Source organism: Lissotriton helveticus, chromosome 2_2 (genome assembly GCF_964261635.1).
Source record: "Lissotriton helveticus chromosome 2_2, aLisHel1.1, whole genome shotgun sequence".
NCBI lineage: Eukaryota > Metazoa > Chordata > Amphibia > Caudata > Salamandridae > Lissotriton > Lissotriton helveticus.
The window spans coordinates 113615019-113759197 of record NC_136060.1 but is presented as its reverse complement, the minus strand read 5'-3'; positions in this window follow the sequence as shown (position 1 = coordinate 113759197).

Sequence of the window (144179 nt, the reverse complement as noted above, 5' to 3'; positions counted from 1 at the left end):
GGTTCCAGGTTCACAAGAAGCACCCGCACACTGCTGATCAAGCCCAAGAAATTTAAGAACCTTCAAACTTACAATCCTACATTCTCTGACATCGCCCCGAGAATCTGGAACTCCTTTCCAGTGGATACAAGACTTATTCCTTCTACTCTTGCCTTCAAAAGGGAAGTCAAAACTCTACCATTGAACAAACTGTTCTATTGAACATTGCCCTGAACTTGATGCTGTGCTCCTATTGCCTCTAAATGATTGATTATGTATGGTTTGCTCTTGATGCATATTGCCTTTCTTTTCACTAGCTCCCTTCCAGCTTCCTATGCCCACCCCAATCTCTGTTGCCCCTGTTGTTTATCGCCTCACTGTTTCCAAGTTTTTTCTCACCTACCTATTTTCCTTTGTCTACTTATCCCTATTTAAAGCGCTCTTTTCCCCTCCGGGGTCAAGTCCGCGCTATACAAAACCTTTTAAATAAATAAATCCAGAAAGTTACCTCAGCAAATATAAAATCTAGGTTTGTCAAGGTTGGAGTTTTGGTGCTAAAGCCAAAAGCCTTAATGGGACCTTGATTAAAGTGTATCTGACTTTGAGGGTCCCGTGCCAGACACATACTTGAACTGTACCCCAGTGGAAGATTTCGACTTCCATTTTAAAGACTAAGGTCCTCTTTACAAGTTGTTATTTCACTTGGGGTGTAAACTCAGTGAAATAATACAATTCCCATTATGGCTGTTTGTAGGTGGGTTTTACTGAGTCTGAAATCTGTGGACGTGATTCTGGGTCTGGAGACATTGGCCCTCTCAGAGAGGCTATTCAGACTGGGTTGTGTCAAACAGCATTACAAAGGCCTGCACATTGCCTACAGAAGTCCATTGGAAGCACTGAGGAGTAGATAATGCTCTCCATCGGACATGCACAAGTGTTGCCTTCACCATGACCCCTCTACTCAACATACCCATCAGCAGTCCAACTGATATTTTCTTGCTGCTCAAAGCAAGTGGGAAATGCCTATGTTTTTTCAACAAAATAATGGGAAACTGCTTGGAAAAGCTCCCAATAAAGCCAGGTGTTAGCAATTATTTCCCATCTGATTCGGAGTTTGGTAGACAGGATACTCTGTCACAAATATGACCATTTGCTGTATTACAAATTGAATATATTGTACAGCTGAGGGATATCTGATACATTTTGGAAGAGTAACTAGTCTGCCAAGTTCTAAATAAGGCTCTTAAGGCCAGATGTATCTATATACTGGTTGTATTTTGCGACTGGTCTTTTTGACCAATATGGAATTTTGCAAACCAACTACATTGCATACTCATGGATTAAAATTTGATTTTTTAAGTCACTAATCACTACATCTTCACCTACTTTTCCTCAATCTACACAAAGGGTCCTTAACTTGCACTTCACATCAGAGATTTGGAAAGAGATCTCTGATAAAGAACCCCCTTGAGGGTGCTCGTCAGGCACTGCAGCGCTGGCCCGGCGAGGAGCAAGCCCAATGATGAAGCATGAAACCTGCAACGGTATGTGAGGGCCCCATTTCCAAAAACAAACTACTCCCCTTGTGGTGGCTCATTTTCAATTGGGTTCATGCATCACATACCCAGAAGATTTTATTTATTTAAAAAGTTTTGTATAGAGTGAACATGACCCAAGAGGGTCTCAGCGTGTTTTATAGATGAGGCGGAACACACAAAAGGGGAGACAATTGTGGCAAAGCAACAGCAATATACAGCAATAGTGACAGGAACGTAAAGACAAAATAATGGAGGATATTGGAGCCATGACATTGCAAAATAACATGAGTAGGCAGAGGTGCAAAACAAGGACGGCCAAGCCTAAGCTTTTAGTGCAGAGAAGAACTCATAAGTAAAGCTTTCACTTCCCTTTTGAAGGACTCTACCTACTGGAATTAGACTGATTCCATCAACAGAGAGTTACAGATTCTCGCGGCAATACCAGAGAAGTCTTGGTTGTAAGTTTTCATGTTATTAAATTCCTTTAGTTTCTTCTTAAACCGTATTTCATCTTTTTGCAATTGTACTGATGTTTTACATTGTCTTTATCTACTCAATAAAGCTTTTCAAACTTAAAAAAAAATTCCTTTAGTTTAAGCAACAAGGTACTGAAGCTTCTGAAGGAGCGGGAACCTCCCACAAGAACTAGCTTATTTGCAGGGTACAGAGGAGTGTTGAAATGAAGTGCTTTGCGGGTCATTCAGGCAAGTTTTAGTTGAATCCTTGCCTCGAATGGTAGCCAATTTAGAGATTTCAAATCTGGGGAGATGTGGTTGGTTTTCTTGGAATCTGTTATGATCCTAGCAGCAGCATTCAGTGAAGCCCTGTGAGGGGCCAGATTGTAACTTGGTAGACCACAGAGGGTTTCACTGCCAGATTCCAGTCGAGAGATGAATAATGCTTGCACAGTCAATTTGAAGTCATCTGGGGGAAGGAAGAATTTTAGTTTCCTAAGGATGCTTGGTTGAAAGTTTGGTCCTTTGATAATTGAGCTTATGTGATCTTGCATGTTCAAGTTCTTATCCAGCACTATTCCCAGGGATCTCGTAGAGTCTATGATTTATGGTGTGCAGTTGAGAGTGGAGAGATTTTTCATATATTTCTCCATGATGAGGGCTTGCTTGTGCGGTGAGATAAGGAGGAACTTCGCTTTGAGGGTGTTCAGTTGAGATGGTTGAAGGATAACCTGTGTTGGGTTTTATGCAGTGTTCTGTTGATTGTTTTGATTTCGTCTGGTGAAGAGATTTTCTGAGTGTCATCTGCACTCATGTGCTAATATATGTTAGATGCTTTTAGGATTTCAGTGAGAGGTTCAATAAACAGGTTGAAAAGAGTGGGAGAGAGATAGAGAGGACCTTTGGGGGACCCCCAGAGTGCAAAGACTGAAATTGGTGAGGGTTTGATTGGTTTTAACTCTCTGAGTTTTGTTATGGAGAAAAGTGGCAAACCATTTTAATACTGAGCCAGAGAACCCCATCCTATGTTCCAAAAGATTCAGGAGGTTGTCATGTTTGACAGTGTCAAAAGCTGATGAGAGGTCGAGTAAGATTAAAAGGCATTATTCTTTCCGGTCAAGCATTTTAAGAGTGTTGTCAACTATATGCATGATGGCTGTTTCGGTGCTGTGGCCCTTATGAAAGCCCAATTGGAATTGATCCAGCAGTTGGAATTCTTCAATGTGGTTATACAGTTGTAACTGAACACATTTCTCAAGGAGTTTTGCCAGAGTAGGGATGTTTGTGATTGGTCAGAAGTTATTCCGATCCTCCGGATCGACTATAGGTTTTTTGAGAATAGGTAGCACCAGACCTGACTTTAAGTAGGGGGGGATCTCACCTTGATGAAGGGAGGCATTAATAATTTTGGTCCAGAGAGGGACTAGTGACCTTATCATTTCTTTGAAGAAGTGAGAGGGAATGGAATCATTTAAGTGATTAGAGGATTTCAGGGTAGAAAAAATGTTGAGAATGGATGTGTCGTTAAAGGGAATTGACTCCAAAAGTCATGGTTTTTAGAGGAGTGATTTGCAACAAGCTGGGGCTGCAAGGGTAGGGGCTAGTCTGGTGGTAGATGGAACAGTGCGGACCTTAGATCAGATACGAACTTGTTAGGTTTTTCAAGGATGAAGGCGGCAAAGTCCTCGCAGTTTGGTTGTGGAATGGAGATGAGTGTCTATTGGGTGGTAATGTTGTTAGATTGACGTTTAATCAGATCAAACAGCATTTTGGAGTGATTTTTGGCTTTGTCCAGTTGACTTCTGAAGAAGGACGCTTTCGCCGTTCTGATGTGTTTGTTGTACATACTCCTTCTCAATCTCAGAAGCTAAAGGAGTTCGGTCAATGAGAGGATCACCATGCATGTTCTGTTAATTCAGGTTGCGTCTGTCTGAGTTTAAGCTGTCATTGAACCATGGTTTGGAATCTTTGTTGGACTTTCTTTTCAGTTGTAGGGGGCAATTGCATCCAGGACTTTCAACATGGAGTTGTATTAGTGTTCAGTGAGTTTGTGGACATCGGACATGACCAAAGGAGGCTGCAGGGACAGATTACAAGAGAATGAGCTAGTTTATGTTTGTATTTTGCAACAATCTTTTCCAGTGTGTCTCTTTCTTGTGTTGGCCTCTTTTGGTCTTCCAACATTCTAAGATGAGGAAGGTGATATGATGGTGGTCAGACCCATCACAGGGGGAAATCGATTCCAACTGAATGTGGTTGGGTTTGGAGATGATTAGGTCAAGGGTTGAGCATAGGTTGAGCATTGGGCTGTCACAAAATTGAGTCAAGTTAAGGTCAGCAAGGAAGTTTTTAAGACAATTCACAGCCTGATCATTCGGGTCATTCCAATGAAGATTGAAGTTTCCCGGGAAGATCTGGGGACAATGGCAACCAAGGTTGGATGGGAAGGTTTCCATAGTTTGTTTGACCAGAGAGAGGTTGTCTCCCAGGGGATGGTAGAAGATGTGCAGGTGCATAAGGGTCTGTAAGTACTGATTATGTCAATAGACAGATATTCACACGATGAGAGAATTGCAGTAGGCGACTGCTTTGCTGAGCGACTGTTATGGTGTATACAGGTGATTCCTCCAACAGTTCTCTTAGCTCTGTGAAGTCTGATTATGTTGTGGCTAGGGGGGACTAGGATGTCAAGGACAGGACCTGAGGAGTCATTAAGCCAGGTTTCTGTGAGGATTAGGAGGTCGAGTTCCATATTTAGGATGAGGTCACCGATGTCCGTTGCATGTTTCACTGCAGATCTACAGTTGAGCAGCATGCATTTCAGGTGTGTTTTGGCATCAGTGTGAGTAGGCTATGTAATGTGAACTTGCATAAGGTTAGCAGTGTTTAAGGCATTAGAGTTATGTCTGGGAGCTCTATGCGGGTTTAGCGGAATAGTTTGAATAGGCCCCGATATGACTTGAGTGAGTCTAGTAACTCTAGGAGGATTTAGTGGCAAACGTAGAAAAGGTCCATGTGAGTCTGAGGTGTCCGATTGACTGGACTTGTAATCTAGTAGAAGGGAGAGAATGTCCTGGTCAGATAGGTGTTTTTATATCTAATGGGTCTGGAGGGGTCGTTAGGGCAAGGAGTGATGCTCCAGTTCCGCCCGGGTGATGTCTGCCTAGTGACAGACCTCAACTCAAACGGCACCGTTGGTAGTTTAGGGTGTTGGTTGGTCCCTTGCAGGATCAACTGCGAAGCCCTGTTGGACGATAAGTCAAGGGCTAGCTTAGAGGTGATGTTTATGAGCTTTTGTATGTCAGATTTGAGTTTTTGAAGCTCCCTGTTGATTTCCTTAAGTCTAGAGGCATGACAGGTTTGAGGAACATGGGTCTTGGAGCAAGAAGGTGAGGAGTAGTTCCCAGGGGTGGGGGTAGGCGTGGCACACAAATGGGGACAAAATGGAGAGGGGCCATTCCCGGAGGAAGAATTCAGGTGGTGTTGGCCAGATGGGAGCAGCAGGGGATGATGATTTGGAGTGGTGTTGGAGCTCGGGCTGCAGGCGAGTTAGGTTCAAAGAATGAAGGAGTGAATGTCTTGATTGATGGGTATGCGACGTAGCTATGGCCAAATGTGTATTGTTCAAGGTAGCTGGGGAAGTCAGCAGGTGAATGGGGCTATATAAGGAGACTACTTGGAGGTCCTGAGGAATGGGTGAGGGGCTAGATTCCCTAGAAGATTTGGGAGGAACGCTGTGAATCAGGGGATTTTTAAAGATGGAAAAGCTTTCATCAAATAATCCTAGATTACGATCAGGCTTGAATGAGGATTGTCCCATTATCGTGAATGGATATGTAACCGTCGCTCTGAAAGTGAGAGAGGGGGTGGCCGAGAGTCTTAAGCCATGAGGAAATTTCTTAGCAGCGGAGATTCTGAGAATTGAATAGAAAACCTTCCTCCACTGGGCTCTTATTTTGGTATGGAGGATCAGATTGCTTGTAATAGCTCCTTTTTTGGCAAAAATATGGATCAAAGGTAAGGGTTTCTGGATTAGATTTAAGCAATCAGTACAGTTTCTCCTTATACGTAAAAACTGACCAAAGGGCAGGTTTTCACGAAGGGCTCGTGGGTGGTAACTGTAAAAGGGTAACAGAGAGTTACATGAGGTTGGTTTTTTATATAGTTTTTTATATATGAACTGGAGAAATATGAACAACACGCCATAAATCTGGCTCGAGATCTCAAAGAGAAGAACTATCCTACAAAGTTAATTCGCACGTCCAAAAAAAGAGCGGCTAATAACAACAGAGAAGCCCTATTGGAAAAAAGACCCATTAAGACCGCTAACCAGAGAATTACGTTTGTTAATACCTTCTCTGCCTTCTCCAACTCAGTTAAAAAGAGTATTAACAAGCACTGGGGAGTCTTGAATCTAGCAAACAACATCTTAGAGAGACCTCTATTTGCCTACAAACGGAGTGCTAACTTAAGGGACAAGCTAGTCCACACACGTCCTCATGGCCAACAAAGCCCCGGGGTCCAGACTACACTGTGGAACATGCCGCAAGTGATTGGCCACCTCCCGTGCGGTACATGCACGGTATGTCCACAAACCGAAAAAACCTTGGAGATTGATATAGGTACTTCTCGGCCTTGGAAAATCAACAAACACACTAACTGTAACAGTGAACGGCTCATATACTTGATATGGTGTCCATGTCCACTTCGTTATGTGGGCATGACCACCAGAAAAATAAAGACACGCATTCAAGAACATAAAAGTACCATCAGATGTGGCAAACGCTCTACTAAACTCACTAATCATTTCTTAGACAAAGGACATTCTGACACAGATTTACGTTGGGTGGTACTAGATAAACCATGGATTCCCCTACATCTGAGTGACCCTACTAAATTTCTGTTCAGAAAGGAACAACAATGGGTATATAAACTCGGGACAGATACCCAGGGCCTCAACGACGACATTTCCTGGCTGTCTATTTAATATGACACCTACGGGGTCCTGGTCTCTATCCATGTGACATAAACACACCCCAGGGTGATCTACTCAATTAGATACTAATGGCTTATCCCAGCGATGCCCTCTGTCCCAGATTACAAACTATTTGGGCTTATGAAGGATAAGATGACGATCAATAAGTTGTCCCATATTGATAGCATAAGGTTCTGCTGACCTAGCAATCCATGAATTGTGATCTAATTACTTTGCTTTGTAGTGACTCATAAATACCCCCCTTTTGTTTCACTGATTAAGTCACTCACCTATTTTTGGTGACCATATAAACATGCCCTGAGTGACCTATAGACTACTGACTCCTGGTGAGGGTATGTATATAGGCGGAATTTTGAATGTAAACTTGATCATAATTGTCCTACCAAATGACAGTGCACACCTCATTCTTAGATTTTGATTACATGGCGCTGAGAAGTTTCATATCGCCACACGAAACATTATGATCATATAAATGGCACTACTATGAAGACACAGCGCTCCTTGATGCTTTCGCAGTGTCTTTCATAAAAAACGGCACCGAACTAACGGCGCATGCGCATTAGAACAGTGTGCTGCCGTTCTGCGCATGCGCGAGCGATTAGCGGATGACTCAGCGCTTGCTCTAACCCATGCGGACCTTTTCAGGCATACCATGGCCCGCTAAGACGTGTGAGGACCTTGCTCCCCCGGCTGCAAACAATTGAGGATTACAGTATTTAAGCGAGCGTGTGCCTACCAGTCGGTACCTCCCGGGACTTGCTCTCGAAGGTGACGAGGTACCGACGGATAGGTAAGGCAGCTATAAGACTGGGTTACAATCTATATCTTAAGGGTGAACAGAAGCGCTACTACTAGTGCTTAGACACTTTTGGAGTAATACTAGAGATCTAGCCTAATGAATATCTCTTGCTGTAAAGATTTTTCTAATTGCTAAAAAATATTTTTCTAACTGCTAAGAAAAATCTTTCTTAAATCTTCTCAAAATTTTTTTTTCTCCATTTTCTAAAAGTTTATAACATTTGTAACCAGTGAGGCAGTGCCCCTGTCACCTGTTTGGGTGGGTGTCTCAGGCTCCTTCAACTAAATGGGTGTGTTCTACCATGGGTGCCCTATATCAAGCACTCATTCGCATTTTAGCGTATTAATGAACTATACTGGTGTAATAATGGACTAGTTTAGACACTTACACATATCATTTTCCCCGCAGAGCGGGCCTCCCTCCAGAGCAGTCCGCCAGGTAGAGGTGAGGCAGGAATATCCTACTATTGAGGGTAAGTCCTTAACACTAAAAATAGCTGGTAACAGCACAACTCTTGTGATTTACTGACGAGGGTTGCGAAAGTGATCATTAAGCACAGTATTTTTCTAGTGTGTCTCCTTTCTTTTTTCTATCATGTGGTTTTTTTCTATCATGTGGTTTTCCTTTTGCAGATACCTGGGTATGACTTGACTGAGAATACAAGCAGGAATACCGGTTCTGTATAAATTTCCTTTCTTTTATATGAAATTCTCTTTCACTCTGAACATTGCAGCAGCATTATCACACATATAATCTGGTCCTGAAGAAAGCCATTGATACACGTACAGTGATCTGGAGGCTGAAACATGTTGACCATGGAGTGACAGTGGTTTTAAATCCATACCACTGTGCTGTTTTCCTTTTAATCCTGTCAGGCACAACACACTAATAAAGTATTGATTTGTGATTGGACCTAGGCAGTTTTAATAACCTTCACTTACCTGTTCTCTTACAGCGCTGCACACCTCACTACACCCCACAGCTCACAATTGGGATTACCATCATGGCCTCCATTGTTGAAAACATCTCTGAGCTCCTTCCTTAAAAACCCTCAGAAGTAGCAGCTCCCAATGTTGACTAGGTTTTCAACATTGGTAAGGAGGACCCCAATGATGAAGCATGTCACCTTCGGGTGAGTGAGGGATCTTATCCTTAAGGGATGCCTTGCCCTTCCCTTTTTCCTTTATACTCACTTGTGGTAGTTTGCGAGACACACTTCACTTTACTTTGCTTCTTTTGACACATCTCACAGACTATAGGTATATATTGTGTTGATATAACAGTCAAGATATGCCTGCCTAGGCCAGGCACCATGACAGTACAATATACATAATAACAATAGTGATTTCGACATTTTGTCGCCAAGTAGACAAAGAGGTATAATATTCATGCAAACATATCATATTAACAATCAACTGAAGTGTCATGTATCCAGTATATAATAAACTACATGCCAAATCGTCCCTAGATTGAAAAGTAAAGCCACATTCACCCGCCCTGTGTCAGTTGTGTCCAACGTTAATCTAACGAGCGCACTGGGATAGGTTCTAAGTAAATCCCCTGAACGTCTGCCCACCTCTTCCAGATCTTGGGATGTTTCTGGGGGCAGCCCCTTGTAGCAATTTTAGGTATCTCCAGCCCCATACAGAAATCAAGGCCCTTCTTCCAAGCACCAAGGGAGTGTGGGTGGTGTCTTTCCAGCCCTTTGCAATGTCTTGCTTCGCTTGTGTAAGGCCCAATCATAGTAAGTGACGTTTAGTCGATCAGTTATATGAAGAAGCAATAAGCTAGGTGAATATGGGATGTCCCACCCCAAAACCTGTGACATACAAGCAATGACCCCGCGCCTGAAACCTGAGATTGATGTACATTGCCATACAGTCTTTATGAGGGTCCCTCGGCTGCATGGCATCGTAAGCAGAGTGGAGATGCAATGAGTCCTGCCCGCCAGAGAGATATCTAGTATAATAGACCCAATGGAGGTACTTAAATTGTATGTACCGTAATCGAGTCGCTATGGCGGGCACAGTGGGAATTCTAGCGCTTCAGTCCAGTCCTTGTCGTCCAAGGGGCCCAGGTCTCTCTGCCAGGCCTCCCGCATTTTGGACAGCGTAGTAGGGCTATTCGTGATTAATGTACAATAGGTTTTGTAGCTCCTATGTTCCCCAAGTTTGCCCATGACCACTTTGGCCTCAAGAGGGATCAAATGTGATATGGTCTCCTGGAGAGTGAGGTATGGAGAGAAAGCGTCGCGAAATTGAAGATACTTGTAGAATTGCGATCGAGGCATTGCGTACTCTTGCTGTAATTTCTAAAGGGACTTCAGGGTCAGAGAGGTGCCTCTTTTGTTATTCTGCCCACCATCCCAGCTGGCGAAGTGTGCGTCTCCATACTTGAAAAATTGTTGCGGTCGCCAGCGGTAAATCTTTTAGAGTCGGGCCTGCATAAAGGATTGTAGGTAGGGGTGTGCTGCCCATTAGCCACCCCTCGACTGCATATGCAGGGTCAGATCAATGCCCGTACCACCAATCGTTTAATATGAGGAGGTGCCAGGCCGCGCAGGCGCCTGAACATCCGGTGTTGCTAGTCCACAGCAGTAGGTTGATTGAAAACATGTCTTTAATGCCACTTGAGCTGAGCCTCCCCCCCCGAGTAAAAGCCAAAGGGGTAGCGTTTAGTTGCATGAACCAGCTAGGCGGGATCAGATATGGGTGATTTAGGAGCTGGTACAATAAGCGTGGCAGGGAGACCATCTTGAAGATGGTGGATTTGCCAAATAACGAAAGCGGTAGGTGTGACCAGGAATGAGTCTGTTCCTTAATTTGCATTCATAGTGGGACCAAGTTTCTTTCCCAGGACAGGGACTGCGAGGTGGCCAGAAATACCCCCAAATATTTGAAGCCATCGCGCACCACCATCTCCTCATCCAACCACGGGCCCAGAGAGCCTGCATTGCGCATGGGCCACAGGAAAGACTTGCAGGGGTTTATATAGAGCCCAGATGTGTCGCCAAAGATCTGCATGATCCTGAGCAGCCTGGGAACCGACCGGTCTGGTAGTGTAAGGAAGAATAATACAATGTCCGCATATAAAGCTATGCGGTGGGATGCCTCCTGAGACCACTCAAACCCACGAATCTGTGCATCTACCCGTACCCAAGCTGCGAGAGGTTCCATAGTGAGCTTGAAGAGATATAGAGAGAGAGGACAGCCCTGACTGGTATCCAGCCTTATAGGAAACATATGTGAGACAGTGTCCACATTGTGAACGGAGGCCATAATATCTGTATAGAGAAGTTGGATGTATTTGAGGAGGCTAGGACCAAAGTTGAGGCAACTGAGAGCGTAAAGAGGTACGTCCAACTGAGAGAATCGAATGCCCTGTTTGCGAGTAATAGAGCAGCCGGTTCACCCAGACGGTCCGCTGATGCAATGGCATTGTGTGCATGTTGTGTCATGTGGCGCGGCCAGACATGAAGCCCGTCTGGTCCGAGTGAACCAGATCTGAGATATTTGGGACTATGCGATTGGCTATAATCTTGGTGAGGAGCTTAGCCTCAACGTTGAGGAGTGATATCAGGCGATACACGGAATGAAGTTCAGGGGGTCAACCCGGTTCTAAGAACACCACTATCTCAGCGTGTCGCCAATTTTTTGGGAGACACCATTCGTCTAGAGCGGCATGGAGTGTGGCTAGGTAAGGGGCGGTGAGTATGGATTGATATTGTATTATGGAATTCACACAGAAAGACATTCAGGCCGGGTGCCCTACCTGGGCGCATCACAGACAGTACCCCTTGAATCGCATCAGCTGTTATTTGGGCATCTAATACTTCCCTTGTGGAGTCTGTGAGGGCACACGGAGGCATAGCGTCTATAAACCTGCAGACTAGACATGATGGTATAGTCTCCCGAGTGGCATAGAGCTCTTTATAATGGTCTGCGAAGCTTGCTGCAATTAGTAAGGGAACTCTTAGAACCTTCTCAGCGAGTTCACGAAGACTCGGGATGGAGAGGAGGTTGAGAATTCTTTGACAAAGACGATGTAGCAGACCACTCGATTTGTTGGCTCACTGGTATATCCTGCTGCTTGTAGCTAGCAAGACCACCCGAACTTCATCCATAAGCTCACTGGCATAGATCTGCTGAGTGTGGAGCAATTGCCTTTGCGCGGCATGTCCATTCACTTCCCTACCCCTGTACTCAGGGACCAACAGCTGGGCTTCCAGCTGTATTGGTTTTTCCCAATGTTGCCAATGCTGCGCCATGCAATATGCGATGTCTACCCCCCCTCCCCGCCCCCCCGAAGTGTGGGCTTCATGGCCTCCCACTAAAACTGCAGGCGATTCAACCAATCAGTGTTGTGAGAGAGGTATTCTGTGATGGCATTATGTATATGTGACCAATATTTGTCGTCCTGTAGATGCCATGGAGATAGGCACCAGCAGAAGAGGGGGCGTTTGGTATCTAGTCGCAAGTCTAACTGCATTGGGGAGTGATCCGAGAGCTCCCAGGATACTATTTTGGCTGAGTCAAGTCTGTGTATACGAGCAGCTGACATGAAAATGTAATCTAGGCAGGAAAAGGACCCATAGGCGCTAGAGAAATAGGTGTAGCCTAGATCGGTGGGATGTAGTCGTCCCCAGGTGTCTATCCAAATGTCTTAATAGAAACAAATACACTAAATATTAAGATGCCAGTAACAGTGGAGGATGCATACTCAAGCTGGGAAACCTGGATCACCCAATCTTAAGACAAAGTAGCCCCAAAGTCACCTCCAAATCTAAAGCCTGACCCAAAGCAGAGGGATAGTTCAACCCCCAACTGCTAGTATTAAAGAAGAACCGTAAAGAAAATGGAAAGGGACTGGAGGAAAAACTATGACCCAAAACTTAAAACCTTGTATAAGTCAGTCATTAGAATCTACCACAAGCCAAGTTCTTTAAAGCGGCCTGGAAACATGCTATAATCAAACACCTGCTCAGAAAAAACGATGCAGATGCAGCACAACTAGGGAATTACCGCCCCATATCATTGCTGCCGTTTGTAGGCAAGCACTTGGAAAAAACTCGTCAATAAATCATTGGCTGAGTTCCTAGAAACAAACCATTGTCTCCATTCCACTCAGATGGGATTTCCTGCACATCACAGCACCAAGTCGGGTCTTTTGACAGTCATGGAAGAACTCAGAACATCATTAGATCGGGGAAGCTCAGAAGCCTTACTCCTCCCGGACCTGAGTGCTGCCTTTGACACGGTGGGGCACCACACCTTGCGAAACAGACTCTTGGCTATCGGGGTACAAGACAATATGCTACAGTGTCTCACCTCATTTCTGGAGGGAAGAACATTCCTGGCAAACACCACTCTATCGAAAATAATGTCATTAGAGTGTGGGGTTCTACAGGTCTCCTCACTGAGCGCCACGCTGTTTAATGTGTACATGGAGCCACTATCTCAGATTGCCCACAGCTTTGATATCTCAATGACGTCCTACACCGACGACACGCAGCTGGTCATCTCTTTAGACCCTAGAACCAACGGGAATCCCAATAGGTTATCGCCCTGCATGGAAAAAGTCATGGAATGGATGACTAAGAGCTGCTTAAAACTAAACGGGACAAAACTGAGTTAATGATCCTCTAGAATAAGACAATTCCTGAGCCATCTATAAGCTGGCCGGACGATCTAGGCAGCCCGCCTACGCCTAAAGATTCCATAAAGAATCTGGGCTTCTGGCTAGAAAAGGACCTTTCAATGGTGACTCAAGCTAAGAAAGTTGCTGCCAGCTGTTTCGGATTACTTAGAAGTCTCCCGAAAATCCTAGATCGGATCCCCAATATAGCTTAGGAAGATTGTAGTCCACCCTCTGGTCACATCACGTCTGGACTATGGAAATTTGTTATTTCTAGGTGTGCCATACGTGACCAACAGATTTCAGGTGGTCCAGAATGCGGCAGCTAGAATGCTGTGCAAAGCCCCAGTTCTGGAGTCTGCCAAAAAGCACCTTAAAGGGTTACATTGGCTACCAGTAAAGGCCAGAATCGAATTCAAGGTACTGATCATAAAGCGCAGAGCTTTACACAACAATGTCCCGAACAGGAACCTGAGATCCAGTGGGGAGAGACTCCTAAAACCAACAGGTACCAGTAAAGTGAGGTGGAACTCCCTACCGAGGGAATGTTGGACCATGGAGAAGGAACCAGACTTTCGGAAAACAATCAAAACGTGGCTGTTCAAGCAGCATTTTCAATCTTTTCCCAGACTTTACCTGCTCCCTGTCTCTTAAAGCTGAGAAGCCCTAGGGCAGCTACTTGCTTTATAAATCTTATATAATAATATTACTTATAATAATAACCCCTGGAACCCAGCTTTGACTCATGTGGCTCTACAGTAGTGCCCGCACTGCACCACCTATCTATAGAGGGACATATAGTGTCGTTCCTATCCCTCCAGACTAAGGTCAGTCCCAGGGGAATTTCTACCAGGAGCCTCATCAAGCGTTCTGTCAGGTTCCATATGGGGGGCAGGGGTGTACACACAACCCAGGACGATTGACTGGCCATACATTGTGCCTGTAACGATGAAATACCTACCTTGGGGATAGGTCCAAGTTTTATTGTGTAGGAAGGGGATTCTGCGGTGGATCAGTATCGCTACCCCCGCGAACCTCTACCGAATCCGAAGTGGAAGGCCTGGACATATCCAAGTCATGTTATGCATGGGGTCCTGTTCCCAAGTAGGTGTGTTTCTTGAAACAGTAAAATATTCACATCATAGCGTTTGGCTTGGCATTGGATAGCCCCTCTTTTAACCTTATCCAGCAGACCTCAGACATTCCAACTAACCATGTGGAGGCTTCTTTCCTTGAATCAAGGCATGTCTAGAGACGGGACTGACAATGATGTGCGTAAGAAGGGGATCGTATGTGATACTCACAGACATAGACATGGCATCAGGATTGATATGTGTATGACACTAGAAAACAAGGAACAGTATTTTTCCCCAACACCCCCCTCCCTCCCACCCCAATACCTCATGAATGTTGAAGCATCTGTTGCAGCATGAAGGCAGTCACAACCCCAAAGGGGTCAGGAGCAACCCTCAGCCAATGGATTCCTAAATGGTTTCCGCTAGACAGAGGGATGTCTCCAAGGTCCAAGGGTGAGCATTGAGAAATGCAGCCCAAACCATTGTGCTGTCAACAGTGTGTAGAAAAATACTTATTGCACAAATTCACAAGGTGGAATGTCCTTCATACTGTAACTTCTATGGATCAAACGTGGGATTTGCTACGAGATTTGGAGTGTTTCTTGGATGGCGATCTTCGGCGCCGCTCCCCCGAGACCCGGGGCATATAGAGAGAGATTTAACAATTTTACTTTTAGGTTTCTACATAAAGATGCTTTGAGGGGGGATTTCTCCTCCAATACATATTTTAGGCTGATTTATGAATATATTGATACCATGAATGTGAAGAATTGCTATGTATGCACTCCTTTGCCTGCATCAGTAGCTGAAGGTATTACATATCATCATATTCCCCTCACTTATAAATTCATTTGTAGTATCTTACTTAGTCTTCTATATCAAATTGTCAATCATGGTGGATGAAATTATTAGAGTGGAGCCACAATTGATTGGAGCCCAAGTACAAAATACTACTATAGCTCAGAAAAAGCAAATGTGGGCCAGAATAGTTGACAGAGTGAATGGTGTCGCAAACAATCTGTGCACACCAGAAGAAATAAGGAAGAGGTGGAATGACCTGTGGGGGAGAGTGTGTTCCCTGGCCTTCAAGCGTCACCTAGAGGCCCAGAGGGCTAGTGGGGGTTCTCCCAGCCCCTCTTACAACTTTATCCCCAAGAGGAGAAGGTTTTGCTGATCCTATATCCTGAAGGCGTGACAGGAATACCTGGTGGATTGGAGACTGGTAAGTTATACCTTTGAATGTGTCACTAAAACCAAATGTCGTTTCTGCTTTTAATTCAGCTGTTGATACCGTGTTTTGTTCCTTATTTAAACATGTAAACCTACATATAATTTATTTTTATCTTTTTCTCAGGCCATTTGTAGAATTTTTGTTGTTTCTCTTGTTTTACTAATTGTTAATATGCTTGGTAAATATGTGGGTTTTCCTCTATGTTCTTTATTTTTTCATTTGCTTTGTTTGTTTGAAGGTATTTTTTTAATTTGAGATTACAGGCTTCAATCTCCATTCAATTTCATATGATGTACTGCTGCTTGTAAGTGTTTTTTTCACCGAATAACATATTTCATATATGTGTCTCATATTGTGAATGTATGTTTCTTTCTACTGCATATTTTTACTAGGTACGTTTAACTTACATTTTTGTAAGTGCTGTCAAAGTTTAATTGAAATGACTACAACTACCATGATGCCCTTTTTTTGGTTTATGAAAATAATATTGCAATGATATTTAGGTAATTCTCTCTTTTCTTTCATAGTTTCACGTATGTTAAAGTGTTATGTATTTATCAATCTATATTTTATGCTAGGCTTTTAAATGTTTTCCTGTTGAATTTTTTCTTGTTATTATATTGAATTGATGTTGTTTCACAAATCAACGTTTGTTGACTTAAACATTTTAAAGTATGTTATTTTGTATGCTTATTAAAAGTAGTTTTTTAATAAATGTACTTTGCATTGTTTGTATGGTGACTAATGCCATTTTTCCTTCTAAGTTGTTTACTTGTCAGAATTGCACCCTGCTAGGCCTTGGAATGCTTTCTACTCTCTACTGCATTGTATTGTGTTCTGTTGTGTTGAATCTTTGGTATATTTTAGGCATACGTCCTCAATTTTTTAATTCTTTTTCAGGACATAATTTTACACGTTTTTTAACTAGTCTTGTGTGTAATTTAAACTGTATTTGTGATTCATTACAATAGTACTGAAAGTATTAATAATTATGTCCTTTACCATTTTAGATCGCTTAAATGTTTTACTTCAAACTCATTTGATGTATAAATCAGAATTTTAAATTCTAGTTTGTAATTTATTACAGGTCTGACACCCAGAGTACATGGAAAACCTTCTGCCACTGCTACTGATGATACCTCCACTACAGACCAGGAACGCTCCTTCACTAAGGAATTTACTCCTGCAAGTCCGGATGAGGAGGAGCAGGCTTGTCCATCTGGTGTGCCTGGCCAGACAGCTATAGTAAGTTCAACTTGGCACACAGCTACACCTCCCACCCCAGCTGTTACCACACCTCGGTCCTTGGATACCTCTTCTTCCTGTGTCCAAAGGAACATCGCACCAATCATGTGTGCCCCAGTCCTAGATGCTGTTGATCCAACACCAGCACCACCTCCACTTCAGCCACGACCCAGTGGGATGGGACACACTGGGTCAAGGACACAGGGTAGTGGGGATAGATGTTGTAGGAGGGATCGATGGGCCAACAAAGTAAAGCCACTGGGTTCATTGTCACCCAGTCCACCATCAACCAAGTCTTAGGATCCTCAATCAGTCCCAAGACATGATGGTCTAGGTCCTTACATAGCTACTGTAGATGAAGCAGTTGCAGAGGGAGCACAATGTTCAGATGGAAAATCTCAACTTAGATATGGGCTCCCTGAATGGGGTGCTGCATCATTGTTTTACTGATATGTGCAGGGCTTTCCCAGCAACATCGTCCCCTGTCTGTGGCCCAATAAAATCTGGGCCTACTACATCTGCCTCAGCCACAGAATGGGAGGCCCTGACACAAAAGGAAACCCATGCACCTACCTCAGGCCCTGCAACTGTGTGAATCCACCATTTCCCATGAGGAGGGGATGCTCATTCGGACCAGAAAGAGAAGATGGCAAGTCCTCCACCACCACCAGCAAGTAAGGCAGAACCTACTTTCCTCTAGTGTGTGACTAGCATTCACTCTGTGGATTATTTTCTGGACACATGTACCTTTTTGATGCCAGTTGTATTTTGTACATTGGTTTCACACAATTGTGGCTCTACAATGATAGTTTCATTCACCATGATTGACTTTGTTTGTTTCCTTTTTTCCACCTTGTGTTTTTATTATTTTGTTTTGATGAATTAAATCCAAAATTACAATTTCAGACAGGTGTAGTATTTCTTTTCTCAGGTTGTTCGATTATTTTGATTCATCATACATTTAAAAAAAATGTAAATTAAAAAGGTTGTCTATTCATAATTAATTTAAATGTGGGTAATGATTTTTACATTTTTCAAAAGTGACAAAAAATAACAAAAATGACAAATCAAAATGTATGATTTTATTAAGTTGGAATAAAGAATTGCTATTTTTCAAATACTTTGTGACACATGCATAATCCAAATACTTCATGCTATATTTTCATTTACCTATCCAGACCCTGCCACCATAGAAGAATGAATTACATTGCCTAACTACTACCCATTTATGTCATCATACTGTACTGGTGCAGCGCAGAGCCAGTAAGGAAGAATGGGTCAACCCCATGTTATATTTTTTTGCACACATTTTGCGGGCACTTTTGTAAACTGCTGGATTTATTGAAAAGTTCAGATTTTGTGATTTATTTGTAAATTGCTGTATCCTGGGGGGTCTGACAAAATGTGGATTTTGCCTATGTGAATGGGGATTTGTGTGCTTTGGTCACCTACCACATGTGGTTAGAGCAATTTAAGCAACACGTATTACCGTGATGGCAACAAATAACAGAAAACAAGTCTAATGCAATTTTAAAAAATACAATTCAATCACTGTACAATTTGTCTTTGTACAAGATATGTACATCCTAAGTGTGTGTGTCTTTCACAGAAGCAATCCATATTCCCTTTGTACTACGCTACCGCAGCATATAACTGCAAGTGTCACAGCTTTGAAATGTCCAAATGAAGCTAACACGGTGGGGAAACCTAAAATAGATTAAAACAAAAACATTTTGTTTGTATGAAATCACAGAAATGACAAATTACAAATGACAAATTTTGAGGACACTTTTTCTAAAAACAATCAAAGATAAACAATGCAAATAAACAGAGTAGTCAATGTGTCAAAACTTAGATCAATAAACATCTTTGCCCTGGATTTACTTTAACGTGTCCTTTCTAAAAAAATGTCTAGCACATATTTTTATTCTCATTAGGTTAAAAGTTGGTTTCAAATGTAATGTAATAATATGTGAATATATACTTACACTCATGTAAAGAAGTTGTCAACAACAACAGAAGTATTTTCCTTCCTCTTCATCACTGACATGGTCATTTGCCATTTCAAGATCCTCACCTCGTGGTTCATCATGGTTTCCTTTCTCTGCAATGTACTAGATGTTCCATCGCAGGACTATGTTTTGTAACATGCAGCATGTCCTGGTGATTTTGAACACCTTATCAGGTGAGTAGAGGAGGGCTCCGCCTGTCTTATCCAGACATTTCAATCTGGCCTTTAGGAGCCAAAAAGCCTGCTCCACTTGCCTCTGTGTTCTAATATGAGCATCATTGGAGGGGACTCCCCCTGGTGTTGTTGGATTCCTCAGCAATGCTAATTACCACGGTCAGTTAGGATAAGCTGAGTCTCCTATATGAGAAAAAAGAGCCCAAAAATGACATACTATTTTTGATCATTAAATATGAAATTAACAAAAAATATATATATAGAAAAATTGTAATGCCAGGCCATCTCAGGTACACATTGTGACATTTGCAGAGGTAGGGTGCTGTTCAATAGTACAAAGGAATCATGTGTTGATGCTGGAAAAGAGGTATACATGCTTGTGATGCACAAATCGGGAGGCCCCTAACTTGCACATTGATTGAATGGAAGTTTTTTTCATTGTGCTAGACTTGTTCTCTGTTGTGTGGTGGCACCAAAACAATATGGGGGTCCATTATGATGTCGGCCTGGCGGAGGCCATCCGCCCAACACCTATGCCCGGATTCCCCCCGCCGTAGTAGGATGGCAGGGGGAGCGCGGCGGACGGAAAGACCGTCTGCCGCTGTACCGCCGTGGTCGCCTTGCGACGGCGGCGGTAATGGAATAATATGGCAATGCCGCCACGGAAAGGCAGCCACGGAAAGGCAGGCGGTGTTTGCTGTGGCGGCCCCCTGCGGGGCCCCCAGGTGATGCCGGTTTAGGGGGAGGACAGGGGCATTTGCAAATGCAAAGCGGCAGGCATCGCGCAGTGCCTGCGGCTTTGCACATGCGCGTTCACAAGTGTTTTGCATTGTGGCGGGCGGTGCAGAGAGCACCGCCCGCCACAATGCAAAACATGGAGGACGTGCCCGCCACAGTGGCGGGCACATCCTAATTCCCCCTACGGGACCCCCGCCCTTATGGCGGGCGGTCCCGTTCTCCGTTAGGGTGACGGGTGGTCCACTCGCCATCCTAATGAGCCCCTATGTATGCCACCAAGTGCTCCAACTTCATGTGGCAGGCAACCCAAAGCATAAAAATCTCCCTTCACATTGGCAAATTCCTCATTTTGTAGAAACTCTACGAAGCTGTTGATGTGTCTCAACATTGAAGGAAGAACTTCTTGTAGCACACAACCAAATGTTTGTTGTGACATTCTACCAGATACTGCAACAGTGTATTGGAATGTTCCTGTGGCTATAAAATTGATTAGTGCTATTAATTTCACTTTTGTTGTCATCGCTGTAGGATTCCTATTGTGAGGCAGAAGATCTAGCTCCAGGTAATGACATAAATTAATAATATCTTGCCTATTTAATCAGAATTATTTGATTGTATCCCATTCTTCCATGGTGTCAGGATCGGGAAATGGTCTCATAATTTGAGGCTATTTATTGACTTCTCCATCTCCCTGGGTTCATATGTCTGCATTTAAAAGTAAAGACATTGTTATACATTTTGCAAACACATGTTAGAAATAAAAGACAAATTTAATTTATTTTTGGAAAATATATTTTGTTTGACATAATTTTACACATTTATTTGTGAATATCTTAAAAAATAATGTCTGTTACTTTTTAAAAGAAATGTGTAAAGAATACATTTAAAGTGCATAATTTACAATTTCTTTATTCTAAAACAAATTTCATCAACAATTCTGTCAGTGGAAATGTAAGCAAAAACATGCAGCAATCGCATTTACCCACAGTACCGCACTACATGATACTTTTTCATAAAAACAAATAAATCACATTTACATTTTGTATATGTAAACCAACTACCCATCATTGTGAGTGGTGGTGATGCACCTAACACTCACAAACACATAATTTAACAATCTAGAATGGCAGAAGTCTCAGCCTGTGGTCATGACATTAACAATTAGATGTAAGTCGGCAGAAGTTAATGGGGTAGTATGTGTGATGGACTCAGCCATAGGCCAATATCTATGAAAGCAACGTACAAAAGCCAATGGATGTGTCCGTTGATGATCTTGCAAGTCCTGTAGATGTATGCAGCATTGAAAAAAAACTCACTTGACTCCTAACAGTGCCACCAAGAACACTTCCTCAGCTTTTGCTGCTGTTTTCTATCTCTGAGAGCCACAATGCTAAGCAAAACAGGAGACGGCCCAAACTTTCTGACCAGAGGAGCTGGAGATGCTGGCTGATGAGGTCCTGTCCCTGTAGGACAAGCTGTATGGCTTACTAGAGGAACAGGTACATACTTAAAATAAAAATGTAATTCTGACTAACTTTTGTTTTATTTAAACACAGGCTAGAATGTCCCTTTAAGTTCCTGGTGACGTGAAGTTTCTGTCTTTTTAATTACACACAAAAAGTTATGGCTTGCATTTGTAAATACCTTTAAATTAGACAACACCACAACACTTTATGTGTTGTGTGTTTGACGCCCTTTTTTGTGTATATATATATATATATATATATATATATGTACAACACGGTGGTTCCATTTTCCCCCGTAATGGCGCTGCTTAGCGGTCCGTTGCTCCCGCGGTTTTCTGTGCGATTATAATAAATAAACACATGCCTTGCAGAGAACATTGGTTGTGAGTGGCGGGTCTTTTTCGTTAATTCGAGGATTGACGGTGTTTATGGATATATATATATATATATATATATATATATATATATATACACAAAGTTACCCCCCAAGCAACCTCCAATCCCTTCGATCGGCGAGGCTTAGAAAGGAGACGGACCACAGAATCTGCCCTCAGTTGTTTTTAATGGCACAGGTGAACAGCAGCAGCAATGACGCATTTCGGGCTTGTGGGCCCTTGATCACATGCAAAGTTGTTACTTGTTTTACATGCTGTGAGTACAAAAACACGCCCCCTTAGTGATGTGGCTTCTAGGATCACATGACCATAGACATAGTCAAGACACTCTAGGTTCTTAATACATTGCCTCATACGTTCTTTTACACAAAAGAAAATATACAGTGCATAAATGCAAATTGAATGAGGAGGAAGGGGTGGCAAGAGAAACAATTTATATTACAAAATTGAATACTGCTTCATATAGCAGCATAAATGCTCATAGCTAAGCATGTGTAAATAGCAGACTGGTTAACACAATCTCTTCCAATATATATATTTAAAATTCACATGAAATTTACAAAATGAACAATATTTCATTTAAAAAACAAATTATTTTTCTGATACAAATTAACATATATGAATAACTGACAGAATATCGATGTCAAAAATATTGGAGCCGAAATCTCGAGATCAAGAATATCGAGGTCCAATCTACATTATGGTAAGTAAAAAAATATCGAAAATAAAATATCGTTGTAAAAACTATCGTTGTTAAAAATATCGTTTTTAATTTAAAAAAATAATAATGTAAAGTGGATAATATATATATTTAAAATAAACATAGTTAAAAATATGTTTAAATTATTATAGTAATACATATAATGTAAAAAATTAAACATACATATAAAATATTATATATATATATATATATATATATATATATACTTAATAATAATATTTACAATTACTGTAATAACTTATGAATTGTTAAAAAACATTTTATAAATTATAAATACATACATACACATAAAACAATAATATAAATAAAAATATAAAAAATATATACCACAAATTAATTATTATTTGTTTTTTAAATAAATTATACACTACATTAACTAAAACAGTAAATATTGGATAGCGTAGGGGTAATAATTACCATTCCCACTCCAGAGAGTGCAAAAGTAGGGAACGTGTTAGATAGCGTAGTGGTAAAAATTACTATAACAACTCCAGAGGGTGCAACAGTAGGGAAAGTGTTGGATAGCGTAGGAGTAAAAAATACTATTCCAACTCCAGAGAGTGCAACAGAAATGAAAGTGTTAGATAGCGTAGGGGTAAAACTTACTATTCCAACTCCAGAACGTGCAGCAGTAGGGAAAGTGTTTGATTGCCTAGGGGTAAAAATTACTATTCCAACTCCAGAACGTGCAACAGTAGGGAAAGTGTTGGATAGCGTAGGAGTAAAAATTACTATTCCCACTCCAGAGAGTACAACAGTAGGGAAAGTGTTGGATAGCCTAGGGGTAAAAATTACTATTCCCACTCCAGAGAGTGCAACAGCAGGGAAAGTGTTGGATAGCGTAGGGGTAAAAATAACTTACTAATAATATTTTAATCATTACCTAACAATAAATAATTAACACCAATAAATAATTACTTAATTATAATTAACATTTAATAATTATTTAAAAATTAAATTGGTGATAAATACAAATAAATTATAGTTATGAAAAAAATCTAATAATAATTAAATAACAAATACATAATTTTCAATACTAAGAAAACAATAATTACAAAAAATATCTAGCAATTAATAATTAATTAACAATACATTATTGACAAATAGCAATACATAATATTTAATCAAAATGAATTACCAATTATTAATTAATGAACAATAAATTAATTTCCAAAACAAAAAATAATAATGATTATAACAGTTATTACCAATAATAATTAAATAACAATAACTTAATTATTCATGCTCAACAATAAAATAAATAATTACTTAATTACATTACTTCTCAACCTATTACCCTATAAACTCACAACACACTTCAATAATAAATAAAAAACTTAATATAATTACCAATTAATCAATGAATATAAAATAATTACAAATTAATAAATATTTAATTACCAATTAATACAAATTAATTTCCGATTACTAATTATTTGACATAAAATTGAATTAGTAATACCAATCAATAAAAATAAATAATTACCTAATTACAATTAAATTACTTCCCACCCTATTCCCCTATAAACCCACAACCAGCTACAAAACTAAATGCAAAATGTACTTAAAATAATTCCTAATTCCTAAAATATTTTAATTAATTTACTATAATTAAATTACTTTCCATCTTATTCCCCTATAAACCCACAACCCGCTATGGTACTAAAACTCATAATTTACATTAAAAAAAAACGTACTAACCTCTAAAAATTCTATTTATATATTCTAAAACTAGTACAATAATTAACAAAAAATATAAACACAAACATATAAAATACATAATAAAATACATAGCACTAATACAAATATTTATATTAGTAACATCAATATTTTTGCTATAGATATTACTAACTTCGATATTAACAAAAACATATTTTTTACTCTCAGGTCGATATTCTGTAGGTCGATATTCTTGATTTCGATATTGTGTCCCTACGATATTTACAACTCGATATTATTGTAGGTCGAAATTAATATTAGACTGTTCACCTATGTATATTTCCTTTTCCCAGGGTCCAACCTTTGGCCACCCATGTCCTCTTTTACCTATCATGAGCTTTTTGCAACTGGACACCCACCTCGTTGTTCCACATACATCCTCACACATTTTGTTTATATTTATACTAGCAAAGTTCCCCTTTTTGTTCTCTTATCCTTACAGCCGCCCTTTTCTCTTCCCCATACCTATTTACAATTTAACGATCTTTTTTCTCATCACTTTCATATTAGCACACCATCACTTTTCGTTCCAGGCATGGACCGCACATTCTAGACTCGGCAGGCAATAACATTAGGTCCACCGTGGGCATCCTAAATCAATTTGCCCGGCCTAACACACCAACACACCAGGTTTCATAACAATCCTATAAAAATCCCATTGAGCCTATGTCCAATGCTTATTGCTAGTCATTATAAGCATAAATGTATTTATACACCTATTACATCACGTTATTGTAACCATTTTTTATGCAATTTCTTTAGTAACCATGTGAATGTTACCACTGAATGAATCTATTCATATTATTAATTGAACAAGCATGATTTTGCATAACAATTCTCTTTACCATTTATGAGCATCACGTATTTATGTATTTACACATTTGTAAACATGTTTTGCATGCATAATCTTTTGCCGTTCTGGGAATGATGTAACATTTCTTCCATGTCTATGATTCACTTCACTACCACGTGCTATAGGTGTAATCCTTTTTAATGGTCCGCCCATGTTCTAGCGTTGTCATGTGATCATGCCACTCCGGTGGTGAAACGCGTTATGGCCGACAAATAAACGCACTTTTGCACACAAAAAAAAAAAATATATGGCCGACAAATAAACGCACTTTTGCACACATTCTGGGTTCGAGTCTGCTTGTACGTTGCCTGCAAGTGTTCCACGTGGGTAGCGGTTTCTTCGAGCAGTTATTTGGATGGATATATATATATATATATATATATGGAATACCTTCTCCCACCGTTCTTGAAGAAGCAGAGGCCACAACGGGGAGACTAGAGGAAGCACTTTATTTGATTACAGGCATAATGCATTTCGGCCAAGGCATGGCCTTCCTCAGATGCCATCAAATTGTTTACTGGCGACTCAGTCCTTCTTTTAAATTCTCACTGCCAATTGCTTCATTGGTTGCAAATCGCCACACCCCCTTATTGAGCTACGGCACACTGTTGATTATTCGGCGGCACTACAAACCCCAGAATTCATTGTGCAGGTAAGTGCCACTTGAGGTGTGTCCTTGTGGATTCGCGATGTTATGGCAGTTTCACGTAAAGACCGACAGTCTATTTCCAGAGTATAAAATCACGAAATGCTTTCTCCTGTCCCCGAAACGTTCCAGCCCCTCAATGTCAATTGTCAGGCGGGCAGGGTTTGAAATGACAGTGCTGATTCCAATCCGCCGTGAAGTCACAGCCCGCGTTGCAGCCGCCCAGAAGTCCAATATCATGAGAGGCGGGCACCGGGCTGTTGCAATACCTTGCATTTAGAAGAGAACCGCCGAAGCAGAAACCAGATGGATCCCGGGCCACTTGAAAGAACGGGGCCTCTGACGTGCGTATCTGGAGACCACGCGAAATATCAGGAATACCTTCTCCCACCGTTCTTGAAGAAGCAGAGGCCACATACATGTCATGTTCCATTTGACAATACCCTGCAAGTGAGGCGCCACACAGCAGCGTTATGAAACCTTTTAATCATTCAGGTGACAAGGATAGCAACAGCTCCCAGCAGCAATGTTCAATTGTCGAAATGCGTTTCAGGCTTACTCAGCCCTTGATCACTGGATTTTTCAGGAAGGAAGCTTGCTTTCACGCCGTTATCCCAGGGCTTTAACATCAATTCATTTTGGTCGTTGTAGTCAAAGCTGAAGCAGCATGCCACCATACCTTCTGTGAAATAAAAGTTCCTTTAGTAGGTTTGCTGTCAGGTAGATTGCCGAGTCCTCAGCCAATCTTGCCCCAAAGAACGGTTACACTGTTCCTTTGCATGCCACAATATTTCTTATATGAACCTGAAACCAGTCCCAGGATGCTTGTTTCCGGTCCAGGGAAGACATGGCTTGGCAGTTCGGGCTGGACTGTTCCCACGAGGCACAGGGTCAGACTGATTTGCATATGGCCATGTCTGAACTGGGGTGGCGGAGTGAGCTAAAGAATGGTGATGGATTAAACCCAGATCAGTTGACTGGGGGTGAGTGTTTGATTTGCTCAAGCGCTCCGTCCGTCATCCCCTTTTGTATCGATTTGTTCGCCCTAAGTTGGCAGGGTATGCTCAGACGTGAGTCCCTTGCTCACTTTGCCACTGGATTCAAGATAGCCTGGCTGATGAGGGTTATGAACCTGAAACCGGTCCCAGGATGCTTGTTTCCGGTCCAGGGAATACATGGCTTGGCAGTTCGGGCTGGACTGTTCCCACGAGGCAGAGGGTCAGACTGATTTGCATATGGCCATGTCTGAACTGGGGTGGCGAGTGAGCTAAAGAATGGTGATGGATTAAACTCAGATCAGTTGACTGGGGGTGAGTGTTTGATTTGCTCAAGCGCTCCGTCCATCATCCCCTTTTGTATCGCTTTGTTCGCCTTAAGTTGGCAGGGTATGCTCAGACGTGAGTCCCTTGCTCACTTTGCCACTGGATTCAAGATAGCCTGGCTGATGAGGATTATGAACCTGAAACCGGTCCCAGGATGCTTGTTTCCGGTCCAGGGAAGACATGGCTTGGCAGTTCGGGCTAGACTGTTCCCACGAGGCACAGGGTCAGACTGATTTGCATATGGCCATGTCTGAACTGGGGTGGCGGAGTGAGCTAAAGAATGGTGATGGATTAAACCCAGATCAATTGACTGGGGGTGAGTGTTTGATTTGCTTAAGCACTCTGTCCACCATCCCCTTTTGTATCGCTTTGTTCGCCCTAAGTTGGCAGGGAATGCTCCGACGTGAGTCCCTTGCTCACTTTGCCACTGGATTCAAGATAGCCTGGCTAATGAGGGTTATGAACCTGAAACCGGTCCCAGGATGCTTGTTTCCGGTCCAGGGAAGACATGGCTTGGCAGTTCGGGCTGGACTGTTCCCACGAGCCACAGGGTAAGACTGATTTGCATATTGCCATGTCTGAACTGGGGTGGCGGAGTGAGCTAAGGAATGGTGATGGATTAAACCCAGATCAGTTGACTGGGGGTGAGTGTTTGATTTGCTCAAGCGCTCCGTCCGTCATCCCCTTTTGTATCGCTTTGTTCGCCCTAAGTTGGCAGGATATGCTCAGACGTGAGTCCCTTGCTCACTTTGTCACTGGATTCAAGATAGCCTGGCTGATGAGGGTTATGAACCTGAAACCGGTCCCAGGATGCTTGTTTCCGGTCCAGGGAAGACATGGCTTGGCAGTTCGGGCTGGACTGTTCCCACGAGGCACAGGGTCAGACTGATTTGCATATGGCCATGTCTGAACTGGGGTGGCGGAGTGAGCTAAAGAATGGTGATGGATTAAACCCAGATCAGTTGACTGGGGGTGAGTGTTTGATTTGCTCAAGCGCTTCGTCCGTCATCCCCTTTTGTATCACAATATTTCTTACAGCAGCACTCATGGCCCGCTCTTCCATGGTGGGGCACCTCGCGACCCGGGTGGGCCGCTAAATATTCGATATGACGATACCCTGTAAGTGAGGCGCCACCCAGCAGCGTTATTAAACCTTTTAATCATTCGGGTGACAAGGAATTGAACATCTCCCAGCAGCAATGTTAAACGCGTTTCAGGCTTACTCAGTCCTTTATCACTGGATTGTTCAGGAAGGAAGGAAGGAAGCTTGGTTCCAATGGAGAGGGCCAGCCCCGGGGAAGGGGTCCCCAGGGCTAGAAGTGGCCCAGGAGGGGGGCCATGTGGTCCCCTCACCCCTCCAAATATATATAACAAAAAACACTGGCCATGCCCCGGGGGATGGGGTCCCCGAGGCCAAATATGGCCTCGGGAGGGGGCCACACGACCCCCTTCCTTTAAAAGAAAAATAGGGGTCAGGCCCTGGGGGATGGGGTCCCCAGGGCCCATAAAATAGGAAAGGAAGGGGGTCCACACAGCCCCCTTCTTAAAAGAACAAAAAAGACGCGATCGTGCCGGAGGCCCCACACCCTCCCAGCAACACTCTGCAAACGCGCCCTGTGACGCGTTTTAAGCTGAGGAATTAATTCCCCTTCAGTGGGAACCTGGGGACCAACTAGCCCACCAGGTACCTCCAGTAAGCTCCACAGGGCTGCGTTGCAGAGAGATGGTCCAGGCCATGCCCCTTTTTACACCTCTCTTCAACGCAGCTCTGTGGCGCTTACTGGTGGTACCTGGTGGGCTAGTTGGACCTTAGGGACCCTCAGGATTCAAAGGACTTTATGCCCTAACTCAAAACATGCCACGGGGCGCGTTTGCACAGTGGTGAAGGAAGGGGCTGGGGCCTGAGGTGACATATGTGCAAACACGCCCTGTGCATGGTTAAGTTGGGGTATTAATTTCCCTTCAATCCTGAGGGCCCCTGGGGGCCAACTATCCCACCATGTATTTCCAGTAAGTGCCACAGGCCTGCGTTGCCGAGAGGTGGTCCAGGCCACGCCCCTTTTTACACCTCTGCAACGCAGCTCTGTGGCGCTTACTGCAGGTACCTTGTGGGCTAGATGGAGCCCAGGGACCCTCAGGATTCAAGGGGACTTTATCCCCAACTTAAAACGCGGCACGGGGCACTTTTGCACAGTGGTGGAGGGAGGGGGTGGGGCCTGAGTTGACATGTTTGAAAACAAACCCTGTGGTGCGTTTTAAGTTGGGGAATTTATTCCCCTTCAGCCCTAAGGACCCCTGGGGGCCAACTAGGTCACCAGGTACCCCCAGTAAGTACCGCAGGCCTGTGTTGAAGAGGTGGTCCAGGCCATGCCCCTTTTTACACCTCTCTGCAATGCAGCTCTGTGGCGGTTACTGGAGGTACCTGGTGGGCTAGTTGGAGCCCAGGGACCCTCAGGATTCGAGGGGACTTTATACCCCCAACTTAAAACGCGCCACGGGGCACGCTTGCAGAGTGGTGAAGGGAGGGGGGTGGGCCTATGGTGACATGTGTATAAACATGCCCGATGGCGCATTTTAAGTTGGGGAATTAATTCCCCTTCAACCCTGAGGGCACCCTGTGGCCAACTAGCCCACCAGGTGCTTTCAGTAAGCGCCACTGTGCTGTGTTTCAGAGAGGTGGTCCAGGCCATGCCCCTTTTCACACCTCTCTGCAACGCAGCTCTGTAGAGCCTACTGGAGGTACTTGGTGGGCTAGCTGGACCCCAGGGACCCTCAGGATTAAGGGGGACTTAATCCCCCAATTTACAATGTGCCAGGGGGCATGTTTGCAGAGTGGTGGAGAAAGGGGGCATGGTCTTTGTCTACCTCTCACCAGTCTCACGGCGAGGGGTTTTCTGGAGGTAAGGTAGGCTAGTTGAGTGACTGTATGGGTGAGTGAGTGGATGTGTGTGTAAACCTAAGAATCAGTGTGTGGTTACGTAGTGATTGGAGTTGGAGTGTCTATGGTTTGGAGAATGGCAGTCTGTAATTTAGAGTGGGTGTATCAAAGATTATATTAAGGTGTCAGAAGATACATCAAATTATCACACGGATGATGTCTTCAGTGATGTCATTCATCAGTGATGTCATTTGAGATGTCATCAGTGATGTCATCAGTGATGTCACTGACCATGTCATGAGTGATGTAATATATGACCTCATCAGCAGTGCATTGCGGGGGCGCGAGTTATAGTTAGCTGAACTAACTATAATGGGGGAATTTCTCTGGTTTTGTACAAGTGAAATGTGCAACTAACTATAACTTCTTCTAAAACATATGGTTTTTTCAGTGAATTTCTAAGGTTTTTAAAATGCTAATTTCTACAATAACGTGCCTGAAACCTATGTTTTTTTCAATATATATATATATATATATATTCACTGAAAAAACCATAGGTTATAGACCATATATAGTTAGGAATTAGCATTTAGAAAACCTTATTTTACTCACACAAAACCATTGAAATTCCATATATAGTTAGTTGCACTAACTATATATCGCGCACCCGCAATCCACTGCTGATGATGTCACATATTACATCATTCATGACATGGTCAGTGACATCACTGATGACATCACTGATGACATCTCAAATGACATCACTGATGACATCTCAAATGACATCACTGATGACATCATGACACACCAATACCAGTTACTACATACGCACTCACTGATTCCTACGTCTACACACACATTCACTCATTCACCCATACAATCACTCATACATACAGTCACTCATTATTACAACACTATCATATGCACTCATACACCTATGCAGACAGTCACACACTGCCACTCATCCATGGAGTTACTCACACACCAAGTCAGTCCTGTAAAGAATCAATCACACTTCCATTTCTTCATCTATACAGTTAAACACAGAACACCATACTTCAGTGACATCACTGATGACATCACTAATGACATCTGAAATGACATCACTGATGACATCTCAAATGACATCACTGATGACATCATGACACACCAATACCAGTTACTACATACACACTCACTGATTCGTACGTCTACACACACATTCACTCATTCACCCATACAATTACTCATACATACAGTCAGTTATTATTAGAACACTATCATATGCACTCATACACCTAGTCAGTCCTGTGAAGAATCAATCACACTTCGATTTCCTCATCTATTGTTAAACACAGAACACCATACTTTTCACACATATACTAACACATACTTACTCTCTTATACAATCACTGATACAAGTACACATTGATATGCACAGAGTCACACACCTCCCAGCCAGCCACACACACACTCAGTCTTCCATACATCCAGTCATTCTTCAATATGTAAAACGTATTTAAACTTTACAAAAACACACAGACACTAGATGATGTCATCAGTGATGTCATTTGAGATGTCATCAGTGATGTCATCAGTGATGTCACTGACCATGTCATGAATGATGTAATATGTGACATCATCAGCAGTGGATTGCGGGTGCGCGATATATAGTTAGTGCAACTAACTATATATGGAATTTCAATGGTTTTGTGTGAGTAAAATAAGGTTTTCTAAATGCTAATTCCTAACTATATATGGTCTATAACCTATGGTTTTTTCAGTGAATTTTCAAGGTTTTGTAAATGCTAATTCCTAACTATATATGGTCTATAACCTATGGTTTTTTCTGTGAATTTCATTGGTTTTTTAACAGCTAATATCTGTAGCTGTAAAATGTATTCTTCTTTAAATCCAAAAATATATTTTATATGTTTATGAATAATTTTTTTTTTAAATATTTTTTTTTCTTCGTTCCCGCTTCGCGAATCGGGAAGCTTCCCGTTAGCTGACCTTGATGCCGCGAAATAGACCGCGAGCCGGTAAACGTTTCTTTACCGCAAGTGCCGCGTTAGAAAACAACAGAAATGTGTAAAGAATACATTTAAAGTGCATAATTTACAATTTCTTTATTCTAAAACAAATTTCATCAACAATTCTGTCAGTGGAAATGTAAGCAAAAACATGCAGCAATCGCATTTACCCACAGTACCGCACTACATGATACTTTTTCATAAAAACAAATAAATCACATTTACATTTTGTATATGTAAACCAACTACCCATCATTGTGAGTGGTGGTGATGCACCTAACACTCACAAACACATAATTTAACAATCTAGAATGGCAGAAGTCTCAGCCTGTGGTCATGACATTAACAATTAGATGTAAGTCGGCAGAAGTTAATGGGGTAGTATGTGTGATGGACTCAGCCATAGGCCAATATCTATGAAAGCAACGTACAAAAGCCAATGGATGTGTCCGTTGATGATCTTGCAAGTCCTGTAGATGTATGCAGCATTGAAAAAAAACTCACTTGACTCCTAACAGTGCCACCAAGAACACTTCCTCAGCTTTTGCTGCTGTTTTCTATCTCTGAGAGCCACAATGCTAAGCAAAACAGGAGACGGCCCAAACTTTCTGACCAGAGGAGCTGGAGATGCTGGCTGATGAGGTCCTGTCCCTGTAGGACAAGCTGTATGGCTTACTAGAGGAACAGGTACATACTTAAAATAAAAATGTAATTCTGACTAACTTTTGTTTTATTTAAACACAGGCTAGAATGTCCCTTTAAGTTCCTGGTGACGTGAAGTTTCTGTCTTTTTAATTACACACAAAAAGTTATGGCTTGCATTTGTAAATACCTTTAAATTAGACAACACCACAACACTTTATGTGTTGTGTGTTTGACGCCCTTTTTTGTGTATATATATATATATATATATATATATATGTACAACACGGTGGTTCCATTTTCCCCCGTAATGGCGCTGCTTAGCGGTCCGTTGCTCCCGCGGTTTTCTGTGCGATTATAATAAATAAACACATGCCTTGCAGAGAACATTGGTTGTGAGTGGCGGGTCTTTTTCGTTAATTCGAGGATTGACGGTGTTTATGGATATATATATATATATATATATATATATATATATATATACACAAAGTTACCCCCCAAGCAACCTCCAATCCCTTCGATCGGCGAGGCTTAGAAAGGAGACGGACCACAGAATCTGCCCTCAGTTGTTTTTAATGGCACAGGTGAACAGCAGCAGCAATGACGCATTTCGGGCTTGTGGGCCCTTGATCACATGCAAAGTTGTTACTTGTTTTACATGCTGTGAGTACAAAAACACGCCCCCTTAGTGATGTGGCTTCTAGGATCACATGACCATAGACATAGTCAAGACACTCTAGGTTCTTAATACATTGCCTCATACGTTCTTTTACACAAAAGAAAATATACAGTGCATAAATGCAAATTGAATGAGGAGGAAGGGGTGGCAAGAGAAACAATTTATATTACAAAATTGAATACTGCTTCATATAGCAGCATAAATGCTCATAGCTAAGCATGTGTAAATAGCAGACTGGTTAACACAATCTCTTCCAATATATATATTTAAAATTCACATGAAATTTACAAAATGAACAATATTTCATTTAAAAAACAAATTATTTTTCTGATACAAATTAACATATATGAATAACTGACAGAATATCGATGTCAAAAATATTGGAGCCGAAATCTCGAGATCAAGAATATCGAGGTCCAATCTACATTATGGTAAGTAAAAAAATATCGAAAATAAAATATCGTTGTAAAAACTATCGTTGTTAAAAATATCGTTTTTAATTTAAAAAAATAATAATGTAAAGTGGATAATATATATATTTAAAATAAACATAGTTAAAAATATGTTTAAATTATTATAGTAATACATATAATGTAAAAAATTAAACATACATATAAAATATTATATATATATATATATATATATATATATATACTTAATAATAATATTTACAATTACTGTAATAACTTATGAATTGTTAAAAAACATTTTATAAATTATAAATACATACATACACATAAAACAATAATATAAATAAAAATATAAAAAATATATACCACAAATTAATTATTATTTGTTTTTTAAATAAATTATACACTACATTAACTAAAACAGTAAATATTGGATAGCGTAGGGGTAATAATTACCATTCCCACTCCAGAGAGTGCAAAAGTAGGGAACGTGTTAGATAGCGTAGTGGTAAAAATTACTATAACAACTCCAGAGGGTGCAACAGTAGGGAAAGTGTTGGATAGCGTAGGAGTAAAAAATACTATTCCAACTCCAGAGAGTGCAACAGAAATGAAAGTGTTAGATAGCGTAGGGGTAAAACTTACTATTCCAACTCCAGAACGTGCAGCAGTAGGGAAAGTGTTTGATTGCCTAGGGGTAAAAATTACTATTCCAACTCCAGAACGTGCAACAGTAGGGAAAGTGTTGGATAGCGTAGGAGTAAAAATTACTATTCCCACTCCAGAGAGTACAACAGTAGGGAAAGTGTTGGATAGCCTAGGGGTAAAAATTACTATTCCCACTCCAGAGAGTGCAACAGCAGGGAAAGTGTTGGATAGCGTAGGGGTAAAAATAACTTACTAATAATATTTTAATCATTACCTAACAATAAATAATTAACACCAATAAATAATTACTTAATTATAATTAACATTTAATAATTATTTAAAAATTAAATTGGTGATAAATACAAATAAATTATAGTTATGAAAAAAATCTAATAATAATTAAATAACAAATACATAATTTTCAATACTAAGAAAACAATAATTACAAAAAATATCTAGCAATTAATAATTAATTAACAATACATTATTGACAAATAGCAATACATAATATTTAATCAAAATGAATTACCAATTATTAATTAATGAACAATAAATTAATTTCCAAAACAAAAAATAATAATGATTATAACAGTTATTACCAATAATAATTAAATAACAATAACTTAATTATTCATGCTCAACAATAAAATAAATAATTACTTAATTACATTACTTCTCAACCTATTACCCTATAAACTCACAACACACTTCAATAATAAATAAAAAACTTAATATAATTACCAATTAATCAATGAATATAAAATAATTACAAATTAATAAATATTTAATTACCAATTAATACAAATTAATTTCCGATTACTAATTATTTGACATAAAATTGAATTAGTAATACCAATCAATAAAAATAAATAATTACCTAATTACAATTAAATTACTTCCCACCCTATTCCCCTATAAACCCACAACCAGCTACAAAACTAAAATGCAAAATGTACTTAAAAATAATTCCTAATTCCTAAAATATTTTAATTAATTTACTATAATTAAATTACTTTCCATCTTATTCCCCTATAAACCCACAACCCGCTATGGTACTAAAACTCATAATTTACATTAAAAAAAAACGTACTAACCTCTAAAAATTCTATTTATATATTCTAAAACTAGTACAATAATTAACAAAAAATATAAACACAAACATATAAAATACATAATAAAATACATAGCACTAATACAAATATTTATATTAGTAACATCAATATTTTTGCTATAGATATTACTAACTTCGATATTAACAAAAACATATTTTTTACTCTCAGGTCGATATTCTGTAGGTCGATATTCTTGATTTCGATATTGTGTCCCTACGATATTTACAACTCGATATTATTGTAGGTCGAAATTAATATTAGACTGTTCACCTATGTATATTTCCTTTTCCCAGGGTCCAACCTTTGGCCACCCATGTCCTCTTTTACCTATCATGAGCTTTTTGCAACTGGACACCCACCTCGTTGTTCCACATACATCCTCACACATTTTGTTTATATTTATACTAGCAAAGTTCCCCTTTTTGTTCTCTTATCCTTACAGCCGCCCTTTTCTCTTCCCCATACCTATTTACAATTTAACGATCTTTTTTCTCATCACTTTCATATTAGCACACCATCACTTTTCGTTCCAGGCATGGACCGCACATTCTAGACTCGGCAGGCAATAACATTAGGTCCACCGTGGGCATCCTAAATCAATTTGCCCGGCCTAACACACCAACACACCAGGTTTCATAACAATCCTATAAAAATCCCATTGAGCCTATGTCCAATGCTTATTGCTAGTCATTATAAGCATAAATGTATTTATACACCTATTACATCACGTTATTGTAACCATTTTTTATGCAATTTCTTTAGTAACCATGTGAATGTTACCACTGAATGAATCTATTCATATTATTAATTGAACAAGCATGATTTTGCATAACAATTCTCTTTACCATTTATGAGCATCACGTATTTATGTATTTACACATTTGTAAACATGTTTTGCATGCATAATCTTTTGCCGTTCTGGGAATGATGTAACATTTCTTCCATGTCTATGATTCACTTCACTACCACGTGCTATAGGTGTAATCCTTTTTAATGGTCCGCCCATGTTCTAGCGTTGTCATGTGATCATGCCACTCCGGTGGTGAAACGCGTTATGGCCGACAAATAAACGCACTTTTGCACACAAAAAAAAAAAATATATGGCCGACAAATAAACGCACTTTTGCACACATTCTGGGTTCGAGTCTGCTTGTACGTTGCCTGCAAGTGTTCCACGTGGGTAGCGGTTTCTTCGAGCAGTTATTTGGATGGATATATATATATATATATATATATGGAATACCTTCTCCCACCGTTCTTGAAGAAGCAGAGGCCACAACGGGGAGACTAGAGGAAGCACTTTATTTGATTACAGGCATAATGCATTTCGGCCAAGGCATGGCCTTCCTCAGATGCCATCAAATTGTTTACTGGCGACTCAGTCCTTCTTTTAAATTCTCACTGCCAATTGCTTCATTGGTTGCAAATCGCCACACCCCCTTATTGAGCTACGGCACACTGTTGATTATTCGGCGGCACTACAAACCCCAGAATTCATTGTGCAGGTAAGTGCCACTTGAGGTGTGTCCTTGTGGATTCGCGATGTTATGGCAGTTTCACGTAAAGACCGACAGTCTATTTCCAGAGTATAAAATCACGAAATGCTTTCTCCTGTCCCCGAAACGTTCCAGCCCCTCAATGTCAATTGTCAGGCGGGCAGGGTTTGAAATGACAGTGCTGATTCCAATCCGCCGTGAAGTCACAGCCCGCGTTGCAGCCGCCCAGAAGTCCAATATCATGAGAGGCGGGCACCGGGCTGTTGCAATACCTTGCATTTAGAAGAGAACCGCCGAAGCAGAAACCAGATGGATCCCGGGCCACTTGAAAGAACGGGGCCTCTGACGTGCGTATCTGGAGACCACGCGAAATATCAGGAATACCTTCTCCCACCGTTCTTGAAGAAGCAGAGGCCACATACATGTCATGTTCCATTTGACAATACCCTGCAAGTGAGGCGCCACACAGCAGCGTTATGAAACCTTTTAATCATTCAGGTGACAAGGATAGCAACAGCTCCCAGCAGCAATGTTCAATTGTCGAAATGCGTTTCAGGCTTACTCAGCCCTTGATCACTGGATTTTTCAGGAAGGAAGCTTGCTTTCACGCCGTTATCCCAGGGCTTTAACATCAATTCATTTTGGTCGTTGTAGTCAAAGCTGAAGCAGCATGCCACCATACCTTCTGTGAAATAAAAGTTCCTTTAGTAGGTTTGCTGTCAGGTAGATTGCCGAGTCCTCAGCCAATCTTGCCCCAAAGAACGGTTACACTGTTCCTTTGCATGCCACAATATTTCTTATATGAACCTGAAACCAGTCCCAGGATGCTTGTTTCCGGTCCAGGGAAGACATGGCTTGGCAGTTCGGGCTGGACTGTTCCCACGAGGCACAGGGTCAGACTGATTTGCATATGGCCATGTCTGAACTGGGGTGGCGGAGTGAGCTAAAGAATGGTGATGGATTAAACCCAGATCAGTTGACTGGGGGTGAGTGTTTGATTTGCTCAAGCGCTCCGTCCGTCATCCCCTTTTGTATCGATTTGTTCGCCCTAAGTTGGCAGGGTATGCTCAGACGTGAGTCCCTTGCTCACTTTGCCACTGGATTCAAGATAGCCTGGCTGATGAGGGTTATGAACCTGAAACCGGTCCCAGGATGCTTGTTTCCGGTCCAGGGAATACATGGCTTGGCAGTTCGGGCTGGACTGTTCCCACGAGGCAGAGGGTCAGACTGATTTGCATATGGCCATGTCTGAACTGGGGTGGCGAGTGAGCTAAAGAATGGTGATGGATTAAACTCAGATCAGTTGACTGGGGGTGAGTGTTTGATTTGCTCAAGCGCTCCGTCCATCATCCCCTTTTGTATCGCTTTGTTCGCCTTAAGTTGGCAGGGTATGCTCAGACGTGAGTCCCTTGCTCACTTTGCCACTGGATTCAAGATAGCCTGGCTGATGAGGATTATGAACCTGAAACCGGTCCCAGGATGCTTGTTTCCGGTCCAGGGAAGACATGGCTTGGCAGTTCGGGCTAGACTGTTCCCACGAGGCACAGGGTCAGACTGATTTGCATATGGCCATGTCTGAACTGGGGTGGCGGAGTGAGCTAAAGAATGGTGATGGATTAAACCCAGATCAATTGACTGGGGGTGAGTGTTTGATTTGCTTAAGCACTCTGTCCACCATCCCCTTTTGTATCGCTTTGTTCGCCCTAAGTTGGCAGGGAATGCTCCGACGTGAGTCCCTTGCTCACTTTGCCACTGGATTCAAGATAGCCTGGCTAATGAGGGTTATGAACCTGAAACCGGTCCCAGGATGCTTGTTTCCGGTCCAGGGAAGACATGGCTTGGCAGTTCGGGCTGGACTGTTCCCACGAGCCACAGGGTAAGACTGATTTGCATATTGCCATGTCTGAACTGGGGTGGCGGAGTGAGCTAAGGAATGGTGATGGATTAAACCCAGATCAGTTGACTGGGGGTGAGTGTTTGATTTGCTCAAGCGCTCCGTCCGTCATCCCCTTTTGTATCGCTTTGTTCGCCCTAAGTTGGCAGGATATGCTCAGACGTGAGTCCCTTGCTCACTTTGTCACTGGATTCAAGATAGCCTGGCTGATGAGGGTTATGAACCTGAAACCGGTCCCAGGATGCTTGTTTCCGGTCCAGGGAAGACATGGCTTGGCAGTTCGGGCTGGACTGTTCCCACGAGGCACAGGGTCAGACTGATTTGCATATGGCCATGTCTGAACTGGGGTGGCGGAGTGAGCTAAAGAATGGTGATGGATTAAACCCAGATCAGTTGACTGGGGGTGAGTGTTTGATTTGCTCAAGCGCTTCGTCCGTCATCCCCTTTTGTATCACAATATTTCTTACAGCAGCACTCATGGCCCGCTCTTCCATGGTGGGGCACCTCGCGACCCGGGTGGGCCGCTAAATATTCGATATGACGATACCCTGTAAGTGAGGCGCCACCCAGCAGCGTTATTAAACCTTTTAATCATTCGGGTGACAAGGAATTGAACATCTCCCAGCAGCAATGTTAAACGCGTTTCAGGCTTACTCAGTCCTTTATCACTGGATTGTTCAGGAAGGAAGGAAGGAAGCTTGGTTCCAATGGAGAGGGCCAGCCCCGGGGAAGGGGTCCCCAGGGCTAGAAGTGGCCCAGGAGGGGGGCCATGTGGTCCCCTCACCCCTCCAAATATATATAACAAAAAACACTGGCCATGCCCCGGGGGATGGGGTCCCCGAGGCCAAATATGGCCTCGGGAGGGGGCCACACGACCCCCTTCCTTTAAAAGAAAAATAGGGGTCAGGCCCTGGGGGATGGGGTCCCCAGGGCCCATAAAATAGGAAAGGAAGGGGGTCCACACAGCCCCCTTCTTAAAAGAACAAAAAAGACGCGATCGTGCCGGAGGCCCCACACCCTCCCAGCAACACTCTGCAAACGCGCCCTGTGACGCGTTTTAAGCTGAGGAATTAATTCCCCTTCAGTGGGAACCTGGGGACCAACTAGCCCACCAGGTACCTCCAGTAAGCTCCACAGGGCTGCGTTGCAGAGAGATGGTCCAGGCCATGCCCCTTTTTACACCTCTCTTCAACGCAGCTCTGTGGCGCTTACTGGTGGTACCTGGTGGGCTAGTTGGACCTTAGGGACCCTCAGGATTCAAAGGACTTTATGCCCTAACTCAAAACATGCCACGGGGCGCGTTTGCACAGTGGTGAAGGAAGGGGCTGGGGCCTGAGGTGACATATGTGCAAACACGCCCTGTGCATGGTTAAGTTGGGGTATTAATTTCCCTTCAATCCTGAGGGCCCCTGGGGGCCAACTATCCCACCATGTATTTCCAGTAAGTGCCACAGGCCTGCGTTGCCGAGAGGTGGTCCAGGCCACGCCCCTTTTTACACCTCTGCAACGCAGCTCTGTGGCGCTTACTGCAGGTACCTTGTGGGCTAGATGGAGCCCAGGGACCCTCAGGATTCAAGGGGACTTTATCCCCAACTTAAAACGCGGCACGGGGCACTTTTGCACAGTGGTGGAGGGAGGGGGTGGGGCCTGAGTTGACATGTTTGAAAACAAACCCTGTGGTGCGTTTTAAGTTGGGGAATTTATTCCCCTTCAGCCCTAAGGACCCCTGGGGGCCAACTAGGTCACCAGGTACCCCCAGTAAGTACCGCAGGCCTGTGTTGAAGAGGTGGTCCAGGCCATGCCCCTTTTTACACCTCTCTGCAATGCAGCTCTGTGGCGGTTACTGGAGGTACCTGGTGGGCTAGTTGGAGCCCAGGGACCCTCAGGATTCGAGGGGACTTTATACCCCCAACTTAAAACGCGCCACGGGGCACGCTTGCAGAGTGGTGAAGGGAGGGGGGTGGGCCTATGGTGACATGTGTATAAACATGCCCGATGGCGCATTTTAAGTTGGGGAATTAATTCCCCTTCAACCCTGAGGGCACCCTGTGGCCAACTAGCCCACCAGGTGCTTTCAGTAAGCGCCACTGTGCTGTGTTTCAGAGAGGTGGTCCAGGCCATGCCCCTTTTCACACCTCTCTGCAACGCAGCTCTGTAGAGCCTACTGGAGGTACTTGGTGGGCTAGCTGGACCCCAGGGACCCTCAGGATTAAGGGGGACTTAATCCCCCAATTTACAATGTGCCAGGGGGCATGTTTGCAGAGTGGTGGAGAAAGGGGGCATGGTCTTTGTCTACCTCTCACCAGTCTCACGGCGAGGGGTTTTCTGGAGGTAAGGTAGGCTAGTTGAGTGACTGTATGGGTGAGTGAGTGGATGTGTGTGTAAACCTAAGAATCAGTGTGTGGTTACGTAGTGATTGGAGTTGGAGTGTCTATGGTTTGGAGAATGGCAGTCTGTAATTTAGAGTGGGTGTATCAAAGATTATATTAAGGTGTCAGAAGATACATCAAATTATCACACGGATGATGTCTTCAGTGATGTCATTCATCAGTGATGTCATTTGAGATGTCATCAGTGATGTCATCAGTGATGTCACTGACCATGTCATGAGTGATGTAATATATGACCTCATCAGCAGTGCATTGCGGGGGCGCGAGTTATAGTTAGCTGAACTAACTATAATGGGGGAATTTCTCTGGTTTTGTACAAGTGAAATGTGCAACTAACTATAACTTCTTCTAAAACATATGGTTTTTTCAGTGAATTTCTAAGGTTTTTAAAATGCTAATTTCTACAATAACGTGCCTGAAACCTATGTTTTTTTCAATATATATATATATATATATATTCACTGAAAAAACCATAGGTTATAGACCATATATAGTTAGGAATTAGCATTTAGAAAACCTTATTTTACTCACACAAAACCATTGAAATTCCATATATAGTTAGTTGCACTAACTATATATCGCGCACCCGCAATCCACTGCTGATGATGTCACATATTACATCATTCATGACATGGTCAGTGACATCACTGATGACATCACTGATGACATCTCAAATGACATCACTGATGACATCTCAAATGACATCACTGATGACATCATGACACACCAATACCAGTTACTACATACGCACTCACTGATTCCTACGTCTACACACACATTCACTCATTCACCCATACAATCACTCATACATACAGTCACTCATTATTACAACACTATCATATGCACTCATACACCTATGCAGACAGTCACACACTGCCACTCATCCATGGAGTTACTCACACACCAAGTCAGTCCTGTAAAGAATCAATCACACTTCCATTTCTTCATCTATACAGTTAAACACAGAACACCATACTTCAGTGACATCACTGATGACATCACTAATGACATCTGAAATGACATCACTGATGACATCTCAAATGACATCACTGATGACATCATGACACACCAATACCAGTTACTACATACACACTCACTGATTCGTACGTCTACACACACATTCACTCATTCACCCATACAATTACTCATACATACAGTCAGTTATTATTAGAACACTATCATATGCACTCATACACCTAGTCAGTCCTGTGAAGAATCAATCACACTTCGATTTCCTCATCTATTGTTAAACACAGAACACCATACTTTTCACACATATACTAACACATACTTACTCTCTTATACAATCACTGATACAAGTACACATTGATATGCACAGAGTCACACACCTCCCAGCCAGCCACACACACACTCAGTCTTCCATACATCCAGTCATTCTTCAATATGTAAAACGTATTTAAACTTTACAAAAACACACAGACACTAGATGATGTCATCAGTGATGTCATTTGAGATGTCATCAGTGATGTCATCAGTGATGTCACTGACCATGTCATGAATGATGTAATATGTGACATCATCAGCAGTGGATTGCGGGTGCGCGATATATAGTTAGTGCAACTAACTATATATGGAATTTCAATGGTTTTGTGTGAGTAAAATAAGGTTTTCTAAATGCTAATTCCTAACTATATATGGTCTATAACCTATGGTTTTTTCAGTGAATTTTCAAGGTTTTGTAAATGCTAATTCCTAACTATATATGGTCTATAACCTATGGTTTTTTCTGTGAATTTCATTGGTTTTTTAACAGCTAATATCTGTAGCTGTAAAATGTATTCTTCTTTAAATCCAAAAATATATTTTATATGTTTATGAATAATTTTTTTTTTAAATATTTTTTTTTCTTCGTTCCCGCTTCGCGAATCGGGAAGCTTCCCGTTAGCTGACCTTGATGCCGCGAAATAGACCGCGAGCCGGTAAACGTTTCTTTACCGCAAGTGCCGCGTTAGAAAACAACATCGTGACGCCTCCCGTCCGCATGACGTTTCACGTTGTCGCGTGATACGTCATATGACGTGCTACGTTAGCGAACTGGTACGCGAAGCGAGTCGCAAAGCGCAGGTTTCTGGAAGCAAACCGGGAGGCCCTGCAAAGCGCTTAACGTAAACACAGCAAGTCATGTGACTTGGTAATAACACTTTTCATTGGTTCATTTCACTTTTGGTTTCCTAATGATGTAAGACTAGGTCATATAATCTAAAATGAACACTTTTGATTGGTTGAGAACTCTTGTTTTTCCCAAATGATGAAAATCCCTCCTTCTTTCCTCACTCTGACTTTCATCATTGTGAGAGAAAGACCCTTTGTGATCACTGAGCAATGGCTTCTTTAGTAGCTTCAGCTGGTGCTTCCCCACCACCTCCACCACATCCAAGGAAGAGTGGACCACCTGCTCAAGTTATAATTCAACAAGAAGAGGAAGAAGAGGAACAGGACGACGAGCACGAAGAGAGGCAGTTTTTGCCTGAGCAGCCCAGGACGTCTCACCGGAAAGAAAACTTCATTTGGCAATTTTTTTAAATTCCCAAAGGTCAGAAAAAAATAAATGCAAGATACGTAACTTGCCTTATATGTCAAGATAGACTGTCCAGAGGAACCGAGAAAAAATACAGTTTCGGAAACTACACAATGCATCGCCATATGACTAGGTGGCATCCTAACAACTACAGTGCTGCACAGTTTCGGAACAACCTAGATAATCTCCCTATTATGGCCAGAAGATCTGTTGTACCGGAAGTAACGGGACCAGAGGGCAGGGAGATGGTGCCAAATATACAAATGAAATTTGGTGAAGTAAAACACATCTGCGTATTTTGCGATGGATTCATTTCCTACGGAGAAAGAAGCATCACTCTGATCAACAGAGCTATTGACTATCATATGCAAGTTTGTACGAAACGCCCAAAATAATAAATACTTCTTTTTTTGTTTTGTTGCTCCTGTTGAGCCCTTTACAATGAATCGTTTTCATTGCCCCCTCCAAGAAAAACCCCAAAAAATATAAAACTGTTCAGAAAAATTCAAAAAAAGTAAAAAAATGTTCCGAAAAATAATAAAAAAAATATAAAACAACAAAAACAATAAAAAAAAAAGTTCTTTTCAGAACTACCTCCCCGTTATTAAAAAATTGGTACAATATTTGGAACTGTGCCAACCTCTATTTCTCTTAGTTCGCTTCCCAGTTCGCTCGCCGGTACGCGAACCGGAAGCGAACCAAAAACAGTAAGTATAAGGGAAGGAAACAGACACTTATGTTAAAAGAAAGACAGCTATAGGGGAGTAAACTAGAGATACTATTACCCGTAATCCACTGCTGATGATGTCACATATTACATCATTCATGACATGCTCAGTGACATCATCAGCAGAGGATTGCGGGTTTTTTGGCAACGTGCCTTATCCACGGTTTAATAACGCTGCCTTTTGCTTTATATAAGTTTTCAAATTGTATGAAATATATACCAATAGGTCGTTATGAACCTTTAGGTAGTGCTTTTCTTCATGAGGTCTGGTCGCTTCCATACACATACAGATGTTTCAAAGATGATCAAGAAGTTTATCTGAATGGAGAGGAATGCACTGAGACGCCAGATCATTCACTAATGTGTAGGCACATACAGTTACACGGTTCATGCAACAAACACCGACCAAATATGGCTTGCGTGTTGCAAGGCACGCCAGTTCCTGCTATCATCCCCACGTTCAAGTTGTTGGAAAATGGTAGTTATTTGATGCTCAATAATGAAGATTGTTCTGAGTTAATTAAAAGTATTCCTTTTATCGTAACAATAAGTGAACGGGTTATTTGCTGCAGAAATGTTCTATTTCCTCCCACACATGAACATAGGGAGTTTTCAATCTGGCCACAAATACCAACCTTGGGACAGATTTCAACGGCATGGCAAGAATAAGAGCTCTTTTGTCTCAGAGAGAGGTGGCCTTGAGTTCGGCCCGTGAAACTTTCGTGCTTCACATAGCGAACACCCGTACAGAGGTGCAGACCCTTTTCAATTCAGATTTGCCTTTCAATTTCAGCAAGATGGTTCCGACTATCTTTAACGCATCCTCCACAAAGGCCCTGGCGCACTTTTTTAAAGTTGTTACCAGTGGTCTCGTGACTTCATTTGAGAAAATCTTTGGAGTCATCCCTGCTTCCTTTCATTCTATTTTCTCCACTCTGCTTCGTGGATTGGCATTTTTACTTGCATTACCAGCGGACGCTCTTGTGCTTTTTTACATTTTTAAATATGGATGTCCCTCCTATGCAACCTCCCACCCTGCAGCTGCTGACACTGTTCCGCAATCGCATGCTAGAATATTATGGCACAATGCCGTTGGCGATATTAAGCACGGCATATGGATTATCTTTTCGTTTCTCCTACTTCACCTGTGTCCAGCCTGTATTTCACTGCCTGACCTGTGATTTCGATTGGGCCATTGATTTGTGTCTTTGCGGACCGGTTTCTCCTGACGTCGACTTTAATCAGCTGATGACTCCTATCATTACTCACGAGTTGGTTTGTCCTGGCGAAAGGATTATGGCTGTGGCATTGATGCATGGACTACTTGGTCCCTGGAATTTACTGGCGGCAGCACAGTCTTTCTTGGAACAGAGCTTTCTTGAAAACCCACCGAGCTGTCCTCTGATGGTGATAGAGGATCCGGTGCTGGGAGAGCACGTATGTTCTTTTCCGCTTTTAAATTGGATGGCTGAACTGTTTTCGGATGAAGACGGTGACTTCCTATTGGAGGCTGTTGCAGCTTATTTTGCATACACAGTTATGTCATAGACCTTTTTCATGTTTGATATGCTGAGTACTAGCATTTCATTGACAATTCATTGACTTATTTGTCAAGTTTTTATTATTTACCTTGCCTATTGGCTTAAGACTCGATAAAGTACTTGGCTGTTTTATTTTTCTTTAGCATTAAATTTTCCTAGTTTTTAATGCTTTACCTTGCGGACCGTCCACATATAAACTTGCAATCTGCTCTCATGAGATGGCACTTCTATTATCTTATTCAGTTCGTTTCCGGATCATGGGGAGGTGTCATCTAGGTCCTGGATATCTTTACACCGTGTTAAGTTAGCATGGGCTCATTACCGGTTTAAACGCCATTTTTCCTTTTTTGCAACTTCTGCACACGACACTTAGTTGTTGCTTTAGCTTTCCACCTAGTAGTTCATCGTGGTTTACATGAGAATAATATGTTATTGCTCTACTATCTGCTTTGCTTGTTAAACTATATCTGTACAGCGAGTGCTAAAGTTTCAAGAACAACACGATACAGAATTGTTATGAGGTCTGATCTCCACGACTTCATACTCATAACATAAGTGCAACTTCTGCCAATTCTGGGCATGAGGCGGGTTTTATATTGCTTTGCCGAACACACATACACAACAGGTGATGCGGTTCACATGAAGAGAGAGCTGGTGTATGCTGATGTGATTCCTTCAAATCTAAGACACTAAAGTATGGGCACGCCCTAAACCAACACAAAGAGACCTTCTTAGCAAATAATATAATATGTGTATTAGGGAGGGTGAGATATAAGCAGCCGCGGGCCGTGGAGGGAGTTACGGTGAGGCAGGGAGGCGGGGAGGGGGAGAAGCAGGGTGGAGCCCTCTCTACCTTGCCCCTCCCCCTCCCCGCCTCCCTGCCCCACCGTAACTCCCTCCACGGCCCGCGGCTGCTTATAAGTGTTGCTAACTCTTATTCATTTACAGCATGTTAACATACTGTCACCATTCGCTTTTTATGTACTAGTAACTATGCTGGTAATTTTGCTACTGATAATATGTGTACTTGTATTCTCCACCCTGCTTCTCCCCCTCCCCGCCTCCCTGCCTCACCGTAACTCCCTCCACGGCCCGCGGCTGCTTATAAGTGTTGCTAACTCTTATTCATTTACAGCATGTTAACATACTATCACCATTCGCTTTTTATGTACTAGTAACTATGCTGGTAATTTTGCTACTGATAATATGTGTACTTGTATTATCTAAGATACTACGCCTGAGAAGACGGCATTAGTAAATAAACATTTCAAATACACATGTGTTCTTCTTAACTCCATGTTCTGGATTCTAAGAAATATATAACGACCGACTGTTCATGAGTTCCACGTATCCTGAGGTACTATAAGTTCATATTCTGGATTGTCTAAACATTGAGAGTTTGTTATATCCAATGTGACACTGTACCTAGCTTGCTAAGGAGTTTTTGATTACTAACGTGAGTTTTGGGACACCCTAATTCGCCGAGGTTCCAATCCTCTGTCCACAGTTCTGTGTGAGAACAGAAACCCTGCGACAGGGGCACCCCCGACCCTTGCTGGAGCTTCATCACACTTGCGATACAACTCCAGCAATGCGCCACCTTTACGGCACAGATACATCACGCATCTGTGCTGTTTTTGCCCCATGATGCGCCGCATTGTAAATGCAGCACACCATAGGTGACGGAACAGCGGCACAGAATGACTAACACATCCCTGGTGATGCGCCAGTCATCATAAATGTATCCCTATGCTTCTTATCTTGTTAGAGATGAACCGCCATATGTATCATCAAAGTTTTTTGCATTTCCTAAATAGCGAACTTTAAGGAATAAATAGCGATTCTTTACCATTCCTAGTTTGCGATTAGCTATTTGCTAATTACAAATTACCCATTCATTTCCTTCATTTCCATAGGGCGGTTGGACTCACTTTTAGCTCGAACGGCTGAATGGATTTCCACGAAACTTGGCAAAATTGTAGGGACTGGTAGCCCGATGTGCCTTTGCTATGTCTCAAGATATATGCTCCAGTGGTTTTTACGAAAATTAACTTTGAAAAATATATATTGGGCTACATTGGCCTATATATATGTTGGAGCCCAAATGTAGCCCAATGTAGCCCAATGAAGCCCAATGTAGCCCAATGTAGCCCAAAGATGGCCGCCAGACACACAAAAAAACAAATGTAGCCCAAATATCAGCCAGATGTAGCCCAACTATAGCCCAGTGACAGAATGACCAATCAGCTTCGCAAACCTCCGTTACGCGAAGCGGAGCGCTGTTACAGATATATATCTTTTTTTGAACGTTAATTTCTCAAAATCCACTGGAGCACATATATAGAGACCTAGCAAAGGCACATCGGGCTACCAGTCCCTAATATTTTGCCAAGTTTCGTGCAAATCCATTCAGCCGTTCGATTATTATTATTTTTTTTTTTTTTTTGCCCCGCGGGGCCCTTTTAAAACCTCCACATCAAACCTAGGGGGTCAGCGAGGATCTACTATGCCCCCTTATAGTTATTTCCCCCTTTGTTTTGACCTCCTCTTGTCTCTCGATCCTACCGAGAGACAAGATGGCGGCCGCTACGGACTTTTTGGAATGTTGACAGACGCCGGAGAACCAATCAGCTTCGCTTCACAAAGCTCCGTTGCGCGAAAAGTACGCGTCCTGGGACGCTGCCAGGTCCGCTGTTACAGATATATATCTTTTTTTAAACGTTAATTTCTCAAAATCCACTGGAGCACATATATTGAGACCTACAAAAGGCACATCGGGCTACCAGTCCCTACAATTTTGCCAAGTTTCGTGCAAATCCATTCAGCTGTTCGGGCTAAAAGTGAGGCCAACCGCCCTATGGAAAACTCAATGTTAAAAACACGTTTTGGGACCCCCCTTTTTTCTCTGCCCCCCCTTGACGAACCCCCCCCAAATTTTCAAGGGCTGCTCAGAAACAAAATGTGCCATTTTCCTGAAAATTTCAGCCAATTCCGTCCACAAACGCCAAAGTTATTAGACATAGAATTTTCAAAAATCCCATAGAGAAAAAATCCTAACTATATATACCTACTGGCGACCGCCAGTAGGTAATATATACATATATATATATATGTATATATATATCTATATCTATCTATATATATATATATATATATATATATATATATATATATATATCCGTTCCACACTCCTACTGATCAGCTCTGAATACCGATCCGACAAACGTAGGTACAGACCACAAAACAGCGCTCAAGATATCTTCAAAGGTGGTTTATTGCTCCCTTGTCACCAGCATGACGCGTTTTGGCTACGTCACGGTAGCCTTGATCACATGACCATAGGAACCACTAAGTGTGCTTATATACTGTGTACTCTCAGATTGTAAAGACGTCAGCAACGAATAGACATAAAAGATATACTACAAAAACATCATCCGTTTTTTGCACATATTGATGTGGACCAGATGAATTAAATACAAGCAAAATATTTACACAATATCTTAAAATATTTATAATTCAAGAACAACTAATCTAGTTTAAATATACATGTTCTATCCTGTCTAATCCATCCAAAAAACGTTATGCGTGTCATATTACACAATTCATATACATGATGCTGACCTAAAAGCTGAATTGGTTTAGCAATCCGAAAAAGTGCAAGTGCATAACATAATAAAGTGCTAAATTGTGCAATGTGCAACTTCTGTTAAACCTTAAAAAAGGGGGAATTAAATTCATATGTATAAGGGAATGCATTTGTAACGGCACATTATCAAACCTCAATTTATGAAGAGTTACATGACGCCAAAATTCAAATGTCTGTCAGAATAATATGTTGATTCTGAAAACTAGTATAAACACAGTGTACTCTTGAGACAAAGCAACATTATGGCATAGTGCCCAATTTCAATTGGAGAAAAACTGTGGGTAGAGGCCAGTGGTTAACCCTTTCCCCGTCCTACCGATACAAAAACTGGTTATTATAACGGAGATATAGATATATATATATATATATATATATATATGAGCGAAGGTTTTTCCGTATAGTTGCTCCTTTCTGTAAAAACAGGACTCGCACTCCACGTTGCTGTTGAAAACCAGTACTTTTTATTTTGGCTGATGCTTTTCGAGCAAAAGCTCTTTGTCACAAGCCAATTTTCCACCACCAGTGGACACCATTTAGAACATAGTATTAACACAACATAGAGGTAGGACCAATGTTCCACCATGGCCATGGGGAAAAGACTTCAAAGTTCACAGAAAAATAAAAAGGCAGACTCATTGCCAAATTGTTAACAAAAGGGAAAAAGAAGCCATACTTTAAAGGGTGCAGGTATATACAGTTTACACAAATATAAATTATGTTTTGCATATGTTTACAATACAATTATGCTTGATTGCAAATCATAGACAATTTCAAAATTCATTGCTATTCTGGTTGAAGCATTCTTACACCGTTAAGTGTTGTTGCTATACCGGCCAAGTGGCCATACCATACTGATAAGCACTTTACTCTGGGTTAAGGCATGAATGGGTCCTAGTTACTAGCTATGTACAAGAGAAGGGAAAGATTACCAAAGGAGAAAATTATGGGATACCATGAGTGTAAACAGACGGAGAGATACTCGATCTGTTTGTGCCCGATGAGACCGGACAGGGCTCAATATTAGTGGGAAGGGGCGGAGGGGTAATTGACGGCGAGTGCCCGTTGTGTGTGGTGGTAGGAGGTGAAAAGGAGTTATTTACAAGGGAGGGTGAAAAAAGGAAAATATTTAGAAATGGATGCAGGTCAATTAAGGTTATTATGATAGCTCAAGTTCAGTGTGTCAATCAGTCGCGGGAACTAGGCAACCTTTGTTAAATGTAGGGAGGTGGAAAGGAAGAGGGGAAATGTTATTGGAGATCTTCCCAATCTGCGGAACAAAGGCGGGATGGATGGAAAGCAGGCCTTATGTAAAAGTTTTCCAACCTGCTAACACTATGTTGCGGTGGAGAGCCCTCCCCGCCACACAGTATGTACAGAGAAATTCAGTATCACTAAAACAAGGCAGAGAAAGAGTCCAAATATTCAGGTTGTACTCATCCAATGTGGACTGAGAGTTCCTCGTCCTCATTAAGGCCGAAGGGGTTCTTGGTGTCGAGGAGCAGGGTGTACCTGGACTCAAGCACTCATAGTTGTTTCTCTCTGTTCCCCCCTCGGGGACTTGCTGCCACCCTGTCAACACCAAAGAAAGATAAAGTGTTAGCATTTTTGTCATGATGTTTCAACCAGTGTTTCGCAGTGGAGTAGCTCAGGTCACAATTTCTGATTGCCCTGATGTGTTCTAAGATTCTCTTCTTACAGGGAAAATCATGCTACCCTTATACATTTTGCCACAAGGACAAACAATGGCATATACACAATAGTCCGAATTGCAGTTGATGAATCTCAATATGTCACCTGTCTTGTCAGTGGGAAGGGATATGTTTTCCTGTTTTTACTGGTGCTACAGGCCTTGCACCTACCACATTTGGAGAAAAAAAAACATGTTGTTGTATCCAGCTTTGTTGTTTAGTTCCACCCATGTAGCTGTTAACCAACATGTCTTTCAGGGATCTGGATTTCCTGTATGTGACTAAGGGGGTTTTACTGACTGCTGCTCCTATCACTGGATCATTTTTGACAATGTGCCAGTGTTTTTTCAGAGTTTCCCGGACTGTGTTTGATTCCACATTGTACTCAGTGATAAGGCAAATTTAATTCCCACTATCTTTGGAGCCTGGTCATTTCACCAATAGGGATGCCCTGTCTCTCTTTATATATATTACCTACTGGCGGTCGCCAGTAGGTATATATAGTTAGGATTTTTTCTCTATGGGTTTTTTGAAAATTCTATGTCTAATAACTTTGGCGTTTGTGGACGGAATTGGCTGAAATTTTCAGGAAAATGGCACATTTTGTTTCTGAGCAGCCCCTGAAAATTTTGGGGGGGTTTGTCAAGGGGGGGCCGAGAAAAAAGGGGGGTCCCAAAACGCGTTTTTCCCATGTTAATTTCCATAGGGCGGTTGGCCTCACTTTTAGCCCGAACGGCTGAATGGATTTGCACGAAACTTGGCAAAATTGTAGGGACTGGTAGCCCGATGTGCCTTTTGTAGGTCTCAATATATGTGCTCCAGTGGATTTTGAGAAATTAACGTTTAAAAAAAGATATATATCTGTAACAGCGGACCGGGCAGCGCTCTGGTTCGCGGACTTTTCGCGCAACGGAGCTTTGTGAAGCGAAGCTGATTGGTTCTCCGGCGTCTGTCAACATTCCAAACAGTCCGTAGCGGCCGCCATCTTGTCTCTCGGTAGGATCGAGAGACAAGAGGAGGCCAAAGCGAAGGGGCAAATGACCATAAGGGGGCATAGTACATTGTCGCTCACCCCCTAGGTTTGATGTGGAGGTTTTAAAAGGGCCCCGCGGGGCAAAAAAAAATAAAAATAATAATAATCGAACAGCTGAATGGATTTGCACGAAACTTGGCAAAATTGTAGGGACTGGTAGCCCGATGTGCCTTTGCTAGATCTCAATATATGTGCTCCAGTGGATTTTGAGAAATTAACGTTAAAAAAAAAGTATATATCTGTAACAGCGCACCGCTTCGCGTACTTTTCGCGTTACGGAGCTTTGCGAAGCGAAGCTGATTGGCTCTCCGGTGTCTGTAAACATTCCAAACAGTCCGTAGCGGCCGCCATCTTGTCTCTCGGTAGGATCGAACAGCTGAATGGATTTGCACGAAACTTGGAAAAATTGTAGGGACTGGTAGCCCGATGTGCCTTTGCTAGGTCTCAATATATGTGCTTCAGTGCATTTTGAGAAATTAACGTTCAGAAACAAGATATATATCTGTAACAGCGCTCCGCTTCGCGGAGATAAAATTATATGTGTATTACCTAGCTGTTGCTTTTGTTGATTATTTTTTATTTTTTTTTATTTTTTAAGGATTGTTTATTGTGTTTCATAATTTATTAAACTTTCTAACGCGGCGCGTCATATGACGCATTACGCGACAACGCAGGTCCAGAATATAGTCAAAATGTCTCCACCAACCAGCGGACGGCACACAACCCCTTTCAGCAGGCTAAATAGTTCTGTTAAATGACAACAGAAGGGACAGGCAACAAGAACCATCAGTCAAAGAGGGGAGGGCAAGTTCTTCTCTACCGGGTCACGTTGGAGCGCTACCGGAACTGATCGAATTGGTAGTCTACAGTGTTTCTGGATGTTTCAGACTGAAGCTGGCGTTAGCATGAGAGCACCACCATTTCGTAGCTCCGTCGTGGCCATTCCACGAGCAATCATGCTAGGCGCTCCCCACCAGAAGCCTGCGGGAGTCGGGGGCCCCCAAGACTTTTGTAGAATCTTCAAGGATGAGGGGACGCTTTCGAGAATGGAGCCCAAGCTCTAGCAGACAAGCGTCCGAGTTCCAAGGTGTCGCAGGCCCATTTAGTGGACCACGCCCAAATCTGAAGAGATGGCCGCCATTTTGAGAGTCCTGTGGCAGCCGCCTATCGCTGCACCGCAAGAGCGGGAGCAACTCAAGTACATGGTGAGCGAGACGCTGTAGTCGAAAGAGCGGGCGGTAAACAGCTGAATAGCGGAAGAGGCACAGTGTAGCAAAAGCGGGCTGAATGGCAAATGAAACGGAAAAGGGGTGCCCCACTACAGCGTGTCTTTAGGTGAAACGGATTGTGGGACAAGGTGAAGAATGGAAGAGTCACCAAAAGGAAAAAAGTTCCGCTTGACCCCGGGAGCCGGCCACCTATGTCGGGGGCGATCTCAGGCCACACCAGGGCAACACGACTTGGGGAGGGGGCCGGAGCCAAGCGCCCCCTCCGAGTCCGCGACATGACACCGTCCCTCGGGGGCCTCCGTCAAGCGGTTCAGGGTGGCACCGCATCACAACAGCCCCCACTTACTTTAAGAATAGTGAAGATGAAGCAATTGCAAATAGGCTTCAGACAATGTTACAAGCACTCCTCAAAACTTTGAACTTTCAGAGTGCATGAGTTGGGACAGCGAGGGGTGATTTGGTTTCTCGGACTGTTTTTCTGGTCTCTCACCACTGGCATACTTTAACGTTTTCTTGTTTCTAGGACATTAATAGGTTTTATCATTACGTTATGTTATCGTTTCTTTGTTTGTTGTTTAATAAAAGTTCATGTTCATCAGTGGCCTACTGATTTTCGTTTTCCTATTTTTTTCTTTCCAGGTTGTTTCATGGTAAAGTTTCTGTTAACAGGATACAGTGATCACTTCGTTATTATTGCATATGTCCTTTTCACTAGGGGTGCTCTCTGGTCGGGCCAGATGACGTATCTCTAGTAAATGGTCCGGGTGAAAAAGGTGCATCAATCAGTGGGGAGTAGATAGGCATGACAGATTACAACGGGGGAGAAAGGTCCGCATTACGTACCCTTTCACTACTTGCAAAGATTTTCCTACGTTTATTTGCAAACAGGGAATACCTCCAAAAAGAACTAATTCCCAACCAGTCAATGTTCGGACAATCAATCAATCAATGAGGAATGAAATAGGTACGACGTGTTAAAGGCTTGCGTTACCTACCCTTCACTATCTGCAAAGGGAGAGAGAATATTCCTATTCTTCCTCGTTTGCAGGTAGAGAAGATCCTTAAGAGAATTAACTTCGAACAATTCAATGCTCGATTGAAAAAATCAACAAGGGGTACTGTGAACACAAATGAACGCCGCTTATGTACATACGCATTGCTATTTTCAACAGGTTGTTCCTAATGTTTCTATTTTAGCGAGGTCAAAAAGAGATCCCATTAGTGGCCTACTGATTTTGCTCGATTCCTTTTGTTTTTTTACACGATTTTTCGCTATCTGCAAAGACTAAACAGAGTATTGCGACTCTGTGCTTGTTTGTAAATAGAGAATGAACCAAAGAGAACAATCAATCAAATGGAGAGAGAAGCAGGCACGACGTATTACAAAGGGGGCAAAGGGCTGCGTTAACTACCCTTCACTATCTGCAAAGAGAGAGTACTCCTAATAGAAATGAGGGATGGGGGGCAGCATTCAAAGCAGATCAGTGTGCATAAACACAAAAATGTTTTTACTTACCACGTACTTGACATTCGACAGCTTATGATATTTGCTATTAAAAAACCATTGAAATTCACTGAAAAAACCATAGGTTATAGACCATATATAGTTAGGAATTAGCATTTACAAAACCTTGAAAATTCACTGAAAAAACCATAGGTTATAGACCATATATAGTTAGGAATTAGCATTTAAAAAACCTTATTTTACTCACACAAAACCATTGAAATTCCATATATAGTTAGTTGCACTAACTATATATCGCGCACCCGCAATCCACTGCTGATCATGTCACATATTACATCATTCATGACATGGTCAGTGACATCACTGATGACATCACTGATGACATCTCAAATGACATCACTGATGACATCACTGATGACATCTCATTTGACATCATTCTTGTGCTAATACGATAAACCTCTTCAGACTCTAATATAACCTTAGATACACTCAGTGTAAACAGACACTCACACACTGCCACTTATCCATGGAGTTACTCACACACCCAGTCAGTCATGCAAAGAAACAATCTCACCTCCATTTCTTCAACTATACAGTTAAACACACCTTACTTATTGAAACATATACTAACACATATTTACTCTCTTATACAATCCCTGATACAAGTTCACAATGATCGATACAACCACTCACTCATTCAGTGGCTCTCATGCACAGTTATTTATATATGCCAACTCTCACATGTACTGTGTTTTACATATGTACTTACTATGACATGTAGCATTGAGATATCCATTCACTCATCAATACACTCATGCACACAGTCAACTGCCCATGTAGCTGTTTCCACATGCACTCTTGAACTCATACACCTAGTGAATAAACTGCTCACACATCTATGCATAGAGTCACACACCTTCCAGCCACCCCCACACAAACTCAATCTCCCATAGAAATACTTGGGCAACCAATTAATAACACATATAGCCTCTCGTATAGCTAATGATCAACACATGCAGCAGTTTACAGAACAACAGACATAATGATGCACAAATTAAGACAGTTTAGTCACTAACCCATGCATTCAGTGAGACACATTTAATCACTCACTCATACAGTCAGTCATGCACCTACTAAATCCTTCATCCAGACACTTATACATCCACTCAAGACATATTTTAACTTTACAGAAAAATACAGTCACTGGATGTTGTCAAATGTGATGTCATCAGTGATGTCATTTGAGATGTCATCAGTGATGTCATCAGTGATGTCACTGACCATGTCATGAATGATGTAATATGTGACATGATCAGCAGTGGATTGCGGGTGCGCGATATATAGTTAGTGCAACTAACTATATATGGAATTTCAATGGTTTTGTGTGAGTAAAATAAGGTTTTTTAAATGCTAATTCCTAACTATATATGGTCTATAACCTATGGTTTTTTCAGTGAATATATATATATATATATATATTACCTACTGGCGGTCGCCAGTAGGTAGTTATAGTTAGGACCTAGTTTCCATAGGAAATCCGCAACATTCTATTGAGAATAACTTTGGCGCCGGTGGACGAATCTTTGCGAATTTCTCAAAGAAGATGGCCTGCTCTGTTCCGCTCCTTCCCTGAAAGTTTGGGGGGGATTCGTCAAGTGGGGGCTGAGATAAAAGGGGGGTCCCAAAACGTGTTTTCCCCATGTTATTTTCCATAGGACGTTTAGACACGGCTACAGCTCGAACGGCTGAATGGATTTATAAGAAATTTGGTAGAAAGGTAGAGTCTGGCTCGCAGATTACGCTTTTCTTTGAATGGTGTAAATCTGTTCAGTAGTTGCTGAGAAAATTAACTTTGAAAAAATATATATTGGGCTACATTGGGCTATATATATGTTAGAGCCCAAATGTAGCCCAATGTAGCCCAATGTAGCCCAATGTAGCCCAAAGATGGCCACCAGAGACAAAAAAAACAAATGTAGCCCAAATATCAGCCAGATGTAGCCCAACTATAGCCCAATGACAGAATGTCCCAGAGTGTTCTAAAGAACAACTAGAGCGCTAACAGTCTTACTTATGACAAAAGTATGGCACACCTGAAGTCATCTTGATTGGAATAAAGTGTTAACACTTAAAACATTTAATTTGCAAAGGAACAAAATGAGGGGGTTAATTTTGCCATAGAAATTATGATTAGTGCTGAAGAAAGAAAAATTAGGGCACATTTTGAGTGACTTCTCAAATCCTCTTATATTTCATTAAAAAAATTCTGATATGCAGTCTCCCAAGATGGCCACCAGAGACAAAAGAGCCCAAATGTAGCCCAAATATCAGCCAGATGTAGCCCAACTATAGCCCAATGACAGTAGTTAGGACCTAGTTTCCATAGGAAATCCGCAACATTCTATTGAGAATAACTTTGGCGCCGGTGGATGAATCTTTGCGAATTTCTCAAAGAAGATGGCCTGCTCTGCTCCGCTCCTTCCCTGAAAGTTTGGGGGGGATTCGTCAAGTGGGGGCTGAGATAAAAGGGGGTCGCAAAATGTGTTTTCCCCATGTTATTTTCCATAGGACGTTTAGACACGGCTACAGCTCGAACGGCTGAATGGATTTATAAGAAATTTGGTAGAAAGGTAGAGTACGGCTCGCAGATTACGCTTTTCTTTGAATGGTGTAAATCTGTTCCGTAGTTGCTAAGAAAAGTAACTTTGAAAAAATATATATTGGGCTACATTGGGCTATATATATGTTAGAACCCAAATGTAGCTCAATGTAGCCCAATGTAGCCCAATGTAGCCCAATGTAGCCCAAAGATGGCCACCAGAGAAGAAAAAAAAACAAATGTAGCCCAAATATCAGCCAAATGTAGCCCAACTATAGCCCAATGACAGAATGTCCCAGAGTGTTCTAAAGAGCAACTAGAGCGCTAACAGTCTTACTTATGACAAAAGTATGGCACACCTGAAGTCATCTTGATTGGAATAAAGTGTTAACACTTAAAACATTTAATTTGCAAAGGAACAAAATGAGGGGGTTTATTTTGCAATAGAAATTATGATTAGTGCTGAAGAAAGAAAAATTAGGGCACATTTTGAGTGACTTCTCAAATCCTCTTATATTTCATTAAAAAAATTCTGATATGCAGTCTCCCAAGATGGCCACCAGAGACAAAAGAGCCCAAATGTAGCCCAAATATCAGCCAGATGTAGCCCAACTATAGCCCAATGACAGTAGTTAGGACCTAGTTTCCATAGGAAATCCGCAACATTCTATTGAGAATAACTTTGGCGCCGGTGGATGAATCTTTGCGAATTTCTCAAAGAAGATGGCCTGCTCCGTTCCGCTCCTTCCCTGAAAGTTTGGGGGGGATTCGTCGAGTGGGGGCTGAGATAAAAGGGGGGTCCCAAAATGTGTTTTCCCCATGTTATTTTCCATAGGACATTTAGACACGGCTACAGCTCGAACGGCTGAATGGATTTATAAGAAATTTGGTAGAAAGGTAGAGTCTGGCTCGCAGATTACGCTTTTCTTTGAAAGGTGTAAATCTGTTCAGTAGTTGCTGAGAAAATTAACTTTGAAAAAATATATATTGGGCTCTATCCCTCACTCTGCTCCCTATCCTAGACTTCCCTACCTTAGCGAAATTAGCTACCCGTGTAAGATCGGGTTCACCGAATGACCACTGTCCTCCCTCAGTACTGCGGGACATCTGCCTTAAGCTGCCAGAATGCATACTACCTTTCCTGAATGCATCCCTCATCTCTGGCACAGTTCCCAGTTCCTTTAAGGAAGCAATTCTCGTGCCGCTCTTGAAATAACCAGGGGCGGATGCTGCTGAACCCTCTAACTATCGACCAATATCCCTGTTGCCTTATCTGTCAAAACTCCTCGAAGCCCATGTCACTCGGTGTTTTTCCAACTTCATCGAGAGTTCTTGCTTCCTTGAGCCTAATCAGGCCGGCTTTAGGCCGGCCCATTCAACGGAAGCTGTTATTTTAGCAGTCATGGATACTTTGAGAGGGAATGCAGATGCTAAGAGACCACAGGCCCTTGTTCTTCTGGACCTGTCTGCCGCGTTCGACACGGTGGATCATGACATCCTTCTCCACCGTGTCGGACAGGCCGGCATTCAGGGTTCTGCCCTTAGGTGGGTCGAGTCATTCCTCATAGACAGGTCAGAAGCTGTACGTCTAGGTCCCTTCACCGCGTCAAAATCTTCCACCACTTGCGGAGTCCCCCAAGGCTCTTCACTTTCCCCTTTATTATTTAATCTTTACCTCTGCCCTTTAATTCGTTCTCTCCATAATTGGGACGTTACAGTCTTCAATTATGCAGATGACTTGCAGCTCGTCTTTCCACTTGATTCTCCACAGGCGGTTAACAACTTTCACGCTGTTATGACTTATATCCAACAATGGATGAATCTAAACCAGTTAAAACTTAACCCTGGAAAGACTGAGCTGCTTCTTCCTGGCTCAAGTGCTGCATATTGGGGCCCGCAGTTCTGGCCCCTTGACTTCGGTCCCCCTCCTACACCACTCAAGGCAGTTAGGAGCTTGGGGGTGACGATCGACGCGGAGCTGTCACTTAAAGCTCAAGTGGGTGCCACGATCTCTTCATGCATGTTCCAACTCCGAAAGATCCGGAAGATCAGGGACCTACTCCCACATGCGGCTCTGTGTCAGGTCGTCATGTCCCTTGTCCTATCGCGCCTTGATTTTTCCAATTCCCTTTACCATGCACTTCCACGATTTCTTCTGCACCGTCTTCAGGTCGTGCAGAATCAGGCAGCCCGCCTCATCTTTAAGATCCCTAGGTGGCAATCTGCGAAGCACTTGCTCCGCAAGCTCCATTGGCTGCCAGTGAAGGAGAGGGCAGCCTTCAAGATGGGCTGCATGGTATTTAAATCCCTTCACTGCCCTTGTCCTGCTTTTTTGAAATCCTTGGTCACTCTGTATCGACCCGCACGCTCCCTCCGTTCAGCTCATCATCACCTGCTTGTTACCCCCAAATTCAAAATCAATAAATTTGGGGGGCGCCGTTTTGTTTCTCTCGCCCCTAAATTTTGGAACCCCCTCCCTCAGGCCATTAAATCCAGTGCCTCCCTTTTCCAGTTTAGGAAACTCCTTAAAACTCTCCTGTTTACTCTTTCTGGGTAATCTTCTCTTCGTTTTTTTTCACACGTCCCTCCAGGAAGCGCCAAGAAACCTTCGGGTGTTAGTGCGCTCAAAAAGTGCCATTTAACATAACATAACATAACATAACATTGGGCTATATATATGTTAGAGCCCAAATGTAGCCCAATGTAGTCCAATGTAGCCCAATGTAGCCCAAAGATGGCCACCAGAGACAAAAAAAAACTAATGTAGCCCAAATATCAGCCAGATGTAGCCCAACTATAGCCCAATGACAGAATGGCCCAGAGTGTTCTAAAGAACAACTAGAGCGCTAACAGTCTTACTTATGACAAAAGTATGGCACACCTGAAGTCATCTTGATTGGAATAAAGTGTTAACACTTAAAACATTTAATTTGCAAAGGAACAAAATGAGGGGGTTCATTTTGCCATAGAAATTATGATTAGTGCTGAAGAAAGAAAAATTAGGGCACATTTTGAGTGACTTCTCAAATCCTCTTATATTTCATTAAAACAATTCTGATATGCAGTCTCCCACGATGGCCACCAGAGACAAAAGAGCCCAAATGTAGCCCAAATATCAGCCAGATGTAGCCCAACTATAGCCCAATGACGGTAGTTAGGACCTAGTTTCCATAGGAAATCCGCAACATTCTATTGAGAATAACTTTGGCGCCGGTGGACGAATCTTTGCGAATTTCTCAAAGAAGATGGCCTGCTCCGCTCCGCTCCTTCCCTGAACGTTTGGGGGGGATTGGTCAAGTGGGGGCTGAGATAAAAGGGGGGTCCCAAAACGTGTGTTCCCCATGTTATTTTCCATAGGACATTTAGACACGGCTACAGCTCGAACGGCTGAATGGATTTATAAGAAATTTGGTAGAAAGGTGGAGTCCTGCTCGCAGATTACGCTTTTCTTTGAATGGTGTAAATCTGTTAAGTAGTTGCAGAGAAAATTAACTTTGAAAAAATATATATTGTGCTACATTGGGCTTTATATATGTTAGAGCCCAAATGTAGCCCAATGTAGCCCAATGTAGCCCAATGTAGCCCAAAGATGGCCACCAGAGACAAAAAAAACAAATGTAGCCTAAATATCAGCCAGATGTAGCCCAACTATAGCCCAATGACAGAATGTCCCAGAGTGTTCTAGAGAACAACTAGAGCGCTAACAGTCTTACTTATGACAAAAGTATGGCACACCTGAAGTCATCTTGATTGGAATAAAGTGTTAACACGTAAAACATTTAATTTGCAAAGGAACAAAATGAGGGGGTTCATTTTGCCATAGAAATTATGATTAGTGCTGAAGAAAGAAAAATTAGGGCACATTTTGAGTGACTTCTCAAATCCTCTTATATTTCATTAAAAAATTCTGATATGCAGTCTCCCAAGATGGCCACCAGAGACAAAAGAGCCCAAATGTAGCCCAAATATCAGCCAGATGTAGCCCAACTATAGCCCAATGACAGAATGTCCCAGAGTGTTCTAAAGAACAACTAGAACGCTAACAGTCTTACTTATGACAAAAGTATGGCACACCTGAAGTCATCTTGATTGGAATAAAGTGGTAACACTTAATACATTTAATTTGAAAAGGAACAAAATGAGGGGTTTCATTTTGCCATAGAAATTTTATATATAGATATATATATATATATATTCACTGAAAAAAACATAGGTTTTAAACACGTTATAGTCAGGAAGTAGCATTTAAAAAGCCTATGAAATTCACTGAAAAAAAACATAGGTTTTTCTCACGTTATAGTTAGGAAATAGCATTTACAAAACCTATGAAATTCACTGAAAAAACCATAGGTTTGACACCAGTTATAGTTAGCTGGAAATTTTACTCGCATAAAACCAATGAAATTCCCATGTTATAGTTAGTTGGACTCACTATAACTTGCGCGTGCAATGCACTGCTGATGACGTCACATATTACATCACTCATGACATGGTCAGTGACATCAGTTATGACATCACTGGTGACACCATCCTTGTGACAGAGTGACAGACCTCTTTTCACTGTAATGTAACCCTTGAAACACATATTCAAAAATAGAAACTAACATTTTCAAAAAAATGGAGATACCCATACCAGTTACAACAACCAATTCAATAATTCCACCATCTATATACACATCCACTCATTGATCAACAGTTCTATATAGTCACTCGTACATATACTCACTCATGATATGTAGTGATACACCTATACATCCTGTTACACACCAACAGTCATCCAAAAGACATACACATGTAGCTACTCACCAACCCATGCAACCACTTATACACAAAGTGAAACACTAATACATATATTTAAATATTTAAACATTACTCTCTAATATATGTATTCACTAGGATACACTTAATAAACCAGTTAACCAATCAATTTTTTTTTTAAAAACATCCAAGTAATCACTTATTTAAACATTTATTCTTCCATCAACTTTTACATATACATATATAACACATATTTTTTTTTTAAAAAGACACACATTCACTGGATAGTGTCATCAGTGATGTCATGACTGATGTCACTGACCATGTCATGAGTGATGTAATATGTGACGTCATCAGCAGTGCATACATTTTGGAGTACCCCATCTGAAAAACTCAAAATCAGGCAGAAAAAATGAATAATTAGGAAATATTTGAAATGCATCAAAGTTACAAAAACATATTTTGTAAATTGCATTTTGTTTTTTATTTTAAAAATATATATTAATCAATTTTAATTAAAAAATATATGTCAATCAATGTATTTAAAATGTACTGTAATGTACCAATTTGTTCCTAACGTGAAAGCCAGAATAATATTTTAATTTGTTTTTGCAACGGTAAAACAAATTAAAAATAACTCGGATTAAAATTCTATTTTGTATATATCTGTACTAAAGTGGATTAAACATTTATCAAGTCCTATGTATTTACTTATGGTGTAGAAGTTATTTGAAACTACGAACAATAATGTTTGGATTTCTTCAACAGCACAAGTAAATACATAGGGCGTGATACATTAATGCATTACGATAATAACTAATTTAGGTTTTGAATCCATAAAAATCATTTTAACATATAAACATAGTAAGTTATTTTAAGTAAGTTTTACCATTGTGAAATGCCCATACAAATATTGGTACAACATTACAGTAAATATCAAAACAGATTGATTCATAATTTTTCTTTTTATAAATGCAAGTAAATCTGCTTTGTTTTGCATTGTACACACAATGTACAATGGGATTTTTGTTTAACATTAATTTTTTTTACATAAGTTCAATATTCAAAACAACAAATCAGAAGCATTCAGAGGTGTAAATAGTTCCTAGAGGCAATTGAAAATGGTTAAGGAAAATTATCACAAACAAAATAGGAACAATATTAGTAAATTACAAAACTGTTACCAAATGGTTTCTAAAGATGACCAGTCGCTAGTGCTGGTGGACCCTACTGGAACAGTATCAACCTCGTCCTTGACCATCACCCAGAGACACATCTCTACTCTCCCTCTTGCTCCCCCCCAGTTGGCCATACCTGACCCCTTAAAAGGGCTGGAGTCTCCTTTTCCACAGGCATCTCAAACCCTGAAACCTGTCCTAGGATGCTTGAATCTGGTCCAGGGAAGACATGGCCTGGCAGTTCGGTCTGGACTGTTCCCATGAGGCACAGGCTCAAGACTGATTTGCATATGGCTATGTCTGAATTGGGGTGGCGTGGTGAGCAAAATAACGATGGATTAAACCCAGATCTGTGACTGGGGATGAATGTTTGACAATGTTCAACATTCCGTCCATCATCTTTTTGTGGTGAATTTTCACCCTAAGTGGGAAGGGTATGCCCAGACGTGGGTACCGTGCTCACTATGCCACTGGAGTCAAGCTATCCTGGCTGATGAGGACTGAAAGCCCAAAACCGGTCCTAGGATGCTTGATTCTGGTCCAGGGAAGACATGTCTTGGCAGTTCGGTCTGGACTGTACCCATGAGGCAAAGGGTTAAGACTGATTTGCATATGGCTGTGTCTGAACTGGGGTTGAGTGGTGCGCAAAATAACGATAGATTAAACCCAGATCTGTGACTGGGAGTGAATGTTTGACAATGTTCAACATTCTGTCCATCACCTTTTTGTGTTGCAATCTCAACCCCTGTCCCTGTCACCTCGGTTGCGCTGAGTTACGAGGCTATTCACGCTCTTATGAAGCATCTCTGTAGGCCAGACTGTGATAGTGAATACCATCCAGGACCTTACCTGCCAAATGCAACAAATGGTTTCTTTTCTGGATGCAATTCACAGTTCAATGTGTGGCATGCAGAGATGGCTTGCCAAAATAGTAGCCTCCTCACTCACCCCAGCCTCCCAAACAGCCCAAACTTCTGCCCAATCCCAAGTCCTTTCCTCAACTCCAATTCAAACTCCCACCCCAATCCTAAGCACACTCACCTCTTTGCAGGCACCCACTCCAAAAGACACAAGCTGCATAATCACACTCACATAAACACAAATATACAACGAAACACAAACAAAATACACACACCCAATGAAACTACACCCACAGGCACCACAAACACAAAACCCACAACCTCCAGCACACCCACAACCACAGAACCAGCAACACCTCCCCAACCACTGCCACACACACCACAGCCACCACCACACTAACAAGCATCACAGCCAGCACCACAACAATCACCACATGCACAGCCACCACAACCACTATCACACCCACAACCACAACACACCCACAAGTACCACAGCCATCAGCACACCCACAACCAAATGCAAAAAAACACACTCACCAGAATATCAAACACCAGGCAAAAATCCCACACCCATATATACACAACATACACCAAACCCACATGCAACTGCCAAACATACAGACACAACCACATTACACACTCCAGCTCCATCTACCTCCAAACCCCAATCCCCTACCACCCCTCATACCTTTACTTCTCCTTCCAATTCACCTCTTACCTGCCCTTAACCCCTACCAAACCTAAACCTACCCCTCCCTCAAAAAGTATTTGAGGTGCCTGCTCTGTGGCCAATAGATGCCCCCTCCTGTGGAGGTTACCCTTTGGATTCTGATTAGGAGGCAAGTTATGGGCGACGAAGTCACAGGCTGTTCTAGTGTGGAACCCTTTTGTTATCCTTTTCTCTTTTTATTTGAATAAAACTTTGAGAGAAGTGTCTCTTTTATAAATGGAAATATTTTCATTTTACAAAGTTTGCCCTAACATTATTATTGATTTGCAATTAATTGAATATTAAAAATGTTAATCATGAAAATGTGAAATACATATTCTTACTGGAGAAGTGTGGCTCAGGGGTTAGAGGCAGCAGACCCGGAAGCTGAGATCGGTCCTGGACCAGGGTTCAATTCCCCGCCTCGGCAGGTCTTGGGCTAAAAAATTCCACGGACTCAATAATTCTCGCCCCGGTGCCTCCTTGACTCACGGGTTCACACTCTGCGACTCTGGGCAATAGCTTGCTTAATGTCCACAACGGCCCCTCGCGGCGGGATGCCTGACTTTCACCTTGTGGATACCCTGCTATCTCACAGGGGAATACCAGGAAGGGTTCCCTAAGCAAGCGCCGGGAAACCCACTGTGGGTTACATTTACATTTACTTACACTTATGACAGAAAATACTAAAGTTCTTTTAAATGAAATATTTGTGCAGTCCAAACATTAGTGATGAAACAATTGTAATTGACATAAACATTTTGGAGCAAGCATTCATCATGATAAAGGACACTTACACCAAAAATACAGTTAAAGTTTTTTTTTTCAAGTGTTAATACAGGTGTGCTTAATTTATCTTAATTAGTGAAAAAATAAACAAATATGCATTACACCTTAAAAAAATTGAAATTTTAAATGTAATCAAACACAGAAAGTGCACTAGACAAGGTGAAATGTTACATAAATAAATATATAAAATGATTTGAGTTTTGAAATAACATTGATTTTACACGTCATTTTTTTAACGTTTTACCTTGTCTAGTGGAATTACTAAATTATATGAAATTTAAATTATTCAAAATTTGTGTCATGCATATGTTTATAATTTGATAGTTTGCAAAAAAAAATTAAACACACTTGTATGAACACATTAGGAATTTTGATAAATGTCAGTTTTCATACAAGTGTCCAGCTTGCACCAATTTGAAAAAAAGAAAAATAATAAAGGTGTGTTCTTTAAATTTGTTAAATGACAACATTACACACATATATATATATATAACACATTAGAAAAATATTGCTTGTAAGAGAAATTTTAAATGCATGAGTCCGGAGCTAATGTGAACAGACAATTCAAAAGGAAACAAGTAAAAAAGAAGCTTACCTTCCTATCTGGCTATGAACTGGTGCTCACTCAGGAACTGGGACTGTCCAGAAGTAAGCCAACCATTGCTATCTCTTCGAGGTAGGCCATACAGGCTGTTTCGTCTAAAGACAACCGGGCATTATATAAGGATGTTAAATATGAGACAAGTTTGTGGATTATGGCAACATTGTCCAACACATGAGTGCCATCATCTAGGCAGACATCTGCCATATGTCGGGCTCCACAAGGGGAGCGTAAGATATGTGTCGGCTGTCCGGTTTTAGGTTTAAACCTATAATAACTGATAAAACCCCACTGAAAGGGAAATAGCCCTCACCAGTTTAAATATATAAACACTGAAAAAAACACCTGCACAACCACAAATTTAATGTGGTTCAAAGAAAGGAAAAGGAGAGTGAAAGAGTCATTTCTTTCTTCCTGAAGGGGCCAATACAATGTAACTTTGTTATGCAAGCTAGCAGCAAGAAAGACTGGAGTAACATTATTCTGCTTGAGTTTTGTTGTTTGAGGGATGTCACTAACAGATGTTTCTCCTTCATTTTGATGTTTTCAGTTTTTTGGTCTTTGGCCTAAAGTTGCAGGATTTAGAAGCATGTTTTAGGTCTTGTGTAATTATTTTATAAACTGTATAGAATCAGGAAATATCAAAAGCATATTTGATATTTTGGCTGCGTTTGAATTTTTCACTGATAGGTAAAATGGCTGGTTTCATAAGGATCTTTCCCAATATGTGCCATCACATTTACCCACAGAGAATGGGTAAAACCCTTGATACATCAGCCCCCAGTTTCTAGTTAGTCAGTATTAAAAGTAGGTGAATTGCCAACACCAGAGGCTTTAAACATTTAATGCAAGGTATAGTGACAAATATATGTGAAAAGAGTGCTATCACCACTATGTACAAATTTTAGATCCCTTCCTTAAAGGGAACCTTCTCCTTAGTTTCAAAAGTGCTGCTTCATTTTTGACGGCTTCAATAACTCTGACGGCATAAGCGCCCAGTTTAACGCAAATGTTGCAGAACCTGCCCAGAGAATCACAATCTTCAAGTGCACCAGTATTGGCATGGAAAGCTATGTCAGTGGCCAGAGTTAGCAAACTGTGTACTGGCTGTTTTGGGGTTGCCTGTCTCAAGTGCCAATGTTGAGAGGGCCTTTTCACAGAAAAAAGTTTACATGGGAAGGAAAGAACAAGTGCACATGACCAAAAACCTCAATGAAGAAGTATTGTATGGTATACTACAATAAGTTTGATTTGTAAAAATGTATTTGGACCTCGTATACACTGCACGTACACTGTCTATATACCATGTACTATCAGTGCAGAAAGCAAGCAATAATAAAACCAAAACGTTCCATAAACACTGGAAAAACACTGTTTCTGTAGTTTTTAATGGCGTGAAAATGTGTAACCACTGATAACCACTGCTTTTGTAAGGTATTGAAATCACTTGAAAACACTGAAAAAACCCCACCAGAATTTATCAAAAATAGAAACTGAAAACAGGAAAGCCTTTATATGCGCCAGTGTGCACGCTTGGGCGTTCCCGCTTGCCATATCTACGTGCCGTTGCATGTTTACCCAGTAGAGTAGCTTCTCTATTTGCCAGGTCATTGAATTCCTCTAAAAGGACTGAGGGGTGGTGAAGGGATAACAAGGAAGGATGGGGAGTAGCCTCCGCATAGATAGATAACAGCTCGCGCTCCACCCGTGCCAAAGTGTTGCGAATGTCACGCAACACAGCAGCCCAGTTTGAGATGCAGACGCCACAGATATGTGTCTTGAAAGCATCCCACAGAGTGGCATAGTGACTCACTAATCCCGTATTAATCTCAAAGGATTCCAGTATGACGCGTGAGCAGAAAGCCTTGTCCAGCAAGGCAGTTTGTGGGAAAGGACCAGCTATGCTCCCAGCCCCTGTCATATTGGAGCGTGAGCTGCAAACGACCCAGAGCATGATCAGAGAGTGTGTGTGGTAGCACCTGTACATTCCAAAGCCATGGGCTAGAGACCATAGAGGGGCACCAGAAGTCCAGGTGGGAGTGGACCATACTGAGTGTGGGCTGAATAGAAAATATAGCAACCCCACTGGGTTACGCAGGCGCCAGGTATCTTTGAGTATATGTGCGTCATTTATGTCCGGAAAACATGTAAGGAGTGCAGTTTGCCCCTTAGGCAAGAGCTAAAGAGTCTAGAGTGGGGTTTAATAATTAGTTCAAGTCAACGCTTAGCAGTATAGTATCAGAGTCAAACTTGTCCAAAAGGAGGGAGATGCTGTGAAAAAAGTGGAGGTCATCTGTGTTCAGGTCATATATGTTTAGAAACAGAAGTTTCCTTCCTAGTGTCATCCCCGTCACCAGCAGGTAACGACCCTGATCGTCTGCCACAGTAGTATCTTGCGCAAAGGGGAGGCTTCGGTGTACAAGGATACAAACTCCTCTGGAATAGCTGATGTAATTGACAAAGTATCTGTGTGGTCCCCATGAAGCTGCGAAAGGGGGTGTCGCCTGTGGGGGGAAATATGTTTCTTGCAGAAATGCTATCTTAATCCCAATTTGCCCTTTTGTGGATTGCTCAAACCATGGACATTCCAAGAAAGAACGTCAAATACACAGACCGTCTAGAGTCACCCATCATAGAAACAATGCAACATGAAATCCCTGTCTCAGCCGCACACCCCTGTACATTTGGCTTTGGCTATGGAGGAAAGAGGAATGGTAGAGAGAAAGAAAAGACAAATGAGGTACAATATCAACTAAACTCCAATAAACCCACCGCCCACTCACACCAGCAAAGGAAATCCAGCTAATCCCCATAACGTCAATCCCATAAACAAGGAACCCAATAAGGCATGATACAGAGTCGTCCGTGGGGGGTGGGCAACAAGGAACTGGGTGTCCACTCAGCGGAGTGTAAACGAACGTAAATCTGTGAGGGTAGGTATATGGAGTAATGGAGGAGAGCATATTCAAAACATGGTCACAACAGTAAAGAAAGGACAACCCTCCCACAGGAAAGAATGAAGGGTATATGTTTGATGAAGCAAGTCAGTCGACATGGAAAAGTTTGTCACTAGCTGCAATATTCAGGTCTGGAGAAGAGAGACCCAGGGAGGTGCGAGGAGTACGATGTTCAGAGTTGCCCAGCTGCTTGCAGAAAGTTAGTACATCTGCCGGAGTGTCAAAGAACCGTGGTTTATCATTTACCAGCACGCGAAGCCTGGCCGGGTACAGCATACCGTATTTCAGTCCGTGCCTTCTAAGATGTGCCTTTCAAACAGTACATTTCCACCGCGCCTCCAAAACACCAAGCATGAAGTCAGGGTAGATTGAAAGTGTGGAAACCCTGGTGCTGCAGTGGGGAGTTTTCCCAGGCCAGTCGAAGTATTTTGTTGCAGTCCCTGTAGTTTAAAATGAGGGCGGCAATAGGGTGTGGCGGGGCACTAGGCGGGGGGTGCGGGCCCAAGGACCCTTGGGCCCATTTAACTATGAAGGTGGAGGAGAAATGCTGGGCTCCCAGGAGATCATTAAGTAAAGTTTCAACAAACTGTTCCATGTTGGTGGATTCCGCCAGGCCGTTGATGCGCATGTTGTTCCAGCGGGACTGCGCCTCTAGGTCCTCATTTGTAATGGCCACTGCCTTCAACAGGAGTTCCGTCTGCTCCATTTGGCGGGTAAGTGTGGTATTGCTGTCCTCCTTGATTGACACCCGCTTCTCCATGGCATCAAGCTGCATGCCGTGCACTCCCTCATGTGATCTGAGTGTGACGTCTGTGTGTGAACATGTATCAATAGCGCAAAAACAAGGCTGCAGTTTGGTCATAATGGCAGCAATGCCCCCCAGAAGGGCCAAAGAGGTCTGCTGCTTTGTGAACGTCATCAACATCCAATGGAGGGCCTGACTACTCTGCAGATTTAGGCCTGTTGAATGTGAGTCTCCACCGCTTGGGGTCAAAATGACTCATGGTAGGTGCAATGGGGTCATGGTCTGGAGTTTGAGGGACACACACTGAAAAAGGGCATAGAGTCCCTTTCTGGGCCCTGGCCGAGGCACCGCTGCATTAGTAGAGCGGCTGATGGTAGAATTGCAAGGGGGCACCACACCCCTAATGGAGACTTGTGGAAGGTTTGAGGCCCCAAAACAGAGCATGGGGGAGCGGGGGCGCCGCTAGCATGCACTCACTGTTGGGTGGTATGGTCCACAGGAGGTAAAAGCAGTTCCAAGGCTGTGATGATTGACAGGATACAGTTTTAGCACAGTCCACAACGGAGTCCTCCACCCAGCCACAGTCATCAAGGGCGCGGCCCAAGCGGGGCTGCAAAAAGGAGACCAGTGGTCCCAGCTGGATCGTGTGGAGTAGGGGGCCCAGCGAGGCTCAGCAGCCCTGGCCTCAGGTTCACCTGTGGCCCCTGTCACCACTGGGCCACACCTCCCCTCAGTGGCTCACAGCAGCCAGCAGTAGGTGTGAGGACCCGGCAATTGGCAACTGCATCTCCCTGGGAAGCAAACTGGTACAGAATCTCTGTACTGGTGTGTGGAAGAAGAGAGAATGGAGCCCACTACCCTCTTCATGCTGGCGGACGGTTCCAGAGCTTCTTCGCCGTGTGTTCATGTTGGTCAGCGTTTCGGCCACATCCCAACTTTCTACTATAGTGGATAGATTAGCAACTAAAGATACCTCCGAGTATCATTCGCAAATGTTTCATCTTCCCAATTTTAAGGGACAAAGGTTTTTTGCAGGCCAGCCCTAATATACTTGCAGATGTTGAGTAATCTCTGGGAAACCTTTAATGTAGCTAGCTTTTTAATTAAGGCAGTTAGAGAAAGGAAAAAAGAGGGTCCTTCTGACCTGTTTACCCCTTTTTAATGTGAAATGATCTTCCCTTCTACAAAATGCACTTTATATTGTATTATTCAAGTTTTTTAGAGAATTCTTGAACTATGTGTATTTTTTACCTGAATTGTATATTAATTATGATTGATTTTTGCTCAATGAATATGTATTGTCTGGTTCATATGCAAATGGATATTTTAACATGCTTTTATGGTTTTAAATAACTGAATAACGTGTTTTTGACTGACTGACCTCCAGATATTTGTGTGCTCAATAAGTTACACTAACATAGCATAACATAAAACTGCTGGTTCATTGCTTCCAATCAGCACTCAGATGATAGCTATTAAGTCTATGGTTTTACAAAACCAACTTGCAATAAATATTTTGCTGGCAAAAGCAAGACAAAGTATCTAAGATGTTGAAAGTCCAGCAATACTGCACCTATATATCTGATATGAATGAGGAGATAGGAGGGTTTGTGAAAAACATCACTGATCTAAAGCAGGATTTGAGAGAATTAGTGGCTACAGGTGCAGAGGAAGTGATTGGTAAGGAATTTGCAAGTGTAGGTATATGGTTTGGTAATACAGGTAGTGAACTTTTAGGTTCTACATTGATGTCTACTATAGGCATTGCTGTTTGATTAATTTGATTACTTGCCGTGTTCAAAGAGTTCAAGTACTTGAGATCAAAAAAAGTTGTTGTTGAGGGAAGGAGAGTTAATAGAAAAAGGAGTGCTATAGAACTTGAGGAGAGTCAGTGCAAGATTTCCAATGAAATGAAGTCTTTAGAGGATTCCAGATGCAAGATGTTGAAGACAATGAGTTTTGAGATGGTCTCAAAAATGATTTGTGATGGCTAAACTAGCCATCAGAAGGGGAATTGGGGCAGCATAATTTAGGCTCCACCGTCTATGTATCATTTATATGCAATTACATATGATTCAAATATTAAATGTGTGTTTAACATTGATTACATTACGCTTCATTTTAACAAGAATTTTATTAGGTCACACCTCAGTCTATTGAGAAGCTGTACTAAGTTGAATGAAAATTAATATAATCAAATTCACTGACTGTATTTACATTTTATAATATTTGTTTGATTGCTAAAGATTAATATTATTATAATGTGCTTCCATTTTGATTTCGAGCTAACTTCGCCTGACCTTTGGGCCTCTTCTGAGTATTCTCACATATTAAACTTTACCAGGGTGCTGTTTTCCTTTCCTCTGCATGTGTGTAATCAGATTCCTCATTAGCTAGAGAAATATTTATTGTTATGATTTAGACTGATAGTCAGACCCGGGAGGAAAAAGCTGCCAGCAGACGTGAAAAGATGACGGTGTAAAGAGCCTCCTGTACCCAGCGTGCTAGCAAGATGCAACTCTTAAGAATATGTTGGAGTGGGGCTTTGGGGAGTTTACTGGTTCATGGTAAATGCTTCTCCAATCAGAAAGAGGGAGGTGAAAGGACTGATCCGTTCAGTTTCCTGAGTAGATATGCTAATGAAATGGAGAAGGATCACTTGTCCTGCACAACCTTTGGTACGCAGGAGGAATGTGGGGTGTCCCAAATAAAAGACCCTCATGCACGTGATGGGTATGGTGGTATCTTAAGCGGTATATCTTGGTTTTCCGCTTTTTTGTCACGTGTGTGCATAATCATCAGGTCAATCAGGTTATGCAGCCTCCACCAGGAGGTTCTTGCCTAAGGTTGATACAGTAGTGAGCCAGTGAGGGGGATAATTAAAAAGTCCCGGAAAGCCAGATAAAGACTTTATTAATTCTGGACCCTTAGGTGAATAAAGTGGATAAGGTATAAATAAAGTGCTCTTGAAAATGGTGATAAGAAATAGGGATTGTAAACCTGTTTCTCTGTTTTGGAGGTCTCAGTGTACCTCGCGCGCTTTACTAACGCGCTCCAGTCAGGCGGCGGAGCTCCAGGCAGACTGCTGCGTCTTGCACTGGCGGCCTCAGTGTGCGCACTGCTCTCGCTGATCACTTTATTCACCTAAGGGTCCTGATGAATGCCCGTAAGTCCTAACCGAGGCCATGGAAGCAGAAACATGTCGACCACTTTTTTAACTCACTTTTTATGACCCCAACCCTCTGAGTACATCTACTACCCATAGCAGGTCCCTAAAAGGCACTAATTCAGAGGTTACCAGACCCGAATCCAGAATTAATAAAGTCTTTATCTGGCTTTCCGGGACTTTTTAATTATCCCCCTCACTGGCTCACTACTGTATCAACCTTGGGTAAGAACCTCCTGGTGGAGGCTGCATAACCTGATCGACCTGATGATTATGCACACACGTGACAAAAAAGCGGAAAACCAAGATATACCGCTTAAGATACCACCATACCCATCACGTGCATGAGGGTCTTTTATTTGGGACACCCCACATTTCTCATGGTAAATGCTGCCATGGGGTTGGTTTTGGACTGTGAGAGTGAGATATGGATGTTCTGGAACCTTCAATTGTCCTTTTAATGAGTGTTTCATAGTTAGTTGGTGGCAGATATTTCCTTAACATTGAGGTAAGCAGAAGTTTCTGTTGGGTATTTACCCTGAGTGGATAGATTTATGCAAGATAGTCTTTCATTTTCTGTGAACTGCTACTGAGGTTAGCAAAAAGCTGACACCTTCTTCCCTACCTCTTTAGAAATCCCGACATTCTTTATTTTATACAGAGTTTGTTTCTTTATGGAGTACATTATTTGGATATTTTACATTGTGTTTGTTACCATCCTGCACTGCATAATACTTAAATTCAGAATACTTGAGCAGTGGATTACTATTGCTTTATTTATATACGTCCTTAACCATTTTCAAATTGGTTAATTGACTAATAATCCGAGAAATAAAACTTTATGGATAAAATACCATTGTCTCTGCCGTCATTGTGAAGCCCTTTGGTTTCACTGCAATTAAACTGCATTTCTGATGTTATCTCTTAGTAATTAGATACACAAATGTAGGTTTCTTCAAAGATCTTCTTTATTGAGTATGCATCTTCACATCTTCATAACCTCCAGCATAAAGACCCACCAACAGCGTTTCCTAGAACATGGATAAACCTCCCATTCTAATGGGACATCAGAAAGGCCAGCTACCATCTTGCACACAGTGCATTGCCACACTCTCCCTCTCAACGCTTCAAGTCGATAATCAAAGGTCCATATGTCAGTGGGGGATACTGTTTGATGATTTCACCGTGAGACTGAGGTTCATATATTCCCTCTCCATCATAGGCATACGCATAGCAGTTCAGCCAGAGTTCTGTAGAGAGGAGGTGTGTTGTTGAGGCTTGAATATAACATACGTTACACAAGGGGGGTTGAACCCATGCAGTCGCGGGGACCTGGGCGCTATATGATATATGTAGAGGGGGGTCCCCGCAAGGGAAACGTGTTATGTACAACACACACGAACAGCAATACTCATTAACACTTTCTCAATTATATAAACCTCAGTCAGAGCGGTATTGTCATTTATTTTACAATACCAATTTTCAAACATTTGTCCTTATATAATCAATACATTTGAAAAGCCCCAAAGGGGGAGAAGGGAAAGGGGGGTGAAGGAGGGGGATGTGCTCAGGGCAGTGTATAGTCAAAGAAAAATAGGCATAGTCACAATGAAAACAATCATAAACGATATTAGCATATGGATCAGACCAGATCTAACACAAAAGCCTAGATAATTAAGGCGTTCATTGCAAGATTATTACAATAAAGACTTTCAACGGTCACACATGAAACATTAGAATTGATTAGAGGACATGTGCCGGAAGTCCGCAACAGAGGAACAAGAGCCGTCGACGTTTCGACCCCTGGCCGTAGGCTACGTTGGATCCTTTAACGGGGTCTTCATCAGGACAAGTGCAGGAGGAGGAAGGGGCAAGGTTGAAAGGGGCGATAATATCTGTGAAATTAAAACAATTGGTCAGATCACTATTTATAGATTTCTGGAGCGTCATCCTATTTGACAGAATTCAGTTACATTAACAGAAAAATTACCATGGGCTCAGGGCCTGCTAGGCCTCCAAGCGTAGGGAATGGAGTAAGACCAACCAGTAATCTCGGTCAAACTCGGCGATATAGATTAGCATGTACACAGAGGAAAATGATTTTTTAACGGGTGGACCCTCAAGAGACTGAAGTTGTTAAAAGAGGCTCCACTCACATGAATTATCAACCAATCAGCCGATTGGTGAGAATTTCTTGGGATACAATCCCACTCGTCAACCAACACGGAAAGTAGAGTGCAGAGGAATATGCACCAACTGTGAATAGAATGTTTAAAAAGATTAGGTCGAGTGCTGCTTGTAACAGTGACCTGAATGGATGCTCGTCGGACCATACAATTACTTACATTGAAGGAGCGAAATCAAAGGCCACAGCGGGTCTTTTCACTCTAAGCTTTTCTCTTCATCAAACTTCCAAAGTAAATGGTCGCTGAAGATGAGAAATAGGTACAGGTTGCAAACGGCTGCATAAATTGCTGGATTAATCTAAAGGTATTCTAGGGGACATTCTAACCAGGTACATACCTCCAATTTCAAAATTAATCTGGGCGCCGACCTTCGTTAACTTTAATGTCGGTCTATCTCATCAGATTGCAGCGAGGGCCGGACTGACTCGACCATTCCATCAGTCTCAGTGAAGTGAGGACCTTTTCAAGGGAATTAAATTGTAGGCGAATTACATATCAAAAACCGACCAATATTTTTCTCAAAGTTTGGTGAAATTTTTAACAAAAGGGGAAGGGTTGCGGGTTAGTTTGTCACAAACTTACACGTATTGTTGGGAAAGACCGTTGGACTTCACTGCCGAATCCGCATAATTGCTTCGCGGGTTTAAGGCGGGAACCGTGATTATCACTTTTCGTGGAAGATATTTCTACGAGTTGGGAAAAAAACAGTCGGACGTCAAAATTGGAAATACTCACGTCATAGTTTGACAGAGTATACGTCGCTCGCAACAAGTCAGGCGCAAGTACTTACAGACGCTTCAAGATGCCACAGCAGTCAGTGCTCGTCCAAGGCAACTCCACAAAACAGCTAAGCGAAGTTGGGGGCGGAGTTTACTTTAGACTGACAGGTAGGAAATGGAAGAGTTACTTAAAGACTCGCGTTATCCGGAGAGTGTAATTTTATGAGAAAACCGGGTCAGTATTCAAATAAATAAATCAAACACACGATCCTTAACATATGGTACAGATTAAGATTGGAATACAAGAGCTCGTGCACTTCTCAAACATGAGGGTGTAAACGATCAGCATCACACGATCCTTAAAAAATGGTCCAAATTAACAATATTTAGAACTAGAATACAAGAGCTCGTGCACTTCTCAACCATGAGGATGTAAACGAGCAGCATCAGACATACTATTGGAAAAGCCTGATACCAACTCAAGCACTTCTCGAGCATGAGAGTGTAGATGAGTTGGATCACACACACTCAGATATTATATTTACAGCAGTTAATTGTTCAACCAAGTGCTGCCAACTGTGCCAGACTGCTATCCTGTTCATTCAACCCATTTTTTATCGAATCTAAAAGGGACATCCATTTTGATTCTCGTGTGTTAAGAGCTACTTGCAGGTTACCACCTCTTGTGCCTAGGGATACTTTCTCGACAACCCACCATCTTAATTCTGACACCACATGTCCTGCCTTCTGCCAGTGGTCTACTAAGGGGGCGCCCAATACCTTGCATCGCAATCTACTACAATGGGAAGAGATACGGGATTTGATCTTCTGTTGAGTTTGCCCAACGTATACATGATTACAAGGGCATTTTACAATGTAGATCACACTACTAGAGTTACAGTTTGTATAATGTTTCAGGGTGTAGGTACGTTTACCATGGGTGAATGACTTAGTCTGGATGGTAGTATCACAAGCAGTGCAAGTGCCGCATCTAAAATGCCCCACCAAAGGAGGTAGGTTCCATAATGTTGTTAGTGTTGGATGGCTCTCTGGTTCCAGGTAGGAATGAACCACCATGTCACGTATGTTTTTAGCCCTTTTGAATGAGTGAAGTGGGAGATGTAGTTGTTTTATCTCACTTGCCACCAGATGCCAGTTCTTATTAATAATCTGTTTAACCTCATTACTCCGTGTAGAAAAGGTTGTGACACAAATAATGCGTTCAAGCTCCGTTGAAGTGGAGGGTTCAGGACTCAGCAAACTTTCGCGTGGAGTGTACCATGCCCTTTTCCTGGCCCGTCTGACCATTCGTGCTGGGTACCCTCGTGCGATCAGACGGTCGTTTAAGATCTCAGATTCCTTTATATAATTCACTCGAGTGGAGCAATTTCTCCTGATTCTCAGGAATTGTCCCACAGGTAAATTATCCTTCAGTCCTCTAGGGTGATGACTCCCATATTGTAACAAGGAATTCCGCTCTGTGGCTTTTCTAAAAAGTGTCGTCTGAAGGTGATCCTTGTCCACATAGATGGAAATGTCAAGAAACGGAATGGACTCATTACTGGATTCCATAGTGAATTGGATATTGGGGTTTCTGAGATTAAGCCAATCATGGAATTCAGCTAGTTGTTGTTTACTGCCCTCCCAAATGCAGAGAACATCGTCGATGTATCTGACCCAAAGGGTCAGCCTGGTATGAAATGGATTGTCGATGGAGAAGATATGCTGAGTCTCAAAATGGTCCATATAAATGATGGCCAAATTTGGAGCAAAGGTAGCCCCCATCGCTACACCCTTGATCTGAACAAAAAACTCTTCCTGGAAGATAAAGAAGTTCTGTTTCATTGCGATACTCAACAGTTCGATTATAAAATCCGTAGGAACTTGTGCAGGAGCAGGTCTATTGTCTAGTACCCCCCGTATTACATCCAAAGCATCCTGTTGGGGGATGCTAGTATAAAGCGACACAATGTCGCACGTCACTAGAAGCTTCTTTTGTTGGTCAAATGGTCTTTCGTCGATCAAATTAATAGTTTGTGTAGTATCCCGAAGATAGGCCCTGGTGTTAAGTGCAATGGGCTTTAGGAAGAAATCAATATATTTACATAGTGGCTCTAACATAGAACCACATCCCGACACGATCGGGCGTCCAGGGGGGCAATCAAGGTTCTTGTGAACCTTGGGCAAGGTGTTATGGAGAGATCTCGACCAGACGCAACACCTACAGGTGGTGAACTACGTTTCCCCCACTGGACTGAATGCACCTAGTTCCAGTAGGTCTATCACTAATCCTGTGATTAATATTTCTAAGCACCAACTACAAGATGAAGAGATCAAGGCTTTGAGTAAAGGTCTTTCCTATGTCCCCACAGCGCCAGCCAACAAATTTCTGCTTAAAACAGAATTATACCGATTTTTTCGAAAGATCAGGTTACGATACTATTTCCGTAACCAAACAGCAAGGCAACAAAGTTCCATCACTGGCCTTAGAGAACCTTCGACCTTTTTCCCACCAACCTATGCGATGAGCCACAAGATCTTGGCATTTGAAGAAATTGTGACGTCTGCTGTAGATCAACTACTTGATCAGAAAAGGTTTGTTAAATTTAATCTAAGCAAAAAGGAGAAGAAGGCATTGATGGATCTTGGCACCAATAAAGACGTGGTCATCAAACCCGCCGATAAAGGCGGGGCAATTGTCGTGCAAGACCTGATCAAATATAAGTAAGAGATCCATAGACAATTGTCAGACGGCATCAGCTATTGCAAGTTACAGAGCGATCCGTCGAGGGATTTGGCTCTTACTATTCTATCAACCACGCAGAAAGGTTTGGATGATGGCTTCCTAAGTGAGCAGGAATTTAAATTTTTAAATCAAAAATTTCCTAGACTGGCCACAATTTACACCTTGCCCAAGGTTCACAAGAACCTTGATTGCCCCCCTGGACGCCCGATCGTGTCGGGATGTGGTTCTATGTTAGAGCCACTATGTAAATATATTGATTTCTTCCTAAAGCCCATTGCACTTAACACCAGGGCCTATCTTCGGGATACTACACAAACTATTAATTTGATCGACGGAAGACCATTTGACCAACAAAAGGAGCTTCTAGTGACGTGCGACATTGTGTCGCTTTATACTAGCATCCCCCAACAGGATGCTTTGGATGTAATACGGGGGGTACTAGACAATAGACCTGCTCCTGCACAAGTTCCTACGGATTTTATAATCGAACTGTTGAGTATCGCAATGAAACAGAACTTCTTTATCTTCCAGGAAGAGTTTTTTGTTCAGACCAAGGGTGTAGCGATGGGGGCTACCTTTGCTCCAAATTTGGCCATCATTTATATGGACCATTTTGAGACTCAGCATATCTTCTCCATCGACAATCCATTTCATACCAGGCTGACCCTTTGGGTCAGATACATCGACGATGTTCTGTGCATTTGGGAGGGCAGTAAACAACAACTAGCTGAATTCCATGATTGGCTTAATCTCAGAAACCCCAATATCCAATTCACTATGGAATCCAGTAATGAGTCCATTCCGTTTCTTGACATTTCCATCTATGTGGACAAGGATCACCTTCAGACGACACTTTTTATAAAAGCCACAGAGCGGAATTCCTTGTTACAATATGGGAGTCATCACCCTAGAGGACTGAAGGATAATTTACCTGTGGGACAATTCCTGAGAATCAGGAGAAATTGCTCCACTCGAGTGAATTATATAAAGGAATCTGAGATCTTAAACGACCGTCTGATCGCACGAGGGTACCCAGCACGAATGGTCAGACGGGCCACTAAAAGGGCATGGTACAATCCACGCGAAAGTTTGTTGAGTCCTGAACCCTCCACTTCAACGGAGCTTGAACGCATTATTTGTGTCACAACCTTTTCTACACGGAGTAATGAGGTTAAACAGATTATTAATAAGAGCTGGCATCTGGTGGCAAGTGAGATAAAACAACTACATCTCCCACTTCACTCATTCAAAAGGGCTAAAAACATACGTGACATGGTGGTTCATTCCTACCTGGAACCAGAGAGCCATCCAACACTAACAACATTATGGAACCTACCTCCTTTGGTGGGGCATTTTAGATGCGGCACTTGCACTGCTTGTGATACTACCATCCAGACTAAGTCATTCACCCATGGTAAACGTACCTACACCCTGAAACATTATACAAACTGTAACTCTAGTAGTGTGATCTACATTGTAAAATGCCCTTGTAATCATGTATACGTTGGGCAAACTCAACATAAGATCAAATCCCGTATCTCTTCCCATTGTAGTAGATTGCGATGCAAGGTATTGGGCGCCCCCTTAGTAGACCACTGGCAGAAGGCAGGACATGTGGTGTCAGAATTAAGATGGTGGGTTGTCGAGAAAGTATCCCTAGGCACAAGAGGTGGTAACCTGCAAGTAGCTCTTAACACACGAGAATCAAAATGGATGTCCCTTTTAGATTCGATAAAAAATGGGTTGAATGAACAGGATAGCAGTCTGGCACAGTTGGCAGCACTTGGTTGAACAATTAACTGCTGTAAATATAATATCTGAGTGTGTGTGATCCAACTCATCTACACTCTCATGCTCGAGAAGTGCTTGAGTTGGTATCAGGGTTTTCCAATAGTATGTCTGATGCTGCTCGTTTACATCCTCATGGTTGAGAAGTGCACGAGCTCTTGTATTCTAGTTCTAAATATTGTTAATTTGGACCATTTTTTAAGGATCGTGTGATGCTGCTCGTTTACACCCTCATGTTTGAGAAGTGCACGAGCTCTTGTATTCCAATCTTAATCTGTACCATATGTTAAGGATCGTGTGTTTGATTTATTTATTTGAATACTGACCCGGTTTTCTCAAAAAATTACACTCTCCGGATAACGCGAGTCTTTAAGTAACTCTTCCATTTCCTACCTGTCAGTCTAAAGTAAACTCCGCCCCCAACTCCGCTTAGCTGTTTTGCGGAGTTGCCTTGGACGAGCACTGACTGCTGTGGCATCTTGAAGCGTCTGTAAGTACTTGCGCCTGACTTGTTGCGAGCGACGTATACTCTGTCAAACTATGACGTGAGTATTTCCAATTTTGACGTCCGACTGTTTTTTTCCCAACCCGTAGAAATATCTTCCACGAAAAGTGATAATCACGGTTCCCGCCTTAAACCCGCGAAGCAATTATGCGGATTCGGCAGTGAAGTCCAACGGTCTTTCCCAACAATACGTGTAAGTTTGTGACAAACTAACCCGCAACCCTTCCCCTTTTGTTAAAAATTTCACCAAACTTTGAGAAAAATATTGGTCGGTTTTTGAGATGTAATTCGCCTACAATTTAATTCCCTTGAAAAGGTCCTCACTTCACTGAGACTGATGGAATGGTCGAGTCAGTCCGGCCCTCGCTGCAATCTGATGAGGTAGACCGACATTAAAGTTAACGACGGTCGGCGCCCAGATTAATTTTGAAATTGGAGGTATGTACCTGGTTAGAATGTCCCCTAGAATACCTTTAGATTAATCCAGCAATTTATGCAGCCGTTTGCAACCTGTACCTATTTCTCATCTTCAGCGACCATTTACTTTGGAAGTTTGATGAAGAGAAAAGCTTAGAGTGAAAAGACCCGCTGTGGCCTTTGATTTCGCTCCTTCAATGTAAGTAATTGTATGGTCCGACGAGCATCCATTCAGGTCACTGTTACAAGCAGCACTCGACCTAATCTTTTTAAACATTCTATTCACAATTGGTGCATATTCCTCTGCACTCTACTTTCCGTGTTGGTTGACGAGTGGGATTGTATCCCAAGACATTCTCACCAATCGGCTGATTGGTTGATAATTCATGTGAGTGGAGCCTCTTTTAACAACTTCAGTCTCTTGAGGGTCCACCCGTTAAAAAATCATTTTCCTCTGTGTACATGCTAATCTATATCGCCGAGTTTGACCGAGATTACTGGTTGGTCTTACTCCATTCCCTACGCTTGGAGGCCTAGCAGGCCCTGAGCCCATGGTAATTTTTCTGTTAATGTAACTGAATTCTGTCAAATAGGATGACGCTCCAGAAATCTATAAATAGTGATCTGACCAATTGTTTTAATTTCACAGATATTATCGCCCCTTTCAACCTTGCCCCTTCCTCCTCCTGCACTTGTCCTGATGAAGACCCCGTTAAAGGATCCAACGTAGCCTACGGCCAGGGGTCAAAACGTCGACGGCTCTTGTTCCTCTGTTGCGGACTTCCGGCACATGTCCTCTAATCAATTCTAATGTTTCATGTGTGACCGTTGAAAGTCTTTATTGTAATAATCTTGCAATGAACGCCTTAATTATCTAGGCTTTTGTGTTAGATCTGGTCTGATCCATATGCTAATATCGTTTATGATTGTTTTCATTGTGACTATTTCTATTTTTCTTTGACTATACACTGCCCTGAGCACATCCCCCTCCTTCACCCCCCTTTCCCTTCTCCCCCTTTGGGGCTTTTCAAATGTATTGATTATATAAGGACAAATGTTTGAAAATTGGTATTGTAAAATAAATGACAATACCGCTCTGACTGAGGTTTATATAATTGAGAAAGTGTTAATGAGTATTGCTGTTCGTGTGTGTTGTACATAACACGTTTCCCTTGCGGGGACCCCCCTCTACATATATTGAATATAATATAGACACCATATATCTTTAAGAAGGAGTGGATCTCTTTATGCAACAGTAATGGTGATGAGTCGACTACTTAGGCCCAAGAACCCATCAGTGCGTACATATTGGGCATTAATTTCAATGATTAATGGAGGTTTGCAAATGCTTAGAGGCAGAGAAGAAAGTATGCAAGTATAAATTTTCGCTTAGTGGATCTGGAACTTTCCATTAAATTCATCTTACTTTATGTGACTTGCTGACCAACAGCCTCAGTAGTTGCTGTCCAACATTCACGGACACAAAGCTTGTTGTCTGATGGTCCAGAGGTTGCAGTGCAAGGATTAGGCATGAATCGAGTGCAAGCTTATGCTCGAGAGTGTAACATGTATAATGCCTATACATGTCAACATGGTATGTGACGATGTCAGTACACATCAATGTGCAGTGTGTCCCTAGCATGACCTGCATTCCATCATAATGAGCACAACTGCAGATCCTCTGGAAGTGGCCAGGTGTTTACAAATATTGGTTCCGGAAAAAAAATTAAAAGGACATTAGTAAAAATTGCTACTGATTCAACTGAGGAGATTTCTATGGAAGTATGGTTGGACTGATTAGAGTGTGCAGCTGAATGTTATTAATTCAGTTTATTGCTGATTTTGATAAAATGGTGTGCTGGAGCATGCTTTTCATTGATAACACAAAATGTATGCTGCAAGTGCACTGATCTTACCGTCACCACAGACCTTCATGTTAACATAAGGAGAGCCAATCATGAAGTGGGAAGAGTGGAAGCTTTATCTCAATAATTATTGCATCCTGATTGAGAGGGGTCAATGAGGTTGTTGTGTTCCAGGTTTTTGGTGAATTGCTGGTTGATTGCCTTCTCTAGATCTTTCGCTGGAAAAGGGAGTAGGGAAATGGGCCAGTAGTTCTTCAGGTCTGCTGGGTCGGTGGATGGTTTCTTTAAGAGGGGCCTCACTTCAGCGTGTTTCCAGTCTTCAGGGAATGGGGCCAAGATGATAAAGAAGATTTTCCTGGACTATTAACAGAAAGGATTGGAAAACTTGATAGGTTCATTCACAAACGTGTTTTAAAAGATGATGTTCGGCCATGTGTACACAAGATGGGGAATGTACCTCTAGCATTATAAGATGTAGTAGTTTCTGAATCAAAGAAGCTAGAGAGGATGAGGTCATAGAACAAGTGGAATCATCTGAGTGGATGGCTCCATTGGTGATGGCACTCAAGGCTATGCTTTGACTTGAGGGATTTGAATACGAATATCTTAATAGGCAGATTCCCATTATCGTGTATTAATGAGCTTTTGTCGCTTACAAAGGGAATATGGTGGTTTTCCACAATAGACCTAAGGGCAGTTTATTAGGTTCTTCTGCATCCTGACAGCAAATAATTAACTACTTCCATCCACCCTATATGTTGTTTTAGGTTTCCAAGAGTTCCTTTTGGTCTAGCTTAAGCCACAGCAATGTTCCAGAGACTAGTGTACATTTTGTTAAAGGATACAAAGAACGTATTTTTTTCAAGATGATATTTTGATCATGAGTGAACAAGCTTGACTGTGATAACAAAAAAAGGGTTGAATGCAGAATTGAAAGGGTGTAAATTTCCAAGGCAGAGTACTTGAAGTGAGCTCTGATGGAATGACCCAGAACAAAGACGTTATTGAAGCAATTAGGGCTGCACCATTGTCACACAATAAAGATGATGTACAGGTTTTTTTAGGATTAGAAGAATTTTATTCAAAGTATGTAGATAATTTTCCTTCCACGGGTACTAAACTAGACAATTGTTACAAAATACTTTCAAATTTGAGTGGTCAAATGATTGTCAAGCGGCTTTCTAGGGCATTAATGAGACATTTGTAAAGCATCACCATTACAAGGATTGGATCTAAAAGCTATAAGTATTGTAACAACAGTAGCTAGTGGTAAGAGACTTGATGTTGTATTGTCTCAGCTGGATAGCACAGGCAAAGAGAAAGTGATTGCATGTGCTTCATGAGCTCTAACTTCTGTAGAAGAAAAGTGCTCAGTAGTAGAGAGACAGACTCTTGGATGTGTATGGGGTCTGAATCATCTTAGACAATTTGTATGGGGATCCCCTGGTTTGTTGCACTGTGACAACAACCCTCTCACGAAGATGTTTACTACATAGCGCCTTGATTAGAATAAGATGCATTATATGCCTGGAGTTAAGAATAAAGTAGCAGATATTTTTAACCGGATGCCATTGACTATCAAAGTATTTGTGTAATATCAATAGGATGATTGTTCCATAAGAAGGATGATGGGTATGGTATTAAGAATTTGGAATGGACGGAGAAAAATGGGAGGGATGGAGCAATGATAGACTCGCTGGAATGTGTTAGTAAGGGATGGACAAAGAAAAATATGGTACCAAGGAATTTTGTGTTAGGTGCATTTGGGGGCGTAAGATTAGAGCTACGTTTGGAAGATAGTTAATTGATGATATGTGGAAAACTGGTACCTCCTAGTACTTTATGTGACAAAGTAATCAAACTGTACCATGAAGGTCACCTGAGTATTGTGAAGACAAATCCTAGAGTGAAAGAATCCTATTGGTGGCCAGGAGAGGATAAGGAAGTATAAATGAATGTGGGATTGTATGGAATTTAATAATTCCAAAAAGTCACAACATGTGTTTGGACCTCATTTACATTCCTTAGTGAGTATGGCATGGGAGAGAGTATAGATTGATACAACAGAACTGGTTCAGGATGAGCGCGAAGGTGTCAAGTATGTTTTGGTCATGGTGAAGCTTTTTTTCAAAGTGGAAGTTGTGCAGAGGGATGATACTGACAATGAGGTGAAGTTTGTGGATAAGGTATATCAAAGAGAAGTGTTGCCTCAATCTACTGTGAGTGATAATGGAGTTCATGTCAGAAACATTTAACAATATATGACGAGGCATGGAGTGAGTCCCAAAAATACTTCCGTATAGCATCCTGCAGAAAGTAGCAGCAAGGAGCACTTTAATAGGTTGTTATGGGATGTTTTTGAGTTAGAAAAAAGGAATAAACCTCTTTGGGCGAATGAAGTTAAAGAAATGATGTGAATATGCTGTATAACATCATGCAAATGATCTGGACAAAGTCCATTTGAATTAATGAGAGGCAGGATGCCATTGACTAAGGATTATTTAGGATGGATATCTAAAGCGAGGATAGTGGAGTGGTCACCTGAGGAAGTGAGGAAAAGCAGGAAAGAATTAACATGTCTCAAAAATCTTGTAAGAAAAGGCACAATGAAATCCATTGTGTGAAAACAATACGCTTGCAAGTAGGTGATCGTGTAATGACAAAAATGGTGGTTTGGTAAGGAAGGGTGAAAGTAGATTTTCCTCTCCTCTTAAATTGAAGAGAAAATTGTGCAATGCTGCATTATCAAGTGATAGGAAAGTTTGGCAGAATAGTAGATGGTCAAAGTATAAAGGAAAAGATAATGGAGAAAGGCTAAACAATGTGCGAAGGTTTGATTGGTGAATGAAGAATGCATTGGAAAGGAAGAAGGGGTATTGTGGAGTTGGAGGAAGTACTTTCAGATATGGGATCCAATGGGTTGAAAACCAATGTGAAGAAAAAACGAAGATTGGGAAGAACTATCTGTCTTTTCTCTGCTTAACCACCTGCGTTGGTGTACTTGTTTCTCTCCGCTATCATTGCTATCATTCCTTCTTCTCTTTCGTCCCTCTGTCCAACTTCTAACATCTCCCTTTTTCTACTCTTTCCTTCCCATTTCCATTTTTCTCTTTTTCCTCTCATTAGGTCCCCAGGTTGTGACTTTTGACATTCCTATTCCCATTTGCCCCTTAATAAATGGGGAACTCAATCACATTAGACATATGTTTCAAAATGGAAAATAGTACTGGGATTGAGTTGGGCACAGATTGAAAGCCAATATGGTTGGGGAAAACCCAAATGCATACATTCCAACATTTCTGGCTGGAGGCTCCAGATTTTTGATGCCATACATGGCCTTCATTCAGCTGTCTTCTGCCTAAAATTTCCTTTGCTTCTATATTAGTCATTGGTGAAAATGCATTCCTCAGTTTTTTTTCCAAAATCTCCCACTTTCCAACTCTAAAATGTTGGCATGCATGCGTGTTTCAATTCCTCTTACAGGCTAAGAGGGATATTCACAAGGACTTATCCCAGATTTACCCCCACCTTAACACGTCAAAAGTGGAGAAAGATTTAACACCCCATTCACAAGCTGGTGCAAACTGCTGACATCATCAGTATGCCCGCGATAACTGTCCCAAAATGTATCTCCACGGTGGACACCACCAACTAACCCTAATGAGATACAGAGTAGGTGTTCCCATGCAAAAACACACAAAAAAACACACCACCACGTCCACAACGAACTGCCAGATCCGCAATGCGAGTCAAAACCAACCAATTAGCTGGGATAGCAGCAGGTATTTAATACCTGCCTCCTGGAGATGTAAAGCCGGACGAGTACCTGCAGCAGGAAACGGAGCCCTGCGCACAGGGACACCCAAAGAACAAACAACACCATGGAGCTACTCATCATGCAGATCGGAGCCCCAACACCCACCGCCACCACCCCCAGGACTGCGAACACCCCTGGGACAAGGACTCGCCCCCCTGGACAACCACAGAGGCAGAGCAGAGTAAGCCAGCAAACCTACTGAAAACGCACCAGTCTAACAGACCAAATGCCCAAGGACGTCGTTGCCCACTACAGGCTCAAAAGGACAACCATCATCCGCATCATGACCCACATCGCTCACAGGTTGACGGTCCCAACACAGCGGAGAACCAACATCCCTCTGCAGACAAGCCCGTCTTCTCATCCAGCAAGCACATCACCTTCAGCCACTCCACCGGACTTCACTGGACCGACCACAGCTGCGTCCACTTCAGCTTCAGAAGAACCACGACTCACCACCACCCGCAACAGGTTCCTCACAGGAGCTGGAGCAAGATCACCACCGAGCAGCTCACCACCTCCCTCAGCCAAAACCCACCCGCCAGCACAACGGACCCCAACGAAGCAGCCCACAACTTCACACAGTGGCTGACCACCTGCGCAGACTACCTCGCGCCACTGAAGAACCCTCCCAGCAGACCCAGAAGCAAGAAAGCCACCTGGGTCACCGACCAACTCAAGGACTCCAAGAAGAACTGGCGCACCCTCGAAAAAGCCTGGCTTCTCGACCAGACCACAGACAACATGACCGCCCTCAAACAAGCCACCCGCAAGCACCACCAGCTTATCCGCACCACCAAGAAGAAATTACTGAAGGAACGACTGGACAACAACACCCACGACAGCAAGGAACTCTTCAGCATCGTCAAGGATTTCTCCAACCCCAGCACCGGCAACAACGACATCACTCCTTCACAAGACCTCTGCGACTCTCTCGCCTCGTTCTTCCACTGCAAGATCGCCGACATCCACAACAGCTTCGGCGCACCATCCACGCACCCAACCACCGAACCAGCGCACCCAACCGCCACCCTCCGCACCTGGACCAAGGTGACCACCGAAGACACAGCCCGCACGATGAACACCGTCCACTCCGAATCTCCAACCAACCCCTGCCCCCACCACGTCTTCAACAAGGCCGACTCCATCATCGCACCCCAACTCCGGGACATCATCAACATCTCCTTCAACACCGTCACCTTCCCGGAGAGCTGGGAGCATGCAGAGCTCAGCGCCCTACTAAAGAAACCAACAGCGGACCCCAACGACCTTAAGAACTTCCGCCCCATCTCGCTCCTCCCTTTTCCTGCCAAAGTCATCGAGAAGACCGTCAACAGACAGCTTGCCGCCTTTCTCGAGACAAATGGATCCCTCGACCCCTCGCAGTCCGGTTTTCGAGCCAACCACAGCACCGAGACTGCCCTCATCGCAGCCACCGACGACATCAGAACCCTGCTCGACAACGAGGAAACAGCGGCCCTCATCCTCCTAGACCTCTCTGCAGTGTTCAACACTGTCTGCCACCGCACCCTAGTTCAACGCCTCAGCAACACAGGTATCCAAGAGAAGGCACTGGAGTGGATCATCTCGTTCCTTGCCGGAAGAACACAGAGAGTCCGCCTCCCCCCGTTTCGTTCCGAGGCCACCGAAGTCATCTGCGGCGTACCGCAAGGATCATCACTCAGCCCCACCCTCTTCAACGTCTACATGAGACCTGTTGCAGCCATCGCACGCCAACACAACCTCAACATCATCTCCTACGCCGACGACACCCAACTGATCCTCTCCCTCACCAGAGACCCCGCCACCGCCAGAACTAGCCTACACGAAGGGATGAAAGACGTCACCGAGTGGATGAAGAACAGCCGCCTGAAACTGAACTCAGACAAGACGGAAGTCCTCATCCTGGGACCACAGCCCTCCGCCTGGGACGACTCCTGGTGGCCCCCCGCCCTGGGCACCACTCCCAAGCCAACAGACCACGCACGCAACCTGGGCTTCATCCTGGACTCCTCCCTCTCGATGACCAGACAAGTCGACGCCGTCTCCTCATCATGCTTCAACACCCAACGCATGCTCCGCAAGATCTTCCGATGGATCCCGACCGAAACCAGGAAGACGGTCACCCAGGCACTCGCCACAAGCCGACTGGACTACGGGAACACCCTCTACGCCGGAACCACAGCCAAGCTACAGAACAGACTCCAACGCATCCAGAACGCCTCCGCCCGACTCATCCTGGACATCCCCCGACGCAGCCACATCTCCGGCCACCTGAGGGACCTGCACTGGCTCCCCGTCAGCAAGAGAATTACATTCAGACTCCTCACCCACGCACACAAGTCTCTCCTCGACCTGGGCCCCAAGTACCTCAACGACCGCCTGACCTTCTACACGCCCACCCGCCAGCTACGTTCTACAAGCCTCGCCCTCGCCGCCGTACCACGCATCCGAAGAGCCACCGCCGGAGGAAGATCCTTCTCCTACCTGGCGGCCAAGACATGGAACTCCCTCCCCACCCACCTTCGGCTGACCCAGGACCATCTCGCCTTCAGGAGACAACTCAAGACCTGGCTTTTTGAGCAATAGCGGACCCCTTCCCCCAAGCGCCTTGAGACCCTTCCGGGTGAGTAGTGCGCTATACAAATGTAATGATTGATTGATTGATTGATTGACAAAGCTGCTGGCTGTGCTGCACCTGTTGGCCTCTGGTACCTTCCAACCAACAACTGCCAGAGTCGGAGGGGTCTCACACCCAGCCCTATTAAAGTTCATCACACCTGTCCTGGATGCCATCCTCAGCTTCATACCCCAGTACCTTCACTTCACCCATAGTGCATAGGAACAGCGGGAGACCAAGCAAGGCTTCTACCCCATAGCTAGATTCCCGGCCATGTTGGGGGCAATAGACTGCACACATGTCCCACTTGTGCTCCCTGCGGATACTGCACACCACTACCGCAACAGAAAGCACAAACATTCCATCAATGTGCAGGCAATATTGGACCACTGGGGAATGGTCACCAATGTTGTCGCTAACTACCGCAGCAGTGTGCACGATTCCTACATCATCAACCAGCGCTTCCAGGATGGAACATATGGAACTGGACTACTCGTTGGTAAGTGCCAAATCAACACACTACATACCTCAATGCCACCATCACACAACACTCAACTGTGGAATGCACACATGACTAAAACACATACAACATGTCAATCAACATGCCCACCTACCAGACACAAAAACACTACTCCATGGTGATCCTGGGCTACCCCTGCACACAATACAGCTGTATCATGGCACCGCAGCCACACAACAGCTGAATGTGTGTAGATGGGAATGCAGCCATGTGTGAAGCATGCAAGTGACCTTTCTGAGTTTGCCGAGTTGTTTTTCCTCCGGGTTTGCGTGCACTGCGCCATTTTGGATCTAGCTGCATGATCGAGCGAGACTTTTCGACCGCGAGTACGTCATAGCGGCCCGCCATCTTGCACTGCGAGAGTTTGAGAACGCAACTACGTCATAAGGGCCCGCGATCACGCATCACGGGAGTAAACAATTGCGAACATGTAGATGCGACGCGCAGCTGACTTCCGACGGGAGATTTGAACAGCTCGCTTTCCCAAACTTGCAAAAATTGCAATTCGGCTCAATAAATCTACCGCAGACAGCATAAACCTTCTGAAATTGATGATTTGGATCAGAATAACTCCTCAGATTGACATTTGGCTGCACTTTTGGGGGTGGGGGGAGGGAGGAAGGAAGTGCCCAAGAGTCTCCAACTTCCTGTTCCTGTCCAGCAGGCTCCTCCCAGAGCTTTGTCAATGTCCTGGTCACTTTTCATTTGGATCTGGAGCTGGAAGGATTACTTTTTGTGGCTGGTGCTGGATATTTGTATTTGAGGACTTTTTGTTTGGATCACTTTTGGATTACTTTTGGATTTGAGATTTTACAAGTAGGTTGGTGTTGTTTGTTTGGGGCATTGCAGTTGCTGCAACTACAATTTTTAAACTTTTTCATAACTTTAAAAAAATATATTGTGGGTAGGCACAGTATCCAGTAGGCCCAGGGTTAGTCATGGGTGCATGATACAACTGTTTCTGTGAGTTTTGTTTAACTTAAATATCATTTATGTCATGGAATGGAATAGCTCACTGTTATATGTGGAATTTAATTTTAATTTTGGGGTGCGTGTAAAGCCACACTAGCCAGTAGACCCAGGGGTAGTCAGTGGTGCATGGACCAAGTCTTTCTGTGGGGTATCTTGAATTTAAACATCATTTAGGGCATGGATGGCATTGGATTGTGGTGATTTTTGTGTGTTTTCTGATTTTTGGGGGTGTTGTTGGGGCCTGGCCATGTGGGGGGGGGGCATTTTGAGGCCTGGTCCAGGCAGGGCCTGGCCATGTGGGTGGGGGTCAAGGGGCCATTTTGAAGCCAGGCAGTGTGCTTTGTGCCATAGGCCCGCACCCAGTCTGCCACGCTTTCATCCATTATGCCCAGGGGTACTCAGTGGTGATTTTTTGGGGTGTTGTTGGGGCCTGGCCATGTGGGTGGGGGTCAAGGGGCCACTTTGAAGCCAGGCAGGGTGATTTGTGCCATAGGCCTGCACCCAGTCTGCCTTGCTTTCATCCATTATGCCCCGGGGCTCAGAGGTGCAAGGACCAAATCTTTCTGTGGGGTCTCTTGAATTTAAACATCATTTAGGGCATGGATGGCATTGGATTGTGGTGATTTTTGTGTGTTTTCTGATTTTTGGGGGTGTTGTTGGGGCCTGGCCATGTGGGGGGGGGGGCATTTTGAGGCCTGGTCCAGGCAGGGCCTGGCCATGTGGGTGGGGGTCAAGGGGCCATTTTGAAGCCAGGCAGTGTGCTTTGTGCCATAGGCCCGCACCCAGTCTGCCACACTTTCATCCATTATGCCCAGGGGTACTCAGTGGTGCATGGACCAAGGCTTTCTGAGGGGTCTCTCTTCTATTAATGTAAACATCCATTTTTGATTAGAAATAATTGCAATTTTTATTTTTGGTCTTTCCGTTTTTGCGTGTGTTGTAATAATAATAAATGCCTAGTTGCAAATATTAATTGAAGCACGACATATGCAACATTTATTTAACTGATGTTCTTCTGGCTTCCTTTGCTTTTAGGTGAAGAGAACCACGAATCATCCTCATTGTTCATCATCAGTGCCAGGAAGAAGTCCTGCTGCGATGTGTGCAGCACAACGCCACGTGACATCACAAGTGGCCACAGAGACAACTCGTGCAAATGCGGCCTGCTGTTCTGACATCTGGGAGCAGCACCTCAGCTTCATTGGTCTAGGTGCCACCACGCCAAGTTAGTAGACCCAAGGCCATGAGTGCCGCAGAGGCAGCCACTTTAATTGCTCAATCACCATCGACCAGTGATGTTGGCGTTGACTCATCGCAAGAAAGTATCATCCAATCAACACAGGGTGTAACTCATCTGACGAGTGTTCAATCACAGCCGCAACCACAGGTGCAGCAAGGAGAGGCGCAAGGAGTGGTGCAAGCAGTGGCGCAAGTGGCACAAGGAGTGGCGCGAGAAGTGGCGCAAGAAGTGGCGCAAGGAATGGCGCAAGGAGTGGCGCAAGTAGAGTCACAAGTAGAGGCGCATGGAGAGGCGCAAGTAGAGACGCATGGAGAGGTGCATGGAGAGGCACAACTGCCCGCAATGCTTGTTCCTCCAGAAGTAGGGACACATCAGGAAATCGAGATTCAAGCGGAGGTATCATCTGAGCAAGCTACTCTGCCTGATGATCTATTGTATTCCAGATCCCCAGCAAGAAAAAGGTCAAAGAGGGCTAGTACAAGTTCTTCTTCAAGCCCCCTTCCTTCTGATGATCTAGATGTTGATTGGAACACACCAATGCAGTCTGAGAGGGAGGCACGCCATGAGCCGACAAAGGTAGATAAGCCTCAAAGGAAGGTTCCCGCAAGGCTTTCACTTATGAGTGATGATGACAAACAAGAAGTAGAAGTGGTGTATTCTGCTGCTGATGAACAGTCTGACGATGACGACCCAGTCATCACAGTCGTCACTCCAGCCCCAGTGGGCATGCAGCAGACAGACATGTTTACCCTATCCCGAATTGCTGCTGAGCGGGATGTGGGCCGCGTGGCACTGGTACCACCAACACAGGTAACTACTACACCAACGCGACCTACAGCTTCCATATTTTCTCGTCAGAAGGGCCGGCAGGGACCTCGATCCAGCTCGACCTCCATTACCTCTATCTGGGGCCTTGATCTATCATCCCCCTGGACCAGCTGGTTCGTGGGTGCCCCTGTTGTCAGACCTGTTGGCTCCTTGGCTACTTAAATTAACCAATTTTACAGTTTTAGGAGATTTGAATCTTCATTTGGAAAACTCGGACTGTCTTGCAAGTAAGGCGCTTATTGCTGATTTAGCTGCACTCAATCTCCACCTTTGTAATGCTGGCCCCACTCATATAGCTGGTCATTTTTTGGACCATATCTTTTCTAACCTACCTGATATTAACTGTTTGCCGGCACTGCCTTTATGTTGGTCCGACCATTTCGCGGTTACGTTTCAATATAGTAGTTTACTTAACCTGTCCCCATTGCCCTCTGATACATCAGGTCGAACCAGAAATTGGGAAAAATTGGATATTGTAAAATTCAATCAGTTACTGTCAAGCAATGTTCCACCTTATAACTCCATATCATTGGCTTCATTGAATAGTATTTATAGTTGGATTACCTCCGCTTCTAATGTTTGCCTGCCAGCCACGGTGAAAAAATTTAATAACCACCGGCCTCCTGCTCCCTGGTTTACAGAGCAGCTAAGAGTTGAAAAGACCAAGTGCAAAGCTTTGGACACTCCCGAGTCCAAAAACATCTATAAAGCCACATTGAAAAAATATCATGCTCTATGCAAAAAGGCACAAGCTGACTATGTCTCCCCTACTATTCTGGGGCCAAATAATTGTCCTCGTACTTTATTTTCCATGGTTAAGAAGTTAGCAGGTTCAGGGACTCAACCTAGTCCACCTGTTCTTGATGAACCACAGTGCGACTCTCTTGCTAACTTCTTTATAAATAAAGTGGAACAAATCCATCAGACATTAGGTGGAATTTGTGTGTCAAACCCGGCTCGGCTTGACAGTGAGCAGGTTTATACCATGGTAGAAGGCTCTCGGCTGAAATTGGAGCAGTGGTCTCTATTGGACACTGGCGCCTTTATAAAATTTTTAGCGAGCATTAAATCGGGCTATCCATGTGACTTGATGCCTTCCACAGTGCTTCTACAGATGAAGAACCCGCTTTAAGAGTGGTCATGGAGCTACTAAATGCTTCTCTTAGGGAGGCAGTAATGCCAATGGCCTGGAAACATGCTATGGTCTTGCCATTGTTAAAAAAGCCAAATGCAGCCCCGGCCATGCCGTCTAACCTGCGGGCTATACCATGTACTCTCACCATCGTAACGCTAGAGGCGGAGGCATCGCAGTTGCGGTAAAATCCCATTACCTATGCGCCTGGAAACCAACTACCATAGCAGGGTGTGAGAGCGCTCACTTTAATATCACTGTGAATCCCCACTTTACTTTCTCGGGATTATTAATCTACAGGCCTCCTGGTCCTGAGGGTGCCTTTCGGCTCAGCCTTCCGGAAGTAGTCGCCTCTTTAGTTACGAAAACTGTGAATTTTGCGATTATTGGCGACCTTAATTTGCACATGGAAGTTCCACTCAGTAACTCGGTCCACTGCCTGTTGGCGGATCTTGAAGCCTTCCAACTAAGCCAACTGGTACAATCACCGACTCACATAGGCGGACACTTGTCAGATCCTTTTTTGACGAATCTGACCACCAATATCTCAGTGCTCCAACCTAGACCTATAGCCTGGACCGACCATTACCTGATCGAAACCCGCATCATTACCCCTACCTCTCCCCACAGAAATAATTCTCCTGACATCCTCAAACGTCCTTGGCGAAATCTAGATCTTGAGCATTTTCATCAGCTCCTGATGAAATACCATCCTCAACCCCCTATAGAAGTTTCCCTTGGCTATGACAATTTCTGCGAGTGGTTAAACCAATCTTTGGATACTCTCATACCAGTCAGGTGGAGTAAGACCAGATCTAGTCCCTCCAGTCCGTGGTATGACGAATCCCTTAAACAGCTCAAATCCTCCTGCAAAAAAGCGGAACGTGCATGGCGCAAAAAATATGATGCTGACCTTAAGTCGGCTCATAGGGCCTGCACCAGAGTTTACCATCGGGCCATTTGTTTAGCCAGGGCTGCCTTCTACTCTCAGGAGATTAAGAACAGCACTAATCCTACCAAGGTCATATTTAGGGTATGCAATGATCTTACTAGTAAAAAGACCAATACTACCTTTCTCGAAGCCTCGTTGGCCCATTGTGAGGATCTGGCCTCGTTCTTCGTGGAAAAGGTAGAAGCCATTTACAGGTCTTTCTCTCAGGCCCCTATTAGGGATAACATCATTGCTTCTACGGTTTCTAAACCACGGCTTATTATTCCCAGCCCCACAATGGAGGAGTTTAAAGCCTTAACGACAAAAGTCAAATCTGGCTCCCCGGACGACCCTATGAGACCCACTCAATTTCGGGAACTCGCCCAGTGCTGCTACCCCGCAATGCACAGTCTGATGGATTTGTCCTTTAACACCGGCACGGTTCCCAGGGCTTGGAAGCAGGCGACTGTTATCCCAATCCTTAAAAAGCCTGCCCTTGACCCTACCAAATCTGAACACTACCAGCCTATTTCCCTTCTTCCCTGGCTAGCAAAATTAGCAGAATCTCATGCTAATCAGATTTTATCTTCTCATCTGCAGGAATCCAATATTCTGGATAATTCCCAGAATGGGTTCCGTGCGGGCCACAGCACCGAGACCGCGCTCTTGGTCGTGGTTGAACACATTAGGAAGATGCTGGACCAGGGTCAGACGGCGGCACTGATCCTATTGGATCTAAGTGCCGCCTTTGATACGGTTTCCCATCAGATCCTTCTGCACCGTCTCATGGAGGCCGGAGTCGGAGAGTTGGCACTTGAGTGGTTCCGATCCTTTCTTTCGGATCGAACCTTCAAAGTATCCACACCTCCTTTTGTCTCGGCCTCTCGCCCCATTCATCATTGTGTCCCGCAGGGATCGGCCCTCAGTCCTACCCTTTTTAATTTGTATGTTCAGCCATTGGCGGAGGTAGCCCATAGTTTTGGTCTCACCATGGTGTCATACGCCGATGACACACAGCTGGCGGTGGCACTTAATGGTGATTCCAATATGGATGCCCCTAACTTTCAGTCAGCCCTCAAAGCTGTGGCAGGCTGGATGGCGAACAACCGATTACAACTTAATGCCTCTAAGACCAAGGTCATTATTTTTGGTAGGGAAGGTGGACTCTGGGGAGATCAATGGTGGCCATCTGAATTGGGCCCTGTTCCCACCCCTGTTGCTGAAGTTAGAAATCTCGGGGTGTGGCTCGACGACAAACTTTCTTTCACCTCCCACACTAAATGTGTAGCTGGTACATGTTTTGGTGCCCTGCAATGCCTCCGACCCATCTTCAAGTTTTTTGATGCGGACACCAGACAGATCATAGTCCAAGCACTGGTTCTTACCAGACTGGACTATGCCAGCTCTCTGTTGCTGGGTGTGAATCAGGCAGAACTGGCCCGCCTTCAGAGGGTGCAAAACGCGGCGGCCAGGATGCTTGTTGGCCTCCCGAAGTTTGTCTCTGCCCGTCGTACTATTCGAGACCTACACTGGCTGCCTGTTGGGCAAAGAATTAAGTTTAAAGCTTTGTGCTTAACTTTCAAAATTCTTAAGTCTGCCTCCCCTCCTATCCTACTGCAGACAATCCAACATTATGTTCCTTCCAGAGCCCTTCGATCCTCAGGCTCAAATCTCGCCATTTTGCCCCGCTTTAAAAGAGCTAGAATGGGCGGACGCTCTTTTTCAGTGTTGGCGGCAGCTCTCTGGAATTCTTTACCTACTACTCTTCGTTCCATCCCAGATCTGCTCCCTTTTAGGAAGGCATTAAAAACCTTCTTATTTTCTTCAGTTTAACATTGCTTTTCTGGTTATTTCTGCTGTGTTGTGTTCTACCATCTTTGGAAAGCGCCGGGACGCCTCTTGGCTGCGGCATCTGAGTGCTATATAAATTAAAATAACATAACATAACATAACATAACTTTAGGCCTATTTCCCTGCTCCCGACTTTTTCTAAAGTTTTGGAGAAGCATGTGAATGGCCAATTAGCCATGTTTATGGAATCCTCTCAATTTTTGCACACATCACAATCAGGTTTCAGACTAGGGTTTTCTACAGAGACCACATTGCTGGGCGTCACTGAGTTGCTACGTCGGCGCTTAGAGGATGGTGATACAGTGGCCCTTATATTACTAGATCTAAGTGCCGCCTTTGATACGGTTTCACACACCGTATTAATAAAATCTTTACAGGAATTGGGTATCGCTGGTTCAGCGCTTGGCTGGCTGTTCTCCTTTCTATCGGAGCGAACCTTCCAGGTGTTCTCCTCTAGGGCCACTTCAAAGCCCTATACATCCCGGTATGGAGTACCACAGGGCTCTATTTTGAGCCCACTCCTTTTCAACATTTATGTGCAGCCCCTAGCAGTGATTGCTGAAGCGGCAGGGCTTACACTGTTTTCATATGGCGATGATACTCAAATCATCTTTTCTTTATCAGCTGATAGGAAACAGGGCTTGTCTACTCTGCAATTGGGCTTGCGCAATATTGCAGCATGGATGCAGATCAACTTGCTTAAGTTAAACGGGGATGAGACGGAAGTGCTTATCTTTGGAAAAAATTCTGAACTTTGGGGCCCTCAACATTGGCCATATGAAATGGGACCTTTGCCTATGCCTTCCTCTCAGGTCCGCAATCTAGGCTTTATTATTGACAATAAATTGTCAATGAAACAACAGGCAGTACAAATTGCAGCCACCTGTGTTACCATTTTAAAATGGTTAAAAAAATAATCTGGATGCTCCCTATGGACACCAAAAGGACGGTAGTCCAGGCACTTGTAACATCTCGCCTGGATTATGGCAACATTCTTTTTTTGGGGTCTAACAGAGATGTATTGCGGAAGCTTCAGGTGGTGCAAAACTCTGCAGCCCGATTGCTATGTGGACTTCCCAGAATGTCTAACATTGGTAATGCTCTGAGAGAACTGCATTGGCTTAAAGTAGAAGATCATATTAAAATTTAAAGCCCTGTGTTATATGTTCAGAATTAAGATTGGTTCTGCTCCTAAATACTTACAAGATCTGGTTCGCCCTTACCATCCTTCTCGACTACTTCGCTCTTCTTCGGAGGAGCTTTTTGTGATTCCCAGGATTAAGTTGTCAAGAAAGGGAAGACGCTCCTTCTCTCTGCTCGGGCCCACTATGTGGAATTGCTTACCTGATGCAATGCGGAGGGAGAAGCTGCTCCCCAACTTTCGTAAACAATTAAAAACTTGGTTTTTAATCAACACTGCTAATGTCAGATGATTGTCGACTTTCTGTTGGCTTGCGCTGGGAAACCCTTGTTGAGTAGCTGTGCGCATTATAAAATAAATTAACATAACATAACATAGTGGTGCTGTAAGTGCACAACAGAGTCAAATTCAGCCACGCCCAGCCTCCACTTCATATGGCATTGAAAGTAGCACCTCCACCACCACCAGAAAACTCCAGTCCCCAGTTTGGGACTTCTTTAGTATTAGCAAAAAGACGGAAAACCTAGTCATTTGTTCGATTTGTAAACAAGTAGTTAGTCGGGGTAAGCTTCGTACCAACTATGGTACCAGAGGCCAGAGAGGTCATCTAAAAAACACCACATTATCCAGTGGGAGGCGCACCTAAGTAACATCCGGAAAGCCAAAGGTACAAATCCAAATGTAAACATTGATATTGCATCTGATGACGAAGAGGAGCTGATCATGCTGGGGAGATGTGAACAACCGAGAGGCATTTTTTCTGGTACACACAGTACCCCTGGAAGCAGCACTGCAGTGGTAGCACCCACACCCTCCTCTACCCCAACAACATCAAGGAGACACAATAGTCTGGTAGAGACACCAATGCAAAAAACTACATCAATGAGCCTAACTGGGTTGAAGAGGTCTGCATCCTCATCACATATGAAAACGGTCCAGACCACCATTAAAAGCATGTTTTGGTCAGAGGTGCCATTTGAACGCACATAAACAACAAAGAATATCTGAGGGTCAAAAAGTGAAGTGCTGAAGTGTGTAATGGTAGGTACAATAAAATAGGGTTGGAAAAAAAAGTACAATAAGTGCTACTAAGCAACACAATCCCACAATTGGGAAAAAGTGCCCATCAGTTCCCAAACGGTTCCGCCCTAGTCATCATTTGGGCTCTCCTTACCCAGGAGAACGTTTTTTTGTGTATATATGAATCACTTAATGTTGTTGTGACAATTGGATTTAATGTAGATGATACATAAATTGTGTAATAGGTGGAACCAAGATAGTTATAGTTGTAGTAGATATGGGTAACTGTTTTGCAGTGCTTAAATGTGAAAAAACGTGAAGTGTATTAAAATTAGGTAGAGATGAGATGAGTAGGAGGAAGTCAATTTTAATGGTTTCTCTCAACTCTCCCAATATTAAAAATTGTATAGATGTGAATCAACTGGCAGATTTAACAAAATATCCACCTGCAAGTAGGGTCAACATGTTTCAGCATCGGTGACTATGAATGAGTCACTGCTTTCATCAGGACCTAGATATATACAGCTACTGCAATAAAGGAAAAAGAATACCTGAATGATTTATAGATATTCCTTATTCTTCTCCAACCTAATTGGTAGGAGGAAAAATCATCACCCCACCTGCCCCCCCCAGCAAGCACAGAGGGACGCCTGGTGTACCGACGGAAAGAGCGGTGCTCCACACACCTGAGCTGCTGCCAGGTGGGGTGATGATTTTTCCTCCTACCAATTAGGTTGGAGAAGAATAAGGAATATCTATAAATCATTCAGGTATTCTTTTTCCTTTATTGCAGTAGCTGTATATATCTAGGTCCTGATGAAAGCAGTGACTCATTCATAGTCACTGATGCTGAAACATGTTGACCCTACTTGCAGGTGGATATTTTGTTAAATCTGCCAGTTGATTCACATCTATACAATTTTTAATATTGGGAGAGTTGAGAGAAACCATTAAAATTGACTTCCTCCTACTCATCTCTACCTAATTTTAATACACTTCACGTTTTTTCACATTTAAGCACTGCAAAACAGTTACCCATATCTACTACAACTATAACTATCTTGGTTCCACCTATTACACAATTTATGTATCATCTACATTGAGTCCAATTGTCACAACAACATTAAGTGATTCATATATACACAAAAAAAACTTTCTCCTGGGTAAGGAGAGCCCAAATGATGACTAGGGCGGAACCGTTTGGGAACTGATGGGCACTTTTTCCCAATTGTGGGATTGTGTTGCTTAGTAGCACTTATTGCACTTTTTTTTCCAACCCTATTTTATTGTACCTACCATTACACACTTCAGCACTTCACTTTTTGACCCTCAGATATTCTTTGTTGTTTATGTACAGTACTGGGGCACATATCTGACAGGGTCGTTAATCTAGCCTCTGGACCCTCTTTTTGAACGTTTGTTTCTTGCCATTTGAACGCAACTACCCAACGGCACGTCTGTATAATGCAATGCTGGCTAGAATGTTAGCGCTGGACATATTCCCTTTTTCTTTTGTGGAAGGGGTGGGTTTTTGACAATTTGTGGCAACAGTCTGCCCTAAATGGAAGGTTCCTAGCCGGTCCTATTTTGCCAGAGTTGCCGTTCCAGCACTACATCAAGATGTGCTGGAGGTGATTGGGGCAGCTTTGCAGAAGAGTGCTGTTCACACTATCCACCTGACAACAGACATGTGGACCAGTAGCCAAGCCCTTGATTACATGTGCATCACTGCACACTGGGTCTCTTTTGCAGGGGTTAGAGACAAGTTATATGCAGGTGTTGATAGTGACACAGTTTTTCAAGCTAGTTGGAAACATGCAAAAGTAGCCATGTTTGCCATGGAGAAATCGCATTCTGCAGTAAACATTTTGGAGGAGTTTAACAGTAAAGTCTTTGAATGGCTGAATCCAAGAAAGCGCATGATTGGTTATGTTTCCACGGATAATGGCAGTAATATAGTTAGGGCCATGAGTGATGGTGGCTATTTCAGAGTGCCGTGTTTGGCGCACAGTTTTCACATTGTTGTTCAAGATTTCTTGAAAAAAGAAAACACAGTCAGGAAGTTACTGACCACCTGCCGAAGAATCTGCACACATTTCAGCCATTCTTTTAAGGCCCGGAAGCAGCTGAGGAAACTTCAACATGACCGTAGAGTGCCAGTCAGAGGACTCATCCAGGCGGTGGTAACACGTTGGAACTCAACCTTCTACATGCTTGAGCGGCTGTCTGAGCAGTGCTTGGTAATCAATGAGTATGTCTTTTTACTGGGTTCTTCTATGAAAGACATGAGGCTAGAGTTGGAGGAATGGGACCTAGTTAAAAGCCTGACAGACATGCTTCGTCATTTTGAGGTCTTCACGTGTGAAGTCAGCAGGGAGGACTGTACTTTGGGCAAAGCTATCCCAATGTTGCGCATGCTAGAGCACCAACTGAAGGCGGTGTCTTCAACGTTTAAAGATGATACTGACAAGCAAGACGCATATCCGATGGCAGAGAGCTTATTAACCTGTCTAGTTGACAATGAAAGGCTTAAAAAAATACATACAGAACAACATTACATTTGTGTCACTATTGTGGATCCACGGTACAAAAAGGCAGTGGCCAGCAAAGCATTCATTCCTTTTACTGAATCAGATGTTTCAAAGTACAAACATTGGCTAGCTCTGTCAGCCACTCGGTTCGAAAAAGAGCGGCAGGAAATTGAAGGAACCGGCAGAAGTATTATTGAATCAGCAGGCCATCCAGCGTCAAGGTTCACTTCTGTGGCCGAAGGCAGTCACTTTCCCTCACAGCCATTACCTACACCAGCAACCGTATCATCATCCTCACCTGCACCAGGCCCAGCCATAATATTGTTGGAAGCGGATTGGATAACTCATCAAGGGTTTGCTCATTCCAGTGCTGATGCAAAGGCCACAGATGGTACGCAAAGTGGAGCAGCCCTGGATGACCTTGAGTGGATGGTGCAGGCTTATCTGGATGACCCAACAGAGGTCTACATTGATCACAACCCATTGCTGTATTGGTTTGGGAAAAGGGGTCAATGGCCACTGATCACCAAGCTGGCTCTAAATTATTTGTCTTGCCCACTCGCAAGTGTGTCTTCTGAAAGTGTTTTTAGTGCTGCTGGTGCCATTGTAACTTCAAAAAGGACCCGCCTCTCGCCCAAAAATGTGGAGAGGTTAACAATGATCAAGATGAATCAGCACTTCATACCACCAGATTACAAAATACGTGAATCCACGCAGGAGGAAGAGGACACCGACTTAGGTGACAGAAGTTCTTCTCTGTTGACCTACTCCCGTCTCAATTCACAGAATTTGAGGACGAGCTCTACTTCCCTGACACCTAGGCCTGAAACTGACTTCCTTTTTTCCGTCCTGACTCCTTATTCTCTTTTACTCCTGTGTGTCTTTCTTTGTTTTGCAACTTTTACCACAACAAAACTCTAATCACAACAAATCCATCAGCAGCACTGTCTTCGTCGTATTTCCTTATTGAAGGTGCCGCTGTCTGCAATCCTGAAGTTCACACGTTCACAACTCAGTCATGCTCCTCTATCCTCCTCCTCCAGACTCCCCCTATCCATTTCCCTCAAGGTAGATGGCTGGATTACGCAGAATGAAGGAACTGTCGCTTCGTAGATTAGTCCGCTCAAAAGAAGTGGGACTGGATTTACTGACTATATGCTGATTGCTGACAGTTACTTCTGAAATTGACAGTGACACGAGAGGCTGCCCTGTTAGCCTTCACTTTAAGAACAACAAGATGCGGACAAAAAGTGGAACAGGTAATGAATAATGAGATGGCATGCATTGGACAGCACTGGCTGTCTGGCTCTGATGAAAGCAATTGCTGTTTGTTTGTTGTGCATATGTCTTCTGTTATAATTTAATTTTTTTACACACTAAATGTAACTCAAGTCTACTCTGTTTTTTTACCTTGTTTAATTCAAATTGTACTTCTACTGCAGGGGCCACTTTGTTGCATTTTTTAATATGCAAATGTCCTTGGACTCACTGTGTGTGTAGACTGTGACTGCATGAACAACATTGAGTTTGCCAATATACCATGATGATAATGAGTCTTGATGATCAAACTTACATAATATCTTTTTTCTTTACAGTCACTCACTGGGATGGATGGATCATCATTGTCGGTTTACGGAAGAACTATGGCTATTTCGTGAGTGGCAAGCAGGTAAACCAGTCAACAACAACTACAGCAGAACTACATGTCTGTCTAGTTGTTGTATGGAGTGGTCGAGCCAGTGTAGTGTTGTTATACCAGAGTCCAGACAGCAGTTCATGTAAAATTGCGGCTATGTGGCTTGCTGCATAAAATTAGATATGCTTTGTCTGTCTGTGTCAAAGAGGTATGCCTCATCAGGTTGCTTCACTCAGTGGTGTCTTCCTTGACCATCTGCATGGCCCTGGCCTGCTGTGTGCTAATTACTATCCTTGAAAAGGAGACTCAGAGTACGCACTTTAGAAATAATGCTTGTATGTAATACCGTCGCCTCTGAAACTGAAAGTGTTATTTTTGCAATACACACCGTACCTTATATTTTTTTCTCCGTGGTGTTTTTTAATATCACTTCCTTTTTTTCCATCAACAATTACAGGCCGGCTTTTACCCTGTGCGATGGGAAAAACGATTAACTCAGGCTTACCGTTAGCGATCCGCAATTCCGCATCCGCCAGGCAGGCAATGGACAGTGTGTCTGTCTGGTCACCAAGATTGATCGACGGAGCATCAGATGGAATGGAGGAGTACCGCGAATAAGAGGAATGGCTGGATACATGCAACTTCCCAAATTGAACAGGACAACTAAAACATACAGTTACAGTATCCTCTTCACTTCTCCTTATCTTCTAAATAATGTTATTGCTGTGAACTTCTATGAGTGTGACTCGAGCTATTTGATCAGTTTCTTTGCTATTTCTAAAACTAATTTAATGTACTAATACGTGTTTATTCTCTCTGAGGGCAGATAGGCAAGTGAAATTGCCTAAATACTGCAGCCCTGTACTGTCAAATAATGTTTCTTCATAGTTAGTAAGTTGTAGTAAGTACTACTTTTCAGTAACCTAACAATCCATTTAGCAAACAACTTCATGCATGCAGTAGTGCACTTCCTTTATGTCCGTTAAAAAATGTATGGATCTTTTTGTATCCAAAGATTTGTTTTTTTTCATTTGTCGTTTGTCCATGCTGTGTTTTTTTTCCCTCTCTCCACAAAACTTTCCCCAAACCCCCCATTCCCATCTAATTTTCAAACCCTAACCCTCTTCCCCCGGGCTGTGTGGTTTTCATTGAGGTGTGACTAAATGACAACAATAATTCCACACACTTGCTGGGGAGGATAAGGTCAAAGCAACAGAAAATCAATTTCAAGGATGGTGAAGGAATCCGAGGATATATTTTTACTGTGTACTGTACTATCTATCGTACTGTTCTAATGCTACGCTCAGGCCACTCCATGTTTCATTTCCTTTTTTTCATATGCTGCTACTGCCAGTGTGTACCACTACTACTACCACCACCACAACGATGACATTTCATCTGTCCAGGATTCCATAGCCAACCTTAATCGCCATTTGCCATGCACCCAGCCCTGTGCCTAGCCCTATTCTCAAACACGAATCACAGGTAAGATACGCATTTTGGGGGAGGAAGAATAATGGAGTAGGAGGAGAGGAGAGAGTAACGGTAGTACTAGTAAAGTAGTAGGACAATTGAATTCAGTAACTCTGTCAGTGGCACTTTTGTACAAATTTGGGCGATTAGACAATTTGAATCTACCAGCCAGTTAAGTTTCAGGAAAACAAACTACAGTTAACCCCCCCCGCCTCCTCTACAAAACAGTAAAAAAAACGCGCATGCTATGTTTAAGTAGAGAAATAAATAATTATTGGAGCCCTAACAAAATAAACTATCCCTCAAGAAGACCCAACCCACCCCCTCCCTAACCCCAACCAATGTCCATGAATCAAATCAGTCCCCAAAAGTCCAAAAACCCCAACGCTCAATTCCCACCCCCCCAAAAGTCTTTAAAAAAGGGGTAAGGGACAGTCTCTCCTCTATTTCCGCCGGCGGTGTCGTTTGGACAGGTGGTCACAATGCTCTCTACGGAGGTCCTTGAGCAGGGTTTTCAGCTTTGCCACCTCCTGCTCAAGGTTGGACACTCTGAGGGTCAAGCGGTGCAGACGAGCCTTGCACCTGCTGTGGGGGGCAACTGATTTTTTGCTGCTTGGCGGTGGCGGGTGGCTGCAGGACCACGGCTTCGTACCGCTGAAGGTTTGCGCTGACTGGATGACCCAGGCTGGGCGGAGGAGGATGCAGCTGTCGTGGATGTTGATGTCGACTGCGACTGCGTGTCCTCCTCCTGCTGGGCCACCAGCCTCCGATATTCGGCGACAATTGCCTCCAGCTTCCGTTGCCTCGCCTGTCTAGCCAACTCCTTCCGTGTTAGTTTGGAAGGAGCATCTATATGAAGAAAGAAAAACATACTGTAACCAATGCTCTTTAAGATTAACACAAAATAATTCAGCAGAAAGTTGTGTCACAGTAGCACTAGCAACTTGCAAGCACAGTCATAACATTTGTGGCACTTATCTATCTAACCTCCCACTTCGTCTCCCTCTGCTGTAACATTAGTGGGAGATTCAGGAATTCTACTAGCACTATATGGACTCACTACATTAGACTCAGACAGTACACCAGTCTTCTTCTTCTCTCTTGTTTAGCGAAATTGGTACGTAAACTTGTGGAAGCCGGCATAATGCCAGCACAGTCAACATGCACCCAAAAAAACAGACGCAGGCCATAATGACACAGACTTGCGTTACTGTTACCAGTCCAGTACATGCAGGTGGTGAAGCTCTAACTTTTCTATTACGGGTGGCACTGGCCATACTCTGTTACAAGGGCTACGGCTTAATTAATTTAACTTTCACCCTACCCTGCCCCTGACTACTACAAAATGAAAATGAAGAAGATAATATGATCATCTATCCCTTCACAGGATATTTGCTTGCATATGGGATGACATTTAGGTGCTTTGTTTTTGATTGAGTGAACACCGATAGGCCACACATGAATGACAGAGTTGTAAAAAAATTATTAACAGAGGTAGTGAGTGAGTGGTCATGGTAATCGCCGGATATATGCTGTGCTTGCAAACCACTGTTACTAGTCAAGGTAGTATTCTGAAAAATTACAACTTCTACTTTCCTCGGCTTTGCTACTCTGGCACGGACGTGCGGTGTTACATGCTCTTCAAAGTAACATTCTTCATCCAGTTACCGTCTACTCTGTCTACATACACCTATGCTATCTATGAGAAAGATACCATCCAGGCAGGCAGGCATCCATCCATTCAAAGTAAATGTCAATCAACCCTCTTAATGTCTGACTCTCAACTGGACAAACCTTACTTTTTCTCACCGAAAAACAACCTTTTGCTTTTTTTTGCAAAACGCTAGCCATGCATCCGTGCTTGACTTGCATTTGAATTTGAACCAAAGGATATATTGCACACACATACAGTTTCTGTTTCACCCACCCAGGCAGTCCTCTTTTCTTTCTCCTTCCACCCATCCTTGCTTCAGCCTTCAACCGGCCATGCATCAGACCATGCATCAGATTCCCAGCCACCTCGTGCAGCATTTAAAAACAAGTATCATTCTTTGCCAGTCATTAATTTTCACTCGCTCATCCTTCCTTACACCCTTCTCTCCCTTTTCATTCATCCCATCCATCAAGTTTATCTCTGATCTGACTTGGCTTCTCGATAAAACGTTCACAGCTGAGTTGAAGTCAAATTTAGAGGAGGCCATTGGTTACTCGTCAACTCCCGCTGCTATTGCTAATGAGAATTCAAGGGTGAGTGTCTTCTACCTGGTTGACAAAAACTTAGGGAGTCATTAGGATGACGGGCAGACTTAGTCCGCCCGCCATCCTATTGGAATTTGGGACCGCCCGCCATAAGGGCGAGGGTCCCTAGGGGGGTATTAGGATGCGTCCGCCACAGTGGCGGGCGCATCTTGCATTTATAACATTGTGGCGGGCGGTGCTCTCAGCACCGCCCGCTACAATGCTAAAAATGCATGTATGCATTTGCATACACAAAGCGGCAGGCACCGCGCAGTGTCTACTGCATTGTGTATGCAAATGTTGGGAGGTACCACAGGTACCCCCCATGTGCACCCCCCACCTGGCCTTCACTTAGGGGGCCCACAAAGTGAAGACCGCATGCCTATGCCACCACAGAAAGGCATCTGTTACTGCCCATTGTAATATGGCTGGCAGTGTCTGATAGACACCGCCACCCTATTAAACCTCTTGCGACCGGGGCGGGAAACTGGCGGACGGTCTTTCCGTCTGCGGTCCCCCCGCCATACTAATATGGCGGGGGGGCATTTAGCTGAGGATAGTGGGCGGATTGCCCCTGCCAGGCCGGCGGTGGCTACCACCAGCGTGGCGGGGGCAATCCGCCCGCCATCCTAATGACCCCCTTAGTTCTAAATTTGTAAGTCTTCTTAACAGTAAAGTGTACTTATACTGTACAACATATACACCCCTGCAGAGAGCCCACTCTGCAATCTACATAAGTAAGGAATATAATAGCTTACCACTGCCCGCCACTTCCGTGGCATCCCCCACAGCAGTTCTTGCTGGCTGTGGCACCGCATACCACCCTGGAATGCCCACCTCCGCGCTGGCCCCGGCACTGGTGGATGGCTGTGCCGATGGTGTTACTCCTAGAAAAAACATATAATATTTTTAGATGCCATATACACCACTCCCTATTTTGTCTAGGAAAGAAAAAAAGTTACTAGTACTACATAAACAAATTTAATAATTTGTGACTCTTTAGTCTAAACTAAAAAATTCCCTTTCTTCAGAGAAGGGTGTTTTTTATTTATGCTTAGCCATAACATGTGATGCTACACTTTTTGACACAACTGATGAATGCTTGCTTTTTAACACACACCATTTTTCTCATAACAGACAGAAGCTTCCCTTCTACGAACAAGAGCAAGATCATCATCATTTCCTAGTCGGAGTTGTCAACGATTCATCCACACGAAGACTTTAAGTTCCAACCAGGTGGGGGGCGTGACCGACCGAGCAGCGAAATGGCCGCTTAATAGGCGAGCTCTGCCGGCTGTAAACATCATTCTGCATTAATCCTGTCTAATTCGCAAGGCACATCGCTGAATCCTGAGCACAAGGGTAGCGGACGACCAGAGGCACTGGCAACTTGAATTTGGAAGCCTGAGCGTGTATGAAGCGGGAGATATGCATTCCAGTTGAACCACCGAGGGGCGGCCAAAGGGAGATCTGACAGCTGCAGAGGCCTGCTTGGGCGACTTGACCTAATTGAGACCGGGGATGGGAAGGCTGGACCCGGCTGGGTTACGGAGCCGCATACAGTGACCAGCGACCCCAAGCGGAGCAAGGTGCGGTGCGGACGTCGTGACAGAACCCGGCCGCTCTCTCATAAAAACATATATGCTTCATATGGAGGTGTATGCGCATGAAAGAATGTTAAGTTTGGAAATAGATAATTTCGGCGAGCCGCCATTTTGGATTGGGATGCCGTATGAAACCTGGAGCTGCGCGCATAGCTGCAATTGAAATCCCCAAAACTGTGCTATTGAAGCCATAGACTAGTTCAACTTCTTTGCTACAGGTGCCATACTCCTACGCACGTCAGGAGTTCGACATCCAAAATTGTGCTCACCTTGTTAACTGCACCGCCATTACGCGCCACGTAGTGCCCCGGATTAAATAAACTAAAATGGCGTCCTATGAGTAAATCCGGAGGGGTAGGTGTTTCTGCCTTGTGTTGATGGGCGTGCTCTCTTCGAAGCATAGGGGGGCGCGTTGACCTTGCTCCTGTGAGGAGAACTCATCTTGGTATCTGCACCCAAACCCAGTCTAACCTACAGCCTAACGCACATCACGGATCGCTGCTGGAGCTGAAATTACTATACTTTCTTTGACATTCCAGGAGGCGACTCGTACTTAACTATTTTCGCCTAAACTCCCCCAGGCACTGCAACCTCACAGGTAGATGCGCCACAGCAGCTACTGCCAAAGCTGTATCCTACTTTGTTACCCAAATCCACATATTAATATATTGCAGACAAGTGGGGAGATTGCATCCTGCTGTCCAGGCTGCCTGGTTAAAACTGCTGCTCACTCCCAGCCCCTTGAAGCCATAAGAAAATATTAAAACTCTATCCACAGGACACAGGGCAACGCGAAGGCAACGCCTCACTAGTTTGGAAACGATGGGTAAGGGAGACACTCGCCAACCAAAGATTACATTCTAACAGAAGCGCCAAACTAAACAAACTGACCCAGACCCGGAAGCTGCAGACGCGGCACCACAAGGAGACTATCAAGATATCGATGTTAAAGCACTGATGTTGGAGGTGCGCTCGAGTCTGAGAAGCAAAGACGCGAAGCTAGATGCCATGAGAACCCAACTGGAGACAGTAAGATCACAGGTCGTAATACATGAAACGAGGCTGGATTGCCTAGAAAATCGACACACAGAGTGCTGTGAGTTTCGACAGGAAACGAAAGTGCATATAACCAGCATGGAGCAGAAAATAGAAGTGCTGTGCGCTAAAGCAGATGATTTGGAAGCACGCTCTCGGAGGTGTAATGTTCGCATTACAGGAATTCTAGAAACTACGGCAATAGTGAAAATGGAAGCCTTCGTTACTGACCTACTACATGAGCTGTTCGACCCGAACCTGTCACCAGTATTCACTGTCGAGCGTGCACACAGGGCGCTGGGTAAAAAGCCGAGACCTATCCTTGCGAAGTTACTCAATAACCAAGACAGGAACTTAATACTAAGGTTTGCGAGGGAAAAAGGGAAGATAACGCATAAAGGAAACACTATCTCGTTCTACCCAGACTTTACGCCCTTGGTGCAGGAAGCACGGAAAGAATTCTTACCAGCCAAACGTCTGTTGCTCCAGGCGGAAATTCCATACTCCCTCTTGTACCCAGCAAAATTGAGAGTCACACATGATGGCACCACACATTATTTTACTGACGCTAAATCTGCACTTAAGTTTGTGAAACATTTTTGTGGCTCCAAATCAAAGAGGAAGACCGTACCTGGGGGAAATGCAGAGGATCACACCTGCAGGTCCATTTATGTTGTGTCTCCTGTGTACTGTTCATTTCTTGATAATGCTGATACTGGTTTTCTACATGAACCTTGAGATGATCTCCTGTGTTTAGCATCAAGCCGGCACTGTAATGCCTAATGACAACTTAGCATTGGCTAGATTTGTACCGCAACGTACCTTTATATATGCTCTTGCTAGCTTGATTAACTTTCGTTTTTATGTGCTAGCAACTTAGATCGCGACAGCACAGCCACCCTGTGAAAACAGGGGTGTACGCTTGGGATACCACGCCTCCAAGGGGTATCTCCCAATGTTCACAAGTTCTAGTTGTTTTAACGCTATGCGTATTACGGGGGGGATTTGACACAACCTAATTGGGGGGTTGATGCGGGTGGGGGGTGGTTTGGGAAACTTGGATGTTTGGCAAACTGTCAGTACTATAGGAACAGGTTCTGTCTTTCTATTGCACATAGACATGTTGTGGGTCGATTTGGATACAAATACAAAACACTAGACGGCGGTAGATGGGTGTGACAAAGGTATTAACATGGAACATTCGAGGTTTAAATGATAGCAGGAAGGCCAGACTAATGCATGGCTACTTGCAAAGACATAACATAGATGTATGCTTTTTACCGGAAACACACATAAACTCCACACCATCACCAAAACTCAAACATTCCAGGTGGGGATCCATATATTCAGCTATATACTCGTACTATGCCCGCGGGGTAGCGATTCTTATACGGAAGGGAATAGACTGGAGAGAGCATAGGGTTTCCAGTGATGCAGACGGAAGATATGTTGTGTTGCATGGGACCCTCATGGGAACACCACTAGTACTGGCGGCTGTATATGGCCCGAATGTAGATGATCCGGAGTTCTTTAGGGAGTCTGGGCACAGGTAACGATGATGGACTGCTCAACGATCATTTGGGGTGGAGACTTCAATGTGGTGTTAAACGATTCTCTAGATCGTAGGGGCGCATCCAGACCACTACACCCACACGCAAGCCAGGCTTTAAAAGATATAATTAAGGAAGGCTCGCTGATAGATATATGGAGAACAAGGCACCCACATGTCAGAGAGGGAACATGCATATCCAGCCACCATGCAGCCTGGTCAAGATTAGACTTCTGGCTAGTGTCCCCAGATGTGGCTGCTTGGACAGTTAATGTGGATTGTCTGGCCCGCTCACTGTCAGACCATGTCCCCTGCCTTTTGGAACTGGTAATTCCAGGTGCCCCCACTCGAGCCTTCACCTGGCGCCTACCGCCGAATGCACTACTAGATGCAACATTTACTGAAGAGATCAGGAAAGATATAACTGACTACTTTGACAACAATACAGGATCTGTATCTACAGAATCTGTACTATGGGATGCATTTAAAGTTGTCATCAGAGGGCAATGCATATCACGCCAAGCAGGAGTTCTTAAGGCAATTAGGGGTACCGTGAACATGATGGAGAGGGAGCTCAAAGACCTGGAGAAGTTATTCTATGAAAACCCCATGCCTGAACTGGCAGCACAAATTAAAGCAAAATTGTAAGACTTTACTGAGGAAGCACAACGCAAACAAAAATTTCAGGGTAAATAGGCAGAGGCTCGGAGATACGGAGAAGGGGATAGGCCTAGTCAGACTCTAGCTAGACTCATTAATGTTACAGCACCAACTACACACATCTACACTATAGTTAACTCTGAAGGAGGCGTGATTATAGGACAAGATGAGATCCTGAAGACATTTGCAACATTCTACTCCAACTTATATGAGTCCACACATATAATGACACAAGACTTCCTTAAAACATATTTAGATTCCATTGCCCTGGTGTGGTTCAATGATGTGCATCGCAGGTACATGGACCTTCCAGTTACGATCCAAGATATTGCTAAGGTTATTAAAGGTCTACCATTAAACAAGGCTCCAGGACCTGATGGGCTCACCGCGGCGTTTTATAAAACATACGTGGAAGAACTTGCACCAAAGCACCACGCTGTATTTGCCGAGGCTCTGGAAGTGGGGGTGCTGCCAGAGTCCATGAAAGAGGCGCTAATTGTTACGCTTTTGAAACCAGACAAAGATAGCCAATCACTTGACTCTTACAGGCCTTTATCTCTCATAAATGTTGACGTAAAAATATATGCGAAAATTATAGCTGATCGCTTACAACCACTACTAATGGTAGCTCTCCCGGACCAATCAGGGTTCATACCGGGCCCGTGCAACTTCGCATAATTTAAGAACCATATTTTCAGTGCTGCATTACCTCCACCCAGATGTACAGGCTGCAGTAGTGTTTTTAGATGCCACAAAGGCATTTGACTCACTTGAATGGCCTTATCTATTTAAAATATTAGAACGTATGGGATTTAGCCCACTATTTATAGGACAGATACGTTTACTCTACACCACGCCCAAAGCTAGAGTGAGAGTGAATGGCCTAATATCGGAGCCCTTTGAAATATCCCGAGGTACTAGGCAGGGCTGCCCTTTGTCCCCACTATTGTTTGCGATTGCAATGGAACCACTTGCGGCCAGAGTTAGGCAACATCACACAGCAAGGGGTATAGGATTTAGCACCGGTAGTTGATTGATTTCATTATATGCCGATGATGTCACACTTTATGTTCTAAATCCAGCGGAGAATTTGAACCCATTGCTTCGTGAATTTGTAAAGTTCGGAGGACTGTCGGGTATTTCAATTAACTGGGCCAAATCGGTCATATTTCCCTTAACTGACAACACTCCCGAAGTGCACTCTGAGTTGCCTCTGCGCTGGGAAGAGGACGAAGTTAAGTATTTGGGTGTCTGGATAAGTCGCAACCTTCAAGATGTCTGGGCTTTAAATTTTGGGAGAGCGGTTAATTGGCTTGAAAGCAAGGTGGCAATATGGGCGAAACTACCTTTATCCATAGCCGGTAGGATTGCACTTGCAAAAATTATAGTACTACCAAAGTTCCTGTACCTGTTTATAAACATCCCGATCCCACTAACAAAGCACTTCTTCACTTGTGTACGCTCTCATCTACTGTCACTGGTCTGGGTAGGGGGTCAAGCTAGACTATCTTGGGCATTATTGACACTACCGCTAAGACAGGGATGAATGGGGGCTCCTGACATGCACCTGTATGCGTTATGCGCGCAGGCCCAATTCATGCCTTTTTGGGCCTACCCCACACCCTATCAGCCACATGTAGCGGTGGAGCTGGACTCGGTGGCTCCGCTGCCTCTTGGGGTTGCCCTATACCACAGGGCTCCGAGGCCGACGCTAGATATAGACTCAGCGAATATGCTACGTTGGGCATGGCGAGAATTACAAAAAAGAGCTAATCTTCCCCTTTTATATGCACCAGCGATTCCTCTAAAACAAAACCCTATGCTCCCCTGCTTGGAGGAAAGTAGAGGTGAAATATCACTGGCTGGAGCAACATTACGTACCTTTGCTGATTTGTATCTAGATGGTAAGTTCCGAGATCCACAGATCGTGGAAGATGAGCTAGCTCCATTTTTCAATGACATGTTCACATACCACAAATTAAAATCATCCTGTAGAGCATTCTCGGACCAGTTTCCAGATGAACCTCCGCAACTGCATGCACTCCAAAACATACTAGCGAGGGCGTCACCGAAAAAATTTGTGGCTCGCTTGTACAAATCTATGCAAGAACAAGCTCCTATTATAGTGCCCAACTCTATGCAATTATGGAACGTAGAACTAGAAGCACCACTAACTGACGAACAGTGGTCCTTCTGCTGTAGACAATGATTGGAACTGTCCCCCAATTACAAACTTTGACTAATACACCTTAAATTTTTGCATAGATTTTACCGCACCCCTATTGCTCTCCACCGCATGGGCATAAGGGAAGATGATAGGTGCTGGAAGTGTGGAGCGGAGGGTGAGTCCTTTTTACATGTAGCTTGGAGCTGCCCGTCCCTTAATGACTACTGGACTGACATATTTAATGCAATTAATCAAATTCTCAGAAGAACAGATGATCCCTCCCCACTACTGGGAATCCTAGGGTGGGTAGCAGGTACGGAACCTAAAAGTCGCAAATTACATGCCCTATTATTATTATATACTAAACAACAGGTGGCTATGTGATGGGGACGCAGAACCCTGCCTAAATTTACCGACTGGTTATCGGATGTAGCATATGGCCATACACAACTTGGTACATACTGGGAACTAATGCCGGCTGCCTCCCGACCTCGTGATATCTGGGAACCGTTCCTGGAGTGGATGCGTGATAGAGCAGAGTATCCGGCTTCGGAGCCAGATGAGCCTGAGAAGTAAATCCAAGGTAACGGTTGGAAGTACGCTCTCCTAACTTTGAAAAGCAAAATGGGCCATCCCAAGAAATGTTTATGTCACTGACTAATGTAGCAGAGTTCAAATTGAGGCCGAGTCTGGTCTGGACGCACCTTGCTGATATATGATGTATACCTTTGCATGTATCCACGCTTGTATATATGTAATATATCCACCCTATGCCACACTGACCTCATGTATCTTGATGTATTGATAGTTGAACCTTGATATTGCATATCCGTGCAAGACAGATCAGATATGTTTCTCAATTGTGCTGACTGTTGCCTCTTTTGTTGTTAGTTTACAAAAATATCATATCCTTCAGAAATGTAATGCAGTTGATATTACTGTGCTTATCACCTTACAAGCATGTAATGACTACTATGCGGACTGCTGTATATTTCCCCTGTAAATTTCAATAAACAAATTTTTTTTTAAAGTTCCAACCAGGTGAGGACTCTCCCACAATTAATGTGTGAAATCAGCCACTTTTCAGTCGTTCTCCGTTTGTTATATGACATTGATTTTAATAAATGTTTTTATATAATGCACAATTTAAATTTTTACAGAGTACACACAGAGCTACTTGTTTTACTTTTAATAAAGCTTTAAAACTTACATAGACTCTGTGGTTTCATGAGTGAGTGAGCGAAAGGGTTTGCAATTTGCAGGCATGAGTCCGTGACTCTGAGAGGTCGGGACTCTGACTCCATAGTCTTATGCTCTCTGGATTGCATAATCATTGGGGATCATCGCTGCATTCGGGAGCAAAATAATTACTCTCTGACACACTAGCTAGTCACTAAGGAGATTGGGGGTTCAACTTCTGGTATGACTGAGGTATGTGGAAAGTCTAACTGTGCCTATTATCACCAATGCCCTATTTCTTGTCCATAGTTCTGTATGTGCAGATTGGTCCCTGCCACAGTAGTAGTATGTCCTCCTATCCAATCAAAAAGTAAACTAGTATCTTATTCTTGGTGGCCATTGACATTTTATTGTTGGGAATTGTCAAAGCATAAACATTTAGAAGACTTCAATAGACATTATGGACAACCCAGACGACTGCACTCAGAGCCTAGAGCTAGTGCTGAATAGGAGTTTGTGGGCGGATGATCCCGTTGACTGTTTTCCAAAAGCGACTGCTGTTATTGCTTTTTATGTCGTAATTTTGCCCAATGATCATTCGCCGATTCTCTGGTGATGTGCCATTTCAGTCTTTTTTATTTCGCCCTTTGCTCTTTCAAGGTTGCTCGCACAATGGTGTTCCCAGGGGATCCGCTTAGGTTATGGAGAGCTAAATGTATTGTTTTTTTGAGAGACTTAATCTGTACTCGATGTCCTTTCGAGATGTTGTTCTTTTTCCATGTTTTCTGTACCTTCTGTTTTTTGCCAGTGGTGTCTGCATATTGTTCTATTAGTGTATCCGTGAATTTTTCCCAGATTTCAATTTTGTTTTCTAGGCTATCAGCTAACTGGTTGAAAAGTTTATTGCGGCATCGACTAAAGTGGTTGTATTGCTTATTGTACATTTAATTCTCCTGAGATTTAGAGTGTAAATAGTCCCCAGAGTTGCGTCAAGCCTGGTCGTTCTTGCTGCCATGGCTGTTATATGGAACTCTTGGGGACGGTGATCGCTGTCTTCTTTGTCCCCCATTCTGTATCCGCCAATACATTGGAAGAGGCCAAGACTTGCAAACGTATAGTCCAAAATTGAGCTAGTTGTGACGGAGTAGTGCGAGTCAACTGGTGGAATATCATCCAGGAATCTTCCATTTAGAGCTCAGAGGTTTAGGTGTTCCAGATCTTCTAGTAATTGGTTGTTGCTGCATTTCTTCTTCCTGTGCTGTGGGGCATGCTGTATGGGAATGTTGTAAATTCCTGTTTGTGCCGCTGCCTCTTCTCCCTGGGACGGTGTGTATCACTTACAACGCAACTTTTACGTCGTAATGCTGTTACAACGCAGCTATTACAACGCAGGATCCATTACATCGGATGCCATTACAACGCATGGCATTACATAGCAGATGGTATTACAACGCATACCATTACATCGTAAGTATTGGTAAGTATATAATTTTTTTATTTTATTTAATATTATATAATTGATTTAATTATTATTAATTATAAATGAAAATAAATAAAAATATTTATTTATGTTTTTAAATATTATAAATTAAATTTATTAATTTAAGTAATTTTTTAAATAAGTATGAGTATAGGAGTATATGTTTTGGGGTACTGAGGTATATGTTTTGGGGTGTTTGGGTATTTTTAGGTTTTAGGGCAGGGTTTGGGTTTTGGGGTACAGGGGTGTTTTTAGGTTTTAGGGCAGGGTTTGGGTTTGGGGTACAGGGGTGTTTTTAGGTTTTAGGGCAGGGTTTGGGTTTTGGGGTACAGGGGTGTTTTTAGGTTTTAGGGCAGGGTTTGGGTTTTGGGGTACAGGGGTGTTTTTAGGTTTTAGGGCAGGGTTTGGGTTTTGGGGTACAGGGGTGTTTTTAGGTTTTAGGGCAGGGTTTGGGTTTTGGGGTACAGGGGTGTTTTTAGGGCAGGGTTTGGGTTTTGGGGTACAGGGGTGTTTTTAGGTTTTAGGGCAGGGTTTGGGTTTTGGGGTACAGGGGTGTTTTTGGGTTTTAGGGCAAGGTTTGGGTTTTGGGGTACAGGGGTGTTTTTAGGTTTTAGGGCAAGGTTTGGGTTTTCGGGTACAGGGGTGTTTTTAGGTTTTAGGGCAGGGTTTGGGGGTACAGGGGTGTTTTTAGGTTTTAGGGCAGGGTTTGGGTTTTGGGGTACAGGGGTGTTTTTAGGTTTTAGGGCAGGGTTTGGGTTTTGGGGTACAGGGGTGTTTTTAGGTTTTAGGGCAGGGTTTGGGTTTTGGGGTACAGGGGTGTTTTTAGGTTTTAGGGCAGGGTTTGGGTTTTGGGGTACAGGGGTGTTTTTAGGTTTTAGGGCAGGGTTTGTGTTTTGGGGTACAGGGGTGTTTTTAGGTTTTAGGGCAGGGTTTGGGTTTTGGGGTACAGGGGTTTGTGTTTTGGGTTAATTAAATTATATTTACCATTTTTAAATTAATTAAAATATATTTAATAAATTAAATTAATTTTATTTCATTAATTACATTTTTAAATTAAATTAATTAAATTAAATAAATTATTTCAATTAATTTAATTTAATATCAATTATAAAAATATGTACATTAAGTTAATTTTATTATTTTAATTAAATTCAATTATTCCCATTTTTTATTAAAATTACATTTAATAAATAGATATTATTTTATTAAATTAAATTAATGGCTTTTTTAAAATGTATTTTATTTAAATGAATTAAATTAAATTAAATTAATTAAATTAACTTAATAACATTTTAAAAAAAGGTATACTTACCTATACTTACGATGTAATGCCATGCGTTGTAATACCATCTGCTATGTAATGCCATGCGTTGTAATGGCATCCGATGTAATGGATCCTGCGTTGTAATAGCTCCGTTGTAACGGAATGCGATGTAAAAATCCGCGTTGTACTGACACCAATCCCCCTGGGACAAGGCTATAAGGTATTGATTTAAGTCCCCTGTTTTCCAACTCCATAGCTGTATTTGACACATAGTTGACAAGCTCTGTTGCGTCTATTATTTTTCGTTTGGGATGAATATGTGAGTTAAACAGGGATACCTCCGTTTCTTCATCCTCGATAAAAATAGAAATTTTAACTGCTATTGATACATTTGATTTTGGGCCCATCAACGTTGCTTCCGATATGCTTGTGGTTGAGACGTGTGTAGCCAACCCCCCAGGACTATGGCCAAATCTACCAGTCCATGAAGCAGATGTGGCGAAGAACATGTATCCCTCAATTTGTATCGGAGCCGTGAGCCAGGTTTCCTGAACAAGGATTATGTTATAGGCCATCACGTAGTTTATGAAGTCTGGGTCGTCTATTTTGGCTGCTAGATCATTTATGTTCCATGAACAGACTCTAAGGTGGGACTTTTTTGGTCTCCCTTTGGTTCTGTTTTGTGGATCGGGACAATCCTGCTCTATGCATCTGGTTATGGTACGTGATATAACTTCCTTGTTAATTCCCTGATTTGTTATAACCGGTGGCCGTGCTGTTGATTCGTGTTGTTCCCAGTAGTTGTCGAGACTCCTTTGACGAGATCTCCCCCGGGCTCCTTTAAGGAAACAATTTAAAGGTAATTGGTGCACTTTTTGTCCGATGTTTTCGTTAGCTAGTAATGGAGTTGGGTAAGCTGGATTTTGAAATGGGGATATTTCAATGCCCCATTTTTGAAAAGTGCTCAGTTCTGCCAGGATTGTTTTTGCAATTCTCCCAGAGCTCCATGTTGTTTTTGTAGCTTTGCGGATTATTGGTGCGTTTAAACTCTATAGATATGAGTTCCATTGATCTTATCTCGGCAAGGTTTGGTATGGCTTTCATCAGTTTTAGGATATTACCACGATTTAGTATATCCTGAGGGCCCCGGGAAACGTATATTGGATGAAATTCCAGGACCGATGACTCTTGCTTTGTTATTTGTGTTTCCAAATGCCGTTGGTTTGTTGTGTCTGTTGGTTCTGTTGAGAACAGACCACTTGCAATTTCTTTATGCTGTATATCCCCTTTGCAGCTTAGTGCCACTGCCTTGTGATTCACTATAGTGGACCTAAGAGTTCTTTGCGTAATGGTAGTCTGAATTGGTACTTGCCCCCATACTGTACCTTGTTGTCCAGAGGTCTAGGGCCGATACTGTCGTTTGTTGGTGTGTCAGGGCAATTAGGTTCTCTGGACGGTGACTCCGGGGTTGGCCTAACCGGCCTGTCTATGGTTTCCCTTGCTTCCTTACTTTGCCCATGATTTGATGTTGTCTTAGGGTTTTTTTGATTTATATTATCCTGTTTGTATGCCCCAAAAGTGCATGTCTATCCTTTCATTTCATTTGCATGGATGGATTTGTTTAGTAGAGCCCGGGGTTTTTTCCTTTGTTCGTGGCTCTGTATTTGTCGTTGATTTTGGGTAGTCACAAGATTTGTTGTTATTGTTGAATCAGTTGTTTGTCTGTGTCTTTTCCCTTCTTCCTTTTGTGGTTTTGACATAGTTGTGTATTTGTTTCTATTTGTCTCTTCTTTCTCCTCGTGTGCCCTAGTTGGTGATATCTGGTTTTGGGCATGTTCTAGATCCAAGCGATATTTAGGCGTTTTTGGTGGAGAAATTTCTTGAATTGATGGAGTGCTAGCGTCATCTGAGTTGATTTCGCAATTATTGTGAAAATCGTAGAAGATAGGGAAGTAAGACGTTGTGTTAGTATGAGGCTTTTGATTACGGCCTTTCCTTTTTTGTTGAAGGTTTTGCTTTGCATTAAGTTTTTGTGTTTTGCCGTTGCCGGAGACTCTCGTGTTCACTATGTCCTCGTTAGCACTGCCCATCCGAGGAATGATTACAGGGAGATTGTTTGCTGTTCCCTCGGCGGTATTTGGGATGTCCTGCCTTTTTGTTGTTGTAGTTGTTTTAGTCGTTACGCTTTTAATCTCCTTTAGCACGCTGTTAAGCATTGAGGGCAAGGTGGACAGTTTGTCGACGACCTGATCACAATTGCATTTGAGGTCAGAATTTGTTTGGGCTCTTGATATCAGGCCGTTCAAATTTCCCCGTTTTTCATCTATACCAGCGGTGAAAACTGCCAGAGTGTTTAATAATGTTAACTGAATCTCCATCTTTTCAGATAGAAATTGTAATGCGTTAACGGCCAGTTGGATTGTGTTGAGGAGCGAGGACCAAACACCAGTGCTTTCTTCCTTTGTTGGCTCACTGTTATTAGAGCTGTTGTTGGTCTGATCTGTAAGTTTCGGTTTGTTGTAGGCTACTTGGGGGATAGGCACACTATGTTCTTGCACCACTTTGTGTTCTTTGTCTTGATCTTGTAGGTAGACTTCCAGTATGTCCTCCCAGTCTTGAATGTCTAATTGAGACGTAGTCACCCTCCTTACTCCTTTTTGATCTATGTTTGTTATCCCTGGGACCTCTGTTTCACCTCTTTGATGAGCTAGAAGGCTCCCTTGAGTGTTTAATGGGAGGTTTTCTGTTGAATGTTTGTTTCTTAATTCCTTTCCATTTTTGAGGTTGTTATTGTGGTTGTTATAGTTGCCACTGTACGTACTATTAGTTGTACTGATGATGTTGTCGGCACCGATTGGTTCTTCGGCTGGGGACCTTACGTGTTCTTTGATGACGCTCCAGATTCTGCAGTTAAGGCTGATGCATATGGCTGTAAAGGCAGCATCGGAGATTGTAGGCCTGTAAGGGCAGCATTGTTTAAGTAGAGAGCCGACCCGATATCCTTTAGAAAAGTGGAACTTTGTGTATATCTTAGGCTGGTTGGAACACATAGCGCCTGCTGGTCCCGTCTGCACTACAGTTTCGCTTAAGTCCTGATCTGTGGTGATGAGATCTGGTTCTGGGCTGTGCTGAGCACAAGGGGTTTGCTTTTTCGCTTTTCACCGCTTTGGCCTTGGCGGCATGGGCGGCATTGCTTCTCTTATTCTCCCTGATCTCATTCAGGTCTTTTGCCACTCACATTTACATTTACATTTACATTTACATTTAAATGTAATCAATCAATCAAGCAAATTTATATAGTGCCCTACTCACCCGGGAGGGTATCAAGGCGCTGGCGGGGAGGTGTCCGTTACTGCTCGAAAAGCCAGGTCTTGAGTTGCTTCCTGAAGGAGAGATGGTCCTGGGTCAGCCGTAGGTGGATGGGGAGGGAGTTCCATGTCTTGGCCACCAGGTAGGAGAAGGATCTTCCTCTGGCGGTGGCTCTGCGAATGCGTGGTACGGTGGCAAGGGCGAGGCTGGTTGATCGCAGCTGACGGGTGGGCGTGTAGAAGGTGAGGCGGTTGTTGAGGAACTTGGGGCCCAGGTCGTGGAGAGCCTTGTGTGCGTGGGTGAGGAGTCTGAACGTGATCCTCTTGCTGACGGGGAGCCAGTGCAGGTCTCTCAGGTTGACGGAGATGTGGTTGTGGCAGGGGATGTCCAGGATGAGTCGTGCGGAGGCGTTCTGTATGCGCTGGAGTCTTTTCTGTAGTTTGGCAGTGGTTCCTGCGTAGAGGGTGTTCCCGTAGTCCAGTCGGCTGGTGATGAGTGCCTGGGTGAACGTCTTCCTAGTTTCGGTGGGGATCCATCGGAAGATCTTACGGAGCATGCACAGGGTGTTGAAGCAGGATGATGAGACGGCGTTGACTTGTCTGGTCATCGAGAGGGAGGAGTCCAGGATGAAGCCCAGGTTTCGTGCGTGGTCCGTTGGCTTGGGGGTGGTGCGCAGGGCAGGGGGCCACCAGGAGTCGTCCCAGGTGGAGGGGGATGATCCCAGGATGAGGACTTCCGTCTTGTCTGAGTTTAGTTTCAGGCGACTGGTCTTCATCCACGCTGCAACGTCTTTCATTCCTTCCTGGAGGTTGGATCTGGCGGTGGCGGGGTTGTTGGTGAGGGAGATGATCAGCTGGGTGTCATCGGCGTAGGAGATGATGTTCAGGTTGTGTTGGTGTGCGATGGCTGCGAGGGGGTTCATGTAGACGTTGAAGAGGGTGGGGCTGAGTGAGGATCCTTGTGGTACGCCGCTGATGTTTTCGGTGGCCGCGGATCTGAACGGGGGGAGGCGGACTGTTTGAGTTCTTCCGGCGAGGAACGAGATGATCCATTCCAGTGCCTTCTCTTGGATTCCGATGTTGCTGAGGCACTGCATTAGGGTGCGGTGGCAGACAGTGTCGAACGCTGCAGAGAGGTCCAGGAGGATGAGGGCAGCTGTTTCCCCGTTGTCAAGCAGGGATCTGATGTCGTTGGTGGCTGCGATGAGGGCGGTCTCGGTGCTGTGGTTGGCTCGGATACCAGACTGTGAGGGGTCGAGGGATCCGTTCGTCTCGAGGAAGGCGACGAATTTACATTTAAATTTGTGTGCTATCGGGTTGAGGCTATTAAGGCTGTTAAGGGACTGAAATTAGGAAAATAGTGTAGTCAGTGCACACCCTTTTTTTAAAAAAAGAATTAGCTAAATGTATCAGAATATAATCAAAGATCGCGTGCAGCCTGGTAGATGGGCAGCCAGCCCAAAGTCAATAAGCAACAGCTAGTGGGAATCCACTGGAATGCCAGACGCACAGCATAGATTAAAGTATTATCGTTACATGCAATCTAATAATCAAACATTGAAATGTAGTAAACACTAATAATTTGTCACAAAAATCAAATCACTCATTGATGCAAATCATATTCATTTCATTGTTGCAAACATCATGAATATTAGAAAGTGGTAAAAATATACAACATGACCACAATTACTTTTGCATTTTCATGCATTGCTATAACTCAAGTAAAGTCAAAAAACACAAAGAATTTTCGTATTAGATATCAACAATGGTGTGCGAGTCTTCTTGGTTAAGCCCAATGCATTTTGGGATGATATCCCTCATTCAGGGGCACTATTGATAAAAGAAGAACATGCTATTAGAATGACATAAATATAACTTAAGAAAAAACAATTAGTACACATTGTTGCTCAATAACAATGACCAAGGAAAAGCGTTAAATAAAGCAACCTGATGTGCCTGCAGCCAACAGATTGTGAACAAACGTGAATTAGTTGAAAAATGATTAATCAAGATAAAAGTCAGCAAAACGACACCAATCGATTGTGCTGTAAGTTGAAAAAACTGGGTGAATGTAAGAAGTGCTAAGTCCCTTAAACTGTGCAGAGCTTCAATGTCAGTAATCCAAAGAGCACTTACGCCAATCCAAATGCAGAAACGTTTGTTCACAATCTGTTGGCTGCAGTTTGGTGTTCATCATTCGGTTTTGACTGATAGCAGGCACATCAGGTTGCTTTATTTAACGCTTTTCCTTGGTCATTGTTATTGAGCAACAATGTGTACTAATTGTTTTTTCTTAAGTTAAATTTATGTCATTCTTACAGCATGTTCTTCTTTTATCCATAGTTCCCCTGAAGAAGGGATATCATCCCGAAATGAATTGGGCTTAACCAAGAAGACTCGCACACCATTGTTGATATCTAATACGAAAATTCTTTGTGTTTCTTGACTTTACTTGATTTATAGCAATGCAAAAGTAATGTTGTATATTTTTACCACTTTCTAATATTCATGATGTTTGCAACAATGAAATGAATATGATTTGCATCAATGAGTGATTTGATTTTTGTGACAAATTATTAGTGTTTACTACATTTCAATGTTTGATTATTAGATTGCATGTAACGATAATACTTTAATCTAAGCTGTGCGTCTGGCGTTCCAGTGGATTCCCACTAGCTGTTGCTTGTTAAGGGACTGAGACACACTAATAGCCTTGTGAGCCAAAAGCTGTGACGTCACCTGTTAGTGCACTCCTTACTGCAGCTGAGAGCACGTTGTACTCAGGTGAGAGGGGCGGCCCAATCCTGCACTTAGCTTACTCAGCAGCAACCTGCTCCTGTTCTTTGTTTTGTATGAAGTTCGCGGCTCCCGCTGCTAGTGCAGCTTGTCCCCTCTGGGTCCGCCACTCGCCCTCACACTCGCCGCCCTTGCTGTCCGCTGCCAGGCGACGACAAGGGAGAGCGTGGCAATCAGCCACCACAACAGGAGCAACAAGGGCAAGGAGTCTGGTAGTCGTGTAACACTACCAGGCTGTGAGCAGGCTGTAGTAGGCTGTAGGAGGCTGTGAGAGGCTAGAGGTAGGGGCCAAGAGAACGCAACATTTTTGAACGTTTTTTGGAAGCTGCTGAGCCCACTCGCGCTGTAGCCCACAGTCCACAGCTCCCCGCCACCGCTGTAAACCCCAATGAGACAAGGGGGCAAGGGGGCAAAGGCAAAGGCGGGGCAATGTTGCTTGGAGCTGCTGCGCTCACCTCGCCTCGCTGGCTCCGCTGACACCCCGCCCCAGCCGCTCTGGTAACTTCTCCTGCCAAGTTTTGGGGAGCGGGGGGGCACGGACACCCAGGCTCAACCGCGGCATCTATTAGCGTCTCTCAGTAGCGTCTCTCGATAGCAGTGGCTGTGGTGTTTCCCTTTGCTCCGTTGACGCCTCTCTCGCTCTGCTGCTCTGTATTGCGATTTATATAGCGCACGTATCACCGAAGGCATCAAGGCGCTTGCCTTGGGAACCCGTCCTGGCTTTTTCCCTGTGAGATAACCCCTACTGGGTATCCCCAGGGAGAAAGCCAGGCATCTCGCAGCGGGTGGGCCGCTGTAGTGGAGATTAAGCAACTATTGCCCAGAGTTGCAGCGTGGGACCCCATGATTAGAATAGGCACCGAGGCGAGAATTATCGAGTCCGTGGACATTTTGGGCTCAGGACCCTGCCGCGTCGGGAATTGAACCCTGGTCCCGGGCCAGACCTCTGCATCAGGGTCTGCCGCTCTAATCAGTGAGCCACACTCCTCCACTCTGCACTGTGGCGCGAAATCGGACTATTCCTTAAAAAAAAAAAGAAACCTTTTCCGCTCTGGAGGTCCTTATGGAACCCCCTCAGCAGGCCTAGGGGGTCAGGGTGTTTCTACTCTGCCTCCTTTTCTTGTTTTTCATCTTTTTTTCCCTTTTTCTTGTGACTCGGTTACCGAGTCACAAGATGGCTGGCAACACATTCTGCTTTGGAGTGTTGGCAGCCAATCACAATTAAGCTTGTGCTTGGGAGGAGTTGCCACTCCTCCTCTGTGCTCAGATATATACATTTTTATTTTTCGAATTTCTCAGGAACTTGATTAACCTTTAGGGCCTACGTTAGGGGTGACGTATAACTATTGAAGTGTAACATTTAGTCCTGGCAAAATGTTTTTTTGTCAGGTCAAAATGGCAGTTTAGAACTGCTCTACAGGTTCGCAGTGGCAAGCCTGAAACATGTTTTTAAATGTCTCCTATAGTGGATGGTAATGAGTGCTCCAAGCTTTTAGTTTACATGCCATGGGTACATGCAGAACCATTTTACTAGTGATTAACAAGTAAATTAAATGTGCCAGATCGGTGTAGCCACACTTGAAGCAGAGATCACAAGCACTTTAGCACTGGTTAGTAGTGGTAATGTGCACAGAGTACTAAAGGCACCAAAAATGAATTCAGTAAAACAGGGTTACTGAAGGCAAATTGTTTCAGGAAATATAACCCTAAGGATATCAGGTCTAACATACCTCATGTGTGTGTCCCATCCTTGACATGGGGAGTGGGGTTTGAAAATCACGACTTGAAATCTGACATCTCTGTCCTTCTGCAAAAGTGTGAATGTTCTAAGGTTGCCACTTAGAGACGGGAAGGCAACCAGAGGAGAAGGCCGCCATAACTCCATGAAGGAAAATTAAGAGTCTGACACTCAGCTGGAAGTGAAGCAGGGTAGCCATGTGGTCTGGTCACTTCGCCGCTGAGAGCCGACGCCGTCGCGGCGCCCCAGCCGACGCTGGGCCGCCCGCTTTGCCTGCTCCCGTTTTTCCCGCCGCTTCCTGCCGGCGGACCCGCCCCCACGCCAGACGATTGGACCAGACGATCCCGCCTCCCAGCTGACCTGCCCTCCCGGCTCCCTTCTTAAGGGGACCCTGCCTGCCACCTGGGAGTGACCACAGCGCCTTTGGCCTGGTCACCCCCTCGCTCCTCACCTCTCCTGCCCCAGAGCCTCCCGCTGCCTGAACACTTCGCCGCTGAGAGCCGACGCCGTTGCGGCGCCCCAGCCGCCGCTGGGCTGCCCGCTTTGCCTGCTCCCGTTTTTCCCGCCGCTTCCTGCCGGTGGACCCGCCCCCACGCCAGACGATTGGACCAGACGATCCCGCCTCCCAGCTGACCCGCCCTCCTGGCTCCCTTCTTAAGGGGACCCTGCCTGCCACCTGGGAGTGACCACTGCGCCTTTGGCCTGGTCACCCCCTCGCTCCTCACCTCTCCTGCCCCAGAGCCTCCCGCTGCCTGAACACTTCGCCGCTGAGAGCCGACGCCATCGCGGCGCCCCAGCCGCCGCTGGGCCGCCCGCTTTGCCTGCTCCCGTTTTTCCCGCCGCTTCCTGCCGGCGGACCCGCCCCCACGCCAGACGATTGGACCAGACGATCCCGCCTCCCAGCTGACCCGCCCTCCCAGCTCCCTTCTTATGATGCCCCCTCAGCGACCGCGCAGCGGACGCGCGCAGCGGGAGCACCGATTGAGCGCCGAAGGTGCGCCAAAGGTAAGCCCGTCTGCGCCCGTCCGCGCCTGGACCGCGCCCGGTGCCAGGACCCCTGGCCCCCACCGACGGAAGCCGACCCGACGGACCTACGACGCCACCGAACTCATCGCACTCAACACCGGCCGAACCCCGGGTTGCTACCGAGCCACACCGAGACGCACCCACGGACCCTTCAGCTGCCACTCCTGCAAGTTCACCTGCAACCGGACCCACGCCACACCAGTACCCACCAAGCCAAACGCCAGAAGCACCCACCTGAAGTGCATCCTGCTCAACACCCGCTCCGTCCACAGACACGCCGTCGAGCTCTGGAACCTGCTCGACACCACAGCCCCAGACGTCGCCTTCCTCACGGAAACCTGGATGAACGCCTCCTCAGCGCCCGACATAGCCATCGCCATCCTGGACGGCTACAAGATCATCCGGAGGGACCGCGTCAACCAGACAGGAGGAGGCATCGCCATCATCCACAGGAACACCATCCGCATCACGACCAACACCGACGACACCCTCGCACCCGCCGAACACCTGCACTTCCAGATCCACGTCAACCCCAAGACCACCCTCAGAGGCACCCTCATCTACAGACCCCCGGGACCATGCACACAATTCAGCGAGGACATCGCCGACGTCATCAGCCCACACGCCCTCCCCTCCGCCGACTACATCCTCCTCGGGGACCTCAACTTCCACCTGGAGAACAACAACGACCGCAACACCACCACCCTGCTGGACAACCTCGCCAACCTCGGCCTCAAGCAGCTGGTGACCACCCCCACCCACTACGCCGGACACACACTCGACCCGGTCTTCTCTTCCAGCAAGGACATTGCCTTCAGCCACGGCACGGGGCTCCACTGGACGGACCACAGCTGCGTCCACTTCAGCTTCAGAAGGACCACGCTCCACCATCACCAGCAACAGGTTCCCCGCAGAAGCTGGAACAAGATCACTGCAGACCAGCTCGCTACTTCCCTGAGCAAGAACCCTCCCACCAGCACAACGAACCCCAGCCAAGCGGCCACCAACCTCACGAAATGGATCAGCGACTGCGCAGACGACCTCGCCCCTCTGAAGATCCAGCCGAGCAGACCCGGCAGCAAGAAAGCCCCATGGTTTAACGACGAACTCAAGAGCTCCAAGAAGAACTGCAGAGCACGTGAGAAAACCTGGCGCAGAGACCCAACACCGGACAACATGACTGCCCTCAAGCTCGCCACCCGAAAACACCACCAACTGATCCACGCCACCAAGAAAACCGCATTCAAGGAACGACTGGACAACAACGCACACAACAGCAAGGAACTCTTCAACATCGTCAAAGAGCTCTCCAACCCCAACGCCGGAAACAACGACATCACCCCTTCGCAAGACCTCTGCAACTCCCTCGCCTCCTACTTCCACAACAAGATCGCGGACATACACAACAGCTTCAGCACTCAACCGACGCACGCCGCGACCAAACCACCGCCCCCCACCACCACCCTCCGCGCCTGGACCCCGATCAGCACCAAAGACACCATCCGCACGATGAACTCCATCCACTCCGGATCTCCGACAGACCCCTGCCCTCACCACGTCTTCAACAAGGCCGACGCCGTCATCGCACCCCACCTGCGGGACATCATCAACACCTCCTTCTACATCACCACCTTCCCGGAGAGCTGGAAGCACGCCGAACTCAGCGCTCTACTCAAGAAACCATCAGCCGATCCCACCGACCTCAAGAACTACCGCCCCATCTCGCTACTCCCGTTTCCGGCAAAAGTCATCGAGAAGATCGTCAACAAGCAACTGGCCGCCTTCCTCGAGACGAACGGTTCCCTCGACCTCTCGCAGTCTGGCTTCCGGGCCAACCACAGCACCGAGACCGCCCTGATCGCAGCTACCGATGACATCCGAGCCCTGCTCGACAACGGAGAAACAGCGGCCCTCATCCTCCTGGACCTCTCCCCGGCCTTCGACACTGTCTGCCACCGCACCCTAGTACAGCGCCTCAGCAACGTCGGAATCCAGGAGAAGGCACTGGAGTGGATCATCTCCTTCCTCGCCAGAAGGACACAGAGAGTCCGCCTCCCCCCGTTCAGATCAGAGGCCACCGAAGTCATCTGCGGCGTTCCTCAAGGCTCCTCGCTCAGCCCAACACTCTTCAACGTATACATGAGCCCCCTCGCAGCCATCGCACGCCAGCACAACCTCAACATCATCTCCTACGCCGACGACACCCAGCTGATCCTCTCCCTCACCAACGACCCCACCACCGCCAGAGCCAACCTGCACGAAGGGATGACAGACGTAGCCAAATGGATGTCGAACAGCCGCCTGAAACTGAACTCGGACAAGACGGAAGTCCTCATCCTGGGATCCTCACCCTCCACCTGGGACGACTCCTGGTGGCTCCCCACCCTGGGCAGCGCACCCAAACCAACAGACCACGCACACAACCTGGGCTTCATCCTGGACTCCTCCCTCTCCATGACCAGACAAGTCAACGCCGTCTCCTCGTTGTGCTTCAACATCCTGCGCATGCTACGTAAGATCTTCCGATGGATCCCCACCGAGACCAGGAAGACGGTCACCCAGGCCCTCGTCACCAGCCGTCTGGACTACGGCAACTCCCTCTACGCCGGAACCACCGCCAAACTCCAGAAGAGACTCCAGCGGATCCAGAACACCTCAGCACGACTCATCCTGGACATCCCCCGCCGAAGCCACATATCCGGACACCTGAGAGACCTGCACTGGCTCCCGGTCAACAAGAGAATCACCTTCCGGCTCCTTACCCACGCACACAAAGCCCTACACAACCAAGGCCCAGGATACCTCAACAGCCGCCTCAACTTCTACGCTCCCAAACGCCAGCTTCGATCGACCAGCCACGCCCTCGCTGCCGTCCCCCGCATCCGAAGAGCCACAACAGGAGGAAGGTCCTTCTCCTACCTGGCCGCCAAGACCTGGAACTCCCTTCCGACCCACCTCCGCCTGAACCAAGACCACCTCGCCTTCAGGAAGCAGCTCAAAACCTGGCTGTTCGAGCAGTAGCGGACCCCCTCCCCCCAGCGCCTTGAGACCCTCCGGGTGAGTAGTGCGCTATACAAATGCTTTGATTGATTGATTGATTGATTGAAGTTCACATGCGCAATTTATGATGCAGGTTGCCACTGGTGGATTAAATACATCATGGCAGAAGTGCTCTGTTGCCATTGCTCCTCATCTGAGCAAGATTGGGATGTTTGTGCACATTGCAGTATCCTTACTCTAAGCTTAACCTGTGCCTATCAAGACTTTGATGTGGTTTTCTGTGTCCAGATGCTACTGTAAATGACGTATGCCAGCTTCGTGGGCTGATGCTCTGACCGGCCTTTGGCACAAACTCAAGCAGGAAGTGGCAAATATAACTGCAGTAGGCCAATGGCCCCTAATTTTAGAAGTCAGATTGCGGATTTTTAAACCACGAGATGGTTTTACTATCAGAAATGTAATTAACAGGATAGTCATAGGTGGCTACTAAAAAATGGAAGTCACTCCCCAAGTTGGAAAGCCAATTGCCATCTGAGCATAGATGGAAATAAGTATTTGCCATGACTTTAGATGCCCTTCTATGAAGATGCGAAATGTGTGAAAATAGGTTTGTGCGCGACAGAGTGGCATTATGATTGTTGTCTTCTGCTGAATCTTTCTTTCAAGGAGTCCTTCCCGCATTTTAATGATCTTATTATGGCTTGCAGTGAGTGCCGCAGAGACCTTTATGACCCCATACCTCTTACATTGTTTATGTTATGAGCTATAGGTCGAGAAGAACAACTCCCACAATGCATATAGAAGGAGGGCATATAGCAGTGTAGGGGTTGAAGAAGGACGTGAAATGTGGAAAGGGTGTCAAATAAGGAAGCAGGGCTTGCAGAGGGTCATTGATTTGAGATTGTCACAAAATAGTGTTTGTTTTGTGTTGTGCATGGAAAATACAATATATTTTGACGAAGCATGTTGGATTTAAGTCAGTCTTGTGACGGTAAATCCAATCTGTAGTGTTCTTACTCATTGCAGGATTTGTTATTTAGAAAGTCAAATTATACCTGAAACATTCGAATGTTGCTAATTTATAAATGGCAATACATAATATTGTTCGGTAAAGCAGCACAGTGGGTTGAGTTCTTGCACAACGATCTGTATGTTACAAACTTGAATCCTGGCAGACCTGATTTAGGCCATCATTTAGTTAAGTGGAAATACAAAATCACCGAATTTCTGAAGGAAGTGCAACATCCAGAGGGGAATATACCAACAAGGGATGGTTTCTGCCCAATGAGAACATCAGTGGATTCTCCCACAAATATGGAACGTCCTGGAGAAATACAGGGATTTTCCATTATCATTTTCTTCTAAAGGAGGCACTAAGGGCGAGGTGTAGGACGGATATTGGCATACGCAAACGGGTCTAAGACCCGTTTGGACATGCGAAAATCCTTTTGGCCTTGTACAAACCCTATTTTGCGACTTGCAAAAATTTGCGACTCATAAAGACTCACAATTAAGAAGGGGCTAATAGCGACCCCCAATTGCCATGCGGTCGCAAAACAGTTGCAGTTTACCCCCTTCACAGAAGGGTGGTAAATTACTCACAAACAAGAACGGGTCCCCAGGGGACCCCTTCCCCATTTGTGACTGGCTCTTATAATATGTTTAAGGCAGGCAGTAGTCCCAGGGACCACTACCTGCCCTTAAAAAATGAAACAAAACGTTTAAGGAAAACGGGCTGCATTAAAAAAAAAAAGTCTTTATGTAAAAGCAATCCCAGACATGGAGGTCTGCTGAGCCCAGCAGGCCACCATACCTGGGAGGGTCAGCCATTTCCAATGTGGTCACAAACTGCGAGTGTCTCATGAATATGCATGAGGCAGGCAATTTGCGACCCCATTGGGAATCGCAATCAGTGTCGGAGACACTGTTGTACATATCAATTTGCGAATCGCAAATTGCGAGTCGCTATTGTGACGCAATTTGCGAGTCGCTATTGCGAGGCAATTTGCAAGTCGCTATTGCAACGCAATTTGCGAGTCGCAAATTCCTTGATGGCCCTAAGTCCTTCCTTCTTGTCAGGTTGATGTTATAAATATCACTGAGTTGGGTGCTAAATGACACTTCTTTTTCGCACCCATGCATTAAACCCACACTATAAAGAACACAAGTCACCTACTAATCACTCAGTCCTGAGTCACAGAGAAAATAAAACATTTGGAGAAGCCCATAGATGTCTAATACATGACTAATGAGCAGGTGTTTACCGTTTCTTGCAGGAAGATTGTGAGATGTCCTTGTGTAGGAGATTCAGTGCGGTACGGTAGAACGCTGACTTCACTAAGGGCCATAACTATAGCAGAGTCATGTAGTGGGCCACCTTGCTGCACTGCACTGTATGACAGGTAAAAGCAGGAATGCACCATAATTAAAAGAATACCATGGATTCCTGTCTTTGTCCCTGCGCTGGTGCTGCTTTGATTGTCTAGCAACAATGCAGGCACCCTTGCACCATGGTGCAACGTAGTGCATGCGCGACACAAGCCCAAAATGCGATTTATGAAGCCACATATGGACACCTTGTGTGGCGTCATTAATCTTGAGTAATGCAATGCAACACAGCGAACTGCAGTGCAAACTACTGCGACATGTTCATCTGCGCCAGGGAGGCATTTCATGGGTGTTGCGTGGATTTTTACACATTGCTAGATTTAACAAACGTGGTAGACCTGGGAATGTGCCAAAATGCTTCGTCTTAAGACTATTCTAGGTTTATGAAGCCACTCAGGGTCACATAAGGTGGCCATGCGTGGCATCATAAATCGCATTGTGGGCTTGTGTTGCGCATGCACCATGTTGCGCCATTCAAGCGCGATGCAACCCTACTCAAATACATGCCCCATAATCTAAAAATAAGTCTCAAACACACATCGATCGCACACAGGTTTGGACAGCAGGTCACGTGAAACCATAGCTAAAACCTATCACATGACACCCCTCCAGGCTACACTTAGTAAGTGTTTGGCCAAAGGATACCTCTTACCGCCATGGAATTTCCCATCGACGAACCCTACAATGCAGAAACATGCTCTGCTCCCAAAGCGCCAAGAGTCCAAGTAATTACAGAACAAGTGGTATACAAATCACGCTGTTTCGTCATAAAAGGCAAATGAGTATAAACAACAATGTGCGAAGTCGCTGTAAAATGTAATCCCTAAATGAGGCTCCTATGGTTTTGCCCGTGATGTCTGTGGAAGACGTAAATCCTTCCGCATACCGTGCAGTCGGGCTTTCAGACAAAGCAGTGACATGAGGCGCTTAAATTCACAAGGACAAATGAATCATAAGCACAAGTGGAATTTCATTTTCTTTAGCGATTGTTCTTACAGCAAGAGACTTGGTCAGAAAGAGACAGATTACTATGGTTATTTAAGTAGATTCTGAAAATTGGTCTAAATTGTCCTATTTGGGTTTGTGATATGCCTGTGGATAGACTATTTGCAAGTATTCCTCCAATTACCTTTTGTACGATTGATCTATATAGAGGGCGCACATTGCCCTCCCTGCAGTTTCAGATCAAGTTCCATATTTTAATTTGAATGACTGTTTTTGTACCTAATCTTTCATGATGCAGTGCATTTTACTTCCCCTCCAGTGCTAGTTGTATGTGGCAAACCCTCTAATTCACATGATTTATTATGTATTTGTGTTTTCTTTTGTCGGGTAAAGCATAGCTTTCAGACAGCGTCAGGGTACACTTTTTCATTCTTGTAATGTTATGCATTAGTTTTCATCATAAGAGCGCGTTACCAAACAGTTTATAGAGAAAAAAATATTACATTTGACTTGCCAATACTTCTTTCTTAATAGACACTCATTACCAGCCTTGGTAGTTTGCATTTCATTACATGAAAAGGATAAATGATGCCAATGTCGATGATTACCTTATTTGGAAAAACTTAAAACTCAATGTGTTTAAAAATGACATTGATTACGAATTGTTAACGAATGATAACACTTAAACAATAGAAGAGCCTAGCTCCAGGACGTACAGTCAGATTCTGAAATGATCGTATTACCAGCCTAGCACATGCTGCTTTTCTTGAGAATTCTTTGACCTTATCCTATTCTTTTTTATTGTTTTCTAATGCGTCCATTATTTAGGAGCTTAGAAGCTCTGTACAACTGAATACATTGTTACATGTGACATTAGGTGAATCGCCAACTTTCTTACAATAAACGGGCACAAGCAAGGCAGTAGAACATTTGGTGGTCCAGGTATTAGGGAGATGTAACCCAAATCAATGAGTCTTTAACTTTCGACAGAAAGACAGCAGTTGTGGGTTCAGTCCCAGTTCCATTGGGAGAAAGTTTCATAATGGGGTGGCAACCTCTAAAAAATGATTGGTGGTGATCATAGGATGTTCCAAATCTCATTCTTACTAGTGAGAGTCTTTGTTTGCTACTGCAGATTTTGAGGAAGTTTTTGAAGGTAGTTGAATGTGTTACAATGTAGAGCAACGTTTCCTAACCCAATGATTGGTCGCCAGCCAAATTCTGGTGGGTCAAGAAAGAGCAACGAATGAAGATACCTTTGCATTTTGTTTTTATTTTGTCATATATGCTTCAAAGACAGAAGTCAAATGTCAGGCTGTGTCTTCTGGGAAATTGCTGCTGATATTTTTAACATGGCGATTGGTGTTTAATTTGATTTTTCTGACTGCAAAGTGGGAGGAGTTTTAACCCCTTGGGCGCGACCACAATTCTGCACCTGTGCGGCCGTTTTAATGAGTGGGCGGGATCATGACGGCCCCCAGCCGTCATCAGCACACGCCCACCGAGCATAGAAGGGGTTAAAATGAACTATGTGAAAGTCTTGCTGGGGCAAAGGGTGTGTTAAAGGAAAGGCTGTAGGATGTCATTTTTGTAGCAAACAACAAAATGTAAACACCTGTTGAAAGGTGCACATATTTCAGAACATATCAGCAGTTAGGAAAATAAAAGCGGAGTTGTTGTAATTCTAAGGCATGATACAAAAGACCCTTGCACCTATTCCCAGGCAAAACTACGGGTGAACCGTCCAATATTTTTTGGCGCTGTTTTATTACTTCACACAGTCATTGCAATAGAGCATGTGCTCACTATATGAGATCATACATAATCATCTCATTGGTGTATGACCTTTACACATAAACTTGAGAAGTATGATTGTGGCGTAACAGCCAGAGCAGCCAACTTTGAATCTGGGGAATCAGATTAAAAAACCCGGTGTTGGCTCTGGTAAAATCAATGTATCTACTGTGCTTACATTAGAAGGAATCTAACCATATGTTTATCTGGTGCTCGTATAAAATGGACTGCAATGCCCTTAAGGCAGTGCTTGCACCATATAAAATTGATATATATATATATATATATATATATATATATATATATATATATATATATATATATACTCCCAAATCGGTTCACAATCCCGGCAATGCAGCGCTCAATGCTGATGCGATTCCCCTGCAGCTGAACCACGCCGCTATAAATTTCACAACTTCTCCTTCACCAGGAAAAAATGGGTCGCACACCCAGGGCAGTTCTTAATCTCAGCTTCATTTGTATTCAGGCATACATTGGCTGACAGCGCATATATTGATCTACGCGTTTCGGTGTCTATGCAAAAAAAGAAGGAGAGAACTCTGGGTAGTTCTCAAGTTTAGGTGGAAAGCAGAAAGCAGCTCCTGTTAGAGCACTCTCAACACCAGCGACACTCTAGATCTGCTCACCTCAAATGTCTGTTTTTCTATCAAAGTCTTTAAGCATAGGATTAGCACAGTGCTATCCAGGTCGAGATGGAAAAGGACAAAGTCTTTTGCCATTTCTACAGCAAAATCTTTAAGCATAGGACTAGCACAGTGCTGTCCTTGCCTCACCTGCTCTTTGCGCTACAACGACGACCATCCACAAATGAACTCCCTGCTCCTCATGACCTAATCTATTGCAAAGAGAGTTCTTTGTGTCAGACTATGAGAAGATAAGTTTTTCAGTGGGACTAACCTGGTCCCTATATTCATCCCGCGATCCATCGCGGTCGGCCCGAACATGTGACTTCCTTGGGTCTAGCACAACCAGATTACTGTGAGTGGAACTTAATGCTTTTAGGTGCTATATCTACCTGAAACTTTGAAATTGCATACATCTGTTTCTACTGATTGGATATTTTTCTCTTTGGTCTCATTTTCTTTATTAAAGTTTAGTCTAATTCTCTAAATTGGATTGGGATTTTTCTTGTGTTGTGGTTTCACTTAAATACTGTTTATGTCCTAAATAAATACTTTACGCATTGTCTCTAAGTTAAGCCTGAATGCTTTAGTGACAAGCTACCAGAGAGTTAAGCACAGGCTAATTTATTGACTTTGTGGTTCATGCTGACACTGATTCTGGTTATTGACCGAATGGGGCTTCCACCCCCCCCTCAACCAATAACCCAATTTCTTACAAGGTACTTCTTTGAATACCTATATAAGCAGCACCTTAACCCAGGGACACCCAGTGCAAAGAATAGTGTGTGGCCTTCATGTGTGTGATGCCCAGCAGTACCTCTGACTTCCAACTAGCTTGACAGTTTCAATATGACCTCATGGGGTGGAGGGTAGCTAAGACCCAGTACTGCTCTTGGAGCTAGGTTTAGCAGGGTAATAATAATCCCTTCCTAGTCACAGCTGCAACAATGTTCAGAAAGAGAGTGAGATACTTCCTCACAGGCTGGAGACTGGGCAGATGGACTTCCAAGTATACATACAAAGGTTTAGGAAGCAGCAGTTCCCCAAATGGAGCAAATGCATGCAACTAGTGTGGGCAGAACATAAGCCATTCAAATATGCATTTATTTTCTAATCAGTGGGCAGGAGAACTCGTGGGAACAGTACAACTATAGAGAATGGCCCTGACAGTTAAAGTATGAAAATAAAAATGGATCCTTTAAGCAGATTCATCAATTAGCATGGCTGATCAGTTGGCAAATTTGGCAATAGAAGCACTGTTTAATGAATTGTGCAATGGTGATTTCCGGCACTATGATCACATTTATGTGTTTTGAAACATAATTTCAGGAGGTTTGGCGTAGGGGAACAGGGTCTCAATATTAAGAAAGGAGGCCTACATTTATTCAGAATGAGGGGCCGGGGCTTGGGCCTGAAGCTTAGTCAGAGTGTCATGTTGCCCAGGTGCAAGGAAGAAAATAGGTCCCCTGGCTGCTGTGAAATTACAAAATGCAGCAATTATTATTATTATTAATATTATTGAAGCTTATAGAGCGCACGGCTACCTCCAACGGCTAGCAGTGTATGACTGGGAGAGGGCTGGTCATCTAGTGCTAAGTGAAGTCAAAAAGCCAGGTCTTTATATTCTTCCTTAATTCAGTTACTGACTTGGCTTTCTGAATGTGCTCAGGCATGGAGTTCCAGAGAGAGGTAGTTCTGACAGATAACGAGTGGCCGCCAAGCCTAGCTTTGCAATGCGTGGGATAACTAAGAATTCTCGATGATTTGACCTTAAGACTAACATTGGCGGAAACTTCGTTCGCGAAATTTGCGGATTTTCTGCAATTTTCGCGATCCGCGATTCTCGCAAAATTACAGAAAAATCCGCGAATCCGCGAGCGGACAGGATTTTCCAAAACTGAAGTACAAGAAGCACTTACAGGGTTACAGCAGGTGCCCAAGTTGAAGCTAATTTAACTTCAACTTGGGCACCTGCTGTAACCCTGTAAGTGCTTCTTGTGCTTTAGAGATAGTACTTATCTGTAAGTGCTTCCTGAGCGGCGCCTCCAGAGTTCGTTGCCTACTTGCAACTATTCTCTGACCCTGCTCTGACCCTGCTCTGACCCTCCAAGCAGGGTCAGAGAATAGTTACAAGTATGGCAACGAGGCTCCTGTCACAAAAATTAAACCGCAACAGGAAGCACTTACAGATAAGGAAGCAGGTGCCGGACTTGGAGCTCAAATTCAGTAACACATTAACGAGCCCCAAGTTAATTTGTCTCGGTTGAGGCTGGGCAGGTGTGCTTTCTCCCCATAATCTACAGTGGTGAACCAGAGGTTGCTGTGATGAACCAAAAGGTGCAGTGGTGAACCAGAGGGTGCTGTGAGGTACCAGAAGGTGCAGTGGTGAACCAGAGGGTGCTGTGATGAACAAGAGGGTGCAGTGGTGAACCAATGGGTGCTGTGATGAACCAGAGGGTAGCAGTGGTGAACCAGAGGGTGGCAGTGATGAACCAGAGGGTGGCAGTGGTGAACCAGAGGGTGCTGTGATGAACCAGAGGGTGCTGTGATGAACCAGAGGGTGGCAGTGGTGAACCAGAGGGCGCTGTGATGAACCAGAGGGTGCTGTGATTAACCAGAGGGTGGCAGTGATGAACCAGAGGGTATCAGTGATGAACCAGAGGGTGACAGTGGTGAACCAGTGGGTGGGTGCTGTGATGAACCAGAGGGGTGCAGAGGTGAACCAGAGGGTGGCAGTGATGAACCAGAGGGTGGCAGTAATGAACCAGAGGGTGGCAGTGATGCACAAGAGGGTGGCAGTGATGAACTAGAGGGTGGCAGTGGTGAACCAGAGGGTGCTGTGATGAACCAGAAGGTGCAGTGGTGAACCAGAGGGTGGTAGTGATGAACCAGAGGGTGACAATGGTGAACCAGAGGTTGGCAGTGATGAACCAGAGGGTGGCAGTGATGAACCAGAGGGTGACAGTGGTGAACCAGAGGGTGGCAGTGATGAACAAGAGAGTGGCAGTAATGAACCAGAGGGTGGCAGTGATGAACCAGAGGGTGGCAGTGATGAACCAGAGGTTGACAGTGGTGAACCAGAGGGTGGCAGTGGTGAACCAGAGGGTGCTGTGATGAACCAAAGGGTGCTGTGATGAACCAGAGGGTGGCAGTGATGAACCAGAGGGTGACAGTGGTGAACCAGAGGGTGGCAGTGATGAACCAGAGGGTGGCAGTGGTGAACCACAGGTTGCTGTGATGAACCAGAGGGTGCTGTGATGAACCAGAGGGTGGCAGTGATGAACCAGAGGGTGACAGTGATGAACCGGAGGGTGGCCGTGATGAACCACAGGGTCGCGAACAGGCTGGGCACGTGGAAACAACATGATCGCGACCGTTGCGACCACACAAGTAAGTTCGCGTTCCCGAACTTGTAAAAAAACATCGCGGACTGGCAAAAAAAAAATCTGCGAGTTCGCGGAATTTGTGAAATTTGCGAATTGCGGTTACAATTTCGCACGAATTCACGTACCGCGAATTCGCAAATTTCACCCATACTTACTTAAGACCCTCATCTGGTGATATTTTTGGAGTCTCTTCCTGAGGTATTGAGGGCCAGTGTCCCTTTCTGCTCTATAGGCGAGAGTCAGTGCCTTAAATTCAATCCTCCTTTTGAGAGGCAGCTAGTCCAGGCTGCGGAGGTGGGGGTAAATATGGTGGCACATTTCTGATGAGCCTGGGTGCCGCATTCTGGATCATTTGTAATTTTCTTATCATGTAGGCTGGGAGACCCAAATACAGGCTGTTAACATAGTCCAGCTGGCACGTGATTAATGCACGACCTACTGTCTTCCTGCAGTCCAAAGGTAGGAAATGAAGGAATCTTCGCAGGGACCTCATTTTCCAAAAACAAGATGAGGAGACTTGAAATATCTGGGCCTTGAGTGAGAGTGTAGTGTCAAATTTGAAACCCAGATTCCTAGCTGAGGAAACTGGAAGTGGGGGAGGGTTTAGTTCTGTTGACCACCAGAGTTCGGCTTGCGGGGGGGATGGTTGATTAAAAAGCAGGACCTCGGTGTTCAGCCTCAAGCAAATGTCAGTCAACCATGATGAAATGCCGACCAAGCATTGTTTAAAATTGGTGAATGCTGTCTCGGAGTGATCCCTAAAAGAGAACAGAAGCTGAGTGTCACCAGCATATGAGACAGTATTTACCCCGTACTGCTCAACTAGAAGGGCAAGGGGAGTGAGGTAAACTTTAAAAAGAGCCGGGCTCAGAGCAGAGCCCTGTGGGACTCCGCAAACGATAGGGCGGGGGCAGGAGCTATCAGGGCGGAGAAGTATTTTCTGGGACCGGCCTTCAGGAAAGGAACGGAACCAGGCTAATGTGGTTCCCGCCACTCCCAGGTGCGTGAGCCTCTGATGTGATAACGTGTCAAATATTGTGGATGAATCTAGCAGCACTATCATTGCACAGCTGCCCTTATCCAGGGTGTCCTTTATTATTTCCGATACTTCCAAAAGAGCTGTCTCAGTGCTTCAGCCTGACCTAAAGCCAGACTGGGAGTCATGTAGCAGTTTTTTAGGCTCTAAGAACTCTGTTAGTTGTTTCTGCACTTCCTGCTCAAGGATTTTGGCCGGTGCTGGCAGGATGGAGAATAGCCTAAAGTTCTTCAGTTCTGTAGGGTCTGCGTCCTCTTTCTTGAGGATAGGCTGCACCAGTGCTGTTTTCTAAATAGAAGGGTGGGTACCTGATACCAGAGACAAGTTCCACAGCAAGTTTAGAGAAGGATTGAGTAGGGGGGCCAGCAATTTAAAAAACCTAGCCGGGCAAGGGTCACTTGGAGACCCAGATTTGGATTTATTCCATTCAATGAGGGACGATTCCAGGCTGAACCGTCCGAATTCAGACCATACACCTGGATGACAGGGGGTAGAGGGTGGTGAGATGGACAACCCAGTCAAGGGAACTAAAGAGTAGATAATCTGAATTTTCTCCTGAAAAGAGACTGAAAGTTCTTCACATAAGGTAGGAGAAGGAGCTATGGTACTTTTCAAAGTCCCTGGATTAATGAAGCCCTGAACAATCCTGAATACTTCTTTAGTCGAGTTGCCAGAGGATTTAATTTGGTTAGCAATATAATCCCTGATGGTATTGCTCTTTAGTCTATGGAATTATTTCAGCGCTACTCTGTATGCACTTTTGGCCTCTGCGTTATATGATTTTCCCCAAACCCGCTCAAGCTTCTTGCAGAGGCTTTTCTCCAAACGGAGTTCAGTTGTGAACCAGGGGGCAGAGGGTCTGTTTCTAGCCAGTTTCATGGATTTGATAGGGGCAACTCTGTCAAGAGCAAATGTAACCCATTGGTTAAAAGTGAAAGAGGTTGTCCAGGGAGCAGCAAAGGGGGGTTTAATAGTACTGAGCCCATTGCTTCAAGGGAGATTTTCCTCCAATATCTCCTGTCTTCGTATTTTGGTCTCACAGAACTTTTACAAGTGGTAATGATCAAGTTGAAAGGAATAAGGCTGTAATCTGACCATGTAACAGGCAGGGTCATCAGTTTTTAGGGTAAGAATATTGGTAAAAATGAGATCTAACATATGACCTCCACATGGGTAGGCCTAGAAACTATTTGATTGAGGTAAGGGTATCGGCCAGCTGGGAGGCCAAGGGGCATCGTTCATTGTCCATATGGACATTGAAGTCACCCAGGACTATAAAGTTAGCATGCCTCAGTGAGAGATCTGAGATCAAATCGCACAACACTAGCAGCTCAGTAGAAATAGAGTCAGGGGGTCTATATATCAGTATACCAGCAATAGAGAAGGTGGGTATATTTTAATATTGAAGGACATGTGATATCTCCCAGCTGTTTCTCATGATCACAGCAAGCCCACCCCCCAGTCTATTGTCAGCCCGATTCGCCGTGATTATTTTATAGCCCTAAGGGATGGCCAGCATTATGTCAGGATTAGAGCCATCCCTTAACCAAGTTCCTGTAAGAAATAGGACATCCCAAGAGTTTGATTCCAGTGTAAGCTAGACATCATCAGCATGTTTGGGAAGGGATCTACAATTAAGGCTTTGACATTGGACTCTGTAGTTGAGGTCTGAGTTATAGACAGTGCTACCGTGTGCGTGCCCTTACCCACGCTTCTCATGATCCCGATTCTATCAGGCGCAAAGGAGCATGACTTACAACGCAAGTCCCAGCCAAGTAACTCATGTTCCAATGCACAGAGGTCCGAGCGCGTGGGTCTAGCGCATCCTTCTGGAACAATCTTATAGAGTTGCTCCCTAGACCAAACAATTCTTGTACCAGTGTTGGGCCGGGCAGCATGACTGGCGCTGGATACGGGCCGGACGTGGATGGGTGCAGACAGGCTTGCCTTAGGCACGCCATAGCGCGCCCACTCTGCGCATCCGCTGGCTCATCAGCTGAAGTAGGAGAGTACGCGGCAGGTAGCTCTGCCCACTCCTGAAAGCAAGTGGTGTCAGCTGAGGAATGAGTGATCCGCCCCGCCCTCCACACAAACGGCACCCGCCGCATCAGGAATGCACACATTGGGGCATGAACACCGCCCTACAAATTCAGGGCCCTTTCACACACCAATGATACAGGCATGGAAGAGACTCACAAGCTCCCAAGCCCTTAGGCCTTTAGCCATGCTGTACAACCAGAGACTGGCACCTTCCAGACCATGCTCAAACAGAGACCGAACAAGGACCCGCCGTGCCCACTGCCAAGCAAAACAGCAGTGCAGGGCAAAACAACCCATGAGGGCATTGAGGTGCAGCCTAGCACAGGACACCAATCCTACATGCAGGACTGCAAAATAAACCTGAAACCTAATAAATACTGCTATTTATTGTTTGACTTATTCCATATTTGGCAATATAAAAATCATTGCAAACCGTGCAAAACATTATAAATTATCTAAATTGCTGCACTTTTCAAATGTTCCCTTTTTAAAAAAAAATAGCAAATAGTGGTTATTTCCTTGAATTGTTTAACCCCTTCCCTGCTGCCGTCGGCCGTTGGCCATCGCGAACACTACCTCGCTGGTGCTGCGAACGTCCAACGGCCGACGCGGCCCCGCCCACTTCGCGGAACTGCCGCGAAATAACGACCAAGGCCAAGGTGTTAAATCATTGCAAAACAATATGAAATGGATTAAGCTTTCGTCAGAACGAAGACATAGAGTGCTTATTAAATTATCTCTTGAGAAGCGTGTCTCAATGGTTAGAGCGGCAGACCCTGATGCAGAGGTCTGGCCCGGGACCAGGGTTCAATTCCCGCCTCGGCGGCTCTTGGACACAATTTCCCCGGACCTGATAATTCTCGCCTCGGTGCCTAGTCTAATCATGGGTCCCACTCTGTGACTCTGGGCAATAGCTTGCTTAATCTCCACAACGGCCCCAGCAGCGCTGTGGATGCCTGGCTTCACCTTGGGGGTGCCCAGGAGTGGACATTTCACAAGAAAGCCAGGATGGGTTCCACAGCGGTATGAATACAGCGCTCCGGGGCCTCCGGGTAGAAGTGCGCTATATAAATACTCTACATTTACTTCCCATCCCCCTCTGTACATCTTTATAGGTATCTATCCCACTCTCATCAACAGTCGTCATCATCTTATTTCCTTTGATTTCAATTTGTTTACGTAATGTTGGCAGTGGCGGTTGGTATATAACAGTGGTAGAGGGGGTGAGTCGCGGGGCCTGGGGGGGATGGGGGGGGGCTCAGGGAATGAAGAAAAATAAATAAACACCTGTCTGCCACTGCCTCCTCTCCCTCTTCACCTGCTTCCAGTGCAGGAAGCAGGAAGCACCCACTCTCAGCCTCCCAGTAGCCAAATACAATGCTGTAATGCAGCATTTATGATTGTTCTGAGCGCCGTGGATTGGCGCTCAGCCAGAGAATGGGAGGCTGGGCATGTCCTCCATGAAGGCTGTAATGGGGCCTTCAAGGAGAACATGCAATGTGCGCACGACCGTTTGACCGGCCCGAAACGGCCTGCCAAAGTGTCCTAGGCACTTGGAGGGGGCACATCACTCCT